The sequence below is a fragment of the Channa argus genome, chromosome 1 (assembly GCF_033026475.1).
Source record: "Channa argus isolate prfri chromosome 1, Channa argus male v1.0, whole genome shotgun sequence".
NCBI classification, from domain to species: Eukaryota; Metazoa; Chordata; class Actinopteri; order Anabantiformes; family Channidae; genus Channa; species Channa argus.
This window is the reverse complement of record NC_090197.1, coordinates 49,744,926-49,889,104: the sequence shown is the minus strand read 5'-3', so window position 1 is coordinate 49,889,104 and position 144,179 is coordinate 49,744,926. Positions and strand designations below refer to the sequence as shown.

At 41.3% G+C, this 144,179-nt stretch overlaps 8 protein-coding genes and 1 long non-coding RNA gene across 14 annotated transcripts in view; 6 read left to right on the top strand and 3 right to left on the bottom strand.

Moving 5' to 3' along the window:
* Positions 1–8,669, top strand: part of LOC137102796 (L-threonine ammonia-lyase) — an 11,535-nt gene extending 2,866 nt beyond the window's left edge. Inside the window, exons 2-11 of the mRNA XM_067482667.1 lie at positions 893–1,220; positions 1,731–1,847; positions 1,996–2,237; positions 2,865–3,030; positions 6,289–6,388; positions 6,548–6,623; positions 6,779–6,904; positions 7,139–7,306; positions 7,408–7,465; positions 8,122–8,669. Coding sequence (XP_067338768.1) covers positions 893–1,220; positions 1,731–1,847; positions 1,996–2,237; positions 2,865–3,030; positions 6,289–6,388; positions 6,548–6,623; positions 6,779–6,904; positions 7,139–7,306; positions 7,408–7,465; positions 8,122–8,220 — 1,480 coding nt within the window. The 3' untranslated portion in view covers positions 8,221–8,669. The remainder of the gene's footprint in view (positions 1–892; positions 1,221–1,730; positions 1,848–1,995; positions 2,238–2,864; positions 3,031–6,288; positions 6,389–6,547; positions 6,624–6,778; positions 6,905–7,138; positions 7,307–7,407; positions 7,466–8,121) is intronic.
* Positions 8,670–9,800: 1,131 nt separating this feature from the next.
* Positions 9,801–13,352, bottom strand: tmem254 (transmembrane protein 254). The gene is made up of 4 exons (XM_067473950.1): positions 13,200–13,352; positions 11,891–11,994; positions 11,029–11,088; positions 9,801–10,573 (listed from the first exon to the last, which is right to left on the bottom strand). Exons 1-4 carry the CDS (start codon positions 13,284–13,286, stop codon positions 10,453–10,455), a joined length of 372 nt encoding a protein of 123 aa, XP_067330051.1. The 5' UTR covers positions 13,287–13,352; the 3' UTR covers positions 9,801–10,452.
* Positions 13,353–17,697: 4,345 nt separating this feature from the next.
* Positions 17,698–19,364, top strand: mxtx1 (mix-type homeobox gene 1). Its single transcript, XM_067482654.1, has 2 exons — positions 17,698–17,917; positions 18,433–19,364. Exons 1-2 carry the CDS (start codon positions 17,702–17,704, stop codon positions 19,192–19,194), a joined length of 978 nt encoding a protein of 325 aa, XP_067338755.1. The 5' UTR covers positions 17,698–17,701; the 3' UTR covers positions 19,195–19,364.
* Positions 19,365–24,987: 5,623 nt separating this feature from the next.
* Positions 24,988–30,071, bottom strand: LOC137098104 (uncharacterized). The gene is made up of 3 exons (XR_010910562.1): positions 29,932–30,071; positions 29,121–29,245; positions 24,988–28,379 (listed from the first exon to the last, which is right to left on the bottom strand). It is a non-coding gene; the product is annotated as an uncharacterized lncRNA (long non-coding RNA).
* On the top strand, positions 29,982–48,633 carry LOC137098099 (rho-related GTP-binding protein RhoQ). The gene is made up of 5 exons (XM_067473929.1): positions 29,982–30,529; positions 30,898–30,956; positions 39,321–39,485; positions 41,742–41,837; positions 45,613–48,633. Exons 1-5 carry the CDS (start codon positions 30,388–30,390, stop codon positions 45,772–45,774), a joined length of 624 nt encoding a protein of 207 aa, XP_067330030.1. The 5' UTR covers positions 29,982–30,387; the 3' UTR covers positions 45,775–48,633.
* Positions 48,634–52,777: 4,144 nt separating this feature from the next.
* Positions 52,778–65,952, top strand: socs5b (suppressor of cytokine signaling 5b). 2 transcript variants are annotated; one of them, XM_067473917.1, is made up of 3 exons: positions 52,778–53,569; positions 57,825–57,906; positions 58,669–65,952. In XM_067473917.1, the coding sequence occupies exon 3, from the start codon at positions 58,688–58,690 to the stop codon at positions 60,377–60,379; it is 1,692 nt and encodes a 563-aa protein (XP_067330018.1). In that variant the 5' UTR covers positions 52,778–53,569; positions 57,825–57,906; positions 58,669–58,687; the 3' UTR covers positions 60,380–65,952. The 2 variants fall into 2 exon arrangements, with proteins under 2 accessions (XP_067330018.1, XP_067330009.1); XM_067473908.1 differs by lacking the exon at positions 57,825–57,906 and having other exon boundaries at positions 52,780–53,569.
* Positions 65,953–86,986: 21,034 nt separating this feature from the next.
* Positions 86,987–90,589, top strand: prop1 (PROP paired-like homeobox 1). Its single transcript, XM_067473869.1, has 3 exons — positions 86,987–87,415; positions 88,196–88,425; positions 89,353–90,589. The coding sequence occupies exons 1-3, from the start codon at positions 87,229–87,231 to the stop codon at positions 89,716–89,718; spliced, it is 783 nt and encodes a 260-aa protein (XP_067329970.1). The 5' UTR covers positions 86,987–87,228; the 3' UTR covers positions 89,719–90,589.
* A 97-nt stretch (positions 90,590–90,686) lies between these two features.
* mcfd2 (multiple coagulation factor deficiency 2, ER cargo receptor complex subunit) lies at positions 90,687–94,659 on the bottom strand. Of its 2 annotated transcripts, none has more exons than XM_067473885.1 (4): positions 94,520–94,659; positions 93,749–93,922; positions 93,514–93,673; positions 90,687–92,927 (listed from the first exon to the last, which is right to left on the bottom strand). In XM_067473885.1, the coding sequence occupies exons 1-4, from the start codon at positions 94,543–94,545 to the stop codon at positions 92,796–92,798; spliced, it is 492 nt and encodes a 163-aa protein (XP_067329986.1). In that variant the 5' UTR covers positions 94,546–94,659; the 3' UTR covers positions 90,687–92,795. The 2 variants fall into 2 exon arrangements, with proteins under 2 accessions (XP_067329986.1, XP_067329996.1); XM_067473895.1 differs by having other exon boundaries at positions 93,749–93,919; positions 94,520–94,609.
* A 403-nt stretch (positions 94,660–95,062) lies between these two features.
* On the top strand, positions 95,063–143,508 carry ttc7a (tetratricopeptide repeat domain 7A). 4 transcript variants are annotated; one of them, XM_067473856.1, is made up of 21 exons: positions 95,063–95,134; positions 96,085–96,271; positions 99,235–99,398; positions 99,551–99,719; positions 103,307–103,437; positions 104,305–104,429; positions 105,227–105,305; positions 105,499–105,668; positions 108,053–108,116; positions 108,313–108,450; positions 110,613–110,696; positions 112,391–112,495; positions 115,357–115,474; positions 116,337–116,394; positions 116,743–116,815; positions 116,928–117,088; positions 124,483–124,599; positions 125,357–125,469; positions 126,075–126,209; positions 128,816–129,018; positions 141,540–143,508. In XM_067473856.1, the coding sequence occupies exons 1-21, from the start codon at positions 95,078–95,080 to the stop codon at positions 141,756–141,758; spliced, it is 2,670 nt and encodes an 889-aa protein (XP_067329957.1). In that variant the 5' UTR covers positions 95,063–95,077; the 3' UTR covers positions 141,759–143,508. The 4 variants fall into 4 exon arrangements, with proteins under 4 accessions (XP_067329957.1, XP_067329951.1, XP_067329943.1 ...); XM_067473831.1 differs by lacking the exon at positions 95,063–95,134 and adding an exon at positions 95,177–95,680; XM_067473850.1 differs by lacking the exons at positions 95,063–95,134; positions 124,483–124,599 and adding an exon at positions 95,175–95,680.
* The last annotated feature ends 671 nt before the right edge of the window (positions 143,509–144,179 follow it).

Genomic DNA, 144,179 nt, shown 5'->3' with positions numbered 1-144,179 from the left:
CCTCTCAGTCCTTCACATTTTCCTGCCTCTAATTCCATTTTTTCCCTGCAAATGATATGTTAAACATACCAGACTTTCAGTTTATGACTGAAAGTTGAATATTTCTTATTAGAGATCAGAACTACTTTCTTTCCCCATGTTAATCTGATTGATTCCTTATACATACTGAGTTTGAAATCATTTCCAATAAATCTTGTCTATGTGACATTCATTTACAACAGCACCCATCTACACTGATCAGTGATACATTAACACCACCTGGTGGTTTTAATGTTGTGGTGGACAGGGATCAGCCTGAGCTGAATGACAGCCGTCAGAACACAGACAGGGAGCTGCAGGTCCTCGGTGTGTTGTGCAGATGGGTCAGGTTGACCACACTGACCAGATCAGCCTTGCTAATTCATCATTGCCAACATGATGTTTTCTTTTTTTTTTTTGCCATTATTGTTGCTTTGTTTGCTGTAAAACACATATAGTCCAAAACAATATGGATACGAAAATTGTAGCCAGAACAAACAGAACAACCATTAATTAAACAGTAAAATACACATCAAAATGACATCATTCATCTTCCATGTTAATTAGATGACAAATCTCAGATATTGAAGTTGCCTGATTGAACATTATTATACAACTGCTATTAAACCTTAAAACCTTCCTTAACCTAACCATTAGCTAGTAAGAACATGATTTTAAGGAAATTAATAACTGTACATGATCATGAACATCATAGTGTTGAAGTCATGTCACGGGGAATTCATGTATCTCATGTATCTATATAATTGACTTTAAATCTGCTTTGAAATCAAAGAAACACAACAGGTCAACAGGCCAGGTTTCTAAATCCAGGATTTGAAAATAAAACATAAGTAGCTTTGGCCTTGTTTCCCAGGGAGGAGCTGCGTCTGGGCCCCAGAGAACCAGGTTGCTCTTCCAAATCAGGCCCCTTCAGTAATGGCACCGCAGGCCGCAGACCCACTCTCATTGAACCAGAGAGGCTGAAGGACTTTGGGGAGGAAGAACTTCTCAATGGGGATGTGAAATTCCACGAGAGCAAAGTGGTGGGATGTCCTGAGATCATGCTCATGGAGCCTCCTAAAACCAGAAGAGTTAGTGAGTTCCGGATCATTCCCAGACCTCCTGCCCAGTACCTTCGTTTTGAGGACATCAGCGCTGCAGCCTTCAGGATCCTGTCTGGAATACAGAAGACGCCCTGCACGGTACATTATGCCACGGTTACGTTATGCACAGTGATATGACAGGAAAGAAACAGGCATGCGACCTCTGACAATCACCTACAGGTTATCAGCATAAACATTGTATTTCACATTTTTGTCTAATGTTTGAGTGAAAATCAGGAGTGAGACCGAGACTTAGGTACCAGTCAACATGTTGGTGACTGGGTTAGAACCTGCATAGTGCAAACTGACAAAGAATTTCTCATTTTGCACAAAAAACAACAGATACTCTGAGACTCAGGAACTATATTTATGATTTTTTGAAACTACACATTGTTTTACATTTTAAAACTAAAATGGTTTTTAGTATCTTCCATTACAGTTGTGGAACTTAAGCCTAACCTATACTGCATACATATACCACCCGGGGGCAGTTTCTATTTGCATATTTACCTTACTAAAACACAGCATTTGTTGCATTAAGAGCACCATTTTCAAGCATTACAAGTTCCTAACAACATAAATAAAAGTGCTGATCCTTTGTATGTGCAGTACTCCAGACTGTCCAAACAGTACGGGATGGAGATCTACCTGAAGAAGGAGCATCTGCACTACACGGGTTCTGTCAAGGAGAGAGGAGTGCTGTATCTGCTCACCTCCCTCCCACAGGTAAAACTGGATTCCTGGAAATGATTCAGTGAGAACACAGTGAAGCCATGCAAAGCTCGTTTTGTAACATTGAGAATTCGGGGAAATGTCTGGATTATCATGGGTTAGTGTTTGCTGTGTTACTCGAAGCCCGTTTGTGTCCCTCCAGGAGCAGCAGAGGAAGGGTGTGATCGTGGCTGCTGACTGTAATTTCTCTATGGCCGTGGCTCATCACGCCGTAGAGCTGAAGATCCCGGTGTTTGTCATCATGCCGTCGTGCTGCTCGTCGCCTCGCCTCAGGACCTACAGAGACTACGGAGCCATGGTCATCTCCTACGGCAGCACAGGCCACGACTCCCGGAACCACGCCCGCCACCTGGCCAAAGACAACGGATACCTGTACCTGGAAGAGTCAGTCTCACTCATTTCACACAGAGGCAGAGAAAACACATTTTTCACTCAGTATGGTGGCTTTTGATTTCTAGTTGACCTTTGAATTTCACTGCTGGCACCAAAGCAACAGGTGGATATGTGATTTGGACTGTATGTATTCTGCCGACCACAGTAGCTCTGTTGAATTTCTTTCATCCATTTACAAACATGAGCAAAGGGAATGTTTCATTACGAAATATGAGACTGAAACATGACAAGTAAACAACAAAGAATCCTTTTTGCCTGATGTTTCTTCACGCCGAACAATCTCTACTGCCAAGTGCAAAGCATATATCTTATACAAGTCTTATTTTGAGTAGCAACACTAGCATCAATACTATTAGTAACAAATGAAAGCATGATTACTCTAGTTCAGTAAATTCACATAATGAGTATTTAACACTGATGGGAATAAATTATTGACATGGGCACCACAGGTTTGGTTACATAAGAAAACACCTTTCACCTGTTGATATGAAAGCTTCAGTCTGTCTCTGTGCACTGCAGAGAAACAGGGATGAAAATTGTTACCACAAAGAAAAGTTGATGTAATATAGTCTAAAATATTCTTTATTCTTCTTTCTTTCTTTTTGTGTCTGTGTCCAGAGATGAAAGTGCAGCGTACCTGGCAGGTCTGGGCACTGTGGGCATGGAGATATATGAACAAGTGCCCAAACTGGACGCAGTGGTTGTTCCTGCAGCCGGACAGTACGGTCTGCTGGCTGGTACAGCTGCAGCCATCAAACACCTCAACTCACAAATTCTTGTCATAGTAAGTTCGTGCTGAGAAGTCAGATTTTATTAATTGATGTAAGTGAAATTAACCATCAGCTATGTTGCACAATAGTTTTAATTCAATTTCAATTCAATTTAACTTTATTTATATAGCGCCAATTAACAACAAAGTCCTCTCAAGGCAACTATAAGCTTTATTAAAGAGAAAAGTTTTAAGCTTAAAAGTAGAGAGGGTGTCTGCTTTCTGAATCTGAACTGGGAGCTGGTTCCACAGGAGAGGAGCTTGATAGCTAAAGGATCTACCTCCCATTCTACCAGTGGAAATTCTGGGAACCACAAATAGGCCTGCATTCTGAGATCGAATCGGTCTACTGGGATGAAATGGTACTATGAGGTCTTTTATATATGATGGAGCTTGACCGTTCAGAGCTGAAGGGTTTTAAGAAGCAGGGTTTTAAATTCTATTCTAGATTTAATGGGAAGCCAATGGAGAGAAGCTGCAGATGATACCCAGCTCTATTTATCTGTGAAACCAGAAGATACTAACCAATTAGTCAAACTTGAAGCATGTCTAAAAGACATAAAGACCTGGATCTCCTACAATTTCCTACTTCTAAATTCAGACAAAACTGAAATCATCCTCTTAGGGCCTAAAAACATGAGAAATATGCTGTCTAACAATATAGTTAATTTAGATGACATAACTTTGGCCTCCAGTACTGGGGTGAGGAACCTTGGAGTTATCTTTGACCAAGATTTGGTGTTTACGTCACATATAAGACAATCTCTAGAACAGCCTTCTTCCACCTACGGAACATTGCTAAAATTAGAAGCATCCTGTCTCAAAGTGATGCCGAAAAACTGGTCCATGCATGTGTTACTTCTAGGTTGGACTACTGTAATTCCCTACTTCTGGGGTGTCCTAATAACTCTCTAAAAAGCCTTCAATTAATCCAAAATGCTGCAGCAAGAGTGCTGACTGGATTAGGAAAGAGAGATCATATTTCACCTTCACTAGCTTCTCTTCATTGGCTTCCCATAAAATCTAGAATAGAGTTCAAAACCCTCCTCCTTACATACAAAGCTCTTAATGGTCAAGCTCCATCATATTTAAAAGATCTCATAGTCCTGTATCGCCCGATTAGACCACTTCGATCCCAAAATACAGGCCTACTTGTGGTTCCCAGAGTTTGCAAAAGTAGAATGGGAGGCAGAGCCTTTAGCTATGAAGCTCCTCTCCTGTGGAACCAGCTTCCAATCCAAATTCGGGGAGCAGTGACCCTCTCTACTTTTAAGACTAGGCTTAAAACTTTCCTTTTTGATAAAGCTTATAGTTAAAACTCCTCACTCAACCCTAACTAGCTTTTCTCTATACATTTATTTGTCACCACTGTATGCCATTAATTCTGTGTCCTACAACCTGTACAATGCTTTGTTGTTGCTTTTTTTGTTGTTGTTGCTTTTCTTGTTGTTGCTTTTTGTTGTTGCTTTTCTTGTTGTTGCTTTTGTTGTTGTTTTGTTGTTGCTTTTCGTTGCTCTTTTCTTTTCTTTCTCCACTTTCCACTCACCCCAACCGGTCAAGGCAGATGGCCGCCCACCCTGAGCCTGGTTCTGCTGGAGGTTTCTCCCATTAAAGGGAGTTTTTCCTCTCCACTGTTGCCTAGGGCTTGCTCAAGGGGGATTTGTTGGGTTGCTTCTACATACTTGTGTAGTCTGGACTTTATTCTGTAAAGTGCCTTGAGATGACTTTGTTGTAAATTGGCGCTATATAAATAAAGTTGAATTGAATTGAATAGTGAAGGGGAAATATGATCTCTCTTGTTAGTTCCAGTCAGCACTCTTGCTGCAGCATTTTGGATTAATTGCAGGTTCTTCAGGAAGTTACTGGGGCATCCTGAAAGTAGGGAATTACAGTAGTCCAACCTAGAGGTAACAAATGCATGGACCAGTTTTTCGGCATCACTTTGAGACAGGATGCTCCTAATTTTGGCAATGTTCCGTAGGTGGAAGAAGGCTGTTCTAGAGATTTGTTTTAAATGTGAGGTAAAGGACAAATCCTGATCAAAAATAACTCCAAGGTTCCTTGCAGTAGTACTGGAGGCCAGACTTATGCCATCTAGAGTAACGAATGGTTGGACATCATATCTCTGAGATTTTTGGGCCCAAATATTATGACTGAGTTTAAAAGTAAAAAATTGTGGGACATCCAGGCCTTTATGTCTTGTAGGCTGGAAGCTTTATTAACTGATTATTTTACTCTGGTTCCATAGATAAATATAGCTGGGTATCATCAGCATAGCAGTGGAAGTTTATATTTTTTTTTTAATAATGTTGCCTAAAGGAGACATATATAAAGTAAAAAGTATTGGTCCTAACAATTACTTTGTAAAAGGAGTTGATTTGTAAGTTGTTTTTAAACTGTTGTTTTTTTTTTCTGTGCTGATTCTTCAAAGTAGGTCACATTCGCATACAACCTTATTTCATATTGCAAAGAAGAGGTTGCTCTCACATCTCCCTGTTGTTCCCCCCAGGTGTGTTTTTCACTCTGCTGGGTTTCCTTAAGAAGATAAATGTGTTTTCTCCTGCTCTACTGTCTGCCCACAGCTGACACTCTGACAGCTTTAGCTCTGTTGACACTGGAGTCCTCTTCTTGTACTTTCGGTCATACAGACGTACTTGCAATCAATCCAATTACTATCAGCACTCACTATGAATAAAATGCCACACAGAGGCTGATGAAGAACACCAATCTTGCCATTTCTGGTTCGGCTGCCATTAGAGTTAGACACAGGATTCCCAAATGTAGTACTGAGGATGTAGTCCATGTAATACCAGGGGATATGATGCTGTGGGAGAAGTTTGTCTTCTATTGCTCAATGTAGGCTACAATGTTTCTGCATTATGTTCTAAAACAATTCAAGCATCATAAATGTCCTCTATGGGGACGGTGCTCACAGGAACAGTCAAACACCACAGAAGTGCTCTCTAAGGTGCCCCCACCAAAGCAAATGAAGACGATGCAATGCACCAGGTGCCACCACCGAAGAAGGCTCTATAAATGTCAAACCCACACTATTAAATAGTTTTTTATAATAAAAAATGCTAAACTTAAGGCCTGTCTGTCAGCGATGTTTTGTGCTGATAAGCATGTAAACAGGCCACATTAAAACGAACGTGGTAAACATTATACAGCATTATCAGCATGACACCGTGCTGTGCCAGACACAGAGGTAACAACCACGTGGTGATGTGGTGAAAACAAACCGAGTCTAACCGAAAGCATTTTCTTTGACAGGGAGTTGAACCAGAAGGCTTCCCTCTGCTGCTCCAGTCTCTGAAAACCGACTGCCCGATCAAAGACATGCACAGCTACCCCAATAAGAAACTCTACGGAGGTGAGATCAAGCCGAAGTTATCGGTCAGGTCTGGTTCCAGACACGTGGCTGGAACTGTTATCAAATGTTGAACTGTTAGAAACCCATATGGTTTTTTTTTTTTTTTTATTTCTCTCCTGCAGTAACTGAACATGTGTTGATCTTTCTTCTCGCTCTCAGATCTCATGGAGCGTTCGCTTGGTGCAAACACCTTCGAGCTGGCAAAGAAACTAGTAGATAAAGTCATTTCTGTCAGGTGCTGCTTCACTCACACTCACTTTCTTGCTACAATTGACTACAAATTTTATAATTCTCGTGTCCAACTTTGTAAAAGTAAAATGGAAAAGAACTTCTTTCAGTGTTTGCTAAAGATCTGACAAGGCTTTTTTTTTTTTAACGCCTGCCTCACAGTGAGGAGGCCTCTCTGGTGGCGATGCTCCGATTTCAGGAGTTTGAACGCTCCACTGTGGACACAGAAGGAGCCATGGGACTTGCTGCCATCCTGGCTGGACAGCTACCAGAACTGAGAGGCAAAAAGTGGGTCAGACTTGCCAAATATGTTACAGCATATGAATCTTTTGTGTATGAGAGGATTTGGCTTTTAAAGACCCTTTGTATCATTTTAAATATAGCTCCAACTCTGAGGGCTGAGACATTTTCCTTAATGCTTGAAAAGCTGACATTTTGGCAACGCAGCAGAGCTAATCCGTTTGGCTGCAGATGACACAAGGTTCCCTCTCTGCGATGCCACTGTGTGTGTTTCTGCTGTAGGGTTGCTGTTGTGGTGAGCAGCGCTAACATGGAGCTGGAGCTGGTGAGGCAGTGTGTGGACCGAGCCCTGGTGCTGGACGACAGGGTCGGTAAATTCTCAGTGCTGCTGGGAGAATGGCCCGGAGACATGGCCAAGCTGCTGGACGTCCTGTCCAGGGAGGACATCAGGTGGACAAGACTTTTTTTTCTCTCCTGCTTCGATCCGTTTTATGTTTACTGTCCATAAATGCTGCATTTCTTTCCTTGTCTCTCTGTCTTTTTGGTCCCAGGTTGTTGGACGTGTGCCATCGAAAACACAGTGACAAGTCAGACTTCTTCAAGGCAAAGGTAGGAGACTAATCCCTGCTCTTCACCTCGTTTCCTTCCTCCACTCCAATCTGCTCATCTAATTTTTCATCGCTGTGAAATCTTGGCTTGGACTTTTGTGAATTAAAAAGAAAAAAAAAATGAAATCAAGTAAAGTGCATAAAGAAACTTATTCCTACCACTATGTGGATGTTAATTATCAGTTCAATAAATTTAGTTTTACAGCTTGAACCTTCGCCATTAGCTCATGTTGAATGGTGTTAATGAATCTGTTTGCTGAATTTTCTCCACTTGATCTACTGCAATACATTTTAGCATTTTTGCCATTATCCTGTCACTGTGAGCTGTGGTTAAAGTGGCTGCAATCATTACACAGTCATGCATTAAAATGAGATTTTGATGAATCAAGCAAATTCCAACTATATTGGATCCTCCTAAACCACCAGCTTCTTCAAAACACAACCATGGCCTCACTCTACGTTGCAAACCATCCTAATAAAATTGTTTAACTCTGGAACCAAGCATAACTGCACTATTGCCTGTGCTGCTTATTCAGCACCAGTGTCGAAAGGTGCCTTTTTATTAATGGGAAACACACTCACTGCCCTAACTTGTGTGTGTGTGTGTGTGTGTGTGTGTGGATTCCGTGGGCTAACCGCATGTGTGTGCACTGACAGGTGGAGTGTGTGGTGGAAACCAGGGATAAGACACAGAGCGCTCAGCTGCGCAAGATGCTGAATGAACGCTACCCTTCAATATGCTGGCTGGACCGGTGATCCAAATCTACAGAATGTAGAAAATGTGTGTTTTTAATAGAAACAGGAAGAGAATCTGTGAGATGTCTTGCAAACTATACCACACACCACAATCTGATGAATTGTATACGTTCGACTCATTAAGACAATGACTGTTCAGCAAACTTAATGCAGAAAAGCCTTGAGATTATAGAGCAGATGTTATTCATATAATGTATGCTGCTGCTGTTCTTTGATCACATGTAATTACCACACACTGATGCATTCAGGAGGTGAATATAGTACTTGTAGTTCACCATTAACCACAGAGTATGATTATTAGACTGCAGAGGTGGGCGTCCTCTTTGTAAAGTACACACACTAACCACACACGTGATGCATATTTTTAATCCTTTTGTTTTTTGAACTGTTGTAAATGTCTTCATTTATACTGTCCAAGGTGGTGTGTAGTGTCAAATCCAGCGAAAGTTCTCTCCTAATAAAAATTGACACATTCGATGACTCGATTTGTTTTGTGATGATTCCTTGAACATATTTGCTGGTATTAATACCGAGAATGTGAAGTTTGTAACAAAGCCACCGGATGTGAATGTGGCTTGTTTTTATACTCTCCAGCCCTGATTAAAGGTTGGAGACAACAATTGCAGAGACTGGTCTATCTAAGACAGGCTAATGCTCTTAAGTTCGTAAGTAGAGGACATCGTGACCTCGTGTTGCTGCCTCAGCCTTACATGATATCACTCTGTAATTAGAACAGCATCAAAAACTTTTAGCACGAGATTGATGAATGAGTTAAAGCAAAGTTTATATATTGACAATGGATCAAAAGAAAGAGCTGCTGGTGATGATGAACCCACAGAGGATTGTCAGGCAACAGTGCCACTCAGACCCGTATTTTGACATCTTTAAGCTCAGAGTTTTGGTTTCACAGCTTTAAGATTGTTATTACTGTTGATTTCACAGCCCTCATGAGGCCAAAAGATGGGTCCTTGCAGGGTTGAGGCCCACAATTAAGTTATAGGGTAGTTTAATTGTGGGGTGGTTAAGACTGCCCACTCGCTGCTAGATCACTGGTTCGACTCCACCTGACAGCAATAACAAACCTTAACGCTGCAAAACCGAGCTTGAAGATGTCAAAATGTGTTCTGTTGTGTAGGTTTCCAGCAGGTACTTCGGTTTCCTCCCACCGTCGAAAAACTGACTAACTGGTGACTAGAAATTGTCTGTAGGTGTGATTGTCTCTCTATGTTGGCTGATAGACTGGAGATCTGTCCAGGACGTACCCTGCCTCTTGCCCAATGGCAGCTGTGCTAGGCTCCAGCCCCCCACGACCCTGAACTGGATAAGTGGTTAAGGTGGCACATTTTAGCCAAGCTAGCGCAGAGCCCTAAAATTAGAAATGTTATCCATCACATAGGTCTAGGCCGAGGTGTCTCAACAGCTTTGGACGGCCCACCGATTGGTACAGATGTGGATGCTCCCCATAGTAAGTCTCATAGCACAGCTGTTGGCTTTCGGTAACATATTCATAATGAATTATTCAACAAACATTCTAATGTCACAGAATTTAACCTTTTCATGCAAATAAACATTATGCAACATTGTCTTTTTAAATCACTCTTTAATTTGCAGTATTAACATCAAGAGCTATTCTGTAGAGTCGTAGGCCTTAAAGGCAAGTAAAACACGCGTAACGCAACACTCTTTATTTTTATCCTGAAGTACTTGGAAGGCTGGTGACAGCGAAACCATGTGCAACCAGCTCGTCTGACATTATGTTCCTCACGGCAAGTGAGAAGATATTCCTGCTGTCACCATCCATCCTGAATGTAAACATCATAAGAGTCACCATGTACTGCATTAAATTCATCAAGAGGAAATTGATGCTTCAATAATTTCTATTAATATTATTAGTAAAAACGTTTCTCTTATCATTTCTGAGACACTATAGTCTTCTGTCAGTTGTGTAAATAGAAAATCTACGGAATGAAAGTCATGTTGATCCCACACAGGAACAGAGATTACAGTATAAACTAAGTTAGAAATATCCGTACTATCTATCAAAGTGCCTTTACAGTTTTTTTGCTATAAGAAACTATAAAAGTAAAGGCTCTAGGGTCTTCCTCCATGCCCCTGAGCAGGACTTCACATGACAGGGAAAGACAGTGAAGGAAGAGGAGGCACAAAGGAAACAAAGGATTTTTCAAGTTCAGCTTGTGCAGTGTTGTTCTTTTAGGCGTCCCACTGCTGGTTTCACTGTTGTTTGCGACGCTCGGGGTTGTACTTGAGGAGCAAACCGAGGGAGGCGAACCCAAACAGAAAGGTCTGGCCGAACCACAGGGAGCGAATGGTGGAGTTCTTGATACCTTTGTCACTGAGGGAACACAGAAATATCAATGAAGAAAAACGTACGGAAGCAGCCTTTTTATTGGTTCCAAATTCTTAACGTTTGCTTATCCTTGTGATCTTTCTATAATAAGATAGTGTTTCCTAGAAAAACTAGTAAATGAATGAACTTGAAGGAACACTGGTTAGTAATGCTTTCATGATATGTTTTTTTTTTTTATGTAGCAGGACATTTATCGCCCATTATGGTCTATATTTTCCCTGTGAATTGAAATTGGATAAATGCCATTTGAGGATATTTTATGTTTTGCTGTCTCAAAAAAAAAATTAGCAAGGAAGCTTCTGGATGTTCATTTATAGGCTCTTTATAGATTCAACATTTTTAAAAAGGAGTCTGAATTTCCTAAAAGCAATTGATATCAGACTTATAAAAACTTGTTAACACCACCACCTAGTGGACAACATGGGTGTAGTCGTTCTTACCTGCACACCTTCAATGCAATAAAAGCCTCAAACGCATGAACAGCCCAAGCTGCCCACCAGCTGTAACAGACAGAAATGTGTTCATTAATTTTCATTCAAATGATTATACATTGATCAGGCATAACATTATGACCACCTGTGCAATTTAATGCAATCAAATACAGTGACTCTGCCATGAATTCTACTTTTACACGTTTATAAATTCTCAGTTTTTAGGTTGAAACGGTCAGAAAGGTGATAATTCTACTCCGTGTTTATTACTGAGGTCAAAGTGGGCAGTGGAGTCATACTGGAGTTATTATAAGAGGTGGTTCTTGTGTTTTGGCCACTATATTTAAAAAGATCGACCTTGTAAAAGTCGAATACTGTAAATCATTGAGTGCTACAATGATATCAGTCATATGACAACTTAAAAAAAACAACGAATATTTCACAAATCATCAAAGACTGAATGAAGGAGCCAAATTTAGCCCTCTTCTTTGACTGAGGCCTGATGGTTGTCCTCAGTGTCACATGACTTAAAAACAACACACAAACATCATCCTTTGATTACTGTCCTAATACAGTCATGTGAGTCATTAGCAACCAGTCGGAAGAGGTGCTAATGATCTGTAAACGGGCAAAAATATAAAGGCTGTAGTTGATTAAACAGTGCATTGTGGCCCTGTGAGGATAATTTGCATATCAATCAGATTGCTGTTTAGGTCGCTCTGGCCTGTGAGGCACTGCCAACCTGCTCAGGATGTTTTAAATTGTTAATATATAATATATACATTTAAAAAAAGTTTGTTTGCTAGAATAAAAGAATGTCACTCAGGAATTAAACGAATGCTTGCAGGAGTAACAAAGTCTGATCACCTACCCTTTGTACAGAATACCTGCATGGTTATCCACAAGGTATCTGCAGAAGGTGCCAAATGCACCAAGGTGCTCAAATGGGATTATTTCTGGCACAAACACAGTGCACTGCAAAACACACATGTAATAATGACACATTAGTCAATATAAACCATAGTTGCAATACATTTTCAGATTGATTAAAACTCTCTCTGTGGGTCTTACTACTACTTCTACTTGGATGCTTGACATTTTTAGAGCTTCTTAACCCTCTAATTCGGAATTTTACCGATGTATAAGTGATTCATTGACCCTGCAGTCATTCATGTCATGCAGCTGACCAAAAAAAGTGAGACTTGTTCTTCCCTTGAAAGCTGACTATTATACTGCCAATTTTCTGCTCTGTGTAAGATTTTAAGCGTAGAAAAGTTTGCAGCAACAGCAAGGAGGCAGCCTTGTGTGAAATATGCCACTTAATGGTAATTTACACTGGACAATGTTGGCATTTTTGGCGTAGTAAGATAACGATCCTAATATTAAACTTCAACTTTAAAATCACAAGTACTACAAGCACCTTTAACATTTCCATTTGAAAAGTAATCAAATTATTCTTTTCTCCATCATTTGTACATCTGTATTGTAGGAAAATTGTAGCATCTAGGACACAAGAGACATTCCAGTGAACATGTATTGGATTGATGTATAAGTGAGCATTGTGCCAGCGTGTTTTGTCATCATCTGTCCGCCTGTGACATAGCAGGTATGTGTCCATATGCTCTGTGGCTGCTGCATGGAAAACAGAAAGAGTTGTTGCAGTTTATTGTTTGGGTGTCACACACACAGTGGGCAACACCAAACCAATAAAGTGGGTTTTGTTTAAATGCTGCCCATTACAATCACCAAACAACCTTTTTATCTGCTGATTACGGTCTTACGGCTGTAAGGTGTGTGTGTCTGCATTAGCGAGCATATGTGGCCATTTGAGTCTCAATGGCAAACATGACCTGACCTCCCGTGAAAAGCTGCGATGGACTTTACACTAGAGCACTGAATGAATGCCGATAAGATGCAAAGCGAAGAGTGACTTGGCAATGACTTCGAATGCTACTGTGAAGACAAAGCTACATCTTTAATTGTCAAATGTCAGCGCTCATGGAAGCCTAGAATTCACCACAATACCACAAAGTTAAGACGTTATTGTTCCTAACAATAGCGAGCGACCCGGAGGAAATTTCATGTAGCACAACACGGTGGCTTTCAGAGCAGCGAGAAATAATTGCACACTTGGTTCGTCTCTCCTCTTATCTAGATTTATAACGGATTTGGGGACTTACAGTAAAATAACCCATCCCGAGTGTCACGAACACAATCCAGAACAGGCTGGTTCTTCTAAAATAATCTCCTCCACCACTTTTAGCCATAGCTGCTGCATGAATCTATTCAGAAGATGTGGGTGCAGCAGCGCCGCTCTCTAAAAAGCCACTTTTCCCCAGTGGCCACTCGCGGTACTGCATACCGTTAACAGGACAACCTTTGACCCGACTCCTCCATCTACAAGAAAGCTCGGTTGTAGCCTTTTTTTTTTTTTTTTTGTAAAAATTGAGGCTTAAGTGTGTGAAACACCCCCAGAGCCCAGAAAAGTCATTTTTATTTTATTCGTGACATCATCGCAAGTTATTAGACCGAGAGGGAGGGCGTAGTGGGAGTAAGTGTAATAGCACAAATGCGCATGTGTCATAGTCTGTAAAACGCGGAAGCAAACCCGGAAGCAGAAAACTTTTTGTTTATCTTCTGTTTTTTTCTTTTGTTTATTTATTAAACTGTATTAATGCAGTTGCCACATTACACAGAAAAACAACAGTACTGTGAATACCAGAGAGAGTAAAAATAAAAATAAAAAACATGGTGATTACATAGGAAATTGACAATATGGTCCCAACCACGTATGAATCTTATTTTCAAGCAGCAAACATGCATCAAAAGGCTTATGATTAGAGCATTGGCATATTTTTTCAGAAATCTTCAGCACAATTTACAATAAATAATTCAGAAAGTTTAGCAGCAATTATGAGTATTGTGGTATAATTATTTAATTCCACATTCAGCATCAAACAATCAAGTAGTGTCATAAAAAGGAAACAGAAGTATTTAATATTTGTATACAGTGTTCTTATATTGCTAAAATTCTTATTACATCCAAAACAATGTAAAGATTCAAATTTAAAGAGATTTTCCAAAAACTAAACTAATATACATCTATTGCATGGCCTAAAGAAACAAGTCTCTTAGACATTTTCTTGGTTTAGAGATCAGGGATCCAATTGCTTCATAAAGGCAGTCAGTTTTCTCTTCCAACAACATTTTATTTTTTTTTAGAATTTAGTAGACAATCTATGTTAGCCAGGACTTTTATTTTTAACATTTCTCTTTTCCCCTATTAGCCTAATTCATAACATAAAATTGTGTGTGCGTGTGTGTGTGTGTTCTGAAATATTTTTATGATTGTGTCACCACAGTAACGCTGTTATTTAAAATAATCGCGAGGTTTGAGCAGCTTCCATTTCTATGAGTTTGTCATGCATTTTTTTTAACTGGGGTTTTACAAAAACATGGTTAAATAACACATGTATCTCCAACAAACAAGCAAATGCAAACTAAGCATAAACTGTTCGGTCTGTTGTTTTGTTTATCATGGCTTCATCACTGTCTTCCTGTTTGGAGGATTATGCAGTTTCATTTACATGAATAGATAAGCTGATCAGATGCCATTTTATTTTCCTATTGCAGATCTCTGCAGTGCCAAACAGCTAAATAGCCTATGGGCTTAATCAGAGTTTAGTTATCTTTAGTCACTCAGTTCTTGTATGTACACTTGAGTGTGGCAAGTATTTAACCTAATGCAATGGTTTATCAACAAGAGTTTTAATATGAATATGGTAGAATTTATTGAAATTATTAGTTTGCATTATAAGCTTGACAGCCCTGACTGCTGGCAAAAGGCTACACATAGTATGTAGTCATTTTGTGTCAATTCGGCTTTTTTCTTCACCTAAGGACTCTTTTGGTAATTTGTCAACTATTTGTAATCATTTTTGTGTCTCTGTGTCCTTTTTGATTGTCCTGTATCTTTTTTTTGGTGCAAATTGTTTATAAAGAGCAAATAAAATGAATGAAAATAAAAAAAAAACCTATTATTAAACGTAAATTGTATAAAGACAATTCAAATGTTGAAACTGAGCAATTCTCTATTTTCTCCTTATTTCCACAGCGTTTCCAGTCTTTTGTTGCCCCTGTCCCAACCTTTTTGTACTGAAAATGTTCTTCAAATGATTTGCAATTCATTACATTCTGTTTTATGGCCATTTTTCATAATACTGCACCAACTTCTCTGAAAATAGAATTAGTTGATTACTCATTTCTGTGTGATCACTTTCTGTCATTTAGCTGACTTTCAATAACAAAATTATTCCCTTCATACAGAAGCTCTGACCCAGATTCCCCATGACCTCTTGGGTCCCTGGGCCCTGACGTGCTTGGCAGGCCTGTTCAGTAATCCATCCATACTGATTGGATTTGGGTAAAGCATAGAGAGAGTTGGTGGGACTTTCAGGAGCCGTCTTCACACATGGAGACATTGATTCTGCAAGTTGTCCAGATAAAGATAAGATGAGCCAAGATGATAAAAGAAGAGTCTCAGCTTGTTTTGTTGCATAACTCTTCAAGCTGCACTGTTTACAGAAACGTTCACACTCCCACTTGTAATTCTGTTTCTGCACTTTATACGATATGACTTAGTAGTATTTCCATTTTAAAGCAGTTGACATGGCAGATGCCCCAAAACCAACAGGAAAGAGCTGAAAAGTCAAGATGATGTTGTAAATAAAGACTGTTTCGATAGGTGAGGATACATATATCAAGTGTAAATATATATACAAAATGATATATCATTCAAATTTGTATGTGTGTGTTTTGGTAGCATGTACATCTTTAGGTAAAGCTTTGGCCTGGACATGTTAAACTCTTTGAGGAGCTGCCCCTTAGCTTGATGCATCTGTTCACTGTAAAGACGCTGCAGTGTGGGATAAGTTGACTGTCCAATTAATCACTGAATAATTCTCCCCTTTGTCTTTCCCTGCTTGTTTGCAGTGAGCTGCTCTGCATATGAATAAAACAAACAGTAGCTGCTGATTGACTTTAGCCCAGAATTTAGGTTTTAGCTAAGGTCTCTGAGTTAAATATTAAGACTATTGTTAGCTAATCAATGTTTAACAGTGTGCCGGGCCTCCCATGTTTATGCTCAACTCTACTCAGATGACTCCTCGAGGCAACATTTAAATTAAAAGACTAAGACAGTGCTAAAGTAGTTGTGTTTTATTAAAAAAAAATCAATTTCACATTGTTGCATTCCTTTAATATCACATTTCATAACATCTTTACTCTAAAAAAAAATGTGTCAATGACAAAGCACGTGATACAACTACAAACGGATATTTAAATATTAACATATATAATTGCTGTTCATGGACTTTCTATGACTGTGTCCCATTCAGTGTGTCACAAATTCAGATGCAACACACACACAAAAAAAAGACAAATAATGACACGTATGCCATCATTAAGTTGAGTGGTATCGATGAGACTAACGATCTGCGAAAGACTTTCCTTTCTTACTCCAAAATCATCATCTGTCTGTCATATTTGCCTTTGACCTTGCCACCACTTTGAAACGGATTAGGTGATAATGGGGGCTGTAAGGGCCACTCGGCGGCCTCATCCACAAAGTAAAATGACTCCCCGCCCCTATACACTTTTCTGTCTTTACCGTGGCCTTCTTGGGCCCCAGGTGATCAATATAAAAGGTACCCTCATCCAACCAGGTGACACAGTTGGTGAAGCAGCTACTCTGTGGAGGAACACACTGCCACACTGAACTCTGTCCCATCAGAAGTCCATTAGAAATTGATTTGTGCCCTGGGGTGTGTCATTTGACTGCTGCTATGTGGAAGGAATCCAGCAATGGTAAGACAACTGTCTTTTGCGTCTTTCATTTATAATCTGTAGCTGGGTTTTAGTTTTTGTTAAGCAATGGATATGATTGTTGAGTGTAGATGGGTTTTATTGCACCAGAATGACTTTGACAGGTCACGTCAGACAGTGGGCCAAGTAAAAGAAAAGCCTTACAACAGCTAAAAATGCTATTGTATGTACTAGAAGAGAAAAGGCATCAATCTACGTGAGCTAAAAAAATTTTCAAGAAGTTGCAAATATTAGAACTAGGGTTGCTAAAACACATTGACACTGGAAACTGTCGATAACGCGAAATGAAGACTTTACTGTGTAGGTGTGGCCATGGTTCTGCACCCATAACCGCTTTATTCTTATAGATACATTTTGCAAAGTTATATCCTTTAGCACTGCATCATAACTGTGCAGAGACAGAGCATTTCATTATACATCACTCCTTATATTCCATTTCATTGTAAGGGGATGCAAAGTGAAATCCAAACCTTAAATATTATCATTGCACATTCAGCCAGTACAGCAGTTTTTTCGTCTTCAGAAGTGACAAAAATAGTGAAGGAGTGTATATAAAAAGGTTTAGTAAAAAGTATATTGGTGCAAAAATTTGCATTAATAAGGTCCTTTAAAATGAATTCATTGAATTAATTTCTGATAAAGGGACATTAGTACAAGCTGAAAATGCTTAAAAAATTATCTTGATAAAAAAACTCATTTGCACTTAACTGTATGTGTCACTGCACATATTTATTACTACTAGTGTCTATGACTTAATCATATATGTGGGGAATGAATATATGTATGTCAATTGGGTCTCATGTTGAAGCTGCTCTCTTATCCTCCTTCAGATGATGCCAGAGCCGTTGCCTCCAGCGGTGGCTCCTCTCGAAGCACAAGCCGCAGGAAGAGGACCAGTTTCTCCAAGGAGCACGTGGAGCTCCTACGTGCTACCTTCGAGACTGACCCATACCCTGGCATAAGCCTCAGAGAGAACCTGTCCCAGACCACAGGCCTGCCAGAGTCACGCATCCAGGTACATCTCCTCACCTTTGCTACTTTATTTATAGATATACATTTAAACAGAGGTTTTTACAGTCAGTGAAAATACGAGTTCCATTCAGATAAGTTTTTGGATCTTTATTTTTATTTGTGGACCTGGATACTACTGTTGCTTTAAGATAATACACACACGCAGGCCCTGCACACAAGCACATACACACACAGATGTGCAGCTGTGTTGTAAGACATACACCATGGTTTGTTATCATAAAAAGGCTCTGTTTTCAAATGCATCCTGCATAGAATTGTAGATACCACTGTTACTCTGTCACCCTATTTCTTTATCTCTGAAGATGACACAAGCTGTTTTTATCAGTGTCTTGTTTGAGCTGACAGCTGACAGCTACTAGATTTCCAGTCCCCCCACACACTGGTGCCTGTTTGCCCAGAAAATGATTAACAGAACAACAGAACAAACGTGTTGTTTATCATGTTCCGCTTTGAATTGAAACTCTTTTTTTTTTTTCTTCTTCTCTCCTTCCTGTCCAGGTGTGGTTTCAGAATAGGAGAGCTCGCACTCTGAAGTGCAAAGGTGCCAAGAAAGCTTTATGGCAGTCTGACAGCCCAGTCCAAAGTGCTCTCCCTCCACCTCATGTTGCATCCAACAGGAGCCCACAGGCTGGCCAGATCCCCTTGCTGCCTCCAGGCCCCCCACTGAGGTACCCGACCAAGGTGAAGGAGGAGATGGAGGAAACCTGCTACTACAGACAGTGTCGCCCTGCTTACGGCACTATTGAGGAGCACGGACAGTATGGCTCAATGTACGGGTTCCAGCAGGGCAGACCTATGGGCAGCAGCTCCACACCACCACTAAGGGGCTACTGGTCCCAGCCAGGCAGCCAAGGCTCCCCTGTGCAGCCACTGTGGTGCCAGTCACCCCCAGACACAAGAAACTACAGCTCAAGTTCCAGCCAGGCATCAGCATCCATGTATCCAGGATCAGCAGAGAAGCAGATGTACATAGCCCCCTCGACATCCCACTCCTCCACCCCAGACACGCCAGATTCCGGTTATTGGGATGCTAGTTTGGAGAACAGCCCCGCTCTACAAGGTCAGTACTCGCAGGTGGATGATTCGTGGAGTGGGGCTCCTCTGGAAGGCTACCGGAATTCTGGACCTCTGGGGCTGGTCCAGCAGGCCCCCCTGCCTGAGCTGTCCTTGCAGGAGATTCTGGGAGAGCTGGATGAGGACTGGCTGGGAGGAGAAGGACTAGACAGTCATACTACTGGAGAGAAAATAGCTTTCTGCTGATAACTCTGCTTTAGAAATCATAATGGACAACTAGAAATGAAATGTATTATTATGATTATTTGATTTTTGGGGTATTGCTTGTGAGATATGTACTGTACATGAAAAGGTTTAAATATTGTGTCAAAATATTTTAAACAGGACCCATTTTTTCATCTTATATGATGTTTATTTATCTCCCATTAGTTTTGTTAATGATTGTATCCATTTATTCATTATTTATAACTTTTATTTATATTTTTCTGCACTTTTACACAAATAAATAAATGTGTTTTCTTCTTTTTATTTTGGGTCAGTGTAGAACATTTACTGTTTTATCTTCTTTCTAATAATAGATTAGCTTTCAGGCTGGAGAGACTGTAGCTTTGCACTGCAACCAGCAGATGGCGCATAAAGCTTGGACCAAGGCAGTTGATTTATTTTGCACATAAACCTCGAATAAAAAGTCTTCTAAAGCAATAAAAGGACCAATAATAAATTCCGAATGAAAAGAATCCTATTATAAAAAACAAACATTTTAACGTACGCTGTCTTTTCTTCTGTGCACACAGTTTGATCAGGGAAATGGCTCATTTGTTGTTATGACCGTTCAAAATCAATTTAAAACTAAAAAAAAAAAAGACTATTGCGTATATCTCTCACAGAAAGTCTGTTCACACATTTTAAATATTAAACAATGATCATATTAAGCAAAACAATTCCGATGTTTCACATACTGAGATTTTACATGTGTGTAGCACTAAAAGTGACAAATCCAATAATGTTTGAATGCGCTTGATAAAGACGACATGTAGATTAAGTATTTAATGTCATGAAGTTAGAAGCACAGTGTGTGTGAACTTCCACTAGCATTAAGTAACTCAGCCAACTAGGTACCATTCACTTGCCCTTTGAAATCCTTTATCTACTGTTACAAGAATGTACTGATTAGTGCTACTTTATGTAAAATACTGTGAGGATTAACCGCTGTTACTGATGTAATTATGTGGAGGTTAAATAAAAAGTACCGGGCAACAATGAGATACTGCCACAGTACTGATATGATGAACTTGATCAGAAATCCCATTGGACTCAAATGCATGACTAAGAGACTCACACTTTTAATAAAAACACATAAAATACCAAATGAATAAAACAAAGGATTGAGCTGAGACAAAGTCCAGGGACAGGCGGTAGAAAACAACAAGGAAGCAGATGAACAAGCAGGTACAGGGGGCAAGACTGAGGGGTATGAAAAGTAGGAATAGTCTCCAGCTGATAAGACGTGAGAAAAATCGGGGGAGGTACGAGAAGAATTGAGCGAGTAGAAGTACTGAGACTGTTCGAGGAATGGAAAAAAGTTGAGCAGGAGGATTTAGGAGACTGTAAAACAGCAAGATAATCAACATCAGTTGGGACCAAAATGTAGTAGGTCAATTTACAGCCGGAGACAACTGTGTCTCACTCTGTTTGTCACACACATGGATGAGAAGCAAATTTCGGTTTGACAGTGCCTGTGACGTGGCCTTCAGGACACGCATCCCTTGGGGTTCATACCACAACTAATGGAAATCATACACCGACATGTTCCACACATCTGTGGGAAAAAAACATGTTTGTTGTTTTTTGGTTGCACCAAAGATGTAACCAAAGATGTATTTGTACTTGTCTGGTGCATATATACACTTGGTAGATGGTACAGATGACGTATTTTATGCTAAGTGGACCCACACGGACATTTGGACAGGTACACTGACAAGGACATCACGAGACTTTAAAACTGCCCAGTTTCAGGCTGGAAAGCTAAACAACAAACTAAAAGTCACGTAGTAAAAGTGAGGGTAGGTTGTCGTACAATTCTACGCGTGGTTATCAGTTTTTATCAGCCTCTAAGTGTGGTGACCTGTTTCATCTGAGGAGGGTCAGTAAACCCCTGTCACGCACAGTGCTGTGCCTGACTTCTGTTGTGACAGTTTTCAAATGAACAGAGATCTTCAACCTTATCATGTTTAGGCACAGAATCTCTGTGGTTTAATTTATTCCAGGGTTGGGTTTACGATCGATCATGATTTGAATGATAATTGCAGTACAATCATTTCCTTCATCCATCCACCCTGACCTCATCCTTCGTAAACAGACTTTCTTTGCCTTTAAACTACATCACCAACAGACATTCCTGTTTCTCTCATACTCACTACATCCACTAGATGTCACCTATTTCTCAGATGTGTGGAAGATAGAAGGTTACTACTGCACTGCAAAGCACATTGAATGGGATAATAACCAGTAAACTGGCTGGTAGGTTAATCACATTGTCAAGTTGTTTTCCCATGTGGTTTTATTGTATTGTTATTATAAATTATACATTATAAAATGATAAATATTTTCCATCTATAAATATTATGTGTACATAAAACTTTAAATTAACAGGATTGTATTCAGTGATTGGTTTGACTTGTCTGGAAAAACGTGGACCGCATTGTTCTAAAATACTCAATTTCAAGGACTCAAAAACCAAAGGCATTTTTTAACTTTGGAGTCTTTCTTTAAATTTTCATCAAATGAACCTCAGTTAGCCCCCCTTAGGGTTCAAAGGGTTAAATTGTGAGTTCAAGATGAAAGAAAATTCATCTTTTAACCATCTGCCAAAACTCCCTATGTCTATCAGATCTGTTTTCCCTTGACCTGACCCAACAAATATTTCTTTATCAAACATGCAGCACAGACAGTACACAGGATGTTAGGCTTAAGGCTTCACACTGTTTGCTTCAAGACTAAAATGTGCTTAGACTGTTTATACTGCTTTTGGACTCCTGCCTTCATCCTCAACATGGGAGGAAGGGTGTTGGCCTTTTGTTAGTCTCTGGCGTGGGTTCCTGTCCCCAGAAAAAACACACAATAGGCTGTGTCACAGGAGGGAATGTAGCTCTTCGGCCCACTGTACTCACTAAAGATAGCTCGGTAAGGGAAGTGTCGCAGACTGTCGGTGTCTGACGTGTGTCGGGCAGGTGTTCACCAGCACGCGGTTCCATAAACACCATGCACACATAAGTATAAAGAATGTTAACCATAAGTAGGATTTGATTGATTGGGAATTTAGTAGTAGTATAAATTATTACCAAAATGCAGAAGGAGACCACTATGCAGGGGGGCACGAAGACTCAAAATATATAACAATGAAGTTATAAAATGATTTATTAGTGTCTTAATAGACCAAAGATAAATCATCATCACATGAATGAAGGATGTTGTTTGTAGTTTTATACTCACATTAATACCTGACTCTGGTGTTTACGTCAGGTTTAAAAGGGGTTTTTAGCACCTTTCAGCTCATTGTTTTGGTCAATCTGTCAACATTCTCTTCAGCTTTGATTTCCAGCCCAAACCAACAATTTTCCAACACCAAAGCTCAGACAAAAAAGCTGAGCTATGACGTTAGTGAATTTATTTGAACACAAACATGAACTCAAATGAATGCTAATGCTAATTTGTAGGCCAAACAATTACTGGGCAAAACAGCCAGTCATACAGCCTTTAAATGCTCTAGTGTCTCTGAGATAATCTTGTTAGCAGATAAATTTACCACATCCCATTTCATCTTAATTCAGGATGTGAGTATGCTAAAGGTGCAACCAAAATACTGATAGTAGAACTGAAATTAGAGGATTATTAAGCCCAATGCATAACATGAATCTTCTTCTACTTCTTTTCCTTTGGGCTGTTCCCTTTCAGGTGTCAGCACAGCGAATCATGTGCCTCCATCTAACCCTGTCCTCTGTATCCTCTTCACTCACACCAACTAACTTCATGTCCTCCCTCACTACATCCATAAATCTCCTCTTTGCTCTTCCTCTAGACCTCCTGCCTGGCAGCTCCAACCTCAGCATCCTTCTACCGATAAATTCTGTCCTAACCACCTCAGTCTGGCCTCTCCGACTTTATCTCCATGCCTTTCTAGGCATGAAACCATATTGCTGCTGACAAATGTTCACGTCTGCCCTCAGCCTAACTTCCACTACTCTTTCCCACAACTTCATTGTCTGGCTCATCAGTTTTAATCCTCTGTAGTTCCCAACTCGCCAACCTGTACAAATCCACCTCTCCCTCCTTAGTGTCCAACCTAGCGTACAAGTCCTCATATGTTCTTTGTTTGGCCTTTGCCACCTCTACCTCCACCTTACGCTGCATGTCCCTGTACTCCTGTCTACTCTCTTCAGTCCTCTCAGTGTCCCACTTCTTCTTAGCTAACCTCTTTCTCTGTATACATTCCTGAACTTCCTCGTTCCACCACCAAGTCTCCTTGTCCACTTTCCTCTTTCCAGATGACACACCGAGTACCCTGCTACCTGTCTCCCTGATCAAATTAGCTGTAGTGGTCCAGTCATCTAGAAGCACCTCCAAACCACCCAGAGTCTGTCTCAGCTCCTCCCTGAAAACTACACAACATTCTTTGTTTTTCAACTTCCACCACTTCGTCCTCTGCTCCACCTTTGTCCTCTTCATCTTCCTCACCACCAGAGTCATTTTACACACCACCATCCTGTGTTGTCTGGCTACACTCTCCCCTACCAAAACTTTACAGTCACTCGTCTCTTTCAGATTACAAGGTCTACACAAGTTGCCGTCTACCTGAGAGCTTCTACCTCTGCTCTTATACTATCACCCTAACTGGTCTCCTGGACACACAGTATGTCCACCTTCCTTCTCTGCATCATGTCAACCAACTCTCTGGCCTTCCCTGTCATAGTCCCAACATTCAAAGTCCCTACTGTCAGTCCTACATTTTTATCTTTCCTCTGCTCTCTCTGCCTTCCTCAAACCTTACTCCTCTCCTTCTTCGACTTAAACCAACAATAGCCCAATTTCCAGCGATATCCTGTAAGTCAACAGCACCGGTGGTCGTTGTTAACCCGGGCCCCGACCGATCCGGTATGGAAGTCATTATCACGATTCGCATTTTTAATTTGGCATGTGTTTTACGTCGGATGCCCTTCCTGACACAACCCTCTGCATTTATCACACACACACACACATAAGTGATCAAAACTGAAGCAGATGATTTGGAGTCAACAGGGACAACTGCATTGTGTTTCGTAATCCCTCTTTGAAGCATTGAGCTTGGAATTATGTCTCTATCTGCATTACAAACATGTTATAACTATGTTCATTTTGAAATACCAGTGGAAATATTATAGTGGATGATGATTATACCCAATAGTATTCTACAGACCTTGGTATAAATATGACTTGCCCTATTATATGTGCTTGAAAGAAATATTAATGGTGCTAATGAGCTGTCTCTTTTTTCTGTAAAGCATTGTGTCCTCATCTCGACCTTATTATGTTTAGCAGTGATTGTGTAACAGAAACATTTCCTCTAAAATATCTCTCAGTTTACAGCGACTCCAGCATATAACGCCATGTGGTTTTATCATGTGTTTCAGAGTTACTAAATAATACAAAGGTCAACCCCCCCTTCAGCCATTAGCCTCCTTCTAGACATGTTGTTGTCCAGTAATCGGCTGAGTGTTTCATGTGATGAGGGTTACGTATGTGTGTGTGTCTATGGTTTGAAGTGTCTAGTAACGTTTTGACATGGCTAGCGTGTCAGACATGACCCACATTCTCCTGCACACATCAACATCATCCCCTGTTGCGCCTCTCTCTCCGTGGCTGTCGCATGATCCAAAGAATGGGGAAAATAGTTCGTAGCCAGAAGACTTGACATGAATTATTCTTGATAATTATAAGCAAGTGTACACACAAACTGAAAGATACAAAAAGCAATTCACAGCAAACTGTTCCTAAGGAATCGTCTCATCTTACTATTGCCCACCAAACACACACAAGTGTTAACAGCTCTGATGTTGAACAAACTGGGAGCAGACAGGCATGTGAGTGATGGTCCTCAGCTGCTGGCAGTTCCAGGGATGAAGCCTATAGCCTTCACTAAAAATATGGCCTGTAATTTAACCAAACCCTCCCAGGGAGTCCACACTGGCCACACACTAATTTAGAAGCTCATCTGAGAGCTTTCTGATTGCACTGCGCCACTCTCTCCCGTCTACAGCCTCGTCCTCACTTTTCATGACGTTGATTGATGTTGGTCAGTGACAGGGAGGACACGTATGCGTGTGTCTGCATGCATGCTCATATGTGCATACTGTCCGATTTAGAACACAGTGTCTGGAAACTGGATAGGAGTCAAGAGGGTAAAGAGCTCTTACATTTGTTTGCCTTTCCCAAAATAGAAAGCAAAACTCTCGCTCGCATGTCAGACTGTAGTCGTCCCCAAATAGACTGATGTAACCCTAGACCAGTGAATATGTTTATTTTCATTCATATTCATTCAATGTGTATTGAATAAAAAGGGTTTGTACCCATTCAAACACCACTGTCCCTGCTGACAAAGTGAACAAGCCTGTTTTGTGTTTACATTTATCGTTTACAGGCAAAAATGCAAAAATGCAGAATGCCGCAAACCAATACGCAACATTTTGTCGAAACCCCCACCTTTAAACATAAACTCAGTACAGAAATAGACAGTATATGAAATGTCATCCACAAGGGAAATAAGGTCAGCAGCTCACTAATGAACTCCTGGGCAGCAGCATCTTCTAGTACCTGCCAGCTCTAACCCATACTATAGCAGCTTAATAAACCTGATACACCGCATGAACATAAAATGTGCCCTTTACAAACTGCCCCTCAAAATAATGGTAGTTTTACATTGACAACACTCCACATAAAAATAATCGAAATGTTCAAACACATAATAATGTGTGAATGGTGAAGGTGACATTAAGAGATTATTAGTAAGAACCACAGGTATAAGTATCAAAATGATACTCAGAATTACCACAGGGAGTAATGCACATAAAATATGACGAGGTGGCAAATATCAAATTGATAATCAAATGAATTAAGTGCAGTGGAAATCTTGATGTGAATGTGAATCTTGACGTTGTCTGTCGGGTTTATTGAAGACTGAATGCGATGACTTAAGGGCTTCACTATTTAGTGTGAGATGTGAATTTCTGTTTTTTGGCTGGATGATTGTAAACCACACTAAGACGAACAGACAAGCAGCTCTGTGATGATGTAATGATTACAGTAAATTAAACCAAGCCATTGGATGGATAGACTGAACTACTGGTCAGCATTAAAATTCTGTGTTCATAATAGCAATAGATGAAAAGTTAAGGCTAAAAAGTTATTTATTTTTATAAAGACTTCATTATATATATATGTATATACACACATATGCATATATATATATATATATATATATGCATTAGACAGCTGTAGATACATTTCACCCTGAACCACACATGACAGCCTCATGCTGATGCTAGAAAAACAGTCAGGGGATAACCTCTTGGGAGCATGAATCATCCTACACGTATTGAGGTATTTAAATCTAGGGAAAAGCTGTGGACTGAGCAGCTGACCAGCATTGCAGTCCCTGCAGCCTTGGTAACATGTGAGCTGTGCTTTAGTCAGGGAAGAGAGGGCTCGGCTCAGGCGACTGTGGTCTTTGTTTCAGTTGTAAAGTCGGACAAACTGGAAAAGTGTTTTTGTTGTTTACTAATGTCTTTGTGTGACATAATAAATAACATCCGTAATACTATAACTTCCTGCAGGAAAATAACATTACACTGAATGTCAAGGCTGTAAAATATACTGTAATTCCATAAGGATATACACAGTTACTGTTGGTAAGAATGTAAAAATATTTCTATTCTATTGCCTAAAGCTGAAATATTTAACTTTAGTCAACTGAGCTAAAATAGTGGCAGAGAGACTCAAAATCGATGCACCACATATGGCCCAGCCCTCACTCTCCATGTTCTGCTATGCTCTGCTGTGCCCTTCAGACGTTAGTCCTATAATACCTTTAAGAGCCGAGATATACCTGCCGCTTACGGAATGACAAAGGCAGCGATCGGCATCATTGTTCACATACTTCCCTTATGTGGTTCTTGCATGTCAGGAGGATTTAAAAAGGTGGCCACGAGCGGAGCTGGCTTGAGCCTAATCATCCCTGACTGACAAAGGCATTTTCCCGTCATTAACCTCCACTCTTCCCCCACATAAATGCAAACCATGGCAAGACTCAAAGACGTTCATTTTAAGATCACGGCTGAGAAAACGGCAAAGACATTATTTAAAAAGATGCGGGTACTTGTGGACAGGCTCAGTGAGTTTTTTTTTTCCAAAAACTCTCCACTTTTATCACTGTGAATCGCAGATTGTTTGATACTGCCCCGCTGGCAAAATGTGGGTTCGCATCTTGTGTTTGCATAGTAATAGAATCTGATGATGCGCGTGACAGATGCCCGAAATCAACACAGGCTATGTGAGGCTGCCATTTTGAATAGACATGCATGTTTGGATAGTTATCAAACCCTAATAAATAAGAAACGCTGATTAGTCAGAGGGACAAGTCTTTAAAAGTTAATATGTCTGTAGTGGTTCAGCGGTCCGTGCTCACAGTTGGCTCTGACAGTGAACATAAAAAGTTACATATAGTAGCTTTACTATTGTGCTTACAAATAACTTATTATTTGTAGTGGGTTGAGAGATATTTTCCATCCAACAAATGCATACTGTCAAACACTGTCTGTGTGTCTCTACTTGGACAAGCACATCAGCAATGTTATATCACAGTGATATTCATATTTACTTCAAATGATGGCTTTTTACACAGCATGTCTATAGTGATAGATATTATAGTTTATATTGACCAAAACACAGTACTAAAGTTTCATATGTGCAGTATATGCTATTTCAGGCACTACTATATTGTATACAGATATACAGGAGACTGGTGGTTGTCTTGTGATGATCACTGATAGGGAGCTTTAACTTACCCACCAATTCACACAGTATGAGACTCACCATAGCTAGTGGAACAGAGTCATATCCACCAGTGATCATCCCACTAGACAGACTTGTGTCATTTCAGCTGAAAGCCCCCTTGCTGCTCACCTGCGCAGCCCTGTACAGGGAGCGCTGTCTCCAATGCAACACCTTCAGCAGGAGTACTACATGTATGAGGTAATTGTTGTTTGGTCATGTGAGCTGCTGCAGCAGCTGTCAAATGTGATGATACCAGGAGAATCCTCAGCCCAGCCCCCTGCAGCCCATTGGACAGCTCACAGCCATCTAGGGACCATCAACAATGAGATCAGCCCACAAATGGGGGCCTGAGAGTTTAGGTCCAAACAGGAAATGAAGAGTGAGGATGAAAAAAAAAGAGAACAAGAATTTTTAGTTCAACGTATAAAGTCTTAGTAAACTCTAAACTCTAACTCTCATTTATATGCATTGCTATTATATTATGATATTAATTCAACATCTTCAAGGTGTCTATTTTTAAACTTGTTACTGAACTATTTTACATAGCCTTATAATACTTTTTGCAGAACAAGACAACAAAACAGAGAAGCTCGGTTTCCTGCCAAGTATGACTGAGCTAATCAATATGCAGTGTGTTTCAGTGAAATTTGTGACATGAAACACGTCGGTACTAACCTGTTTTACTTTCTCTGCTCACAGACAAGTGTATTGTAAGTGACCAATGCAGCATCATAAAATACTAAACAGCAGCAATGACAAGACATTTTTACAAGCTTTTCAATAAAAGCTGGACACATGCGATCTGGCTTCTCGTACCCCCTTCCATCTAAAAGACCTGTGAACAGTTGTGTTAAGAAGCCGACTCATGACCGATGAGATTTACCCAACTATCATCATTATGCCTGTTTGCTAAGTGACACTGGGATCTCCTGGGGGTCCGACTTCCTGACTTTTAGCTGAGAGAGTACATAAAATAAAATAAAATGAGAGGCCACTTGGGCATGTGTAAATTCATTCCTTTCATTTGTAGACACGTGTGCTTTATTAAGAAGGTTATGATTACACTGATTCAAGGAGACAGCCCACACCTGGCAAACTGCACCACAGAGGTCAAATCCCTGTATCTCCCCACCTTCTTCCACAAACACATCATCTCCTCCTGTTGTGTCTCCATCTGCAGCTCCCTGGTCCCATCTCACATATCCCATCCATCCTACACACACACACACACACACACAGACACACACATTACACATAGGAACACAGTGAGAACAGACCATCTATTCATCTCTTCAAACACAAAGTCATGTAAAAAGCAGACAGATTTTTCTTCTAAATGTTTAGGACTTAGAGTTAGATTACTCATTTTATTTAAACAAATGAATGATATATGCACATGTGGCCAAAGTGGAATCAATACATTTTGTGTTAAATTAGGGCCTGAGTGTCTGAGTTTATGATTGGGCCTACACTTACATTGCTTAACTGGCCTAGGGAACCAATGATACAGTCCATGATTCACTAACACGTGAAATGAAAACACTAACAAAAAGACCCAAGACCCATTGTTTTATTAACCATCAACGTGTTTATTTGGATGTGTTTATTATGACGCTCTCATAATATTTTGTATGGACTTGCTAGAACATACTGTATGTAGCCTGTATGTTAATAGTCCTGCAGAGATGATGCACATAATAATCTCAAAATTCAGGATCTTGTTACATTATGTGCACCAGGAGACAGTTTAACACAATTATTTTATATCCACACTCACGGAATTATTCAGTTTGGCATATATCTTCCTAATCTTTGCAATTTCCTACAGTTCTGTGTGTACTTTATCCGGAGCCCCTTGGTTTCAAACCGAAGCTCCGCCCCTCCAGCTAGCGCACCCACCTTGTCCAGCAGCAGCACAGTGCGCCAGGGAGCGAGCGCACACAGGCGTGGGGCACCACCGGGGAGAAGACACGCCACACCGGCCGCAGCTCGCCAGTGGCAGCGTTGCACTTCTCGGGGGTAACACGGGTGTTTCTTGATCGGGAGAAAGCGAGAGACGTCTAAAGACTGAGGAGTCCTGTTCATTTTGTCCGCCGAGAAAAGGGAAGTGCTTCACTGCCACTTTTGGCAGCGCCGTGACCGGTGGTGGGGAGGAGGGGACGAAGATGCAGTTTCAGTCCAACTCGGTGCGCCGCGCAGTCCGCCTCCGACGCTGGTGATGCCCGCTGTGCTGTGCGGGGATCACCACCCAGCAGCAGCAGCAGCAGCAGCAGCAGCAGCAGCAGGAGGAGGAGCGGGAGGAGGAGGACAACAGGGCGTCGAGGGGCCGATGATGATGATGGTAAGGTTGGGATCATGGCTAACGGAACCGGCACTATCATGTTAAAATGCGTCGTGGTCGGAGACGGTGCAGTGGGCAAAACGTGTCTTCTGATGAGCTATGCCAATGACGCCTTTCCCGAGGAGTATGTGCCCACAGTCTTTGATCATTATGCAGGTAGGAACACATTTCTTCAGTCACTGTTTATCATGAGCATCTGCTAATAACACCATGCCACGCTGAGCTGCCGCTCTCTAATTTTTCTGATGATTTCTCGGATTCAAATGGCACAAGAGTGAATGTACTGTAGGAATAAAACCAGAGTCAATTCCCTGCTTCCTCTGTCACTCTTTCTCCAACTGCATTGACTTGCATCTGTTGCTACAATCAAAACCACTTGTTTGCCTTCTTCCCCTAGAGGGTCTGGGGACCCGGAGCTCCCCCCCCTCCCTCCCTTGTGCACTTTCTGCTCCCCCACCCTTCGCCTCCCCACCCTCACCTTCTCTCCTTCCTCCTCTCATCTGCTCTTTGTCATTTCCTTGCAGTGAGTGTCAACGTTGGAGGAAAGCAGTACTTGTTGGGACTCTATGACACAGCTGGTCAGGTACAGTTCAGTTTTTTAGATTTTTTTTTTTTTACTCTGGCCAGGTGCCAGGTATGTCAAGGACACACAGGCACACATAAACTGTCTCACTCTCTCTGTCTCCTTACCTCCGTCTCCCCTTGTGCTCCTGGGACCAATAAATATCCGACAGTGCCTCCAACACGCCCACAGGCTTCATATTGAGGCCAGACACTAAGCTGCAACAGGTGATGGTTTTCGCACATGGGTTTGCTGCCAGAGTCTGGTGTGTCATGGACAGTGATGGTAGTGAAGGGGCTTCAATAGTTGTACTATGTGGAGAACAGGGCTCCTATGTCCAGTAGTGATGTCACAGTTTGTTCATAGGGCTGCCTAATGGCTGGGCCTTTTCATTACAATGTGCCATTCAGTGAATAAGTTAAAACTACTGGAAATGCAATGGCCTACACACACACACACACACGCGCGCGTGCACGCAAACACCCACCCACCCACGCACACACACATACACACACACAAACGCATATAAGAATATTTCTTCACAGCAGAAGAGCCATTGATAACATACATACACAGATGCAAGCATGTAAACAAATGATAGACTCAAGTTCAGGACAATATACGGGTCCTTCGTTCACTTTCCACCAGAAGTTCTAGACTTTAATCAGTATAAAAGCAAATGTGGACATTTGGTCTGAATTAGTCAATTAACTGTCGATCATAATTGATTGCGAAAAGTCAATGCTTCCAGTTTTTCTTACTCATGTGTGGTAGAAAACTGAATAGACAACTGAATATTCTTTGACTTTTGGTTAAACTAAATCACATTTGAAACATTTCAACATGCTGCTAAGAAAGTGATATGGGCCTTTCTCATTTTTATCGCTTTCATTCTTACAAATAAAAAAAAAACTCCAAAACTGAAGAAAATCGTCAGCACATACATAATAATGGCATGAAATTAACTTTAATCACGAATACAAATATTATTTAAAGGACACATCAGTTCTTATGTGCATCTATTCAAAACAAACACAAATAGTTTATTTTTATATTAGGAGACATACACACACACACTAAGTACTGTTGTACAGAATGAAGGCAGCAATGCTCCATTTACTAGTGCTTTTTAGAAAAAGGTATAGAGACTCCGGACTTTTTTCAGACCACATGTTTGGATGACAATGCTTTGCTTACACGAAATCTCACAAAGCAAGACTCCTTAATTGGGGATGAACCCACAGTCCACCCCAAGACACTTAACCTGTCTTTCCGGCAACCTGAAACCGTACACATGTCGAATATGGAATAGTTAACACTTTCTTCAGTACTAGATTTAACTGTGCGAAGTCAGTATGAGTCACACGTCTGAAATGTGAGCCCGTAATCGGAAAGACAAAAGCTAAGCGCTGAAAGGTCAACCGGGGAATTCAACCGTTCAACGGTTCATTCATGAATGGCAAATGCACTAGTGCATGAATAGCAAATCACAGCCGCCACCCCTCCTCCGTCTCACCCCAACAGCTACCTGTGGCTGTTATATTTCTTCCTCGAGAAAACAGATGGTAGAAGTGTTACTACTTGGTTGTAAAAAGCGGAACACAACCTTATTATCTATTCTGGTGTGTTGGATGGGTGTGTGTGAGAGTGTGTGTGTGTGTCAGGAAAGGGTTTGTTTTTAGCTGATTCAGAGTGTCTGAAATGGAGAAGTTCTCCCAGATGTCTGCCGCGGGTGCCGCCAGCCGCTGAGAGTAGAGTTACTGCTCTTGAAAATGTGCCCCCCCGACTCCCCCCCCCCCCCCCCCCCCCTCCCCTTCTGCCCCCGACTCAACTGACCTCTTTATATGGAGCACGAGGCCAGCTGGTAATGTTTATAGCTTCAGCATCTGATCAAAGAACGAGGGAGTGAGGGAGAGGAAGGCAGAAAGAGGAAGGGGGGGTGGGGGGACTTCAGGCTGTTAAAGTGAATAAATTCAGTCCTCTTAGTTTCATTTTCTTTTCTCTTTATTTCTCAGGTTCCTAATTTAAGCCTCCTGGCCTGTCTGATTGCTATTCTGTAATGCTGAACTTCCTCTCTCAAAGCTTTGCTGCTCCAAGGGGATATCAGCAACATTACACATACAAACTGCTGTGCCCTCATCAGATGTCATGTCAGTGTTACATGTCACATCATCATGACTCATCTTAAGATGAGTGCCACTCCACTTTCTCTGCACACATTGATCACACTTGCCCCGCCTGCTGTTGACTGTGCTGCCACGTTGCTCCCACAGTCGCTGCTCATTGAATTATTCCATATGGAATTGTCTGTGAAGTCTGTTTTACCTAATGTGATGAGGGAGCAGAAGGGGAAAGTCTTTACTTATTCATTCATTCATTCTTTCGCTGCTGCTGCTGCTGCTGCACTCAAGAAAATCTAGCATCGTTGCCTGAGGAGGAGCAGGAGGAAACAGGAAGTGGATGCTAAGTGCTGTGGTACCCATGGAAACGCTTTAGGGAGAGGAACTGTAGAGTTGCGACCCCGTGGGATCCATGTCCTGCTGGCCTATTAACTCCCACTTTGTTGTGGGACCGTCCCTCATTTTCTAAGCTCTTCAAATGTCTCGCACCCCACTGCACAGCCTGTAATCACTTTTACCTATTCACTTCACACATTATGCCGTCTCCTGTGAGTGTTTGGTGCAGTCTGAGTCCTTTACTTTTTTTGACACAGCAACCTAAAGTGGCCCAGTGACCCAGAGATATTACAGCAGGGGTGGGAGCATGACAGGTGGGGAAGGGGGTAAGTGTTGGAAGATGCAGGCTAGAAATGGTTTTACCCAGCTGGGAGTCTCAGCTGCTCGGACTTTCCTAGACTCTTGAGCCTACAAACACAAGATGCACGGAGCAAGGTTGAGATATATGTAACCGATATGGGTTAAGTTACAAACATGCTAGATGTTATCCATTGCATCTAAAACTGTATCTTCATTACACCTGTTTCGTAGAAATGCAGTTTTTCAGGCCCATCCCTCCAGTTTGTAAGCTTGCCTTTGGAAGTTGAAGCTGCCATGATTCTGAATTTTCCTTATTGCATCCAAATCCAATAACTGAATCAACATCCCTTTCAGCAATAGAATACAAGCAGACACACAATTATACAAATTGATATGGGTTCGAGTTTTGAAAACAGAGCCCCAACGGAGGGCTGTTCTATCATGCGTTTTCAAGTAGGAAGTCAGAATTATACAACCTCTGGTGTTGCGTCAAAGGATAAAGTGTAATTTCTTCCTCTTGACATTGTGAGATTGTTAGCAGAAAGTACACGCCATGCGCACTACTTTCTTTTCGCCTCATTGTAGAATTTCTCAATTGCAGTATATAATGGTCAGTCTTAAACACGGAACAGTCAGACACATACAGTATATAGAGGACGCTGTAGTGCATTCCATTTCAGCTGGACGTTTATTTTTAAACAAATTCTGCTTAAACATCTGTAAATCGTACATTTATGGGGATCTATACTTTGGCAAATTAATCCACATTTGATGCTCTACTGAGGATGTGGGGCAGCAGGACACTTTATGTGGGACTGAGTCAAAATAAACTACAGTGTGTGTTCATGGCAAACAAGAAACACCAACAGTGTGGTTTCTGGACAACAATGGAGCTGTGACTCAAATGAATAAGATATATGAAACTTTAGCAATGAAGATAATGCTTTATTGCAGGAAAAATATATTACATTGTCAGCCTCACGCTTTCACTTTGTATAGTCACCAGGCTGAAGCTGGCATAACCCCTAAAGGCATAATCAGCGACAGCTTCACTAGAGCCCCAGAAAGCTTTTCGTGAGCTGAGTGGGACTTACCATGGTAAATACAGTAACATTTAATGGATAGAAATATTCAAAGTTAAGTGGGTTCACTAAGTCAATTGAGGGACTGAGTTTCTGTCAATCAACTGGTTTGATCAAGTAATCTTTTATGCAACTTTGCATTTCAGCACACACATTCTGAAACACAAAATTATGCTAGAGCGTGTTTAAGGGATGTGTATAAGATCACATAGCTGTTTCTAATCATTCTGAAAATGTCTTTGTCTACCGCATGTTCTACCATGCTGCATGCATCACTACCATTAAAAGCCATAAACTGATAAATATTTGAATGGAATATTGCAGGACATTCTCTCCATAAATAATCATTAATCATCATTAAAGAACTAGTAACACAGAAAGAAGCATATAAGTAGACTTTTATTCCTCGTGTTCAATCCACTAAAATGTGGAGATTGGAAGATCAGACGCAAAACTTTAGAAGAAGCGTCTGTCTGGGCTTGCGTTCTCACCCAGCGGCCATGTTAGAGCTGGCGTCTCTGACTCTGTTGACATAGCTGGTTTATAGAGCCCTGAGGAGAAGGCAGGAGAAGAAGAGGAGAAGGATAGAAAGGAGGGAGCAGTAGTAGGAGGGGGTGATGGAGGAGTGAGTGACTCACTGATATTATAGCACTCATATGTCACTGAGTCAACAGAGAACAGTCGCACAGAGGAGCTGCCACAGTGGCCACATGAAGATGCAGACTTGTGATGGAAACGTCGACTTGCACGGAGAGAAATTCATCTTTTCCTTTTTTTTTAAAAAGGTTTTTTTCTTTCTTCCTTTACCACTTATTTACTGTACACTCCTGTAGGCATTAGAAATAATATTATGTGCAACCTGATGCACAAATGAACTGTTTAACTGTACAAATAAAAATTACACACTTCTGGTGGAAACTTTCTTCCATAGCACTATAAAAGCAGTGTGAGTCTAAACATTTCTGGACTCAGTGCTGATCAAATAGTGTAGGAGCATTCGCTCAGTCTGTGCCTTACTGTGTCCATTGGCTACAGTCAGGGTTGTACTGATGAAAACGGTGTAAGAGGCAGCGATGGGTCTCAGAGAAGCTCTAGGCCTGTTTACAGTAAACTGCCGAGTGGCTTACACTGTGTTCCTTTATGTCTGTGGCTCAGCAGTGGAACGCAGCATTCACTTGGGCAAGCAGAGGTCATGAACACACAGAGACACATAAACCAGAATATGCTAGATCTCATGTGATAGATATGGAGGCAAGGTGTATGTACTGTAATAGCAAATACAGTACTGTGCAGGCTCATGCTTGTCCTTGTCCCAGTAAATGTCCTGGAAAAGGGTAGTGTCTGATAGAGAAGATGTATGACATCATCAGGCTTGGAAAGGTCCTTCTTCAAACTGTTTTCTCAGACTAAATAGGGTTTTTCACAATACATAAATTTAAAGCATGAGTTCCCATTTTTTCCAGTGATCTCAATGCAACACTCTTTTACAACCCCAGTTCCACAAAAGTTGGGAAATAAAAACAGAATGCACCGATTTGCAAATCTCATCAACCCATATTTTATTCACAATAGAAAATAAACACTGACATTACTGAAACTAATGCCCCCCGATACCTACAGAGATCAAGGCTTTTAAACTGTCCACTGATAACAAGCTAGATGGTGCTAAATGCTCCTCGATTTGTTTTTGATTTGCGGCAAGTACTTTACAGCCTTTAGTTGCCCCTCTTCCAACTTTTTTGAGATGTGTGGCTGCCCTCAAATTCAAAATGTGATAATATTTTCCATAAAATTGGGGTTGTACTTACTGTAACCCTTCCTCATATTAATACACACCTTTAAGAGATACTTCTAAAAGATGATGCAAACGATAGGCACCAAAACCCACCGTCTGCAATATTTCTAAAAAACGTATCCCTCTATTATCTGTAACTGCTTAACCTGTTTAGGGATGCAGCAGGCCTGAGCCTATCCCAGTTGGCAAGAGAGAGGGTCCACCCTGGACAGGTCGCCAGTCTATCTCAGGGCCAACACATTGAGAAGTCGACAGAATTTTCACAGAAAACCTTTCACACTCACACCTACAAGCAATTTAGAGTCACCAAATAACCTAACATGTCTTTGGACTGTGGGTGGAAATCCCACACAAGCACGGGGGAAAAAAATGCAAATTCCACACAAAAAGTCAGGGGGGGACGCAAATCAGCCACCTTCTAGCTGTGAGGCAACAGCGCTAACCACTGTGAATGCAATAAAAGGACACAAAGTGGAAACCAATGCTGCAGCATTTTAGTTTCAATTACATATTTCTGTTAGTTTCCTGATAATCTAACTCAACAGGAAAAAACTCCTGAGTGAAACACAAATTTGCAATATTATATTGAAACGGCTCTTTAGGATAACGCTGGTCATTTTATAAATTAATCGTATTATTCACAATCGCCATACAGACATTATAACCAACGCTGAATCTTTTGTACTCACGTTAGGTTAGTTGTCAAGTCAGCAACCTGGACTAGCATGTTCGTCTTTGGCACAGATTATTATACTGTTATTGTTTAAAACCAAGACCCTTATAGTAGCCTCGCTGATCGCAGTCTGCATAATTCCACTTTAAATGTCGCGCATACACAATTGACCAGCTGCTGTACAAGAACGTGTGGATTCTGAGCGTATGGGGCAATGTGTGTTAAAATTATCGGGGGTTGGAATGAAGTGTGTTTGGCGGATGTGTTTCTAAGAGCTAATGGACAACAACAGACGTCCCAGAGCGCAGATGAATGACGATGTCGATTTTAGTGTCTGTGTGATGCCATGAATTTAGGAATGAATGAATTGATGCTTCAAAAAAACACAGACTAATTAAACCTTATTTTAGCCCAAGTTACACATGTTAATATAGTTTTGCAGAAAACAAGGACTGTGGATTTTTGCCCCCATATTTTCTATTGAAAGGGCTTTAGGAAGAAATTTCTTTTATTAAGGAGGAATGATTGCAGCAAGTTCCTTTTTGCTGATTGTGGTAGGACACACTTGACCTAACCTCATGTAAAAAAAAAAAAATCAGCTTCTAATGTTAAATTCGGTATCTGATCGTGTATTTCTTGCTCAACTCTTCTTTTTTTTTTCAAGCTCAATTCAGACAGTCAAACTACAAATGTGTGAAGCAAACCATCTGCAAATCATCCATGCTGTTTGTCTTGCCTTTCTTTGAAGCACCAGATGGTTTGCATCCATAATTGATTCCTCATGTCAGGAAGCTGAGATAGTGTCAGGTAAGCTGTCAGTCACAGGAAAGTTCCTTAACAGACTGTGTTGTCAAAACACTAAATCATGTCATTTGACAATCTCCCCAAACCCCGTGGCCCTCCAAGACATCAAAAACAGCATCTAAGATTTATTTGAAATTCCCGCATGAGTCAGTTCTGTGAAATATTGTACTCATAAATGTTTGAATTACATCTACTTGACCCGCTCCACCAAAGCTTATTGGAGTCATATACAATATGAGCAGAGGCATGAAGATTTTTGTTTCATCATCTGCTCTGATCTCATTTAAAGTCAGTATATCTTAAATTCATTACGCAGGCGACAAAAGATGACGCCTTGCCTGGCTGATCTACTGCTATTTGGTGAATCTTCTGACATTTGCATAACCACTTCCTGTAATCCATTTGCGTGAGAGTCTTTAGAGTGATGGTATTGGACCGTGCTGTGTGTGTTTGGCAGAGAATGGGACTCGCTGGAGGCATCACAATGAAAGACTGTCATGCCAGCCCTTAGCTGTCCCATTGCAACTGTCTCTGCCCCAGTGGGATGTTGTATCCATTTTGCTTTGATTTCAGGTATGTGGAGTGTTGATTTCCAGGCCAACGGAGTGAGATTGATGCACTTGGGCTGAGTTAGTCTAGTTGAGTCATATCTAATTACTGGAGATCCATCGATTCCGTGTGTCTTCAGCAGAAAACTACGTGCCATCAGAAGAAGCGAGACGGGTCATGAATATTCATATGTGTGCAAGTCGGATACTCTGTCAAAAGGGTTTATCTTTGGTGAGGACAAGGGGGTGTTTGATCTGTCGCACAAAGGGCAGTCTTGCGTTTGTGAGTTAGCCATTTACACAATACAAATATCTGAGCGGGCAGTTTGTCTGGTCGTCAGAGTCTTTTGGCAAAGCCTTGTGCTCAGCTCGCGTGAACGGACTGCAACTGTTAAATAATCCCTCATTATTTGTGTCAGGGTGGGGAGAGCAAAGGACGAATGACCTCTCGTATCTCTTCCTAACCGAATTCCAAGTGCTTTCTTTCATGCCTAACATTCCTGTCGTAATAGTCCACATCATTCATATAAAATGGCCAGAGAACTAGCTAATCACTGAGCATGGTTAGTGGCTCCAATATGAAACATTTGGAACTCATATTTAACACATTTTGATAATTCGAGAAAAGTAATTATGTAAAGAAATGGTGATGAATCTTGTCACTGGTTCCGTTATGTTCTACGTCCCTACGTCTCAGTGTTAATCGTTGCTGTCCCTCACTTTTTAGGAGGACTACGACCGCCTCAGGCCTTTGTCCTACCCCATGACTGATGTCTTCCTCATCTGCTTTTCCGTGGTAAACCCTGCCAGTTTCCAGAATGTGCGTGAGGAGTGGGTGCCTGAGTTGCAGGAGTATGCACCCAGTGTCCCTTACCTGCTCATTGGCACCCAGGTAAGTCTGTAAAACACTGTAATATCACCACATATCCTCATGCTCAGCTGTGTGATTTCATATTCATACTGGTAGCTGCTGAATTTTGTAGGATTACAGCAACAACATTGGTCTTTTTTTTCTATTTTGCTTTTGTTATTCGCAATATGTATAAAATCAACATTCCCATTCTGGGCACACATTTTACATTCAGTTGGGTAATAAAAAAGAAAATGCAGAATTTTAGCTTTTTTTGGGGGGGAAGAAAGTGTCACACACGCTCAGCTGTTGTGTGAAAAGTGTGAACAAAGGACAAAATAGTGTGTTGGCTTTGAACCAAGGACAAAGCAGTAAATGGCATCTGTTAAGATTCATGGAGTAATACTCTACACTGCTTTTATAAACTGTGTTGAAATATTTGAATTATGGCACTTCATGAATAATCGTCATATTAATAATCATATGTCATCTTACTTTGCAGATTTTGAGAGATATTTCTCATCAACAGATGCAATATTAAAAATATTAGTTGGCTGAATGTCAGTCCAAATCACAGATGCTGATATCTGCCCCTCAACCTTTGTAAAATCCCACTAAAGTTGTAAAAAAAGAAAGTAAAGAAAAGCTGTATTATCATTGATTTTAGGAGGCCGCCGACATTTGACACAGACCTAGCAAAGTAATAATAGATTAACATGATTTTCCTAGTGTCGCACACCTGGGTATCTGTTCTAAAATTCTTTCACACAATAGCAGAAGCTACTTTTTTGCCAATTACAACCACCTTGACAGTGCACATCACACCTTTATCTATGACTTTAGTTCGGAGTAAAAGCTGAACTTAATTTGTGCTAATTTGTAATTTTTTTTCCGAAAGTTCTGTTTGGGCCTGGACTATAATTGATAATCAAGATTTTAAATATTTTCCTTTGTCTCCAGTAAATGCAGTACTACTAATGCTGCTGCTTCTACTGCTGCTTCTACTGACTGATTATATTTTTTACAATAGTATTAATTTAGAAATCTGTTTCTGGCAACTTGAGGAAGTCTAGTATTCTCTCTACCAACTCCTGAGAAAATCTGGCTCTTTATCTGCTACGTGCTCCACTACAGTATGTTCCAGTCACTTTGTCTCTATCTGTTGTGTGTTGCTCTAAACCTAAAACAATGAGCTAAAAAGAGCTAAAAAGTTCCACACAGCTGGAAACTGAAGAATTGGATAGTAATTTTTGGTGTTTTCTAAATTACACATAAACTTGTCTATTAAATTATATTAATAATAAATAACTTTAAATACTGGTGACAAAACGATTTAACCTTGGAGCCCTAAACCTGAGCCAATGCATGAATAGAATATTTAAAAAATCAGAACACTAAAAACCTGTTTAGGACGCAGGAGTGACCTGGCTCCCGATTGGTTTAGATCCAATGTAGGTTTGATCTAGAGTCTTCACTACTTCAGATATGATTATTAAGTCTGATATTTTAAAACATAATTTAAGTAATGCAAATATGAAAAAGCTGGTAATGGTAATTCTCAATAGATGTGAGAAATAAATGGAAGTTAAGAGATAATCCACTAATCTGAAATATTTACTTATTTTGTAAGCCATAAAACCAAATGCCAGTACCATATGCCCTCTTAAAAATTACAGCTGACTTGAGGGTGATTTTGGTCTGTGTTCCCTGGCAACCAAACACCGGTGCAGCCTAGGCCCAGCGGTGATGAAGAGGATGGAGTGGGTGTCTGATTTATCTTGTGTCGGCTGATGTTCACAGCTCTGTTATCAGTTTTCACCATAACTCACTTGCTGCTCTACGCTGAAATGCTGACACACATGAACTTTGTAATAGTGAGCCATGCTGCAACAAATCATGCCAATCACGAAAAGGGTTCATGGAGGCCGCGCCCTGTGAGATTGCTAAGGTGGATGCATTTTTCATAATTGGGTATTACCAAGATGGGAGCAGGTTTTGTGTTCGTGAGTGTTGCAGGGAATAATAATAGCAGACTAAGGAACCTTGTGGTTGGCTGTGAAATCGCTTTGCACTAGAGCAGGAAGTGTTGGCCAACGTGGGCTTGTTTCAGAATGAGAAAACACACGGCCCGTTATGCAGTCCAACTCTTTGACTCAACGAATGTGTGTAGAAGCGTAGTGAGTGTAGTGATTTTATGCTCCTAAATTCTAATTATTTGTAACTATTATGCATGCGTGTATTATTTCGGTGATAGCAATGCTGACTTAACTCAGAGGAAGTGTCTCTTCTATCTTTCAGATTGATCTTCGTGATGACCCTAAAACCATTGCCAAATTAAATGACATGAAGGAGAAGCCTATAGCCACTGAGCAAGGACAGAAACTGGCGAAGGAGGTTTGTATGCTTGTTTGACTAATGAAGTATTACGCAGCTGGTGGAGAAGCTTCTATTTTCACTTTAGGTGTCGCTGAATTCAGCTGTCAGGTCCACTCAGATTCCTGGGTTTACATTTGACCCAGGAATTTCTCAGTATAAATGTAATTTCTTGTGTGAAATGTTGGGAGTCAGACCTCTGGACATTCTTTCTTGGAAATGAATCCACGAATACATTCTGTGTCCACTTGGATGTCCATCGGAGTTTGAGGCTGTAAGACATTAGTACCAAATGCGGTCTGTCATGAATCACTCCACTCTGCCAGAAACCCAGAATGAAATTCAGCTTTTTAAAAAAATTACATTTAAATGTTGACATCCATGAAGATTTGGCAACGCACAATATGATTTAGATGGCATTTGTGTCTCATTGGGGTCTGAGGCCACAAGAATCCCTATACAGAGAGTTTTAAGCTATTTAAAAATCACTAACATTTTTGCAATTTTTTTCAGCGTGAGCAGTATTTTACATTGAACCTCACAGCTCTGTTGTCACGTTGTCAACTTGTCGGTCCGAGTTCATGTTTGTGTGAAATCAATAGACCTACATTAAAGTCCCACAGTTAAGCATATGTTTTAAGAATAAACCCAGCAGCCATTTAGAAACACGTATGAAGGTTTATATGCTAAATAGGCAGCCCGGCAAAAAGTGAAAGCTTGGCTTAAAGACTGCAATAGGGAAACAGCCATGGACATATAAACCTAGAGGCTGAAACAAATGTCAGCATCATCGCCATATTAGCCTGGGTGAAAAAGGAGTGTAACGTTTACATTTGTCAACTGATTTCACTTATTGGATTTTATATTAAAGATTTAAAGTTTAGCGCAAAAAAACGTTTGTCTACAGCCCCTGACAATAGGAATAGTTAGGCTGCTAGACACTTGAGGGGTGTGTGTGTGTGTGTGTGTCAACATAAGATTACATGAAGCGAATTAATATGAGATTATCATATTGTGCGAGAACATTGCAAGACTCTTTGTTCTTCCACTGTGGGTCTTCTTTCTACACCCACTGCACGTTCGACTACCACGGGCTCTATGGCATTTAGTCTCACTGCCCCCCATCTTGGAACTCTCTTCCCGACAACAACAACACTGATTCTTTATCCCTATTCAAATCACGACTTAAAACTCATCTTTTTAAAATACCTTATTCTTTGTGATTTCCCACTGTAACTTTGACCTAAATAGCCTCTTAGGTAATTTTATCCTTACGTAGTTTTTGTGCTCTGTTCATACTTTGCTTTGATTGTTGCTTCTTTGTACAGTGACCTGAAAGGCGCTTTTAAATAAAATGTATTGTTATTATTAGGACTCTCATACTATACTCATATATTTTTTATAATAATACATGCTACACTGTTTTACAACACTGTTTATTGTTGTAGTACTATATTTCACTTATATTTTATAATATTTATACTGAACTATACTCTCATAAATATCCAAGTCAGCCTCACTATCTTATTTATATTTAACAATTATTTCTTATTAATATATGCACTATTATATAAAAACTTTCTGCACATTCCATGTACAATAAATTATATTACGTTATATTGGTATGTTTTCATAAGTATTTTTAACCTTGAAAGTAATTCACTGCAGGCAATGCTACAATGATGCACACACACACACACATACACCTTCTCCTGAGGGTTTAGCAGCGGACCTATCAAGATTCTCAGTAACTGTAGATTGGTGGTTTTTTGTACTATACTTAGATTATGAATTCTTTAATTTAAAAATGATTCACAGAAATCAGTTGACAAATGTAAATGTTATAATACTTTATATCCAGAAAGCCAGAGCTTCTGCATTTGTATGTTTTTTTTTTTTTTTTTTTTTAAGGCAGGTTTTGTGGACTTTTGTGGAAGAAAAACCAGATCTTATAACTTCATATTCTTTTTCATAAAATGTCTCCTCTTGTGGAGAACTCTATCTGAGCGGAAGTGTTAGGCACAGCAATGTAGCATCTAGTCATCATTGCAATGTGAGGATAAAACATTTGTAGCATCCTACCAATGTGGGGGTGGGGGCGGGTGAACTATACTGTAACAGATCATCAAGTGCATTGTAATGGATGAATTACAGAGGTACATTTGGCCCCTGCTGAAAGGTGAAAGTTTACAGATGGAGTCTGATGATTAGTACTGTTTAATGAGGGTTTCTGTTCTCAACTAGGGCCATGTTTGAGTACCAATCTAATAAATTTGCTACTGTGGCTTCCAGACATTCATAGACATTTTACATTAGCTGTAGATGTACACAAGAGGCATTTTTGACAACGTTACAACATGACAGCAGCTTGGTTTTCTGCGGTAAATGTAATCCCCATATCAGCTCAGCTCACTCTGCTTAGGTTACCGCATAATTTAACCACAGCCAAAGGAAAAGATGTTATGATATTACTACACTGCTACCCACATATGATCACAGCGTTCACTTACAAAGTAGGCAAATAAGCCAACCACTTATTGGAAGGGCCCACTGCAGGAAGACGCCACACCAAGCCCCAATAAACCCCGATGACACCTGCTAAAAACAACCCAAAAAACACTGCAAACTTGTTCATGTACTTTCAAGTCCCCAGGACTGTGTATGTCTATCACTCAGTGTTACCAACACGCAGTGAAGAGGCCTGGCGTGCTCCCCACAGTTCCTTCCGGGATTCTACAAAAGATACTGCAAGTGCAGCTTACAGAGTAGAAACAATAAAATTAAACAATAATTTAAACAGCTGGACAGTTGGTTCCAAACTTCAGCATAAGCAGAACAGCAGACTGGTCCCAGGGAAAAAGGAGGAGTACAAGTTAAGTGTTTATTACCTTGGAAGGAAATATCCTTTTTTAAGGGTGGCTGTAGCTCAGTTGACCATGGACCACAGGGTCAGTGGTTCAATCCCCGCTCCAAGTGTCCTTGGGCAGGTTGGTGGGTCAGGTGAGCACCTTGCATGGCAGTCACTGTGCCCACACCAACCATGGCAGCTACTGCCATTGGTGTGTGAGTGTGTGTGAATTGGAATCAACATTGTAAACATTGGATATAAGCAACTATTTATCATTTTTATAATCACCAATAGCTCACATTACCTCCTCAAAAGCTTTTCAGCATAGGGACATGGGACAGAACTGGCTTGACACAGCAATGCACCTAAGTGTTAGGCGATTTGTTTAAAATAAAAATATTGAAACCTTTATTAAAATTCCCACACCAACCAATCTTGCCAGGCTCAAATGAAGAGATTGCAAGTTAGACGAACCTGCCTTATGAGGGGCAGTGCTACGTCTCTGAAGACCCTGCCCAGCAATGGGCGGTGCTTTCTGTACTCTATGGAGTACTGCCGTTCACACTTTGTTGCATTTCCACAGTGGGGATGCAGAGTGTTGCATGCTGTGATTCCGTTAAAAATGTAACATCATCCACGATGCCCTTCAGCAAACAGTATATAATTTTAAATCAATGTGTCTGTTATGACCAGTCGAGTCTAATTGACTTCAATTTCTGAAGTATTCTCATTGTAATTTTATATTGACAACTACCTGAAAGACCCATCCAGAACATGGCAAAGCGTAGCAGAGGAGGCAGAACAGAGTGGATTTGGAGTCTTATGGTAGCTCTAGCAAAAGTTGTACATTGTAGCTTTAACACCGACTTTATTAACGTTATTACCCATCTGAAAGCTGAACACTGTGTTGGATTTTAAACTGATGAGCTGGCCTTTGTGTCTTATCAGATTGGTGCGTGTTGCTATGTGGAATGTTCAGCATTGACCCAGAAGGGCCTGAAGACTGTGTTCGATGAGGCCATCATTGCCATCCTCACCCCCAAGAGAAAGAAGGGAGCTCTGAAGAGAAGACTGGGTCCCCGGTGCATCAACTGCTGTTTGATCACGTGATGCACATGGCCAGAGATTATTCAGCAACCAACCACAAACCAAACCTGGACTGAAGACAGACAAAAGGAAAATGCATTTTTGTGTCTAACTCACAGACAGCAGAGTAAGACAGAGACAGGACTGAAAAAAGAGCTACTTTTAAGCTGCGGTGCCCTCGAAAGGCCGTAACTTTATCTCCTGCTGTCTACCGCTGGGGTTGAGGATGCAGTTTACTACCAAAGGAGCACAAATCCCAAGGCAGTCTCTTCTTCTTAAAGACTTTTTGCCTCAAAATATTTTTTCTTTTATAACCATTTTTAATCATCTTTCCTGTACAGAATTGTTGTATGCTGTCATACAGAAAAACACATGTCAGTTATGAGAGACATTACAGTGACATTTAAGGGGTTTATATCATTTCTATAGTTTTGAAAGGCTAGATTGATTTGTGAATTTGTCAGATCATTTCTCCAAACAAGAGAGAGAGCCCGCAACTGATGAATGATGAGAGGTTGACTTAAGTGACACTGTGACAGTGCCCAGGCTATATTTCTGGGCCCTATTTCTTTAATTCTGCTACAGAAACGCTACTCTTTGGCCCACAGAGCCTTTCTGCAATGAAGGTTTGCATTATGTGAGGGTGACACACAGATCAATAATGGTAAAATGCTGTTCAGATGACAGATTTTGGACCTAGAACTCTATTATTTTAAAGTTGTTTTATGGAAACCCCATCGTTTTAAAGTGTGGCATGCCAAAACATACTGTAAGTTAAAACTGGGGCTGAGTCTTTGTCAGAAGCTAATGAGATTTATTATTCATTTATAAAAGATATACAGAAGATATGATTCTGTAACAGAGATTATCCAGTCTGTGAAAATAGTGTCAAATTATATTTTACCATTTTTGCTTTTCATTTTCTTATCATGCTATGTTCTCCTTTAGCTCTTTGAAGGTTTTTAAAAAAAAAAAAAAGAGGACACGAAGAGGGATCTCTTTTTAGAAATGAAATCAATTTATATTCAGCGCTCCAAGAAACATGCACACCCTTTTCATCAAAATCGGGTGACTAAGGTGGTGCAATGTCCACCGCACAACACGAAGCACCACATCATTTTCAGGCACAACGAAGCACATTCCTCTGCATTTAAACTCCATCCCTCCCCTATAGAAGAAACCGATTCAAGCACAGATGACGCACACTGGTCCATTAGGCACAAGTACGAGCATAGCACACCACCTTACCTTGTTCAATCGTAGATCAAAGATTACAAAGATTTAAATATGAACACACATGTATGCACTTATCCAAACAGTTTAAATGGAAACAAGGAGGGGTTGTTGTCAATTACACCAGTTGTTCACAAGTTCAAACATGTGAACAAGCCTAGCTACATCACAGGTCTTTGCTAAGTGCAGATTTAGACATAACTACATTTTAAAAGATTGCCCCACCAGAATCTGGCTCTTACAGTACATAAAGTATAACTGTCACCAAATATTTACTCCCAGTAGTTGCCAGGTGTAGCTGTTGATTAGCGTAGCATTAATAATAATAGATGGTTGACATATCTGACCTGACACTTGTTTGATACTGACATAACCTGGGAAGATTTAGCTGCACAAAAACGATACAAAACATTACGCCAATAGTCTAAATGACACAATATGACATAATAATATAATATTCACTCTAAACTGTATGTATACAAATAATTCTGATATATAGGTCATACCTACATTTACCAAAGATTGGCAGTTCATTTAAAAGCTACAATATGCAACCTTTGAGAATCAAGCCAGCAGAAGTATCAGACTCAAAATTAATCCAGGCCTTCGACAACCCTTCGTATTCCTGCTCCGCTACGCTCTGCTACAGTCAGCCAATTCCCACATTAGTTATTATAAAATCACAGTAAATGTTACAGAATGTACCAGTCAAGCAGAAATAATTGGCCTTGTTTGTTGGGTTAGAAGGGTGAGGCTCACTTTGAAACATTTAGAAGTAAATATCTCTGCACTGCTGCCAAGACTATAAGCACATTAAGAAAGGCTTTGCAGCATATTTCTACCAAAATATGACTTGGCCCCTAAAACTGTCAGTGATTTTTATCTAGCAGGCTAAGACGTTAGTTAGGTTTTAGTGGTGCAACCTGAAACTAACAAAGAGTTAGAAGTTAGCAACATTTTCTAGGACTAAATACAAACTAAGTGATGGACTAACAAATAGCTGGACAATCTTATCAACTTGAATGAAAATAATTACCAAATTTGATGTTTATTTTAGCGATCTATAGAAAAACTTTTAATTTGACCACCACCCAATCTTGCCTGCTTGGCAAATTTACTGTATACAGAGACAGGTTACCCCATAAAAATTCACTGACCTGAGTTATATAATCAGATTTTACACAGCTTTAAATAGAAGTTTACTGAGGTGGCGCATATATCTATCAGCCCCTGTACCAATTTAATGCAATAATGATTTTAAGCCCATGTGCATGTCAGACCCTTGGTAATAACTCGAGGTTGTTACTGTACTTTTCTTTTAGGTCAAACAACCAAACTATCCCTTCATATTTTTTATGCATTTGTTACTGGCATTTTCTAACGTTTCTTTTACATACTAATCAAATGTGCCAACTCTTGCTAAATACATGTAACTTTCTGTTCAGAGTCACATATGATGATTGATTAAAGCTTTAATGTAAATGGTGCTCCTCCTCTCTGTCCCGGCCTGCGTTGTGTACCTGTCTTTCTGAGCAGCACAGTGGATTGCAGGGTGAACAGCATTCGCCCTCGGACAGTTTCCGCTTGCTTACGTTGTGTGAAGGTCCACCCTCAGGATCCAGGACCTAAGTGCCGCAGCCACCAATGCATTCTCCTGTTGATGCTTCTCTCTTCTCAATAAATGTGTTTACTGTGTTAACAAACAAGCTTGGAGGGTTTAAATGGGAGCGTGTCAGATGTGCTGTGGAATGCATTTTGAAATTAATTTTTGCCCTGTTTATTTCTGGAACTCCAGGGCATTAGTGTTCATAATGGATCAGACCTTGCTGGCTTGACTTGATAAGCAGGTCAGCAGAATTAAACTCTGAGGCCTGTTTGAATGAGTTCACACACATTCTTGATCATTTCTGTGTGCTTTGATAGTCTTTTTTTTTTTTTTTGAGAAAGTGGAGTTTTTCTTTGAAAAGTTTGAAACTTGGTGACATTTGTTCAAATTTCTTTATGCCTCAGCTACAGTATGTCTGTACAGGAACAAGTTGTGTTCATCGCTGGAACTTTGGCGCCACTTGCTGGCCTCTTTTTTAATAAACGTATTACTTAGATAACTTAGATTACTTAGATTGTGCCCTCAGCAGGATAAGGGGGTATTAATTAAACAATCAACAAATATCCAATTATCAGATTTGCATATGGGATGTGCATTAGGTTTGGATCTGATATGGACTCACACCACAGAACATTATTTCTTCTCTAGTCTTATATGTTTGCTTATCAAGTGCATGGTAAAATACATAAAGCAATATATTAATAACAATTCATATTCACAGCACAAACACCCAAAACAATGTTTTGGGTATAGAAATAATGGATGTGTAGATACTAAACAGTTTCGCTTTTATGAAGTACCTCCGTTTGTACGGTCTCCCATGCGTGATTACTGTAAAATCAACAGACACGCATGTCTTTGTAGTGCACCATGTTCCTATAGGATAATTTCAGCCGATTTCCAAATTAAGGGCATTTTCAACAGTTACAGACTAATTACAGACATTAAGACCAAACATAAATTGCCTCTGCTCACATGTATTAGTGCATCAGTGTGCAACCTGATTAACTTGGTCTGTGGCTTAGACACCCGTTATTTTAGCAGCAGTGAAGACTTGGGATAGTTACAGCAGACTGAATCCAGTACGTTTCTCTGCATATTGTCTCCAGAGAAATTACAGAGACATCAAAATGAATTTCATCATGCAGCAAAACAATGACAACCCATCATATCCATCTTTTGGTCAGTGAACAGCAAAAAAATAACCAAAAAGCAAATGAACTAGCCTTACTGTTCTAATACTTTTTTGGAGGCTGTATTTTTAGTTTAATAGTTTAACAGTCCAAATAATCAGCAATGGTGCCGGGGGGTCCGCCAGTGAAACAGAGGAAACTTGGCAAATATCTTATCTTGCTTTTTAAACAACACATCAGGGCTAAGGGGCAGAGATGTGTATAAGATCATTAATGACTTAATCAGTGCAGCACACTAACCATAACAACATAACCTAATAATGGATTGTTGTCAGTGATTTTCTAGGTTTTTGTGTTTGACAACAAACCCCATTAAACCACCAATGACTTGATTATAACATGCAGTGTTTTACAGTTAGCAATTTTTTGACCCATTAGACCACAGAATCTTTTTTTAATTTTAGAGCCCTGTATGTGGTTCTTCCATGTCTTCATGTCATGTCTCCAGTGACTTCCCCCTGGCCACTGACCTGGTCTTCTTGAATTCTTGTTGTGCAGCACTGACTCTGATCTGCCATCACACCCATGGAACTCTGTGGTTTTTCCGTCTCTTGTCTCACTTCAGCTGGAAGACTTAAGCTGATTTCACATTTTTTTATGTAGTTGGTTTTTGCTAATGTTGGAATTTACCACGTTCTACTCAACAGTACAGTAACGTTCTCCCCTCCTCAATCTGCTTCCTTGTTCATGTGTTTGCCAAACCTACAAATATCATCATGTTGAATCTTTCAATTCATTTTTAAAAGCTCAAACAATATGAACTCAAATATGAGATTGGAAATTCATATGACTTATCAACCAGCAGATTTAGGCATTTTGAGACCATTAACAGCCATCAGAAAAGCTGATGTTTCGAGCCACAAGATGGCGACCCTGCATTTTTTACCACATGATCAACTTCTACAGACTCTACATTAGGCGTCATACAATTAATTTAACACCTAACTAGTGTTCTTAAAAGAATTACGTTTTTTGTTCTATCTCTAAACTTTAATGTCTTTCTCTATGTGTATTTCTGAATAAAGAAAATTAGTGTTCTAAGTCAACTTCAATGATATCACTAATATTACTGGTACAAAGATGTGCATCAGATCTGTGATGAATGTATCCTAACATTTTAGAGAAACCAGTGTAGTTCTGATCTCCATGGAGCAGCTAGTTAGAGTAACAATCACTAGCTACAAATACAACACCATATTTCTCATAAGCACCAAATGAACAGGAATCTTACAGCAATTTTGCATGACACCTGATGAAAAAGCAAAAGGTGGTGAGAGTTAAAATTCAGGTTACAATATCTGGCATGTTAAAAAAAAAATAACACAGTTATTGCATTATTTCCTGTGTGGTGAAACTGCTTTATTCATCTGTAGCTATGTATCAGGAATTTTCCATTTTAAGTACACATCTGAGGTACAAGTACTTCAGTTAAATGAAATATGACAGAAAAATGATCTCTGTACCACACATAATCATCCTTGTGTACTTCTCTTAGCCACTGTACTAGGAAAAATACATAAACCGCCATCTCTCCATCTATTCAATATCACGTCTGATCTGTATCCAGATCTATTTCTGTCCTGAGTGCCTGCCCATCCCCAAACAGTGTCTGTCAACGCTTATGATTTGTATTAGTTTATTTGGATGGCAGACTTGTAGCTCCCTGCAATAAATTAAAGTTTACTATGCACTTTAGTTTTTTTTTTTTCTTACCTCCCACTGGCACCTCACCTGAATCTTTCAAAATTATCCTGGTGTAGTCAACTCCACTGACTGCTCCCTCAATAATTTGCAATAAATTGCATTAAAATGGTGTTAAGATTTTGGCTTTTAACGTTTGACTTCTCTCTGTCAGATCCAAGTGAATCACGCTCATTAGACACAATGGTGAGCTATCGTATCCCTATTGTAGACTGCTTGCAGATGACACAGCAAAGACCTGGTAGTACATTTCCCCATTGACTAAAATAATGTGAATCACTCCTGGCAGAAGAATCGGTGATAATGTGATTCTCTTTCATTTCCTTTCATAAGCACAAATTAGATCAGCATCCTGGACATGTAAAAGCTAATGCGTTTGGGCTGCTGGTGATTTCCCCTGAACCTCTGCTCCAACTAACTACTATATTACTCACACCACTTCCACTTCCCATTACGCCTCATGTCATGTGCTCATAAATGATCCGACTCCAGGAGATGACCTCATGTGTGGGTGCGAGCGACTATGAATGCTCCTTTGAGATATTTTAATTGTTTTAAGGTTTACTTCAGTGCAAGCTGACACATAACTGGTCAGGGCTCTACGATAATTGAACACCACATGAGGTCTTGAGAGGGTGGTTTAATAAGTGTTCAACTTTATTCGTGTCTTTTTCCACTGTGCGATTTCTACAAACAAATGCTTTTGTTTCTTGTTTTACTTGAGCATAGATACTTTGCCCCGAACCATTGTGGGGTTGGATTATCATGCTAAGGTGGCCCAGTTCAAAAATTAGCTTCTTCTCACCAACTTCTGATGTTGTCACGGTCTGTGCAGTGAATAAGAGGTTCCATGCTTGGCCCCATTATGCTGTTTGGTAATTTGTGTGTTAAACCGAGTAACACAGAGACTTTTAGCTACAGACTACAGACTGAAAGAGACATGATTAAATGGTTAGAAATGAGCCTGTCGCATTTCTCTCTCTCTTTCTGTCTGTTTTTGGTTTTCCAATGTCTTATGGTCGTTTGTGTCTTTCATGTCGATTTGTGGTCATTGTGTTTCTTTTTTGAAATTTTGTACTACTTTGTATACAGTTTGTCTTTAAACTGCACACACAAACAGCCCTTCATACTGAGGCTGACCTCTTGGGCACCATGGTGAGTGCCCAGTACGCCTGCTCAGTAATTCATCCATGATCTTAAGGCCTTATTGTGTCAGTTACTATTGTGCTTTAAGGGTGCATATATCCAAACCGTTTCAATTTGAATTAATACAAACCAGCTGACACTGAGTGTTGCGCATTTCCCCAGAGCAGTTTCCTTCCAACTGGTAAATCCAGCTTTGGGTTTAATATTAACAGGAGGCATAATGATGTGAGTGGTGTGATTGTTCTGGTTCTACATTCATATGACTTTCCAGACATTAAAGTATTCTGAAATTAAAGTAGTGAAATTAACCTTGTCCTGTGTATTCAATCACTTCTTTGGCAGAGCCTCTGCTGGCCGTCTTACCTGGCTGACACCGGTGAGTCAGTGGACCTGGACGCCACCAGCATCACTTCACCTCTCCACGTTTCCAAGTAGCTTCCATGGAAGAGCCTCATCCTCCTCTCTCCGTTCATTGGTGACCCGGGACGCCCGTTAGGACGAGCCAGCTTCGGGGCATTCCCTATCCGCATGATCCGTCGGAAGTGGACGTCCTTTGTCTTCCCTCCATTGGACTGAGTCGCTGTCAGTCGGGCTTCCTCGCGTCGAGCACCGTCCGCCCCTCCGGCTCTCTGTCTGCTGAGACCGCCGTCATATTGGCTGCTAGAAGCAGCAGAGACCACGGCGGAGAAGAAGACCCCCACCATGATGAAGAACGCTCTATCGCTGCACTCGGAAACTGACTCAGGCTTTCAATTTTTTGGATTAGTGTTTGGTTAATACATATAAAAAGATTCGGGATGATACCGTCAAGTGTCCCGGTATCTTTAGTGCTTTCATCCAACACCGTGGTCCGCAAGGGGGATATATGTCAGACTTCTCTTAATAGCCATTTTTTGCAGACAAAGAGAGCTGTTGAATAGGGCTTTCAGGAGGCACAAGGGTAAGATTTGAACTCCAGAAACAAACCATTCCTTGTCACGCATGCCGCTTTTGTCAACAGAGCACATTTGATCCGCGCAGCGCAACTTGGCTTATATTTGTGGGAATTTTCTGTCGATTTTTGACAAGCTAACACGCTAACCCCTCGCTAGCTGGATGGTTAGCCGAAGCTAAGTAAAACGATGGAGCCCTCCAGTTGTGGGAGCTGCTAGCGATTAGCATTTTTGACAGCTAGATGGGTCTGGACCCTAACGTTAGGACGGCCGTGTCTTGTTGCCAACTAATAGAAAGCAGCAGAAATATTACAACGCCGGATGTGGCAGAAGCCACCCAGAGCGCGTTGACAAACGTAGACGCAGCTAACGTTATCTTCGTGACTAAAACGCTGGCTACAACGAGCGGTGTAGCGAGTTTGCTTGTAACGGTTCATGGGTAACGTGTTAGCCAGTCAGCTAACGCTAACTTGGCTGGGACCAGGGAAAGCGGGGCCTCCAAAAATCTAAAGGCCTTTTCAACCATTTATATAGAGCAGTAATTACAACGCTGTAGCTCAGTTAGTTTGCGTCTTGTGTTGCCATTAGACATAACTGTGACCTGTAGAACGGAACTGCGCTGTCCACGCTAAACGAATATGTATCACCGGTATCATATTCAAACAAAGACAGCTTTGATAATGGAGATGGAAGTTTGGACAGTTAACACTATAACACTATACGGCGTTCATTTTAAAATACACGTTATGTTTTCCAGTGAATTCATCTTATTGTTTAATAGGGTTTTGAAAAAACTACAAACCTGCTATATTAGTTTGAGAGCTATGTTTAAGTATGCACATTTGCCTCCATAAAGAATAAGTTCTGACCCTCTTTTGTTAAGTAAAACACCTCCTTATATTAATATGTATATCTAAAATTTGATTTGTTGAGATTTAATGATAGGAATAATTATGTTGTTACTGATCCTATATGGCCTTCTGCAATCCAACCTAATGTTTCAGAATGTGAGAAGCTACAAAAATCAAATTATCTCGGGTCTGGTCTATACAGAGTAGACATCCTCCCTTGACTTCTCTTCAGCCTTCCTATAGATCAGATGATCCCGGGAGAATGGGTGTGTTGGGCCGCTGGTGATCAGAAGTAGCCTAGTTCAGTTTCAGCTTTAAATGATTGCAAACTGGATTGTACTATGTGTGTAGCCATTGTTATCAATTGCAACATTCATAGACTGTTGTATTGCACAGCTATAGTTTAAGATAATCACTCATGAATTAACTGAGCAGAGTTCACTCTTGGTGGGGATCTTCTCATTGATGTGTTTCAAGGAAGTTTTTGCTCGGCCATAGACATGCATTTGAACCTCTTATTTTCGAAGCTTCATAAATTCTAAGATTTCAACTGGATTTTTAAAACGGTCTCGTGCAGTTACTGTGCATTTGTTACATGGTCTCATTTAGTGCAATTGCTGCAAGTAGTCTGATGCCAGGGTTCTGAGACACACTGGTTTTTAATCACTTTTTTTGCATTATCTGAATGCACTGAAAGGTTGGGATGCTCTGATTTTTGCTTGGTCCGACACGTCTAGTATTGTTATTGTTGGCTGTTAGGGACAGTTCCAGGGGTTTTTGATCTCTAACAGGGATTAAGTCATGCTAACAGGTACACAGGGCATAGTACAAACTTCAGCAGCTTAAAAGTTTTGTTTGTCATGTTTTTTTTTCCCCAAGTTCAACCTCTTAATTCTTTTCATTTGTTTAAAGGATCAGACAAATACATACAAATTTTAATGCGTTGATCCAGCATGAATCACTGATATAGTGGATAACTGTCTATTAGCTACAGTAATTGTTTTATTAGTTAATGGTGGCGAGCATCCTTAAGTTGACAAAGTTTTGGAGAACCTAGGCCCTTCAACCCATGTTTCTTGGTTTCTGGCACTTTTGATTGTTTGTCATTTAGAAGCGATTAGCAAGCTGAGAGATGCAACACACCAACCCAGATGGAAAATCCACCCTCTCGTGATGTGACTGATATAACATTAGCCTTGATTCTAGTTCATCTTGGTGGAAAAACAGCAGGGTGGTAGCCTGCAGTTTTAGTTTGTAGATCAGTATTTTCATGCTGGCGGTACAATTACAGATCAGCAAAAATTTATTTTGCGGCTAGTAAGACTGCTCACAGAAGAAGAGAAGAGATACAATAGTTTGACCCATAGTTTTTTTTTTCCCCAATGAAAACTGACCAACCCAACATCCTCCAACACAAAGATGGTGTCATCAAATGTCTTTTTGTGTGGCCACAGTCCAGGACCCCAAAATATTCAGTTTATTATTAAGAAAAGTAAAGTTAAAAAGCTTTACTTAATTAGTTCAGCGTTAGTTGTGAATCCCTGGGACATCCTAAGGTCCACACAGGGTGGGTACTTGCCAACATCTAAGGAACCGTAATCTGGGCAAGGTGGCTCTGGATTTCCATATGACAGAAGTGACACAATAAGAGGTTTTGCTTACCTTGGTGACTTTTTGTCATCTAAATCTGGAGTCAGCTCTTCCTACCTGCAGTGCTTTGTCGAACCAGTTCAGTGACTGCTGCTTGTACTGTTGCTCTGTCCATATTTTTGGTGGGGTACTAACACCTGTTTTCAGCTAGTGGTCACAGTATACAACAGTTAACATTCAACAATGTAATTGTATTTACATTTATTGACAGAAAACATTTTTAGTGCCACGCCGATCAATTGACAATAATTACATGAAAATTGGGAAATGAAAAGAGAGATATTTTTTGAGTTCAGTGGGGCCACATGTTGAATAAGGATGTGCAGAAACACTAATAGCAATCTTGAGTGACAGCATTGTGTGATTTAAGTAATTGTCTTGTGTTGTGGTATTCACAGTCGGAAGGAATTATGAAATTGCTTTTGCCAGTAGTTGCTGCCATAACGTTGAACACAGGCTTCACACATGTTTGTAAATTCTAATTTTGTAGTTATTGATTACAAACATGGTCTGCATTTGCATCTTTGCAAGTTTTCTTAGTGAGAATCTGCAACACACATCGTTGCAAACCTCGATTTTCACCAAACATTGATGAGATTCAGCATACCCTCACTGCCACCCTACCAGCAGTAGCCACAGAAATACCAATACTAGCAAATTAAAAATAATTAACCCATCTGCTTTTTCACAGACTGTTGTAATACTGTGTATGTGGCCATAATATAGAAAAAGGTTTGCATCAAAAATGTGTAATTTTATCAAATGTAGTAGCAAACTCATTGTTAGCCACAGCAGGTAGCACTAAACCACTTGATAAAGCCTACAGTAACCTACAATAGGCCACCTAGTTAAAGCTGGCTTCTCAAAAACCACTGCATTTGCAGACCTCCACAATTATGAAATTGCAGGCTGTCAGTCGACTTGGTGAAATGAGAACCATTTTAAATTAAGTTATATGATTTATAATTTTGACTTGACGTACTACACAAGTTTAATTAACTTTGAATTGCAGACGTTTCCACAACAGAATTCATGAGGGAAAGAATTCTTAACCCGTTGTTCTCTTGCCAAATTAAAGTTTGGTGCTTAAATTATGTTGTTTGGATGATATTTATTTTAAATCTGTTCTAGGTTACCACTGGTTATCTCAAGCCAACAGCAAATTATTAGGAATATAGTCAGTACCAGCCCTTGAGGGGATAAGATGTGTCACAGTCCAGACAATTCAAACACATTTACAAGCTTATTGTCAACATGCATATGGAATACAAAATTAAGAAATAAATCCCAGTGCATGAGTCATGTCCCTCTTAGTGATGGGAGCAGTGGTGGTTTGAAAGCGCATATATATATATATATATATATATATATATATATATATATATATATATATATATATATATATATATATATATATATATATATATATATATATATATACACACACACACACACATAATGTGTATATATATGTGTGTGTATATATATATGTGTGTGTGTATATATATATATATGTGTGTGTGTGTGTGTCCAACCTCTAAATACCGTCAAGTGGAGAGACATTGTCAAATTTTACAAAGCAAGTCAATATGTAAGATAACTATGTCTAGGGTCTGGCTGAAATGTCCTAACTGTGTAAATGATAACCTCTGAACTACCCTCAGCAATTCAGTTTCGTTCCATCTCAGTCATGTGCTGAAAACTGATTTCCTGTTTCTCACAGCTGACCATGCAAATCTATATGTGTCTTTATCAATATTAGGATCCTAAGTCTCAATGCAGGCTGACATGTTGCCAGGAGCTGGACGTCTCCTTGAATTCTCAGAATCTGGTTGAAATAGCAAGTATGTCCTTCAGACTTAATGGAAGATTTACCTTTAGGAACAAAATCTTAGTGCAAGGACTTTCAATGTTTTTTTGTTTTTTTTTGTGTCAGGTATTTTGCATATTGCCAATTAATTCACCCATCCACCTGATGCCAACAGTGATTTGATTTAACTGGCATTACCAGAATGTGTACCATAATAAATCCATAAAGTCCAGAAGGAGTACCTGAAACGGGGAATTAAAACCTGCATTGTTGGATCCTTCAAGGTTTTGTGTTTGGCAAGCCACCTAAATGTGGTGACTTTGCTCGCTGTAAAATTCAAACACAGTTTGGTGCTGCTACTTCCAAATCCTTGTCAAATTCTAGTAGAGTGATAAATCAACGGCATATGTGAGTGTGTATGTGCTTGTACATGTGTCCTGCCTGCTGCTGTTACGGGGAAAGTTTTTGTCAGGTCTAGACTGGCTCTGTAATACAGTACATACCAGCAGATCAGCTGTGAGCAGATCCTGGGTTCATTTATAGCTGTGGCCTTGTGTCCCTGCACGTCTGCCTGGCAACTCCTGGCTCTGCTGTTCCAACTGCTCAAGCTCAGCCACCTCTCAGACACTTTGGCCCTGTTATACTCTCACCATGTCTAATTACTAGATACATAGTAGTCTGGGGAATTTAAATGTAGGACATTCTTTATGTAGCCTGCATCTGAGTATTAAATGTGGGCTTTTTTTGGTGTCTCTTCACCTGTGACTTAGTCAGTTTTGTTTCTTGTTACATTCAGGTCCCAGGGACTACTGTTGATGAAGAAAGTGGGCAACATGTGGAGCAACCTGAAGAGCAGATGCCAGACCCTCTTTAACAACAACAGTTCATTGCCCAGTGAAAGCAGACTTGAGGCAGATGCTGTTCACTGTGTGGTGGATCTTGGACAAGGAGGCGGCTTGGTTGAGGCGCAGGCATCACGAGCCTCCAGCCCATCACGAAGTCTCCTGCCAATTCCAATAGTAACGCCAGGTCGTCGCCATCACAACTGTGTGTCGGACATCCCTCAGATAGTAGAGATTACTTTTGACAAGGACAATGAGGATGTGCGGGGAAGATCAGGAGGCGTTCCCCTGGCCCGGAGAGACTCATATTCTCGTCATGCTCCGTGGGGGGGTAAGAAAAAACACTCATGTTCCACCAAAACACAAAGCTCTTTGGAGGCTGATAGACGCTCTGGGCGTTCTCGAGGGAGTGGGAACCGTAGAGACAGGCGATATGGAGTCAGCTCCATCCAGGAGATGAGTGACTCTGTAACTGGAGGACATAGTCTGAATGCTCGTTCTCTGCGCCAGCGGTTAAGTGATACAGTAGGACTATGCTTACCCCTGCCCACTCGCAGACGCTCCCGCTCATCCAAGAACCCTGTCACGTCCAAACGTAAGATTCATCTGACAGAGCTCATGCTGGAGACCTGCCCCTTCCCACCAGGCTCAGACCTTGCTAACAAGTGGCACTTGATCAAGCAACACACAGCACCGGTTAGTCCGCATTCCTCTACTGCCCTGCTTGATGCCTTTGACCCGGTCCACCCATCTCCTGAGGATGAAGAGGAGCGTTTACGTGAGCGCCGCAGACTTAGCATCGAGGAAGGTGTGGACCCACCACCAAATGCACAGATCCACACCCTGGAGGCCTCAGTGTCAGGCTCCTCTCTCTACAAACTGGGACCAAAGATGGCTCCTTGCATGGGAGAGGCCTCCGGGGATGGTCGGGCATCAGGGAACAGCAGTTCTGTGAGTGCAGTACCCTCAGGGGCCTGTGGGCAGGTGTTGGGAGCTACACCATCAGCCCAGGACTGCGACTCAGAGGAGGATTCAACCACCCTGTGTCTACAGGCCAGGAGGCCAAAGCAGAGGCATGCCTCTGGCGATGGTCACCTGAGCCGGCAGCAACCGGGGCCGTGGAAGGTTCACACCCAGATAGACTACATTCATTGTCTGGTGCCGGACTTGATGCAGATCACAGCTCTGCCCTGCTACTGGGGAGTTATGGACCGCTATGAGGCGGAGGCACTGTTGGATGGACGACCAGAGGGCACCTTTCTGCTGCGTGACTCGGCCCAGGAGGACTACCTCTTCTCCGTTAGCTTCCGCCGCTACAACCGCTCATTGCACGCACGCATCGAGCAGTGGAACCACAACTTCAGCTTTGATGCCCACGACCCTTGTGTTTTCCACTCTTCCACCGTCACAGGACTGCTGGAACACTACAAGGACCCCAGCGCCTGCATGTTTTTTGAGCCGCTGCTTACAGCGCCACTTCATCGAACCTTTCCTTTTGGCCTGCAGCATTTAGCTCGAGCCGCCATCTGTAGGTGGACCACTTACGATGGTATAGGCTCTCTGCCGCTACCCCCTGCCCTGCAAGACTTCCTCAAGGAGTATCATTATAAACAGAAAGTACGAGTTCGCTGGCTGGAGAGGGAACCGCCACTCAAAATCAAATAGGCCAGGCTTCTCCATTGCTGTTAGGCACACTGCAGCAGGATTATAGAACTCTGAAAAATTCCTCATCCGCCATTTAGAGTCTATACCAACATAGCTGTCTGTCTGGTGGAGGATGGAATTGAAATGTAACAAGCTATACAAGATTCCTTCTAATCTTTGTTCTAGTTATCACCTACATCACAGAAAATACATATGATTATATTCACTATAATGCTGACTGGCAAGCACATGTTTGTGTTGAATAGGTTGTTTTGACAGGATTGTAAGGCACAATTATCGGTGCTTTGTGTCTTTTCTTTCCTGCTTTGTGCTGCCCGATCCCACAACACCAACCTGCCTGTAGACCTGCCTGCATGCTTCCCTTGTTCAACCCTAATTTCTATTAAGGCACACGTTACTGTGTTGTACAATTCAGTTTGTAATTTCTCTGTCACTGGGTTTCTTAGCTTGTCAAAGCACATAGTGGAGCCTTCCCAAGACGATTTTATGGTGTGTGTTGGTTGAGAGGGCATCCTGAGGTGCTATTAGTACACCGCAGTCGGTTTGTCCTATGGACAGAGCTACACAGGAGACGTTCTTTGCCATTTCCTTGTACTTCTAAGCATCCACCTGAGCATCAGCCAAACCAGAGACAGGGAGAGATTCTGTGAGTATTGTTTTCAAGACAGAACATCAGGGAAATTTAGTGCTTTATAGTGGACTATAGATTAGTCCCGAAAAGGACACCAGTTCCTCCTTAAGCAGTCATGGTGAGTAATGAATAAATCACTCTACGGTGTCCTATTTAGTGAGCAAGCCTAACTTTTCAACTTTATTTCCTTTGTGCAGCACTGTGTTTGAGTCAGGAGGGACAGATTGAAAATAGCAAATATTCTGCATAATCTTGCCATTGTTACAGTTGTCAAAGCACTCAGTCAGTTCTTCAGTGGCCACAGGCACTTCACCTCTGTGCACATTATTGTGCACCCAACTCATTCCTCGCAGACGGACACCATGCTGCATGTAAGCAGTCTAGTGTCTTAATGGAATTGTTATTGATTTATATTGTTTAGTTTTACACCTGCTTCCTTCAGTCTGCATCTTTTGGTGGCATCTGCTGTACAGAAAGCTATAAGCTCTGTGTATCTAAGTTGGCTAGATTTGCACTTTGGTTGTTAAGGAATGCTGACGAATGTTGAATAAGTTTGAAGAATTGAGGGAATTGAGATGCAATCGATGAAAATTCAAAAGTTTCTCCCTTTAAACATGACTGTGATTTCGTTTTAGACCATAAATGGAGAGGACAGCTAACACATGGTTTCTTCTAAGAATCCACTTTTAAAAATGTCATACTAAAACTCTGATGATTAGACTTGTTGTTTCCCTTTTCTCCTAAATTAGCCTTGAGCTGCACCAACAAAGATCCCCCCTACTTTACAACATATTAGTATATATCCCCTCATCTCATTGTATTTACAGCCACGCTTACACAAAGGGTTTTAGTAATCTCGTATTTTTTAGCTGTGTGGCTTGGGACAGAATTACTGCTGGCTGTCCGGTAATTCCTGTTGTGTTCTCAGCATGGAGAAAAAGTGTAACTCTTGTGCCTTTTTTTTTTTTTTTTTTTTTTTTTTTTAGAAAATTAACTTGTTTTAGTTGTGGTCCAAACCAGGAACAGTAGTTGTTTCAACACGGTGCACTCAGATGCCATCAAAAGCGACTGAAGAGTGATAATGATGAAGAGGTGCATGAGCTTTGAGCTCATTTACTTATGGTGCACGTTTGTAAAAGGAAAAACTAATTGTGGTGCTATGACATCTTATTGTCATGTTCTCACTCACTAATGCATGCCACATTATTATTCTTAGAATTAGATCGTTAGAGGGTCCAATGCCAGCCCTGGTGTAGCAGACTTCAGTGCGAGATACTCATGTTTGACAAGCCCTCACATGCAAGCAAACAACTTGAAAAACGAATCCTAACGAGAGGGCGTGAATGTTACCATTTTACTGTGAGCATTTTAATGTACTGATGCTAAACGATGCTGGCATTAGCAAACCAATGATTGTTCAAACTCTTAATTAGTAGCAAATACCATGATCTGGCTTTTAAAAGTCAGTTTAACTTTTAATAAAACACAAGCACATGCCTGAAAGGATACGATCGGGGGCAAAAAACACAAAAAAACAAAACAAGATTTGCTTTATGTGGTTTTCTAACAGAAGTTCAATTAACTAGAAAGTATGTAAATGAAAAACCTGCAGGTAAAATGTAAAACTATAATAAATGATGAAACATAAACGGGATCATCATCATTGTGAAGTTCTCAAATTAGTTTGTACTTTAGTTGTGTGTATGTGCACTTGTTTTTATCGGCTTGCTTGCACATATGCTAAGATTTATCAGTTGGGATGAATCATGAACAAACATCAATGCATTTTCTTGCCCTTTATTATAGAAGTCTGTGATAAAAGCTTTTTATATACAGATGTGTGTATTAACCACTGAACTAATGGAGTATTCAGTGGTGTTACAGTTAAGCTAAATTATGTATCAATGTTGCAAACAAGTAAAAGCTGGTTCTATACTAGTGTGCAAGATGTAGTCTGCTCTTATATTGTCACAACATTCTTGTGTATTATCTGTATTTTAAAACTCAACTTTAAATACAACATTTATGCAGTTGGTAACAAATTATCTCCCCTATCTTACTAAGCAATCTTTATTTTATATTTACCTACTGGTCACATATAAGTCTGACAAATCTTGTACTAACCAGAAAGTTAAGGTACTGTACTGTACGGTACTTTAGTACTGCAAGTGAATAGCGTTAGATGGACAGGAGTGTGAGGGGGGAAATGCTGACCTTTGCATTGCTTGCATGTGGACTTTCAGCAGCCACGCTGTTAATTAGACGATATATCTGAAGACCACACACCACACTAGCTTGCACACTGCCGTCTGTCCATCGCAGTGCTACCTGGCAGTATCCTGCTACTCTTTGTGTTCCGCCCTAGTAATCGGAGTCAAATTTTGACTCTGATGATCTGCTGTGCGATTGAGGGAGGTGTTTTTTTTTTTTTTTTTTTTTAATATAAAACTGTTCTCTTCTTTTAGCCACAACCCCAACATCACAGGTTGATGGTGTACTGTATACTTGAGGCAAGTTTGTCCAACCTTTGCTCTTTAAGGCAATTGGAGGTGAAGGTTAACATTACAGAGCATGAGGAGGAGAGATGGAGTAGGCTCACTGGGAGTTGTGTTGCTGCTCTCAGAGAGGGCTTTGGGATTTGTAAAGTAAACGGCGCTTCCATTGAGTATTTGTGTTCGACGGGTTTGCAGGTGTTAGGAAAGGGACATTTCCAGTTTTGCTGTCTCTATTCTCCAGCAATTAATATAATTACATGAGATTATTGGATGTAGTCCGCATCTATAGCAAACACTTTAGACCAACACTGAAACCAGAACCTGGTTTGCAGATGTGGGTAATAGTATTCGATTAAACATCTTCACCATAAGTAACTTTGCACTGTGTCTGTCATAGGGTTCTGCAAAGCCTTTATCTGTATTCATCTTTAGTCTTGCTGTCAGCCATTTTGAAAGCAAAAAGCTCCAAGAGTAAAACATCCTCAGTAACACTGAGGTCAGATAATGGACTTAAATTATTGAGAACAGTCAGCTTTGGATCTCCGTTGTTGTCTTGTTAAAGTGTTATGTGTCATAATTGTTATTGCAATTAACTATATGCCCTCTCTGTACACCCACAAGGTCATATGAACCATATGAACACTGTCATCATACTTAAAGCTGTGAGGTAGCACTATATCCTCATAGTCACATCATGAATAAATAAATGCCCAACGGTCTATAGACTTATTGACAGCACTCTATTTTTCTTAGCTCAAGATAGTGACACTTTTCTGAGGGTGTTTTTGAAAGAAAGGAAGAAAAAAAAAAACCCTCACAAAATAGAAATAGAAATATTTTTTTTTTAGTTCTTTTCAGACATGGCAAGCTGTGTCGATGGAGTTGTGTTCTCCACCATGCTGCAGACTCGGTGCATGCGAGAGATGCGTGGGAGCATATTTTGTGTATGGACAGAGTCACACAGAGGGTTCGAGTGGAGGGGAACGCAGAGTCGACTGTGAGGGGTGATGACACAGACTCCTATGAACAATGCCTCTCTGCCCTTGTTTCAAACCACCCTGCCCCCAACCCTCCCCCACCCCTCCTTTTTGTTTTTTTTTTTAAATCTCAGGCAGGCCCTTTTTGCAAGGAGAGTCCGTGGACCCTCTCAACACAGTTTTCCCTATGGGAAATATCTGACTTTAACTGTAGCACATGTTTGCCATAAATACCCATAGATTAAGAAGAAAAAAAGAAAATAACTGTGCGTATGATAAATGAGTTATGTAATAGGAGCCTGACGAGTAGACATCTTATTGTTCTGTGGTGCGTTTACTGTCTGCAACACATACGATTTGCACACACACTATTACGCTTCCTCTACTACCAGCTTTAGGCCAGGAAATGACACACACCCACACCTTCCACAAACCCCAACCTAAGCCAGGGATGTGTGAACATGGACCACATTTAGCCAGCATCAACGAAACCCCCTCCCCCCAGCCCCCCCACCCAAAAGGGAGAACAAAGATGGGTGTTTACATGTATATTCTATATTCTTAAAAAACAAAAATGCTGTCAATTGAATCATGTTGACCTTCTATTTTCATTAGTAGGACACTAGCTGCACTATGAGAGCCTTGTTTGTGTCAAGAAACCACTGGGTCTGGTCATGGATGAGAAACAGGCCGGTTGGGTCAAGTAGGACAACCCCCCACCCCCCACCACCACTACCCCCTATTCTCTGCCTACATACAACTCGTGGTTTCAGCTCTTGGAGGACTAAAGACAAGATAACTTAAAATGTTTTTCATGTTCCCATATATATACATATATATATCTGAGAAAGCTGGGTTAAGTGCTATATGCAAACAGAAAAAAGATGTATGGAAAATATTATTTTTCATTACTTCACCCTAATATGCAATGGAGTGTAGTGTAACATTGGTTGCAATCCTCTGTCACTTTAATGCTGTATGTGCACATTGGTTGCTGTGTGGATGTCGGTGCTGAGGCAACAGGACTTGACAATGATGGGAACTAATGGTTGCCCCTCTTCAGCACCACCCTGTTCCCACAACTGCCTTATTCGTTTTGACTAATCACAAGAGCCCCTTCAAAGGGGGGCACAGCCACCACCACAGGCTGACCAAGCTATCGTCAGACGAATATCGCTGTTTCCGTTTCCTTCTGCTTTTTCTTTTGTGTCCTTTTTTTTTTTTCTTCTGCTGTCAGGTAGGATTTGGAGCGTGTAAATGGCATAATCATGTTCACATCTCACTTGTCTGCTGTGTGTATCCGCTTCACCATTTAAAGAAAAAAAGACTTGTTTTCCAGTATTACCTGTTCATTAAGAGCTGTATGATGCGACATTTGTAGCTGTCACTCTTGGTGCTTGGCTTATGCTTCACTGTCTTAATATTCCCAATAAAACTGTTAAGTGTAATCCACACTGGCCCATGATATAATATTGAGTTTGATTTTTTTTGTTTGTTTGTTTGTTTGATATCATTATAGTGGTGTCCTGGCACCGAGTCAGGGTGTGTTTTGGTCAGAGGCCAAGGTCACATCTTGGTGTTTTAATTTCATTTAACATTCAGGAGACAATGGTGATGGATCACTGAAACCAAGGGCTTAGCATTCAGTACATACCAAATACCCTTTTCTTCACTCTCTATAACCCACTGTCTTCAAACTGTTTGCCCATATGTTACCATCACATTTAAATTACTGGCTGATCTAAGCTTTCATTCCAGTAGTACACTTCTGCCTGAGTCCAAGGTCCAAAATCAATTCACTCCAGCCAAATAACAGATTGACACTTCTTTGTTAAATGCTCAAGTAATACTTAAGTTTACATTTAATACATTTACAGGAACCCCACCCACCAACATTTCTCATTTACACATAACGCAGCCTGTTTGCAGTCTAGTGAAAATTTAAAATTTTACATTCTAATACCTAAAGAATAGAAATCCTTTTTATAAAAAGCCATGTTCTTGTGCCATAACCTTAACAAGGAGATTCCAATTTTTATTTATTTTTTTTACAGTGGGTCTGCACACATTCTCTACAGCTAAAGGAAAATGTTGCAAAACTTACTGCTGCAATCTGAGTTGTGGCTTGGAAGGGAAGGGGCAGCTTGATTAACAGGGATGAATGGGATCCCCGTCTGTGGACCCCTAAAAAGGGGCAAAAGCTGCCTCACCAGTGGGTGTCTTCTAGCTATAAATTGGAGAGGCCTGCCTGAATTAGGGCCCTGGGCCCATCCAGAAGCACAGAAACACCACCCGAAAACACTTATATGTTTAAAACTACAATTTTAAAGTGTTCACAAGCCGCACCAATGTGGCCCATTGTATTCATTTCTGCATACAGTGGCGGTTTCAGCCGCTGTAGGTGTAAATCTGGGTTGATTGCATGGACAAATTGAGTCTTTGCAGCAGTAACATGATACAGAAGATGATAACCGTTGCAAATGGGAAAAACATTTAGTGAAATTATCTTAATTAAAGCTAGCAAATACCTTTTGGGGCCGTCTGTCGGTCTAACCTACAGCGTGCAGCTGCTGATTCAACCTTTCTCCCCAATAGACAAACCCCCTCCCACTTGCCCACTCAGGCATACCCAGTCCCCTCACTGTGCCCAGCAGCAGCTATGCAGACAGACACGACCAAGCTGCCAGGAACTTCCCAGTTAAGTATTTGTTCATTTAAAATGAAGTATAAATAGCATCTAGGTTATCAGTTTCAAGTTAACTACCCAAGGTAGCTTATGAATAATTGACACCCGCACAGGAGAGTAAGGGTGAAGGTGAGCTACCATACATGGCCGAAATCGTTTTGTAGAGCACAGAGAGAGGGCAATATCATATATGTCATATAAACTTACTACAGGACGCCCATATTAATCGTCTCAAAAAATACTGCACCCTGGTAAAGTATCTGGCTCACCAGAATAGAAACCAAGCAATAACTCCAGCAATAAGTTCTGGAATCTAGAGTGGGATGTGGGTCACTGATAAGAGGAGGAGGAGGAGGAAGATGAAAGTGCAGCTGATGAAGGTCTTGTCAGTTTATTAGCAGGGCAAAGCCACCAGATTTCTTTGCCGGCCACACCTAGTTGCCGCAAGCAGTCGTCGTTGGCAGCAGCATCAAAACACATGTCGAGGGTGAGAAGCATCACGCTGCTTTCAGGATAAATGTTTTGTCTGTTGTTCTTTGACAAGAAACTTTTGCTTTTACGTCATTTGCTAATGTTTTTTTTTTTTTTTTCCCAGTAAGACACTTATTAGCACATTTGCTACATGCAAAGACTTTGTTGGAAAGTGCGAAATGTTTTAGTGTCAAACCACTGTACTTATGAAGTACAGTAGTTAAAGGGAATTCAGTAGTTTTACATTTAGGAAAATATGGTTAGAGTTGGATTTTAAAGTTGATACCTCTCTGTTACTCTGTACTGCTTTTTGTAGCAAGCAAAACACAACAACCCCCATGAGGGACATTTCTGAGAAGTAGAACTTTGGCCCGGGACTAATTTAAACTCTTTTTATCCTGCAGAAATGCAGGAAGAAGAACTAAGCTCCACAAAAGTTCCTGGCCTTGAGGAAAAGCCAGCTCGCCTTATTTCACCCTCATACATCATTGTGAATATTGAAAAAGTGCCATGGCTTGAGAAAATGGGTGAGGGTCATGGCTAGTAAATAAAAATAACCCTGAAAAAACATTTCATTTCTTTCAAATTCCGTTTAGGAAAATTTCTTTGCTTTTATTAAAAAAATATATTTTGTCTAATATGGAGCCAGATTTAACCAGTAACAAGCTGCAGCGATGGCCTGAAAAAAGTCCCAGTAGAAGATCGTTTTCCTTAAAGTTTGTTCATTTATTTTATGATGTGATTTTCCAACAAGTCATAGTACTGTCAGAATCATTACGTAAGAGAACAGAGCCTGCTGCTATACAGTGGTATATGACAATATATCTGGTTTAATCTGGTGTACACCACACACACACACACACACACACACACACACAGCATACTCTAGATGACTCTACTGAAGAAAAACTCAAAATCTTACAAGCACATACATCTGAAAAATACTATTATTGCTGTTATGCACTTTGCCCAGCTTTGAGAAATAGTAACAAACAGAGCATGAGAGACAGCAGAAGACTAACATTAGTGGTGTTGCTCTGTTGCAGGAGTAGCTATAGAAATGCTGTCTCTGTTAGTTGCCACTCTCATTTGGTCACAATGAAATTTATTACTCTATAATCAGTTGTTTTTAAATGTATGTGGCAACATTTGGTTTGATTTGAAAATGGCTTCTTATGTGACAAAATGGAAATACACATTCATTAATTCTGGGGGAGTGGTCATGAAACTCTAAAGGAGTTGGTGGAATAGATGCTGACACGAACTAACTAAAACTTGCACAGGATTCAGACTCATGCTGATGTTGATGCTGGTGTTTGTAGCCATATTTAGCAACACGTTTCCCAAAGAAATGTACCAAATGTTGAAGCGGTTATGTGACATATTAAATTGTGGGGATTGGTTAAAATAATAATTCAGATTGGAACTATGCAAATTCGTGTAGACACTACCTTTAGGATGTTAGTGTTGTTATTGTTCACTTATGTTAAATGTTAATTTTAAAGGTTGAAATAGGAAAAACATTATTAAATGCTTTTCTAAAAATAAGAAGAACTTACAATTTTAGACTAGATTTATCTGAAAATAAAATATAAATTCCTCATCTAAAATAAGATTGGAAATTTAGAAATGTTGTCTTTCTAATCTTGTTTTGCTAATAATTAATCCGATTAGATTAGTTCTTAAATTGAACTGAATTGTTACTTGAGCTAATTTACTTACCCGCTTTGTACAACACAAGAGATTTTGAATTTAATAACTGATACTCTTCTTATTTGTAGTGGGCCTGTTTTTGCAGGAGAAGTGTTTGAGCAATGGGTTACAGAACCCAGTGGAGGACTGGTGACCCTGAAAAAGACCTTCTAACTTTGGCTTTCTGCATGAAGCTAAATCCAGCAGCCGGCTAATAAGCTTAACACAAAGGCTGGAAACAAGTGAAAAAAAAAAAAAAAAGCTATCCTGACCCTGTCAGAGGGCGAAAAACCCAACTCACGAACCAGCTGCTGGCTAAAGAGCTTTTATATTTATAGATTTTAAAATATCAGAAATGTATGTGGGGACATTTTTACAGCCCCATTTTCTGAACTCAGCAGCAGTGTGCGGTGAAAACTCCTTTAACACTCTCTGACTCATCTGTGAACTAGTTAGGCTTTTCATTTCCTTCACCTCTCGTACACACACACACACACACACAGTGCTAAGTCCAGTGCTCAGCACAGATACACACCGCATGGATCCCTGTGATACTGGCACGAAGACGAGGATGAAAAGGAAGAGCACGGAGAGAGGGACAGGACAGCGAGTGAGTAAGAGACACCGCCGCTGCTTCTAGCGTTGGATTTCCGCCAAGTCTGTGGCGGCCAAGTGAGTGTTGACCTCTAGCTAACCTCATGGGGATGCACATACACAGACAGCAGCACGCTCGCTCAAGGCTTACATCCATATTTCATAGCAGAAATATATATGTCCGCTCAACAGTATTTTACACACTGCAGAGCTCACTTCTCAGTGGCTGAGAGGAGTGAAGGGGGGGGGGGGGGGGGGGGTCAGGCCAAGAGGCTGCTCCTCTTCCACCAATGGAGCTAGGACAACGGGGACAACCGCACATTCCTCTGGTGCAGAAACGTTGAGACATCTACAGGGTCTTAATGAGCAGGGTCCGTTTGTCATGAAGCTTGCAGTGAGGTTTCAGTAAGAAGTAGTTTTACCTCATGACCTTTTCCCTGTGAATTCTCACCCCTCCTGGAAAGCTGAGTCCCCCACCTGTCCAACATCTGCCATCCAAATGACGTCCAGGTACTGCTTCACATAATCTGATTAAAACCACGATTAACCTCCTCTTTTTTTGCGTTTGACACCTCGGTTTTCGTTCTCAGTCTCTCCACCCTTCAGCGCCAATGAAGTTGGACCACATGTGAACAGTCAGTAAACGCATCTGGACTGACCTCATTTTTTTTTTAGTCTCTGGCAGAGACACTGGAAAATTTCAGTGGGCATGTCCTGTTAATTCCTCTGTCTCCCCCCCCCCCCCCCCCCCCCCCCTTCACTCTTTCTCCTTATCCATTACTGCCTCCCTCCATGATCCTCTTGCTCTATGTACAAGCACGCATATCAGGAAAAGGTTTGGATTCTGAACATATCCAGTTAAAGTTTAGTATATTCTGTCCAAACTCTCTGTCCCTTTTCTGTTTGTTTCCCTGCTCGGCATTTCTACCACTTTTCTTCTCTCCCATTCCCCCGTGTCCTTCTCCTCCAGTGCAGTGTATCATTGCTGCTTGGCTGGCCTCTGCGTAAACCCTGGACTCGTTCAGCAGCCCTGCTTACTCTCACTCTCAGCTTAGCAAGCCTCCGGAAAGTTATCCTCGCTCGGAGCGCTGGCTTCAGGAGCTGAATCCATGTATGTGTTTATGGAGTTCTGACAAATTCCTTCCTCCTCACTCGCTCACTTGCATTGCAGACTTGACATGCGAGCATTATATTTAATCCCTTATTCCCTGTGCATGCAGGGGCACTGTGGTGAGGAAGCTATGGGGCCTGGAGCTGGAGCTATGGCCTCTGTGGTGGCTGGTGCACCATTATGGAGGCAGCAGGACAAGCGAGCAATGGGTTCAGAGAGGACTTGTGGTAGGGTTATGGGATATGTGGTGGAGCTGTATTTTCTTATAGTGGGGTATTGCCTGGGTCATTGGCATACGGGATGCTGGTCACTCTGTAATTAATTGAATTATGAATAAGCTCCACTTCACTGGGTATTAGGTTCTCCAGTAGAGGTTTAAGAAAAAAACGAGCGCTGCGTCTGCTTTTGTATCAAACAGGCCGAGGTCAGACCGTGTGTCATCGCAGCTGAAGTAAAACATAAAAGCGCACAGTATAATTACCACACATAATAGTTCCACATATTGTGCAAACAGTATAAATCAGGATGTTAGAAGACATTGTTTCCTTTTGGAGTGGTGTCAAATTACAATTGCAAAAAAAAAAAACTTTGAGCAACTACATCACTAGTTTACCATCTTGGGTTGATTCAACATCACATAATGTCTGAAATGTAGCAAATGTAAATCAACTGACTCCTAAATGTCATTTAAATCTCTTTAGATGTCAGTTATACCCCTCTGGTGCACCACAGTTTGACTCTGGACTCTAAGCTTTATTTAAAATAAAGTGCTAACAGCATCTGAAACCCCATTTACGATGTCGCAATCTGGTGGTCTGCACCCAACTAATTTTGCAAGATTTTTTTCCAACCAAAAGTACATCCACCAGCAACTGACAAAGTGTTTGAAGGTGTAAAAGTTTCTGGGTTTTACTCTTTCTCTCATGATACAATTGTTTCTTATGGTCTATATATTAGTCACTAAACTAAACTTTTTAAATGAAATATACATTATACATATAAACATATTGATTAGCCATAAAACAACTGAACAACCACGTGACTCAAAGCTCAAGCTCAAAGACTTTAGCAACAAGGCTAAAATAATGCTGTAACCGTATTCGAGCCAAAGATCTTCTCCGTGGCCTGTTCTATCCTCTTTGTACGGTTGTGTTGTCTTTGGGACGTGACGTGAAACAACAAAGGGAGAACAGACGGAGAGAAAAATCAAGACAGAACAGTGAGAAAATGAGACAGTTTTGTGGTTTTCTCTCCGAGCCAGCTTTCCCAGAAGAGTGAATCAGCTAAGGGTGACCACAAAGGAGCCCAAAGGCTTTTCATCCAAGCCCCAGGGTCTCTTCTAGAATGAACAGGGTGGGAGAGCTGAACCATTTGCTCAACTGTCACTCTGGCCCCTCTGTCTGTTTCCCACTGACTCACACAGCTGCTGTCACACCACTGAGCACCAGCTATAGGACCACAACCCACCAGGCTTGTGGAAGGTTTACTTGTTTTGTTAATGTGTTCACATATTTTCTTTGCCAGATCTGATGATTTGTGCCCCTATAAGCTGTTTCTATGCTGCTGACATGTTTTATTTTGTCTGGCAGCTGCATGTAATGCTAAACATATTATTCAAACGTCTGTAGTGTTAGAGCTCAAATGCATGGATGTCATTAATGCGGCTTTAGGGACTATTTTGATGTTGACTCCATTTCACTACCTCATCCTTATCTATGTTATTTAAATGTTGTGCTTCGAAGAAACCTGACTCCACCAGCTGACCCTTAAAGGATGTCGTGCTGACCACATTCTGCACTTCAGACAGAGCTCTTATTAATAAGCACTTGAGTATTTTTCTTCAAAGAAATTCTGAGCAGAGAAGTTTTAGCTGCTGCTTCCTGTAATCTTGATTTAACTGGGAAAATGTTCTCGGAGCTTTCTGCTCTGTTCACAGCAAGCCCTGCCTTCACATTCTGCAATTGGTGCCCAAGACAACCGCAACTTCTCTGGAACTGGTGCCTCTTTGGTAACTACCTCAAGGGAATCTGCGGATGTGAACGTGTGACCTCTGGTCACACTCTCCTCTATCTACACAAATATCCCACAGAATTCTGTCTGGAGCCCTTGGTTTGTTATGGGAGAGTTTGAGGATTGAAGACGTACATGATTAGTATTAAACTTGCCTTCTCTGTGTATAAGCACTAAAAGCTTATAATCAATTCTGGACTTGACTTGCAGCCAGTGAAGTGAAAATAACACCTGTTAAAAACCTCGCTGCAGCATTTTGAACAACCTGGAGTCGATTTAAAGTCGACTTATTACAACAAGTAAAAACAGTCTCACAAAAATCAATACGAGAAGAAATAAAAGCACGAATAATAATTTGCAATAATCACTTATATAGTACTTTTCTACCCATTCGCACTCACAGTCACACACCCACTGATGGGGGAGATGGGCAACACTCACCGGGAGCAACTAAGCTGGGGTTCAGTGTCTTGCTTAAGGACACTTCGACATGTGACTGGGGGAGCTGAGGATCGAACCAACGACTGCAGGATTGGTGGATGACTGCAAAACACATTATGTTAGAGGTTATATAAGAGGTTTTTATTCTCGGTCAGCTTGCTTTTATAGACCTCATCCAGATAAGATCATTTGAACTAAAGAACTCCTCCAAATTATGTAATCTGGAGTTTTCCATCTAGAAGTTGAGATATTATAATGTAGCAAAGGCAGAAGAAACGCCATTCATGTACATGTACAAGAAAAAGTTCTGAAATCTGTGACATTGCCCTTTAAACAGGCTGGAGAAATTGGGTTTTCAAGCTTTATCATTCATCACAATTCAGACAATCATTCACACAATTTAGAGTCATTAATTAACATAATGTGTATTTCTTTGGACTGTAATTGGAAACCAGAGTTTTTGGGTTTTTTTGGGGGGGTGGGGTCCTTCAGGGCCACATGTTGAATGGGCACCGTTTTCACGCCGGTTGCCCTTCCTGACACAACCCTCCCCAATATCTACCGGGCTTAGGAACGGCACTGCATGGCTTGGGATGGGGATGGGAGCTGTTGGGAGGGACCCTTGGTTGGGAAGAGCGCGGCGCGAACCTCCGACACTATGGTTGGTAGGCAGTCATTCTGCCAACTGTTGCTCTGTTGCATTTGGTTTTTAAATAAAGTTCTGTTAAAATCTATCAAAACAGGGCCTTTTGTTAGCAGTTAGTCCTTTGCATCAGAAACATGTGACATTATTGAAAAGACCTTTATTCGGATGTTTTGTCAGGATTAAATTAAACGCAGCAGTGAATCACAGCCCGACTGTCTTTATGGGAGACACGGACAGCTCACTGGGGACGCACCGTCCTTGGGTGTGCGAGGAATAGTCAGATGGTGGAAGCCAAGCACAGTCGCACACAGTTTCTAAGTCTGCTTGTGGTCAAAGGCACAACAAGCCCTGCAACAGGAAATGACAGAACTCGGCACAGAAGCTAAAAATAATGCCCGTTGTTAAGGGAGAATGGAGCTGGGGAGGCAGTGGAGTACGGCAAATATTATTGCAATTAAACCACGGGCCCAAAACCACGACCTTCTTTTCTGAGAAAAAGCCAGGTGGCTGCCAAAGGGGGGAAATAAATAATAAAAAAATAAGTAAAGGGAGAGGTGAGGAGTTTAAGTGCTCAAAAATGAAGTTAAAGAGAGGGTGTTGGTTGTGATGGGTGGGGTGGGGGCTTTCTGAGTAAAGCCTCTGAAGTTTTGCCACTTTACCCTGAGTCAGAGACTACAATGTTCTAATTCGGTGGTATTTTCGCAATGGTTTCCGAATATGCGTGTGTGTGTGTGTGTTTGTGTGTGTGTTTGTTGGGGGGGTGTGGCTCTGTAACGTTGGCATCGCACTAACGCCCCCCCCCACCCGTTCACTTCTCCCTTTCTCAGTCCCACTCACTCACACGCACACACACACTGGCAAGCCCAACACACCCTGGCACTGGATGCAGCGATGCCGAGCTACGAATGGAACACTCCTTCAGCTCACGCAATGTGGTGACATTTCCTGCAATGAAAAAAAATGTGATTGGGAAGATACCCATTAAAAGATGTGAGGAAAGAGCCAAAAGCGTCTGCCAGCCAAGAAAGAATTTGAAGCAACGGGAAGACGGAGGAAGACGGAAGCAGGACGAAATTGATGGACAGTTGGGGTAGTGTGGAGAAAGGTCGGAGGAAGAGAAGGATCAGGGAGAGGAGGGTGAAGGGATATTCTCTTCTCTGACCCCTAGCTACCCTGACACCCTTCGTTAACCCCTCCCCCCCAAAAAAAGGAAAAATGCATTTTGGCTTCTTTAGCACTCCTGTGTTTCTCTCTCTTTCCCAATTTTTTCAAATTCTGTTTTCATTTAGCACATGGCAACGCTCCCTCAAACGTTCGAGTTTCCCAAACCAAGAGCTATTTCCTGATTCAACTCCCTCTCTCATATAATTATTTTGCTGGACTGTGTTGCTCAGTTGTTTTTCAGGCCTTCGAATTTCAGCACTGCCTGTTCAGTACATAGGGTGACATCACAGCCTCAATGGGGCACAGGCGGCCAAACTTGTACTCTATAGGTCAGAGGTCAGGGCTGCTCCCACTCGTTTACACATAATTTGTATGTGTTACACTTTTTCATGGGACAGTGAAATTTGACTGACTCACGGCTGAATACACATCAAGAACGTGATTTTAGCAGATAGTCTTGCACAAGAAAACTAATAAAGCTAAAAGTCTTCTCAGCTGTATCTACATTTGGGATATTGGTTGATTACAGCACAGCAGAGCTGGGGTTGTGACAAGTTTCTGAGCTCGAGAAGGTCACATGATTAATATGTTACGGGCTCTTGTTAAACACTGCAGTATCCACATGATAAAGGGCTGCATTGTTCCCATTCACACCCACACTTCTGCATATACGGAGGCTGTTCGCTCCTAATGTGCCCTCTCGAATCTGCTGTAAAAAGTGCACACTCACTTGCATTAACAGTGAATTACGGCCACTTAACCTGCACGCTGTACATTTTCTAATGCCACTCTTTGTTTTGTGTGTCAGCAGTGTTAAACTCTCACATTCATCTCTCTCTCTCTCTCGCTCGCTCAATCTCGCTCCCAGCTGTGTGCTCCTATCCTTGCTCTAGCTGTCCGGGTGTGGCTGGTGTTGGCACCGCGAGAAACCGCTGCAAACTCAAGAACGTTGTGCTCAATAATTGACGGCTACAGACGAGGCATGGTGCAGATATACACATTGGATACTTGTCTTATTGTGTGCAAATTAATAGAAAGTTTTGAGTGATATACACAAATCCATCCATTGCGATTTAGCGATTTAATGATTCAATTTCAGAGGAGGAGGAGATTCCTACAAATACAAACAAAAATAGCATACAAAGCTAACAGCTAACAGTTGCTGAACGGCAAATTAGAGTAAATAATTTAAAAAAGTGAGCAATGACAACAGTTGTTATGCAAAAAAAATGTAGTACCTGGCCCATTCACACTGTATGTAACTGTAAGTGAATGGAAATTGTGTTCTTGTGTCAAAGGCAAACATACACAGTAGCTGCAGTTCAGTCCAGGGATTGAGCCACACATTTCTCTCTCTCTGAAGCTGATCAGAGTCCAGGAGCCAAACCCCAAACCCAACAAACATATTGTATTTCATGTCCAAACCCACTGGGCTTGGGTCGGGTTTTTACACTTTTGCTCGGGTTTGCTTGTGTGTTTCTTGCACGTGCCTCTGAGGAAGAGTCGATTGGTGCAGTCATATATTGAAGGGGCCAATACAATACAATACAATTTGCAAGCAGTCCACTCAAACCTTAATAAGATTGCATAGACCTCACCTGAACCCCCTATGTACCATCCGGCCCTGATAGATTTGGTTTGGGTATCCACCCTCTACTTTAGGGTAACGTAAAAAACAGCACAACATATTTCGGAGACGTCATACATGTGTTTATGTCAGCAACATTTTCACCACGTTCAATCATTTGAATCTGTTGAATAGAACATTACTTTCACATACAGCTCAACTTTGGTGATCTTTTCACATTAAAAGTTGTACGCTGTTGACCAATAGCAAAACTGCTTTGAACTTGTTAACTTCACCATTGGTGGTCATAGTGTGGGGTCCAAAATGCTAGAAGCTATTAGCTCATGCGGTTTTATATGATTCTTCTCAGCCAGAGTAGACGTTGCAGTGGCGCGGTTTGTAGTCGGTTTTTATATGCAGTCAATTAAATAGAAATAATGGGTGTTCTGACTTTACTGAAGTCGTTTTTGTGAACTTTTCTTCATTGGTCCCAGTGGGAGATTTTCCCTCGTACTGCACACCACCACACCTCTAGTCCACAGGGTCAGGGTTTGGCCCACAAGGGTTTGGCTATTTTCCTTTTTTTATCGTGTTTTGATGTGATTGATGTGCCTAGTTTGAAAGCTGCGGCGTTTGGTTGTGCAGTATATAAGGATATATTGTTAAAACATGTTATGTTTGTCTTTGACCTACTCAACTCAAAAGCAGCGTCAGTGTATTGACGAAGACACGTGGACACAGACTTTCTTAAGTTAAAAATGTATTTTTAGTATGTAGTATAGACTAAATATAATCTTCATCCGTTAGAAACCTTCTAAGTTTGCTCCTCTTGTTGTGACTTATGGTGCTGCTAACAATTGCCTGCAGACTATCCCACAATGTAATAGCAGTAGAAATTCTATACCTGTCTAGAGGTCATCCAGTTTGAGCATCGATCTGAGTTGAGACTGCATATATGAGTTTACGAGGCAAAATATAGCCTGCATATGTGTTAAGTAAGGAAGCGTGTCTAAATGACACTAATAAATATGTGTGTGTTTGTGTGTGTGTGTGTGTGTGTGTGTGGCCTTGGAGTAGATGATTGGCCGGTGATAAACAGGCATCTGCTCAGCAAGGTCAGTGTAGATTGTCGGGGTCAGAGCAGCACAGATGGCCATAATACAAAATAGCGCACGGACATGCAGGAGAGGCAGCAAGCAAAACTTGAAGACCAGCTGCTGTCGCCGTGGTTACGACCACCAGGATGCTGACACACCCGGCCTGTGAAAAGCAATTTGTTGCACAAGAGGAAGGCTTTAGCAGTCAATGCAAATAGATATTCATAAGCAAGGTTGCACAAGCAGAAAGATCGCACGGGTTATAGAGGAATGTTGTTTAGAGCATGGACCTCGAGTGCGTCTTAGTAATAATAAGTAAGTAAACATATATAAATTAGTTTAGCTGCTACGTTCCTATACATTTACCATTGACTAAGCACTGCCAGTCAAACCCCAGCAACTACCACTGGCCATGAAAACTCTGTCACATTGTGGTGTTGTAGTAATAGATATTCTGCATCTATAAGAGAGCGTGTCTTTTGTCACCTTTTCCAACCCAAAACAAACCAGCAGACATGAGAAAAGTATGTACAAGAAAGTAAATGATGTTATCTGCTTGACTGTAAGCTGCCAACACGTGTGCTAAGCTGCTTCCTAGTAAAATGTAGGTATTTTGCTAAATTGATTTGCTAAACACATCCTGAGTCGTTTCTTTTTAACTGTAGCTACTTTTTTAAAATAAATCTAAGTTTAGTATTTGACATTCAAACAATGAAGCACAATGTAGCATCTGTCATCTGGATGCAATTGTGTCAGCTAGAATCTCATGATACGAACAATCTGCTGCTGATCTACTTTTTGCCCGGGCCACACACAGTTGGGTTCAAAAGTTTGCATTCCCTTATTTTGGGGATGCAAACTTAATCCTAAACCGACAGATTAATATATATAAATGAATTGTTTTACACTTTTTTGCTATTTCAAAATAAGAGGATGCAAACTTTTGCAGCCGTGTAGCATGACATCATGTAGGTCCATGCAGCCTTGGGTATAAGATACATTGTGTCAAGGCGAACAGGCTTTTCCCTTCCAAACTGTCCAACCAATCCGAATTTTTTATTGTAGCGATTTTTCCAAAATCTGCCATGTCTTTTACTTAAAGACATGGCAGGTGTAGCAACTGTAGCTTAACAAATGGCATTAAAGCAATAACTTGACTTAATTTGATATAAGCAGGTTTTGTGGTGGTACTTTATACTTCAACTTTGCCAAAGCTTAATTTAGTACGTCGATGCGCGTAGTTAAGACAGAGGTATCATTAGATGCACCATAAGGATATGAAGGTGATGAAAGACTGAAAGTACCACGCCGCTACCTCCATCAGGCCATTTCCTCCCCGGGCAGATGAGGGCAGGGATGGAATGGTAGGGCTGAGAGTCTCACTTAGTGCCTCTGGGGACCACAGGAAGCCCTGGGAGCCCATAAAAGGCTGTCAGGAGGTAAAAAGTACACCACCAAGGGAGTCTGGTGCAGAAGGAGGCATCCAGACAACAGCTCTGCAAATCCACCAGGACTCCCTGCCAAACAGCTGAACCTCGAAAACCTCACGCAAGGCAGGCTGCCACACGCCACCATTATCTCAATCCTGCTATAATAAAGCTGACGTTTAATGGAGGTGCAACAGAAAAAGCAAAAAAAAATTTTATTTGTACAATTACATTTGAAACTGAAGTAAAAAACCACTATATTTTCACAGTCTTGGTGAGTTTGTAGGACCCGTAGCTGCATTGTAAAACTTTTACGAGTAGCATGTAGTTGCAGCAGAACGGACAACCTGTCCAGTTCGAACCTGGCTTCATATGTGCATCTGGGAAAGATGAGATTCCCAAAGAGCAGCGTGGTATGACAGTCACATAAGTTAATGTCATAACACAGAGAGAACACAGCGTACTCCTGTAGGAATATGGGCACAGAGAGGGTGGTGCTGCATTCCACACCATCTGCTGAGTCATATTGGGTGCAATGGTTCCCAATTCATCCTGCAAACTGAGCCAGTGTTCAGACGGATAAACATTGGCCATTACACCACTAGTACCTCCAATTGTACTGCTTCTAGTCACGTACATAAACTACACAATCATTGTAGTACTCTTTGATACACTGTATGGCATGTGCCTGAGTTGCTATGGTAATGATGTTTAGAAATACATTTTAGCTTTTGTACTTTAAGCAAAATGTAGATAATCTGCTTAGTACTTGAGAACTTGAGAAAAAGATTTGAATTAATACTTGTACTGAAGAATTCTTTAACCCAATACTTGCACCCTTGTCCTCTATGACATTATTAAGACCACCAGCATCAATGTCAATCAGCGTGTATTAGCTGATAAGCTATTTTTTAGCATATAGATAAACTCAGCTTTGTAGGGCAACTTGTTAGCTCTGCGTGAGATTTTATCAAATGTAATTTTAACGTGAACAGATATTAGAGCATAAAACATGCACATTCATTAAAGGATAAGTTAATCAGCCAGTGGTCTGCTGGAAAAAACACAAGTAGAAATGAATGTGTATTAACAATAAAACAACACAGTTCCATGAAAAACACCGTAACTCCAATGACGGCTGTGTGAACTCTCAGATAACCGGATGTTTGTCCGGAAGACATTTGGAGACTAATGTGTAAATTCAGATGATTTGTCACTCTCAGTGGAACTGGTTTTAATAAGGACTTATACATGCTAGCATAAGGTCAATAATAATTTAAAATTGGATTACAATATTAACTTTCAAAATCTCGGAATGTAATATACAGTAAACCACTGTCGGTCCTCTGATTTGCCTTTATGGACTATTATAGCATTGTTGGTTGGAGACTGGGTGACACATTTGACGTGAATTAATGTTTATTAAAGTGCTACTGATACAGATTCAAATGTTTTCGATTAATCTACACCCATGTTGACTCAAAGTCGTTTTAAATGATGGAAATCACAATTAAACCAAGGAGTACGGGGTCAAGGGCCACACTGTTACTTAGCATCCAGGACCCAACCCCTGGATGCCAACTGTCTCTGACAGGACAAAGAAGGTCACAGGACATTTTGGGACAGGACAGTGCAACAAGCTACATTATAACCAGTCACTTGCTACTTTTTGTGCAAGTGCACTGGACCTTTCACCTCTTTCTCCCATTGCCTCTTAGTTATAAGGGGCATTTTAGTGTCTTTTGGCTCATTGTTTTGGTTTCACAAACTAAAAGGTTTGGTTTACATCACCTGCAACAAATGGGGGGGGGGGGGGGTCGGTTTACATTGCAGAGTCAAGAGATAATGCTCATCATGTAGTGGTTAAATCCAGTTATTATTTACATAGAAATATCAATTAGAGCAGCTTTAATTGTTGAGCTGGTTTTTAATCGAGGTGCTTATACAGTATGAATGCATTGTACCAATAGGTGAAAAGTTAATTAAAGGAACATTAATATGATGATATAAGCTGTGTTTACAAGTCAACTGGTTCACGTGCTAAGTAATGTGACTGGGCTTTAATACATGAATATTATTTTGGTTTGGAGCTTAGTGCGAAGCTTAACATGCTGTTGTAATTTCTGTTTCTGCTTTTTACTGTTGTTACTGGAGTTACGAACGATCGTGTGGTTGCTTTTGTTTCTCTCTCCCCCTTGTGTTTCTGCTTTTACTTTGCACACTTGTTACTGCTTTTGCTCTTGTGACAGATGTTGCGACTGGTGTTGCTGTTGTTCCTGCTTCAGTTGTTGCTGCTCTTTTATGGCTGTTATTTTGGTGGTACTGAACTTGCATCAGGAAAAAACATATTACACTTGTTTTGTTTTGTTTTTTGTTTTTTTGGCTCCTTGGTAAAAAACAGAGACCTGACTTTAAACCCATACCTGACCAATCAGCAGATTTATATTCACTAAATCATATTGGATGGATCATGAACTGGTAAAAGACATCCCTCTCATCCTATGGTGGTTTACTCTCCTCTGTCTTTCCTCACGCAGCTGGGCCAGCAGCCTGCTGGATGGATGGGGGTGTCAAGGGTGAGGCAGGGGGGAGTTGAGTTACATTCCTTCCATCGGGGCTGTGTGTCTGCCAATCAGGTCACTCCCAGTTCAGTCCCGGGAAATTGGGAGGGAAGAATTTCCTCTATGTGTCCATACTATGTATCCAGACACAGCCACAACCACACAGGGGCCTGTGTGTGTGTGTGTGTGTGTGTGTCATGTTTGAAACTAAGCACCCGGTTCAGTATGACTTGCATTATTTTTTTCCTACCAATACGTTGTACGGGAGGTGGGGTTGTGTCTGTTATTGAATTGTTTAGGCATGTGTGCAGTATTCTGCAGCTCATGTGTTTGCTCTGAAATAGAGAGGCCTCTAAAAAAGGTTTTTAGTTTCTGAATTGTTTCTGAAATAATTTTCACATTTTACTGACCATGTTCCAGCCAGTCAGTGTACACTGACTGCTGCACTGATCAAAGCTGTGACCTCTGGTAAGCTCTGGAATGATGAGAAGTCTTTGTGTCACCGATGACTCCAAGTCTCTGTGTGTTTGTTGTTCGCTCCTACGAAAACACATCAGATCCATGTACTGAAGCAATGCTCAAGCCTCCCTCCAGAAAGCCCTGCACCTCCTCCTCCTCTGTTCACTACTCGCACAGGTTTCACAACAACACACAGATGATTGATGCACCCAGACGACTTCAGATGCTCTGGCGCTCACCGCAGCCTAATAATAGAAAGATGGAAAACAAAAAATAAAATAAATAAAAAAGGGAGCAAAGTTTAATCTTTGCGTGCTGCTGAATTGTGTTAGTATGTTACACACATGTCGCTATAGGTCATTAGAGGTTGTATAGTGTGCACAAACAAAACACGCATTTGCATCATCCTCTAAATTGTGCATGAGCCATTTCAAACAGCTTTTCTTGGTGTTAATGTTGCCTTTCAGTTCATTTCCATCTCTTTTATAAATGTACTTTGAAAAGTTTCAAAGTACTGCACAATGACTATATGATATGAGATATGTAACTGATAGCAGAGGCTTTATTAACAAACAGAAATGGTGTTGTCATTATTTGCGGAGGACCACTGAGAATTCATGTCCCTTGAGCTCTTTAACACAGCAACAGCAAAACCTCTCAAATGATTGATAAAATTGGTCCTGTGTATTTAATGATTACAGTCTAAAGAGCTGTTTTAACGTGTTATGAGTGTGAGGACCTGAGTGTTATTATAACATTACTGGGAGAAGTCATAACTTAAGAATCCTCTTTCTCTCATCAAATATTATTGTATTTATGAAGCAAAACTAAAATGCCTTTAATACTCAATTGGACACACTAAAAAAATATATATGTTGTTGTATCCGTCTGAGCACAGTATAACATGACTCCAGATTCTCTGCACATAGGCAATATTTACCGAGTCACAGAAGATTTGAGCTGCTGTGCCACGTGCAGAAATTGTTCACCGGTCGTCTCTTAATCTGGAGATGTCATGCACTGATCTCGCTGCAGTGCAATGACCACGGTGATTTCGTGTCAAATTATAGGAGCTACATTCTACTTTAGTTTGGTCAGTGTGGGCCAGAGCCACGATGCTTAACTGTGCTGCTTTAGAGATGGAAACGCGGAAAAAAAAAAAAAACTGCCCTGGAAATACTTTTTTAAGGCTTTTCGCACTGAAGCGCTCCACTTTGCTCCCAAGTTCACCAGTGTGCTGCCTGGTGGAGGCCAGCTACCCTACGGTTAGTTGGTCAGTGAAGAACTGTGAGGGAGGGCAAATGCGAAGTTCGGGTAAAATTATTATATATTATACATTTTATTTATACTGTAGCAGCTTTATTATAGTAATACTGGCTACTATGTAATTACCAGGTAAACAGGTTGCTGTAACTAAGCGATTGGGGCAATGTAGAGAATATCCTCTTTGAGACAAGAAGCCAGGCTTTTTTGAGAATTATGGTCTTAATTTTGAGATGTAGGAAATTCTATATAGAAGAAACTAAGCTCATACCTGTTGCTCTCTAACATCTGGAAGAATCACAGCGATAAAACGTTTTCAAAAGGCATCTTATGCTATTGCCTTTATACTATAAATGAGGATAATGAGTTCTAAGCCAAAGTCACTAACTTTTTCCAGACACAATGGGACGCAAAGAAGTGGAGGTGCAGACAGCAAACACAGACATGCCGAGTGCGCTTTGCTGGGGGTTCTGTGGCTGAGTCGTTGTCTGGGACAGGAAACATGTGAGCTGAATGCGGGGTGTGCAAAAGCCTTGGCAGCCGTGGACAAATGAGCACATACACACACACACACACACACACACACACAAAGCAGGGAGTATGGAAGCGCTTCCAGGACTCCCAGGACTTGGCCCTCAGAGACAACGTGTCACAAGGAATTAAATTAAATAGTTGTGCACACAGAGCCCAGAACAAAAAGAAGGACTTTGTCAATGGATCTACAGGGAAGTTAGTTTAATCTCGAGAGTAATCCAACTAGAAAATTTATATGTAACAGATTTGTTTGCTTCTACAGTGGGGTCATTCAATCACTGCACTAGTGTCTGTTATGCTTCCGTGGCCAGGATCCAGGACTGAGGGGTGGCTACAATTTACTGTATCCTTGTGACACATCAGTCTGTGTTTGAAGCTCTGGTTTACGTTTTTTTTTTTTTTTTGGGGGGGGGGGATTCATACTGCTTGGGTGCAATGGCTTAAGAAATAAGATACATGTTACACAAGAAGCACTACTTAAGAGGGACTACTTGGAATTCAGCACCAATAACCTCCGTGCACAGCCTCCATGTGCCCAACATGTGCAGAGTTTACCAAGTACACATTGCTGCCACAATATGGATACACAACAAATGTAGTGCATGATGAATTACTATCTTGTTTGAGCCCTGATAAAAGCCAGCTGCTGCTCTCCAACTATGTAGCATGCCTCCCATGCTGCCCTATCATGACTGAGTAGGACATCAGTGGGTCTTTTCCGAGTATCCAGCACAATGTGAGAGGGCCATTCCTCCATACTGGCTCAGGAACTGAGTTTAGCATCATTGGAACCGCTTATAGCAGCTGGGGTCCTGGAAGGTTACAAAACAGTTCAACCGAGTTAATCCAGCCAACGGGGTGCCCTGTCAGTTACGATGCATGGGGTTGTGTTTGTGGAAAACTGGTAAGTGTGCTCAGCTGGGTGGTCCCCACACTCAACCCCTGTATCAAAATACAGGCCAATGAAGATTCTTCCTTTATGCATTTTCCCATTCGGTCCACAGCCTGTGCCTGTGACACAACAAGAGCGCCACCTGCTGGTCACACAGGCAGCTGCGACTTGAATCAGTCTCCAAATGTAAACTGAACACAAACAAAAGGCAGTCGTCCACGGACCACAGGGTCAGTGCTTCGATCACCGGCCCTGGCTATATGTCGAAGTGTCTCTGGGCAAGACACTGAACCCCTAACAGCCCATTCCCCCTCCCCCAGCTGTGCAGTGCCGGTCCAGGCCCGGTAGAAATTGGGGAGGGCTGCGTCAGGAAGGACATCCGGTGTAAAAACTGTGCCAAATCAACATGCGGACAATGATCCGCTGTGGCGACCCTGAACTCACAGGATAAGCCCAAAGGACAAAAAATATATATATATATATATATATATATATATATATATATATATATATATATATATATATATATTTAAGTGTAACAATGGCATGAGAACAATTGTTAACACGAGTTTCTGCAAACAAATCACAGCCATTCTGTGTTTGCTGAGTGGTTACAGGACGTGGCCCGACATCCCTGGTTAGAGTTTGTCCAGGGAATTTGTTGTCACGGATTCATTATTCAGTATTTAAGGACCCAAGTAAAGAAACAGCAAGAGGAGGTTTAAATGTTAATGGATTTTATTGTAGGGACTAGGCGGGGAAGAAACAACTGAAAATCGCTCCTATAGGAGGACAGAAAAAACACAGGCAGTAAAGGTATCAACTACACAAACACAGTAAAACAGAACATTAACTGCAAGTCGGAGGACAAGGAAGATCGATTACATTGTAACACTGCTGGGGAAACAAAGAAACTGGGCTTATAACTAAGGTAAACGAGCAGGGGAAAATCAAACAGCCTGAAACACACACAAATAAGTGACCAAACCGCAGAGCAAAATGGCAAAAACCGAGGAGCAGGCAGAACAGAGAGACAGGAGTCCAAACGGGGGAAAGATCCGGAGGCTGACGGGAAAGCCGGGTTTAAAAGGACAGGGGAATAATAACCAGGGGCTGATGACACTAAAGACAGGAAGTTGGCTGAGGGGCTACAAAATAAAAGCTGGAGACAGGAAGTGAACCTTTGGAAAACAGGGACAAACTAAACACAGGGAACAGGACATTTGTTACATGTGATTCCCATCTCTCTTGCTATATTTAACATACATATTGTCATACGTATAATTGTACACTCACAACTCACTACACTAACACCTCTCGATGTTCTGTGTGATCTGACAAGTGTAGAAATACCACTTTGTTAAATTATTCCATTCAGACATAAAGTCCTCCACTCAGGACAATATCATGTAGTGCAACTGTCCAACAGTTTATAAAGTAGTTAAAATTGGCTCCATCTCGACTACACTACAATGCTTCCTACCTACAGGTCAAGCGTAAACAGAAAGCAAATAAATACTAGTAACACTGCTAATTCCTGTCCATATGCTTTTACTTGGTAATTCTGTGAACCATATAAATGTATTTCAGAATTGTGAAATCTGAATCTGCACAGAAAAAAGTAAAACACTGGAGTAAAAAGTAGAACATTTCCCAACATTTTCAAATGTGGTGTAATAGAATCAAAACGTAACAAAAAACAGGATTTGCTAAGTACAAGTACTGTATCAGATTATTATTATTATTATTTTGCCTAAATCTTTCTTTTAACTCCAGTTTTTCCTTCTAAGCTCAATTCAAAAGCTATAGCAAAAAAATAAAAAAATAAAAAAAACTGGATGGGAATGTTTTCCTGTTAAATTATATTAAAAACAATTAAAAAAAAAAGATTTGTACATCTAATTAGCGACTTTAATTGCCTTCCATTTTTGTAGTTCTATTTCCAAGCATCAGGACAACCCAGTGTCTCATAAACGTGTCCCAGCTGATAAACTAATCTGAGAGTAGCACATTTGGGTTCATTGTCTTGATATTTAAAAAAGAGATATATATTTTTACCTAAAAAAGATAAGACATAAAGACAACTGAGTGTAAGACCCACACAGGTTAAGGTAAACCAAATGGGTGGGTCATGGTTTTGGCAGGTGACCTTATGATCGGGTGCATCTGTGCTGGTGGGGATCAGACAGAGCAGATCATTCGGTCAGTGAGAAGAGCTGCAGCAATGGCCCAGGTAAAGGTAGCAGGCGACACAGAGAGGAGCCACCAGGACTGTGCAGAGCTTTACTCTGATATGGCTACTGTCAGCTCAAGTGCAGGTGAGTCCAAAAAAAAAGATGACTTCATATAAATTATTGTTTGATTAATGCAAAGGTTAGTTCCTTCTTTCCAATCAATGCAGGGCTATAGTGCCGTTGAACATGGTGTTTTAAAAAGGCTCATGTTTACAGATGTGGAAAATGTCAAGAAATGTGTTTAATTTAAAATCTTAGCATTAAATGTGCAGTGTATTTGTTGTTGAAGCTGCCAATCAGCCACATGAGAAGTGTATTTTGACCGTTTTTAGACTTTGGCGGTTTAAAAATCACATAACCCAGTTCAACTCTTTGTCCTGTCTAATGTCGTTTGCAAAAATCTCGGTTCGGTTACCAAACTTTTCAAAATAAATGAAACAAAAAGTGTTTTGTCAGTGATCAGTTCTTTCACCGATCCTCACATCTGCGTTTCTTCCAGCCACCGTGACACGAACAGACAAGGTTCAGCTCAGTCTACCAATTTGACAGATTAGTCACTTTTTCAGTGATTGTGCAAATAATCTTGGTCAAATCCCCGAGTTTCTGGTATCTCTTTCTCACGAGCTTCAGTTTGGCGGCTAAAGCTCTCTGGCTCTCAGGTTGCCTGATGGCAGTGGGAACCACAGAGCTGGTTTAATCCCTCTTTTTTGAGATAGTCATTCGTTCAAGTGCACTCTTACAACTTTAGGCCAGATTTTTTTTTTTATCATGACAACCTGGGAAACACAAGGAAGGCAAGAAACAGGAGCTGGAGAATTGTTTAAAAAGTAAAGCCCCCCCCTTTTTATTTTATCCTGAAAAAAGATGTAGGCGAGTCTGTGAGGAAAGGGTCACTGTGTGAGACCACCATGGGTTCTGGTCTCAGCAGGCAGAGCAGGACATACCCTTCCCCAGCCAGGAGACGTCACCGCACCACCTTCAGCCACAAGCAGCTGGAACAGCTGGAAGTGGCATTTGGACAAAACCAGTACCCTGACATCTACTACAGAGAGGAGCTAGCTCGCATTACAAAGCTCAATGAAGCTCGCATACAGGTGGGACATGGTCCAGTTATCTTACACCTTCAAATAAACTACTATTCAGTTTAACATGACATTGCTGTTGTTGTTTTTTAAATACGCATCCGTCCATTTATCTGTAACTGCTTATTCGGTTTAGAGTTGTTGGGCTACTGGAGCCTATTTAGGCTCTTATTGGGCCTAAACAGGCCATCTGTCCTTCTCAGGGCCAACACGAAGACACATACACAGACAGACAAAACCATTCACACTCACAATGACATCTACAGGCAAACCGGAAAAACCCGGGAGAAACCCACGTAAGCACAGGAAGAACATACAAACTCCACACAGAAACGCGTCTCTACCACCATGCTGCTTCTTTTTAACGTCGTTAATTCGAATGCATTATGGGCTTTGATGTTCAAACCCCGATTTCATCATCTACTATTCAAAATATTAATGAAATATTCTGAGAGTCCATAGGTACAGAAGAGGCACAGCCAAAGGCCAACACTGAATGGCTGTGATCTCTGGGCCAATTGACACAATTGTGTAGTGGAAATCATTGCATGGGGTCCGGAAAACCATCCAAAACCAATGAACACAGTTGAGTGAACACAGTTTGTTGCCGCATCCACAAATGTGAAGCTCGCAAAGAACCAATCATATAATAAACAAAACACCTGCTGCCTTTTCTGAGCCTGAGCTCATGTAAAATTAACTGAGGTAAAGTGGCATCTTGCTTAGTATTTCGGGATCACAGGAAAACAATATGAGTGCTAAACTGGCCGTCCTGCAGTCCAGACCTGTCACGCAAATGATGATGCCACACACATAAAGCAGGGTAACAATTTATGGCAAAAAAAAAAAAATCTCTCAGCCTAATGAACTGCATTAGGTTGTCGGGTGTTTCTGCTGCAGACAAACTACATTAAACTAACTTGTCCTTTGTTTCAGCAGGTTTGGTTTCAGAACAGAAGAGCCAAACAGCGTAAGCAGGAGCGGGCCTCTCAGAAGGTCCTGGGTGTCATGCCGGGCCACAGGGCTCTGCTGGGAGGTGTCCACGTCCAGCCGCCTGGCGTGGCTCGACAGTACTACACCCAACCGCTGGCACACATCCCCCGCCTCTCCCCCATGCTGCCCTCCGGGGCTTACTCCCGCCACCCAGGCACGGTCAGCCAGTGCCCCTGCCCCAGTGTTCCACCACAGCCGACCGCCCAGCGCCAGCATGACGACTGGTACGGCCCTCTGCGGGGCAACCTCACCTCACCCATGTTCTCACTGGCCTCAATGCAGCCTCTGGACCCTGCGTCTCACTGGAGCTAAGATGTATCCAAGGAAACATATGTTATGTTTCACAATAAAATACATGAAAACATCGTTTTCCAGCTACATCTTGTTGCATAGCTGCACTGTGGAGCTATTTTAACCTGCTTCTGTCCTGCATTTAGTTTGTGTGGTGGGCATCACGACACAACGCATTCAGTCACATGTATTCAAACATTCTTTCCATTGAGGCTAAAGATTCGTTTTTGAACTTAGTAGTTCGACATTTCATGAGGCTTCCAGCAGCATCTGGATGTCATGTCACATGTCCTCACAATTTCCAGAGGTGGAAAGTAATTTGGAACATTTACTCAACTACTGTACTTGTATTTCCATTTTATGTTACTTTTACTTTACTACAATCCAGAGGGAGATCTTGTACTTTTACTCCATTACATCTATTTTACAATTTCAGTTACTAGTTACTTTTTTGCCCAAGTGGATTCTCACAAAACATTAAATGAAGTAGTAAATGCTTATGTATTATTCACCGTAAAGTTCGTAAATAAAATGCACAGCTCCACTTTTTAGAATTTGTTGACATCAGAAACATAGTTCAAATATACAATAGTTCAAAATACATTTTCTTTTACAGTATGTACTCATTACTTTTACTTGAGTAAAAAGGTCTCTTACTTTTATTGTATTTTTTGGTTTTGTTTTTAATTCAGTACTGTTACAATACATACAGGCAAGTCCCTGCACTTTTACTTGAGTGTGCGTAGTTCGAAAACCTCTGGACATGTGGTATCAAACTGAGACAGTGGGAAAACATTTTTACTGGCACTTCAGCCAATGTCTGGTTTGGCATCTGCTATTTTACTATAATGCGAAATGGTCTAAAAACCTTTGCATTTCCCAAAAGAACATCTGCAGATGATGACTATTAAATTAGATTTCATGAATTTAAGCTGGCAGGGGCCTTGCACCATAATTCACTTCAAAAACAAGAGTCTGTAACAAAAGTCTGTAGATCCGTTGGTTTTTTTTTTTATTATTGTGTCACATTCCAGAGAAAACACAGTTGCATCTATTTGGATTTTCTTTTAAATATTTGCATAAAAAAAAAAAATGAACTGATTGAAAACTCAATACTGGAAGGCAAAAATATAGAATTCATCCGTACGGAATTATACATGGATTCCATAAACACTCACACAAAGACAGACCTGACATGTCTTATCTCTTTTAAAGGCAGCTACTGTAATATCTGAAGGAAGCGTGTACAAGAGCTTTAGTGACAGAAAGATTTGAATTTTAAGAATCAACAAGTGAGAGAATAACTTCTCCAGTGTTAAACAAACAGGTTCATGTGAAGTATCTGCTGGCCGACTATCTACTGTTGTGAGGAGCACCGTGAAAAAAACAGCAAATGAAGAAGAAATGTGCAGACATGTCGCTGGCAACATTCAATTTGATGGTTTTCTGCTTGCCATCATAATTTGCTTCCCTGCAGATAAAACTTTTATGTCAGTGATGTCGTCAAGTTAACAAAGACTTTCTACTTTCTACAAACACACTACATCAGCTCGGACCACCGATCTGAGCAAGGGCACTTACTTATGTCATGACGACGATGACCAGTTTGTCTGAAATGGATTCACAGAATCATTTGGTTCACTAAGCTGAGTGTTGCACATCAGCAAAGATATGAGCTTGTTAAGTCCACAGTTTACACTGCACAGAGCGATATGGACATGTAGTCCATTTAAAATGATGATGTTCTGTTTCAGTGTTGTTTGGCTGTCAGAGTAAAGGAGGTGTAGCTGTGAAACACCAACACACTCCATTGTATTTTTATATTTGTGCAGGTCCTAAGATACAGTGCTGTGAAATATCCTACCGATTTCCTCTTTTTTGTGTGTAGCTCAAACTGCTTTAGATCTTTAACATAAATAGGGAAGCTGAGCAAACACAAAACATACGTTTCCAATGATAATTGTATTTATTGAAGCAAAAAGCTCCCGTAATATCAACTAGGCATGTGGGGGAAAGTATTCAACCCCTTAGTTGCTACAACCTACCAAACTGAAATCCCTCTGCATCTAATCGTCTGCGACTCCACCACCACACGTAGATGATCCTCAAACCTTTCCGAAGAATCTTCAGTAGGCGGTGACTCAAAAGTTGAAACGTTTGAAAGACAGGTTACATCTGACTTAAACCAAACGCAAACTCCGACAAGAAGCAAAGCATAAACACGGTATGCTGGTGGTAGTGTGATGGGGTGTGGGGGTGCTTTGACGCATCAGGTCAGGGAGACTTGCTATAATTTAAGCAAACATGTATTTTGCTGTATAACAGAATACTAAAGGAGAATGTCGAGTCATCAGTCTGTGAGATGAAGCTCAGTTGCAGCAAGGCAATGATGATTGTCTTAATATTGTGTTATAACTATGGTATTTAGTGTTTGCTCAGGTTTCCTTTGGTTTGAGGATCAGAAACACACCAAGAGACGAAGAGTTTTTCACAGCACTAAACCTGCCACCGAGACCCCATTGCAGAGGTGAATCACAGTCCAAGTTTCTCTCCCAAACACAGTCTTCATTATGCGCAGTTTGTCTTGGCAGTTGTACTTTGGTAGAAAATAATTCCCAAAGTCTGTCTTGGGCTTTGTTTTATTTGGCCATTGACGCAAGTCAGAGATCTCCAAGCCAGACCTAACAGAATGAAGAGTATGTCTGGAAGGATATGTACTGCTAAGGTTTGTTAGTGACAGTGGGTAAACTGGCCAATTTTAAAATTGCATGATTTCATTGGACCCACAAAAACAGAAACGATCAGAAATGTCTCCTGTGCATTGTATTGTAATTGCAACACAGAAGTTGAACAAAAAATAGGGGGACATACAGCGTCCCACTTTTTTTTTTTCCCCTTCTATTAAAATTAATGCATTACAAGTTTTGGACATTGGCTTGAAAAGAATAAGAAATTCACCAGCTTCATGATTTGATGATCTTGTGAGAGACAATGAAAAGATTAAACACTAGTCCTTTATAATGTGATGCAGCTTCCAAGTTTGGCCCTTCCCTTCACTCTGTGCTGTTGTTGTGGACATGAAGAAACATGGAGATGCTCTATTCCAGTGATTTTGCAAACTCTGCATAATCTATATAGCCATCGTTGTTTTTGTCATCGTCCCTCAGAACATCATCTATGAGAGCAATAAGGTCCTCCTCTTTCATCGGCTGGGTGTTTTCCCCTCTCTCCTGACAAGTAAACAAGACAAAAAGCAAAATTAGTTCGACAGCCTCTACCGGATTTTTATTGTGGTAAAAGTGATTCATAGTGACAAATCATCAGCAACAAATCTATTAAAATGGCCCTTTTGTCATTTTAAACTAAATATATTTGGTTTTTAACTGTTGCTTGGAGATCAGAAACCTGAAAATATATCAGATTTTCAGAAATTAAGGAACATTTATGAACATTTTTTGATATTTTATAGACTATGGGGTTAATAAATTAAACTGCACAGATTGGACAATAATAGAAATAACAGCCCTAATTTCTATTAAAAATGTTTTAATTTTGCTAGAAAAAATTTACATTGTTACTGTTCAAAGAACACAAATACAACATGAACAGAGTTTAGTTTACTTCTTTTTTGTCTCTTTTACCTGAGGTACATAGGACTAGTGGTCAGGGTGGGATTTAAAAAAATGCAATATAAGTTCAAGTTCAGTCCAAACAAAAATAATTGGTGTTAGGCTGGTAAATATGCTCCTTCTTCAAAGCATTTAGGATCATATGTTATAGGTACTTGTAGTAAACGGGCATTTTGTTCAGACCTACCTCTTTGTGTACATGTGTGATTGCTGTGGCTAATTCCAGTCCATCCAAGAGGTTGTTTCCATCATAATCGTGCATCTTGAAATAGTGCAGCTGAAGCTCCTGCGGTGTCATTTCTTTCTCTGGTTTGTCTATCACTCCTTCCAAATGCTCTAAAATGTGACTGAAGTCATAAAAGACAAATTTCGATGAGCCAAAGTCCACGATGTTAATCTGCAAATAAGTCTCCACCACTCACTCTTTATCCTGGACCATGTTTTTGTCCAGGTGACCTTGACCGTGGCCTGATAAGTGAGCCGCACTCTCTTCAACGGGCGGATGCTGCTGCTCGGGATGAACACCCAGCAGAGAGCAGGACAGAAAAAGGAGCACAGCCCCCCAGTGCACAGAACACCTGCTGCTTTTCATTCTTCTGGGCACAGAGACAGACAGACGGACAGTTAAACACTGATGTGCCATGGAAATTCACTTTATGGCCATCACATGTCCTAATGATATGATATTTGTTTTAGTTTTCAACATTGTGTTATTAATTGTATCACTCTTTTCCTTCATATAGCCACCACCCCCCCAAAAAACTTTCTTAGGTCTCATAAGAACTACAGCCCTTTAAGATCAGGTTTTACAGAAATGCACCATGTTGCTAACAAAGAAGAAAAATGCTATAAAATCACTATTATGCATCAGTACCGTGTAGGCTATCATACGTTTCAAGTCAATTGTTAGAAAAACACAGATGTAAAGAGACAAGCGTCTACACATTATCTCTTGATTAAGCAAAAATACCACAAATACCCTGGTGCATTTCGCTGTGAGGTCACATTACATCAGTACGAGGTTGCAGTCTGTTAATCACCAGAAATGAACTGTGACCGTTAGCTAAAGGCTAACATTTAATAAAAAAAATGTTACAAAAAGAATTACATTAAAAAGACAAGGCTTGTTTTATGCGTAAACTACAACAATGCGTACGATGATATCGTTAGTAAAAATGGGAATAGCTTAATACCTGCCAAAGAAATTATGTCTTCCCATCTCAGTCCGTGGACAGTTATGTTGTTTTGGGGGATTTGACTGGTAACGATGACAAATCACAGCTTTTTAGGACCAGATTGCTTGCCGTAGTCCCACTTGGACACGACAGTATATTATGATTGGTTGAAATTATCAAAGAGTGTAAAACGAAAGCAAGACAATTCATGACACTAACGTCCGTACTAACTAGGATCTTGCTAGTCAAACTAAGTTACATTTTAGTTGCCTACCATTAATTCTGTCGAAGTGCATGCCTAATGTTTGGTGGGGATTCGTATTGCATTGTGTATTTCCTTAAGCTAATGAACCTTTGCTAGATGAAGAAAACTTTTTGGTTGAGAACATTTTCGCTTTCCAAGGCTAAGCTTTGTTTCCCCGACAGTAACTATCTCGACTCTTTAACCCTTTGATATGACGTCAGCAGGGAGCGTGTAGCAACCGCTGAGCTCTGAAATCACGGACGCACTAGGAGCCCACTGTGTGTACACTGACTTTCCTTGAGGAGGGACGAGCGTGGATTTGTATCAAGCAAATGTCAACTTTCCAGAGAGAAAATGACGCTGCTAAATCTCTGTTCAGGAGGCTCGAGGTTTTATTTTGTGTTATAAATTAGCTGGTAGAGGTACCAGAAGTCCCAGTACCACCTTGGTAGTCAGTGACCCCTGTCTCCACCTGTGTTTATGACATCAGCTGTTGCTGATAAAAGAAATGCTATTTATATATGCAGTTTTACAACACTTATAACCTTTGGCAAACTGCTGGTGGATGTGTGTAGTTTTTCTTTTCTCTCACTGTTTTCTCTTCCTACTGCGTCTACTAGTTTGTACTGTACAACCTTGTGCTTATATTATATTACAGTGCAAGCTGACAGATGTATTATTGTAACAGAGCCATACTCAGCCTGCCAACGATGCTTAACCCAGATCAGGAAGCAAGCCAATTCACACATTACTTTTTTTTTTTTTTAATGAACTCATTTATAAAAAGAACCCCACTGAAAGAAGAAAATAGCACCTTATATGCACGCAGCAGGGTTGCTCTCTCTGCATTGCTTTTTCTTAAGCCCTACCTGATCCAGTTAACGTGTTAATGGAAAGGATTAGGGACATGTGGCAGATCAACTCCTCCCAACATGGTACATTCATTTTCATTGTAAACCCCATAGTGACAATATGCACTGGCAAATGATTGACAACCACTTGTATGCACAATAATGTGTAGTTTATGCTACGGATGGTAGTAGCTAAGGAAATAAGTTTAAAAGGGTCTAGAGTGAAATAATTGATTTTACTCTGAATATTGCAGAAACGTTCTTTGTAAGGGGAATCAAACGTGGGCCTGGTTAGGCTGAATAATTGGTTTCTATAGTAACAGTAAAACCCCAATAACATAAATAAAACTAAAAAGTACAGTACAGAGCAAACCCACGAAATTTTCTTAGATTTACTTTTTTTTTAATGACCTGTTGTGCCTAGAATAACCCACACCCCACCCTCCAACCCACCCCCTCCTGCACTCAAACACTGCACATGTATTTAGTCCGCAGTCACTCCCATCGTGTCCGGGGAGTACAGTCACCGCCGGGACCGAGCGGCGATGGCATCCCGGGTCTCCTTCACCCAGGTCCGGCTGGACGGGGAGCTGGAGCGCTACCGGGCCGAGTGCCAGTGGGACAAGATGCCGGCGATGATCGAACAGATGCAGGCAGCTCGGATCCACGAGGACGGTGAGTAGACGTGGTGTACACCTGTAGGATTTACGTGGATGCATTTCACGTCGCTTCCTGTCGGTTTCACTTCACACTGACCTGCATACTGCCAAACACAACCAGCGGATAAAAGTCATATAACTAGGCTCAAATGTTCAGCTCCGATAAAATCAGGTGGAGTCTGTCAAAAATTTGTAATTTTAATCTTTAATGGAAGTTCCATTTCTTTCAGGAAGTACTTTTGCAGACATCTAATTTCTTGATAAAATGCTTTGGATGAATCGATCTGCGCTGGGAACAACAGTTTTCTTTAACTGACTTTTCAAAAGTCTGGTTTGTTCAGCCAGGAGTTCATCCAATGTGGGCTACTGTACATTAACTGGACTTTACACTTTACAACATACAATATACTGCCTTACTAGACACTTTTATCTTTGCAAAATAATAATAATAATAATAATAGTAATACATTAGTTCTATTCAATCAGACAAAGGGTAAGGGATGGGTTGCCAACAACGATGATATCGCACTTCAAGTGTGTATATTTAGAAAGGTAGTGAATGGTTAATACTCCATCATACAGAATCAACACTACCACCTGCGATATTTTATGCAAAACAAGGTTTTCCAGTGAACTCCACTGTGCTGTTGGCCTTGAAATCATTCCACACTCTGCATTTGCTCAAAGAAATGCAAACACACTTATCATTCTGTGCCTCATAAAGCTTTAGTGCTTTACTAAGTCCCTAATGCACCTGGCTCCAACCTCTCACCTCAGTAAAGTAAATATGGGCTAAGGTGACTTGACTGCAATTTTGCTGTTATTAAGCCCATACGCTTCTCCCTCCCTGCTTGTGCATGCACTGAATTGTTAAATCAGTGTGGTATTACAGTGTGCATGCACGGTTCACATTAGCTGATCTAATAGCGAGCTGCTTTTAGAAATAGAGGAACTTGTGGTGACACCCACCCTACTGTAAAAATGTAAAAAGCAGACATAGTCCGGTACTGTAGCATTCGTAGGTCTCTTGTTGTTTGGGGTATTTTACCTTGGTGGCATAACCTTGGGTGAATAAGTAGTCAGTCTGTCAGACTTAAAGAGTACAGATTGTTTCTGGAAGCTGCAATCTTAAAACTTCTTCTTTCCATTTATTGGCACATTACTACATTTCTCCATCTTACCCGCACAGGGAGTAACTCCCCAACGTTAACTCCATGGGCATAGTAGGAGAATGGAATATAAACACGGGACAAGCATTTTCAAATCCCTTCAAATCCATCCATCGGTAACCGCTTACCTTGTTCGTGGTCATGGGGGCTGGAGCCTATCCCAGCTATCATTAGGCAAGAGGCAGGGTCCACCCTGGTCAGTCTCAGGCTCAACATAGAGAGACATACACAGACAACCAAGACAAACATTCACACCTACGGGCAATTTACAGTCACCGATTAACCTAACATGCGTGTCGTTGGACTGTGAGAGGAAACCCGGAACCCACGCAGGCACAGGGAAAAAATGCACACAGAAAGGCTGCAGCCCGCCAGGAGCCAAATCAGGGGTTGCCACCGTGGAACGTGACGCTGGATGTCCTTCCCGCCGCAACCCTCCCATTTTCTATCTGGGCTCGGGAGCGGCACAAGGGTGGTCCTTGGTGGCTGGGCGGGTCCACACCTGGGATTCGATCCCAAGGCCTTCTGTATCCCAGCCCGATGCTCTACCCATTGAGCCCCCAGGTGGCAGCTCTAACCAAACCAGTAAATAAATAATGTTTCACCACATGGGGCAATACAGTCTCTAAACACAACATGTAGTCTAGTATTAGTGCTGTTTCAGGTTGGCATGACTGCATGCATTCCCATTACCCAACACCTGTTCAACTGCTCTGTAACTCAAACACCTACTTAGCCAATCACATGGCAGCAACTCACTCATTGCATTTAGACATGTAGACATGGGGGAAGTTAGGTGATATAAGAACAGGAGATTCACATCATAGATGTGAGGCCGACAAATCTGCCGTAACTGCGTGATGCTATGGTGTCAAAATGGACCACGAGCACCAAGGAATGTTTCATCACCTAGTTGAATTTATGCTATGAGGGAAGGCAAAATGGGTCCTACTACCCACCCAGTTAGAAAACAACATCACAGGTGTGGAATGGAAAGCCGATGACCTAAAAATGCTCAAAGTGTCATTACTAGTATTTTCAAGAATAAGGTAGATATTAACTACAAATGGAAACCGATCCATGAAACGTGGATGTATATGTTACAAAATGGCTCCTAGAAAAACAGTTTTTTTCACAAATTCAATTTCAGATGGTCTTTGTTACTGTATCGCAGCAATCAGCTCATTTTCAAAAGTGTAGGTTCCAACTTGTGTGAAAATCATTACGGGATGAGACAGACGTGTCCTGCTCTTTACCCCTCACCTTCTCCCACTGATAGATTTAGTTCTGGCCGTGCTGAAAATAGCAATGAGCAAATATGTCAGGTTTATTACAACACAGACATTGCTCACAGAGCTGGTGTCAGAACGGATACAGCGAATGGAGAACCTAAACAGAAAGGCTTTTATTGTGTACGTGTGTGTGTGTGTGTGTGTGTGTGTGTGCACATAACTTAGGTTTTCTCCTGGACACTGTCTGAATTTAAGGCACAGCCTCAGTCAGTTGGTTTACCATGTGAGTAAACTTTGATATCTGGACTCAGTGTAGGTGCATGCGGAGCTCTTATCATGTGATTACAATTTTACAGCTATTTAAGGAAAGTATGAGGGAAATGGAAACAGTGGCCTTTAAGCAGAATTCAGGACTCGAGTGTATTTGAACTACTGTCCCTGAGCCAGTGGGAAATGCTGTTTTTAAAGGACTTAGTGAGGTTTGCTTTGGCTACAGAAACAAATGACCTGTGACCCTGAGCTCAGATCTACAGTGCTGCATCAAAGTTACTTTTAACTTTTTCAATCCCGCCCCCTAGATGATTATGCTACTCTGCTGATGGCCGAGGCCCTGCTGGAGGAGTGCCTGATGGAAAACATGGAGCTGTTACGGAGCTCCACACCTTTGGTGGACAAGACCCAGCCCAAACTGTGCCGGGCCAAAGGCCACCTCAACACAATCCTGAGTCGGGGTCGTCTAACAGTCAGTGTGTGGTCTTGGGCCATTCCTCATTGTGTCGATAAAGTTTGATTTACTAAATAAAGGAAGCACCGAGCTCAGAACAGGAAGCTTTTTACACAAATCTCTTCCTCTGCATTACATTAATTTACTGCAAACTGTTTCTTGTCCTGCAGCCCAGGTACTTGAATGAGGCCTTGTTACTGATGGCCAAAGTCCACTATGTTCAGGGACACTATCGGGACGCCCAGGGAATGTGTGCCAGGGTGGGACTGGAGGAGCTGACACAGGATGACCAACCTACCTATCACCTACGACTGCTGGCTGAGGCGTTTGTGATTAAAGGTACAGAACCTGAGGCCTTTCTGGACTTAAAGCACAACCCTTGTTTATTAAAACTTGGGCTATATTTTTATTGTTTTCTCAACATATTATTCGATTGCATCTGAATTTATGTTTAGTTTTAGATATTTCATGGACAGTGATAAAAGCTCTCAAGGACCATTTTGTGGCGTGATAAATAATCAGCTAATCACTGAGAATATTTCAAACTTTCTAGTTCTTCCTTCTAGTTCTAGTCATTTTCTAGTTGCCCTTTGCATTTTCAGCGCAGTCAAGCAACTGATGCATGAAGCGTCCAGAGGTTTCAGTTTCAGTTTCCGACGACAGTCAGTTCTTTGAGTCGCACAATCTGTTCGACACGTGTACCAGTCTCTCTAAAAAAAAAAGATCACTGACTGGTTTGTATTTACTGGTGTAGGCTGCCTCTGATCTTTTCAGAGTTTGGTTTGGCCGTGATGATCGCTGGACGTACTGCTGACGTTACCCTCGTTCCTCTCGCTCGCCACCTCTTACCCGAGGAATGAGGGTTTGTTGGGGGTTTCTCTGATTACTATGGCACAGATGTGTCCACATTTTCTCCCTGACACATAAGCTTAACTACTCCACTCGATAAGATGCACTTTACCTCTCTCATGGCTTTCGTTTTTATTTCATGATTTGATTTCTTTTTAAGCAAACACTGTTACATTATCAAATTTTTTTAGATTAATATCGTACATTATTCATTGCATTACATTATCTCATTTTCTATTATTATTCAAAAATGTTTCTCAAACTAAAGTTTACATATGGATGGATGAACACCTGCTGCCTAGTGTATCTACTGTAGTTATCCATGCACAGATCTTCATTGCAAGGATATTTTAGATATCCTGCCCTAGAATAACATTTTTTATTTTTAAAAATGTTATTGATTGCACACTGTATGTTTACATCCTTTCTTCTTACGTTTTGTGTTGCCATCAGGAAAATATCGTGATCTCCACAGTTGCTGTGGTTAATACAGCATCACGCAAAAATATGTTTTCATGGTGATGCAAAAACAAAATGTTGCTGCACACTGTTTTGAATGTATTAAATGCAAATGCACTACGCGGATATCTCTTTTTGTTTTTACAAGATCAAAAATGATACCAATGACAGCCAAAAGCTATGAAAACTATTCCTGTTGCATTAAAAATTAAGTAATAAATGATGTCGAATGAATCATTTCATTTATGTGTTTTCAGCACAAATAGAGCACAATCAGTTTTAAATGGTCAAAACTGAATCATCAATCAATCAGGAGGCAAAAGATGCTGTTTTTGATTTGTTTCAACTTAAAGCATGTGGGGCAACATTTTATTTTGAAAATATGATGATCGCATGTTTTGGAATGAAGAAATAGTTTCCCAAGTGCAGCCTTGTGTCTGGCTAATATATTTTTTTATAGTTTCGGGACAACAATAGAGGTCTATGTAGCTTTGCTGCAGGCTGACAAGTGACCAAAGGTGAACAGGTTTTTAGAAAATGAATGAAGTTATCCTTTCATTTAACAACTTAAGTGAGCTGTGAGCATTCAATTTGAAGACTTCAGGTTAGAGCAATATCTGTTTATAATCTCTAATAATATAAATTAGACAGTTTAAGTTCAATTAACTCAAAAATTTCAAATCTACATATTTCAACTAGTTAAAAATATTATCTGCATTAGAATGAATGTAGTTAATTCATGTGGTTGCGTAACAATTTAGATACATAAAAACAGTAGAAGCTGCAGGCTGTGACTTACGGTGTGTGGGTCCGACACATACATATCTATAGAGTGTATAAATAGCCTGGGTATGATCTGTTGAATTGAGTGAGAATCAAAACTATTCATAGAGCTGTGACTCTATCAGTGTTCTACATTGATGATAAAGCTATTTACAGTTCTAATGTAAAAAATAGCATGTACTTCATCAAACAGTACGTCAGCTGCAGCTGTGTGTTTGCTGTAAATGGGGTTTCAGACTGTAGTGCTGTGCAGTTTACATTTTCAGTAGATTCCCGACCTGTTAGCCTACGCAAGCAGAGGCAGCTCTCAAAAACTGGCATGTTTCCTTGAGTAACACCAAAAGCGAGACGTATCAGCTCCGCTAAATGCTTCACCTTGATGATCCCATTCTTGATCCCTTAGCAAGAAGTTATTAAAGCCTTAAAATCACACTGACCTTTTATGGGGTTTGAAAGTGGAACTCGAAGGTGATGAAATCCAGTCTGTGGAGATGAATATAATAAGGCTGGAAAACATCAGCTTGATTTGACAGTTGGGTCAGTATTCCCTTCGTGTATTTGTTTTAGTCCTAACCTCATCTTGTAGATGACACTGATGGTGTAAAAGAGGAAATTTTTAAAACTGATGATCTTTTTGTTTTCTCTCCTGGACATTCCTCGGAGCGTAATAATGTTTAGTGGGATAAGTTCAGAGCAAATGTCTTTTTTTGGTTCTTATTTACCACAGCTGGTCTCTCTCCTGGCAGATTTTTGTGCAGATGCTGTTTTTAAAACTCTGTGATCGTGAGTCATACTTCGAGAAAACATTTGCTGTTACTCACAGTCACGCATGCACACAAGCTGTCAAGTCCAAAAATGCATTTTGGTTACAGCAGATTATTTCATTTTAAATGTCTTTTTCCAGCTAGGTACTTAGTATGGTTGTCTATTTTGACACATTGAACACCAAGATAATTATAGGGTCAAAGGTCACCCTCACAGAACTTTACACAGTCTACAGAGCACTGGAGAATCTTGTTATACAAGTCATCATCGTGTCATTATGTTCCCCATTTCCTGATAATTGGACATGACCTCAGGCTCATCCAGCCAAACAGCATTTTATTACAATAACTGTCAGATTTAGATTTCCTACATGATGACTCTGAACCTACATGAGAAAACAGACTGGATCCTGTGGGGACAACGTAGCTCATTCCCATGCTTTCTTGTGTATGCACTGTGGGAATGAAGTCAGATGCGAATATTTGACTCGTGAAGTCTTGTCTATCGGCAGCTGCGTGCTTGTTGGATCAGGCCTGGCAACTTGCCTGAGGCTGCTGTCCGTCCCAGGCCTCCTGTGGTCTAGAAAAGTTCCTGCTTCATCTGTTTATATTTGTCCCAATAAGTCCAGGACCAGACATCAGAGCCAGCATCTGAACCTTTACTGCCCACTGCCTGTATCCATGCATCAGCAGCACATTTTGGGGATGTTTCCCCTTTACATTAAAAAAACACAAATGACAGACTTTCATACGATGCTTGTGCAGATTACTCTGAACTGTAAATCAATTGCTTCCAGTTTATTTTTAATATTACTCATATGTACTTTATTAGTACTGGAGATCACCTTTTGATCCAGACACATGCTGATCACTCAGCTTCATTGTGTGTATCATTGCCTTTATCCAATAGGCGTTTTTTAATTGTAGAAAGCTGCAATGTGTCTCCTTAATTACGGTCACCATTAACTGTTTCCTATGCTGAACCATCCACCACAACATCAACGCCACCTTATGGACTACGCCCCATTAGAATCAATCATGATGTTGATTGGTGTCTCCTTTGTGTATCAGGTCTGTCTCTCGACCACCAGACAGTCTCTGCAGTGTCTCGGGTTCGTCTATCAGAGAGGGAGGAGGAGAGTTTGTCCTGTTACCTCAGGGGCTGTGACGCTGCTCTGTCCTACCTGCAAGAGCTTGATAAGGTGAATGTTTGTACATGCATGGTATGTGTGCATGTTTTTGTATGCGTTCATGTCGTTGCACGAACACCTAAAATGAAAATGTATCGCGTGTGTGCAGGAATGAAACACAATTTATTGTCAGAGGAATAAAGCAAATAAGTGCATTTAAAGTATTTGTGGTTACTTGAGAATTTCTATTTTATGCTACTTAAATTTCTTTATTATTCTATACCATCTAATACCATGTAATACCACACATTTGCCTCTAAAAAAATTCTTTTAATAAACCTTGTAAAGCAACAGATAAGGGAATAGTAAAGTGTATTGTATTGGATCTGGATGATACAATACAATACACTTCATTATTCGTTTGCACTGAAATTTGTTCTGTGACATGTGCAGAACAGAGCAACAAGGTTGATTTATTTCACCAACAATCAGGATGACAACAAGATATTTTGTAAGAAAATAATCTGCTTACTTTTACTTACAATATTCAGTACAATATTTATTGTGGTACTTATGTGAGATTTTTTTTTAGACCAATTCTTGCATTTTTACTTCTTTTTTTTTTTTTTTTTTTTTTTTTTTTTTTTTTTTTTTTACATTTTGTGTTTGTGTTCTTCTACCAACTTTCCACATGCACGAAAGACGGTAAGACCTTTGGAGGATCCAGATACATACCCTCAGAAATCAGGCAGGAATGTAGTCAGGAGGTAGAGGGAGAGAAATAGTTCTTGCAGTCAGCTGACTTTTTATTTAGGTTTGGAGACAGACAGGAAGCTGCATTGTACCTCATATTGAAACTTCCTTTATTTTTCGGTTTTAGATACACATCAGACGTTTTAAATACAATGAATATAGAAGGAGTTGTGCATGTATTTCCAGATAGTAACAACACCTCATGCCAAGACAGCCAAAAGCAGTCCACTCCCTCCACCTGTGGACATCGACCTGGGCTACTTCCTGCAGGCTGCTTTACAGAGTGCTTACCTTTGTCTACTGCAGAGAGGGTGAGTCTACCAACCGTACGTTTATGCAAAGCACGCCCAGGCCCACAATAAACTCTTATTTTGCTCTGCAACTTATTTGTCCGTTATATTAAACATGTTTTCTTAAGTCATTTTAAAGAATTCAAATTAAATCACCACTTAGCTTCAGTGTCCAATTATACGCACATCATTATTAAATGGAAGTAGAACAGTAGTACAAGTCAGCTAATAATGAACAGTTGCCAAAATGTTGGCCTCACATTGTCACACACAGTGTAAGTCGTTGTTTGTCCAACTGACTGGGCTGGATATGCAGAGTGTTTATTTTCTCCAGTCTTTGCTGAATCACCAGGAACCGTGAGCTTTGTCCTCTAGTCTTGTTTTAAAAAGTGAGGAGGGGAAAGAAGCTTTCAAAAGCTCCATTTGACCTCAGAGCAAACGCATTTCCATTCCTGACCAGCAGGTGTCAGTTTTGCTCTTTGACTTGTTGGACAATTGACAGAATGTTGCATGACCACTCTTTTTTTTTTTCCAGCTTTTTAACTAGTGCAAACTGCTGCAGTCTAACAAACATTTGATGGTTATATTTTGCAGCTGCAGTCAGTGGAGAAGTTATTGTTTAAATGCCAGGTTGTGACCTAAGGTATAAGAAGCAGTGTGCACACAGACCAGTGCAACAGTGTGATATTATAACATATCTAGTGCTTTTTTTATTCGCATTATTTCATGTGTTTGTCTTCTGTGTGTTATGGATTTATTGCACATTCATAACTAATACATCTCACTGCATATTATCTGTGTGTGTGTGTGTATATCAGTCATCTTGCACAAGGTGCCCACCAGCTGCGTCGGGTGCTAAGGGTGGTGGAGTCACGAGGATCTCAAGGCATCAGAAAGGTGAGGTGTTCAGTGAACAGTCAGTATATCAGTACCCTCTGTTCCTTTAATCTACTACTGTAACTTTTATCCAGTGTTTATTCAGCATTTAAAAGATGTTTACATTTAACCAGGTGCCTGAGGTAACATTTGTGCAGTAAAAATCCTACTACATTCAGCAAAACGTTAATTGAAGCACTGTTTTGGTTCCTAGGCTGCCGCGAGGAAACTTGCAGAGGTGCTACTGAGTTCAGTGAGTGAGGACAGCTACTGGCCCCCACTGGGCCCCCCACCCTCAGCCTGGCTCCACAGAGAGGGTGCCGCCGCCTCCAAAGACGCCGTCTACCCAACTATTAAGCCTCCGCAGCGCTACAGCACTGACTGGTTTGTTTTATCTACATTTTTAAGCTGTGTTGTGTCTGTATTTCTCTACACACTATCTGTACCACTATCTGGATGCAAAGGGAAATTGTTTAACCCAAAGAAGCATTTAGGAGGGTTAATGCCTCCTCTGATTGGGGTTTGTTACTCCCCTCTATCAACTAACTATTGTGAACAAAGCTGTTATGTCTGTAGGTGTCAGGTTTTACTTTTTTACCACCCTTTCACTCCAGAATTTGGAACTCGCTGCCAAACGTCTTTGTTTTAGTGCTTCTTGAAACATTTTGCAGCAATTTCAGACTATGATTCATCATCAGGGTGGTTCTAAGCCACGTCTCTACAAAGCAAAATAAAACCTTTTAAATGGAAAGGAAATTGGTATTATGCAACAGAGGGAGCAGCAGGGGGCTTCTATAGGCTTACGGTTTACACCGGGTGATCACAGGTGAGGAATCTCACAGTACAACCAAATGATTCCAAATAACATCCTTCTTTTATCAGTGTGTACTAATACTCAAACTACAGCATACAAATATGTAAAACAACATAGGAATTCTTACACTATTACACTATATGTTACTATAAATGCAGCCTACCAATGAATAAGCAGAGGGCACTTTATCATTATTCATCAAAGCCATAATAATGTAGCCAACTGCTCAATTACCACCACCACTTGTCCTGTTTGGATTTTAACCACAGTTTGCCAGAGCCCTTACAAGTTATTAGGAAACAAAACCATAACAGAGACGTATATATGTGTTTTTTGGACCTCGGTATATGGATAAGATGGTTCGCTAAGACATTCACCAAAAGCTTTCACAAAGTGTAATACTGTGCACAATAAATAACGCAAGGGTGTAGGAAAAGATAAGCATGGAGACAATACAGGGCTGTTGCTAGACATTAGCTGAGCTGCACTTTTAAATTTATGATCAGTTTAAATGTCTTGTCTACTTTAAACGTAGTTAATAATATGTTCAGTATAGGGGGGAGTGTGTGTCTGAAGGTCCTGGAATGAGAGCCAGAACCTCAAAGACTTGTCCGTTCTAGGTTTCCATGGCCATGGTTCTTTGATGGACACGGTGGATTGTCCCTATTGGGTTGGAAGCGATGGCCTTGCTGTGAGGAGTTTCCCTGTTCCTCCCACAGTCCAAAGACATTCATGTTAGGTTAACTGAATCTGTATTGCCTGTAGTTGTCTGTCTATGCAGGTGTCTCTGTGTTAGCCCTGAGACAGACTGGCCTTTTGCCCTATGACAGCTGGGATAGGCTCCCAGCCCCCCCCCCCCCTTCCCGTGAGCCTAAAGAGGATGAGCGGTTACAGATAATTGATAGATGGGTTAGAAGTGAGCAGCTGCCTCAAGCGAAGGACGAGCTCTGGCTCTTGTTAACAAGTGAGAATCACATGGAGCTCCTTCACCCTGGACGGAGTAAAAGGATGCAGCTAACGTGCTTTAGGCACCTGATCCTTCTACTGGACCCTGACGTAGATTAAAAAACCCGCTACAGAGATAATGCATCCCATCCGGTCTTTGCTCAACCTGTTACCTCAACACTACCATGGAAGTATCACAAATGTAAGAGATGTACATATTACAACAGGACAGATACAGCACAACATAATCTAACACAGTAATAACATAGCATCAAAACATTACAACATTATAACTAGCATAACATGCTATGAATTGACAGTATTCACAAGACAAGAACATCCTTTGCACAATCCACAGCAGCACATTAAATTGTATCACCATTTTGTTGCTGCGTTTCTGTGTTTCCCTCTTTGCAGGGATCCTGCGATCGTTGCTCAAGCCCTGCGAGCCATTCTTAGTCACCGCCACATGACTAATCCTGCCCACACTATCATAGGATCTAAATCCATGTCTGAGATTAGAAGGAGAGGAGAGTTTACTCTTAGGAATGGCTGCTTGAGTATTGTTCGTGGCTTTTGTCATCAGGTAGCTCTTCTTAAAAAAAGCCACAAAGGTGTCTGGGAAATGTGTCCTTAAATAGGACACGGAGACAACCAGAGATGGAGGAGAAGCATAAAAAGTGATGAATAAGAGAGATGGGTGAAGTAGTGGTGGGTGAAATGAAGCAGCCTGTGTGTGTGTGTGTGTGTGTGTGTGTGTGTGTGTGTGTGTGTGTGTGTGTGTGTGTGTGTGTGTGTGTGTGTTGACATCTGAGAGATTGCTGTGCAGTGATACACCCAGTGTGGTCCGTGTTATATTACAACTGCACGGGTGAGACAGAAACTGGACACTCACAATAATCTGGCTACCGTCTTCCTCAGAATGTGATGTGTGTGTGTGTCCGTGTGGGTGTGTGAGCAATAGACTTCCTGTTCATTCAACAATTTCCTGTTTTTTGTCTCCCGGTAGTTGCTTCTGCCCTCAGGACGTGGTGGAAGAGGCTGTGTTGCTGCTGCTCGTCACAGAGTCCATGGTGAGACACACCACACACACACACACACACAGACACACAGGGGACACACATGCACCATTCTCAGCCTTTTTGCTTCCTAATGTTTCCGCATATTTTTTAGGAGAGACCCCCCAGTCCAACCGGCTTTTCCTTCCTTAGTCTTGAACTTTTTCTTCTTCTTTGGGCTCGTTGTCATTCAGTGTCTATGTTTCTCCAGGCCAGTAATGAGGCAGTGATCAGTCGTCTGCCCGACCAGGCCGAGGCTCGTCAGGCCAGCCTGCAGGATGCTACCTCTGTCTATGACCTTCTTAGCATTGGCATGGCCAGGAGGGGGCAGTATGCCATGCTGTCTGAGGTGGGCTCACCACACACACACACACACACACACACACACACACACACACACAAAGCTCTATGCTGGAGGTCTGATGATAAGAGAGCAAAAGAGTGAGAAATGAGATGTGTTGGTAAAAGCTTTGCCTTTGCCAGACTTTTTAATGAATGTCCTTATCACTTTGAGCGAGGGGATTATGTGAGTTTTTCTCTCACCGTCTCTTCGTCTTTCTTCATCTCCCAGCATCCCCCTCACTGCCTTTTCTTCCTCCTTTTTTGACTTCAAAATCTCCACATTAATCTCCTACTTTCTCACTTCTTTCAAGCTCCCCAACTAATGCAGCCACTACCTACTGTAGATGTGGGAAGTTGGAGGGCTCGATTGAAATTAGGTTTGTCCACCTGTCTGACTGATTCATAGATAGAATCAGTCATCTTGTAAGTAGGACCACACACACTGGTAGTTCCACCTACACCAGTGGATCAGTTTGGTGCTACATGAAACATTCATTAAATATTCGATGTCAGCTACTTTGTGCCATCCGTGTCTGAGGTGATGTGTAATATTTGCTTTGATTGATTATATCCTTTCTGTTGCATTAATCAGTTTATGTTGGCGGCAAACCCAGGTTCCAATGTCAGAATTTCAATTCATAAAAGCAAAGACATGTCTCTGCATTATTATGCCGTTTTGAAAATGGTTTGCATCTTTGCAACTCAAAAATACACAGGAAATATTGAAGAGTTTTAGGGAAATAATTTAAAATGATTGCAATATTGTCAATGTACAAAAAGTACAAGTAGCAATGCTGCATAATTTGATGATCACAGTAGGAAACATACAAATGTAAAGGTTATAATTAATTATAGCTTCTTGGGGGTTTTCTTCACAGTATGTCATGGCTTCCTATTTTTCAATTCAATTCAACTTTATTTATATAGCGCCAATTAACAACAAAGTCATCTCAAGGCACTTTACAGAATAAAGTCCAGACTACACAAGTATGTAGAAGCAACCCAACAAATCCCCCTAGAGCAAGCCCTGGGCAACAGTGGAGAGGAAAAACTCCCTTTAATGGGAGAAACCTCCAGCAGAATCAGGCTCAGGGTGGGCGGCCATCTGCCTTGACCGGTTGGGGTGAGTGGAAAGTGGAGAGAGAAAAGAAAAGAGGCACAAAAGCAACAACAAAACAACAACAAAAAGCAACAACAAAACAACAAAAAAGCAACAACAAAGCATCTAAGACACTTTAAATGAGCAAAGCCACTTCAAAAGCTCTTATTAGTAGAAGACTTGTCCACTGCTGTAAACCAAAACGTTGAGCTGAAAGATGATAAAATATCATCTGGAGCTACATGAAACTGCTTCTGTAGTGTGATTCTCTGTGACTTAATCACAGCTTGCATATTACTGATTGTTTTTGTTTTTTTTTCAAGTAGATTAGTGCTCGAGTCTGTTTACCCAGTTATTTTTAACCCGCAAGTATTTTTGCATCTCACTTTGGCTTGGTTTGACCTTAACCCTCTAAACAGGGGTCACATTAGGATCTGTAAAGGGCGGGTGCCTGGTTTAGCAGAGTTAACTAACGACAGCAGCTTTAATGTGTGCTGCAAGTGAAGCCCATGCCAGCTTCTTGTTGCATCATCCCAGACAGAAGTTCTGGTTTAAGTAGGATCTCTGTACAGCATGACACCTCTGTCTGCATGTTAAATGGTCAGCAGCCTTTCTAATAAGTGCGCATTATTTAATCAGAGTAGCACGAAGACCTTTGTCCTAGTTTAGCTCACTTCTTCGAGGCTGACAACATCTCACTGAGCTGCGCTCCACGCTCTCCTCTGCTCGTCCACACACACATCAATCACATCATTATGTACTGAAGCAGCACAGAGTGGGTGGCGAGTGCTGATTGACAGTCAAGAAGAATGTAGCCAAGGAGAAGAAAAAAAACGAGTGAATAAATTCAATGCACCTGACCTCCGTGTTCCAGACTTAAAATTTGGTTTCTTAATGATGCAGCACGAATGCAACTTGAAAACAAATTTTTGATGTGCTTTAGATTTCTTTCTGTTTTTTTTTCTCTATTTTCTACCTCTCTGATCAACCCTCACACATACTTGTGACTTGTACCTGCTCACGTAACTAAAGTATGTATTTGTGTGCCTGCACGTGTGTTTCTTCTCCAGTGTCTAGAACGAGCCATGAAGTTTTCGTTCAATGAGTTTCACCTCTGGCACCAGCTGGGCCTGTCACTCATGGCTGCTGGCAAGGTGAGCTCATTTCTCTTTATATACAGTAGCAGCAACTCACCCACAAGGAGTGAAGACGTGCATCTTCTGCCATGTGTTTGTCTGGTACAATGGGGTTTTCTTACTAAGCCTAATGTATAGACATGCAGCAAATGGTATTCACCCTAAAGAACTCCACTCTGCTGCATTTTACTCCGTGTAGAAAATTCAGACATTGTTAAGTCACAATTTGAAACATCGGAAAATACTATTCAATACATTTGCTGCTAAACAAACTATACAATCTTTAAATAAAAGTTCTTGGAAAGAGCTCCAACCCTCTCTAACTTAATTTGTGTCTCTCTGACTGACTGAGAATGTGTGTTTGCGAGTGTGTATGCCCACGTGTGTGACCGAAAAATTGATCTGGGTTGCAGGATAAAGTGACAGTGCAGATCAATAGAGGGCTCTAGAAATAGGCTGGTCCCTAGAAGGAGAAGGGGCCGCCTCAGTGTCGTCACATCCGCTTCTATTTAGGACCAGTGTGTGTGTATGTGTGTGTGTGTGTGTGTGTGTGTGTGTGTGTGTGCACACGTGTGCATGTGCATGTGGTCCATTAATGATTGACCTACATGTATTGAGTGACTGTGTGTCTAAATGGGTCTTTTAGGGCTGTGTAAGGACAGTGGATGTGTGTTTGATACACTCGCTTAAAAGGGAACCGTGTCATCTGAGGCTGCATGACAACTGGCTGCTGTGTCACATTTACAGTGCATCCAGAAAGTTATTGCCAGCGCCTTGTTACGTTACAGCCTCATTCCAAAATGGATCAAATTCATCATTTTCCTCAAAATTCTACAAACAATACCCCATAACGACAACGGGAATGAAGTTTGTGTATGATCCTTGGAGATTTATTAAAAATAACACAAAAAAATCACATGTACATAAGTACTCAGTAAAAGGAACATCACAGCCCACCTGAAGGACTCTCAGACCATGAGAAACAAAATTCTCTGGTCTGATGAAACAAAGATTGAACTTGACGTGTCTGGAGGAAACCAGGCACCGCTCACCGCCTGGCCGATACCATCCCTACAGTAAAGCATGGTGGTGGCAGCATCAGGCTGTGGGGAGGTTTTTCAGCGGCACGAACAAGGAGACTAGTCAGGATGGAGGGAAAGATGAATGCAGCGATGTACAGAGACATCCTTGATGAAAACCTGTTCCAGAGCGCTCTGGACCTCAGACTGGGGCGACGGTTCATCTTTCAGCAGGACAATGACACTAAGCACACAGCCAAGATAACAAAGGAGTAGCTACAGGACAACTCTGTGAATGTCCTTGAGTCAACCGATTGAACCCGATTGAACATCTCTGAACAGATCTGAAATGGCTGTGCTTGAGAGGTACTGCATAGAAAAACTGCCCAAAAATTCCAAGCTTTTAGCATCATACGCAAAAAGACTTGAGGCTGTAATTGGTGCTACAGGTGCTTCAACAAGCTGTGAATACTTATGTACATACTGTACATTTGTTTTAAATATTTTAAGACAAACAAAATCTTTCACATTGTCATTATGGGGCATTGCTTGTAGAACTCTGAGGAAAATAATGAATTGGATCTATTTTGGGGCTGTAACATAGCAAGATGTGGAAAACGTTAAGCTCTGGGAAGGATTTCTGGATGCACTGTATCATGATCTGCCACTGACATTTGAATGTGTGTCTTGCAGGGTGTTGGTGCTGTGTCTGTGTTTAAAGAGTGTGCCAGGATGAGACCTGAGGACCCGTCATTGCCCCTGTTTGCTGCTAAAATATGCATTGGTCAACTGCACTGGGTGAATACACACACAACTTTGACATAAATGCATACAATAAAAATTATTCACACGCCTGCCGGTGAGGGTCAGTACTTGGGAGCCTGATTTAAACATATATAAGAATATAAGAACCCCTTTTCTGTGTGAGAGGGTATATCCCAAATAGAGCCCCACACTCCCTGTGTCTCTGATAATAATAACGTCTTTGCCATATGTTTTTTTTTTTTTACTGCATTCCCCAGAAATACATATTGCTTGTTGAGACTGGATTTTCTGTGGACGACTTTCTGTAGGTGGAGCTGTCCGCCCTGTCTGTACCACTATGATGTGGCTTTTGCTGCTATTAAGAGAGAGGAGCTATCGTAGCCACTGATCAGTGGTTCACAAGGCAGAGGACAGAGAACAAACACTTCAATCTTTTTATCAACCTGAATATAATTCAAATGAAGCATCTAAAATTGCACGACTAAGTGTTTGCTCACAATTCACATAGAGGGGTATCTCACAAAAAAAGAAATGTTTGTACATAGTACAAAAATAATGTTTTAGGCTTTTTCGCAGTCATTCAAAAATGACAACAAACCTACTTTTTTGACTCTTGCAATCAGTCGTGATCAGTCAGTGCAGAGCCGTGAGATGATTACCAGCAGAGTACAACAAATTATACTTCACACTTTTCTCTAAAATATTTGCTCAATTTAGCCATTTGGTGATCTCCTGACTTTGCTTCTTAACGCCCACATTAGGTTGACACTCTGAAAGAAATAGCTCTGTTCGATGGATTACTTTGAAATTTGGTGCACACAGTCGAACCCTCCCCAGGGGGATTTCCAGTCATTTTAATGAGCTACTTCGCTTTTTGTCAGAATTATACTGTAATCGTATACTTTCTATCTGATCAGACAATCCCGTCATTGGTGTGTTAACAATATCAGCAACGTCAACCTTTCAAGCATTAGCATTTTGAGCATGTTAACATGACATTCAGCACCAGTCTGTGCCAAGACAGTGACTAACATAACTTACTCTCGTTTGCTGTGAAATACTCAGTTGCAGTATTTCACTTTTAGGGTGGTTCTAATGAAAGTCGATGAGAGAAAATTACTTATCAGTTCGAATGCACACACCTTCATTAAATGCACGTTTGGTGTAGGTATCGTGTATTAGGAGTGACAGGCAAAAAAGGTTGGAGACTTTTAGTTTCACTTTAGTCGCTGTCCACAGAATATGAACAGAAATATTTGTAGGGTTTGAATTTACAGGATTACAGGCATAGTAGCAAGGATCCATTCTCCATCTGGAACTGACATACATTACAAATCCCCATGCGAACACGGTGCATGGACAATGGCTTCTGTAATCCATGCATGCTCATTTTCATTTAGTTTACTCTGCTCCCTCTGGTAGAGCTAACAAGTATGAGATGATAAGCTGCAAGGTGAAGTTGCATCATAGAGTTCTGCAGTGCACTGGCTGTGGGTGGGTGGGTGGGGGGGGGTTTAGACTGCTTGTTTGCTGCGAGTGATGGGTGTGTGCATGTTTGGGAATGCAGTGTGGCACATGAGAAAGTCCTCACGCAGCCTCATTGTGTTGCTAATGTATTGGGATTGACCCTGGGGGTCACTGCTGGACCAGCTAGGATGGTCGTGCTATTCGCGAGCTGGGCAGGAGGCGGAAAGTCACATCAACAGAGGGGAAAGAAAGGGGTCAGCGATTAGAAAAGAGGTACTAACGGGCGAATGGAGAGAGCACATCTGTCAGTGGCTGGAGATCATGGCAGCGACACTAAGGAGCTTAAAGCCTTAATCACAATGGGACACTATGGCCATAGTGCAGTGGGGCATTACATAAATGGGCCACAATTATCCACCATCAGCTCCGTGAACATTCTGGACTGTTATCCAGCCAGCAACATGTTTTTATTCCTTATTGCATTGTCACAGTAGCCCACAGGCCAGATCAAAACATCATTTATTTCTTCATGTTTTTTCCAGGTTTGCATTGTGCTGCTACATACGAAGCAGTAACAGTCCTTAGAGCAACACGAGAGCCCCCTCCACACTGACGACATCCCCACAAACTGTACAATTGGTGATCTGAAAGAAAAGCTGCTTTGCTAAATTCCTGAAGAGCAGTTTTTGTCAATTTTCACCCAACAACAGCCACATGTTCTTCTTTCACATCCTTCAAGGGATAAAAAAAACAACCCCAAATAATCCTCCTAAGATGTGCACGGACCAGCTGCGTGTTTAAATGTCTATTGTGTGCAAGCTTTGAACTCACAAGGACTTGATTCAGAGGAAGAGGCAGAGACGAAGAGAAGGAGGACAGGGAGATGGGAGGAAGGGTGTCAGAGCAGTTGGCTTGCTTGTTGCACTGGCGTGCCGTCAAAGGCATTACCCCCCCTGTGCCCACCTACCCACCTGCCATACCTCACACAGAGTGACACTTTTGTCATTCTCTCAGAGCAACCGGGCTCAGCTGAGGCACACACCACCTGCAGTCTACTGCTGTGTGTGTGTGTGTGTGTGTGTGTGTGTGTGTGTGTGTGTGTGTGTGTGTGTGTGTGTGTGTGTGTGTGTGTCCTTCAGCAAACTCTGCATCGCCCTTCAGCTGAATCTACTTGGACTAAACACACACCAGGCTCAGCCATCAATACTCCATTCTCTACTGCAAATCAGTCAGGCTTTTAGTGCTACACAGGCTTTTCATAAACTCAGTACTTCACAATAATAGATGTGTCCCGTATTATCTAGCTTTATAATCTAGCTGGGTTTCTCTGTGACTTCAACTGGCAAACATCTCATATATATATATATATATATATATATATAACAAACTATCCCGCAGATACTAAATGACTGTATGTGTGTGTCCAGTTTGAGGAGGCTGAGGCTTTGTCCCAGAGTGTGGTGTCTATGGGGGAGGAAGCTGGAGAATTTCTACCCAGGGCCTACCTGGCTTTGGGACTCAGCTGCAGCCTACAGGCCTCTGAAGGTATGGATAAACTCTACACTACCAAACGGACCAATCTACTGTGACTGTCGTCACCAGAGTATTGACAACGTGAATCATTTATTCAAATGTATAAAAGGGCCTGTGTTTACATTTTCCTGACAAGCAACTTCTTTTTAACCAAGCAAGCAACAATGATGCTGATGTTGGAAGTGAAGGCAGAAGGCCACAAAATCTCCTGAGAGGCGTGAAGGAGGTTTTGTTTTTTGTATATACAAAGCGTTTGACTTAAATCCAGAGGCCATGGTTGAAGTTGTGTCTTTAAGGAATAGTTTGACAGTTTGGTTAAGATGAAGATTAACTGTGTTGCAGAAAGTCAGATGAACAGACACACACATGTCATGTCTGTGTTAAATATGAAGCTACAGCAACAGGTTTGCTTTGCATAGAATTAAGGCAGTAGGGGAACAGCAATCCATTGGACTAGCGTGGTTTGCATGAAAAGAATCTGCCTTCCAAATGTCACCAATGAACATGGTATTTCTCTGTAAAGTGTAAAGTGTTGCCTAACATCAAGTGGGTGTGCTGCACTGTGTCTTGGCTGGGTGTGGTGACTTCCTGGAGTGGTATCACTGTGATGTTTCCAGGAAAGTCCCGAACATTTTCCCCATTAAGCAAGAACTCATTGTTTTGATTCTTTCAATAAAAAAAGACTAATATCTAAATTGTCGATTAGTGAGCCAGAGATAATTGGATCGTAAGTGTCTTTATGGAAAAGCAATTACCTATTTCGATCTTTAAGTATGAGGACATTTTGGACCACGACTATCCCGTTTTATACAACACAAACTATTTACTGTTAAAATATAAAAAAACTAAAATAAATCCGTTTTACTCTTTGCAGCTACTCTGAGAGCAGATCGGAATAAGTCCAACAAAAAAGCACTGCAAGCTCTTCACAAGTAGGTTCCAGTTCTTCTAGCCTTTGCAGCATTGGGTGTCTCTGTTGGTCAGTTGTTTTTATTTGCAGTATATGTAGTGTCTTAGTTTTAGCCGTGCAACCACTGGATGACCCAAAACCTCCAACCTGTAAACAGTATAAGCATCAGCATGTTACCATTAAGGTAAAATCTATACTTTAACTAGGAACAACTCAAGTTCTGGAGTTGCTTGACCTTTGTTACATACTGTAGTTTTATCTTTAGTTCTGCAACAAATGCATGACACTAACATCTATTGTTTTAGAATGTGTGACGTGAGGTTTTAAAAAATATTTAAGCTCTGCTGACTACTATGTCCCTCCTCCACAGGGCTCATTCATTAGACCCCCAGGATGCTAATATTGCTATGTACCTGGCTCTGCAGCTGGCACTTGTACGCCAGGTATAAGCAAATGAATGGAAACTTTAATATACGCTGCAGGAATCAACAACAGATATTACACATTGGAAAACCCCATATAAGTTGTAGCTTAAAGTGGGTACATGTCTGGCAGGTGTCTGGAGCCATGGAGCCCTTGCAGGCAGCTTTATCTCTCTGTAGTGACGACTTACACTCCCTCCACCTGCTGACCCTGCTGTTGAGTGCCCAGAAACACCATCGTCATGCCCTGGACACCCTGAATCTGGCCCTTAGCCAGCACCCCGACAACTTCAAGTAAAACTACACCACTACACCCAACTTACACATGCAACATGAAATGTTGGTGAAAGCATTGGAGAGCTGGGGGAAAAGCCATTCGACTTTCGCTGTTTGAGTTGCTGAGTTTTCTAGATTTTGAAATAAATGTGTATAAGAAGTGTGTGTGTGTGTGTGTGTGTGTGTGTGTGTGTGTGTGTATAGGATTAGGTCCAGTAAGTGGTGCAGCAAGGCCTTGTACTAACTTCAGTTCTCTCTGTAGGGATAGGGTGTCTCAGCTCCACTGTGTTAGAGGCCAAATACACACACACACGTAATGCCTTATTTAGACGTGCCAGAGGCCTGCATTGCGGTACCCATGCCCCCTTTAACACTGTAGCTTTGATCTCGGAGCTAGCGCAAAACTGAGAGAACCTGTGACACCTTGCATCCTAAGCAGGTGAAAACATACAAATGAAGACACTCTTATCGTGTTTGGGAAGGAAGGGCTCCTTGAAAGGACAAATTTACGGTGAGGGATTTCGTTACCCGTCGATCAGGGGTCAGTGTCTCGAGCCATACGTTCCCTATGTCACCTTTGTGCCATGACCTACAGGAATACTAAAAGCATCTTCATTAGCTGTGGACGAAGCTCTATTTTATCGGAGACAAACAACCTCAACTAAGCAGGCCAGTTATTTCACACTAACCATAATATGGAAGCATGTTGCATCGTCTTTCTGATGTGTTTTCTCTTTTATTACAAAGCCTAGTAAGGTATTTCAAAATGCGACCATTTGGGGTCAGTGTTGACCTCCATGGTCCCAGCACAAACAGTTGGGTACATCCGTGTATCAGTTAGGAGGGAAAAAAGAGAGGAAATGCAGAAAAACAAGAAAATTGATGAAACAATGAAGGGAAGGAGGGATGTGAGAGCCTGGCAGGAAGAAGAAAACACGGAGACAGAGTGGGTGGATGCAGGGAAGATGATGGTTTTATAATTACACAAGCTTTACTGATCAGTACTGTATGTACAATTTGGATGAAATCTTTTCTCTCTGTCTACAATCACGCACTTAGACACACACACACACACACACACACACACACACACACACACACACACACACACACCTCCTCTGTAGAGACACTTGACTGCTTTGACCCATTTCAGAGCTCTTTTCTGGGCTCAGCCAATCACATCTCTCTCTGCGCCAGGAATCCCCATCGCCTCGGTAACCATGAGGTCATATGGGTAGAGCAGACAGCATCAGTTGTTGTTCCCAAACTGTTGATATGGAGCGGGAGAGAGAGAGACACTGAGTCAGAGAGGAAGAAAAAGAGAGGGATACAAATGGATACCTATTATTAGTTTGCTGAATGAAAAAGCTGAATATAAAATGAACTCTTCATATTCATATATACAACATCTAAAATGTCGTGTATGAAAACAATAATTTTAAAAACGTCTGCATGCCAGTAAGACAAACATGAACTCAGCCAATTGAGAGCTGGGAGGAGACATAGACACTAGAACTGCATGGGCCTGAAATATCCGCGCTAACCTGACCTTGCCAAACAGCTATGTTCACACCTCTCTGTCTAAAAATGAAGGAGTAGAGTAGTTTTGAGTGTGACATTGCAACTCGAGTCGAGTCTAGTGCCACAGTATGTTTGGCTATGATAATTGGGTAACTAATTATACTGGAAACATATATTACAGATCCTCTCAAGTCAATTATAACAATATGGTTGTGAACAATTACTTAAAGCTATAGTACACTATGTACCTTTGCATGATGTTGAGTAGGAAATACATTGTAAAACATTGTTTATAGATGCTGTTGATGCTTCCTGTGAAGTCAGACTCGCAACAGTGCAGAGAGTCGCTTCTAAAGGTTTTGCGAGTGAGGCTTGCACCTCACGTTTTCACCTGAAGCATCGTGGCAGTGGCAAAGCATAGCAGATGGTAGAAGAGCATAGTGGAGTGGAGTTGTGTGGCGAGGGAGGGCTGAGAGGAGCAGGGGTTTGCTGAGTCTCATGTTTGCACCAGCCGGAATTGCATCTGCCTAGCTCTCCTTCGGCGTCCTCCGTCACTGCTACACTCTGCTACACGCTGCTACGCTCTGCTACACGCTGCCCAGAGCTTACAGTTTTAGTCTGTCAGTACGGTTTAGGAGTCTGGTTTACAGGAGCCTTTGAATGCACTGTTTACGTGGAGTTTTAGAACTTTTCTCTATTAAAAATTTAAGTGAAAAGATGCGTTCTGTAGTGTTAATTTGCAAACCTCTGATAATCCTTCTATATAGCCGCAGCAGGCAGCGTAAAATATGATCAAGTTACTTCACAATAAAGTTACTACATATTCGCAAAAACAACAACCTGTCCTACAAAATTGGTAGTTTATCTCTAGCTTTTTTTTATATGACCTATTGAACTTATGATTCTAACTAGGAAGGCACAGCTTTTGGTACCAGGAAACAATATGGCAGATTATGTTGCGTACAATGGATCCAAAAGCGCAGCCAGTTTTGGACAATTTCTTTGCTCTGAACACTCCAAAATGCAGATAGTTTGGATAGCAAGAGGCCTGGTTAGGGCAGGGTTAAGCACTAAATGAAGATGATTAGGGTTAGAAACTGGGGTGAGATAAAAGTTCTTCAGAATCTTCATGAATGATCATAACCATCTTTTTAAAATTGGTTAACAAGTAAGTGTACAGCTTGTTGGCTTGATGCAGAGTAGTGTCTTAGCGTAAAGCATAAAATATTTTTCAAGAAGATGCAAGTAAATGTGTTGCAAATGAGCCAAGAAACATCTGGTAATTGCTGCATATACAGTATGTCGTAATTAATTCACTGTTTCCGTTGCTCTTTGTCACTTTCTGCTTGTAAAAATCAGACTTGAAATTATTAAAAAACTAGCTGATGGAAACCCACCTGCAGAGAGATGGGAAAAAAACAACAACAACAAGCTCATTGAATATCACTTGCTTTAGATGTGTGAGCGAGCATCAGACATCAAAGCTTGGCTCGTGCCTGGCGCTGGGCATTCCACTACAGTGTGTGTCTGTCTGTGTGTGTGTGTGTGTGTGTGTGTGTGTGTGTGTGTGTGTGTGTGTGTGTGTGTGTAGTGGTGGTGAGGGGATGTTAGAGCATGTGTGCAAAAGGTTGTAATCTTGCGCATGCATGTTTGTGTGTCATTGTGCATGTGTGCATGAACGTGTGTGATTCTTGTTAGCCACGGCCTCTTTGCACCACAGCAAACTGTCAGCTCGCTGTAGCATACTGAATTCATCCTTCCTCCGTTTCTCCCACATCCTCTTCCCGGTCTTCTGTCGCTCCTTCTTCATCTCTTTCGATCTGTCCTTCTTCCTCGCCCTCTTTTTCTCTCCTTTGCTCTCATCTTTTTCATCTCTCTCTCTTTCATTTCTCTGTGTTCTTTGAAATTTTAAACAGCCAGTAAACCGGCATGCATTTCAATGTGAAATGGGATTCTGCTACAGATTGAGAAAGCCGAGGCTTGATATGGTGTGTGTGTGTGTGTGTGTGTCTATGTGTGCGCGTGCGTGTGTGTGCGTGTGTGAAAAAGAGAATGACTAATATTAGCATTTGAGTCTTGTCTTGAAAAGCTGCTATCTTTTTTCCTAATGGTTGATATCATATACAAGAGAGAGAGGTTTCTCGGCAAAACATCTCATTACATCAGCTATTGTACAAAACGACATCAAAAATGTTTTTTCCTGTTGGCTAACAAATGTCAATGCATGAAAACTTAACCTATAGAACTTCTCCATACATGCTTTGTGTCATTGTCTGTCCACAATCTGAGACATTATCATTGTACACATGTATCATCCAGATGTCCTATATTCTACACAAAGACTCAATTTGAGACGATGGGCCCTAGTAACAGAGCATAATTCTGTTTCTCTGCTACATTTAGCTGAAACCAGACTGAAGCCATTATGGTGGGAAGACTTCAGAACATATATGAAATCTAAAAAATGTAAAAAACTATAAAGGATTATATGGAAATATAGTAATCGTTGACCTGCCCAGGTTGTACCCTGTCTCTTGTCCAGTGACAGCTGTAATAGGCTTCAGCCCAACATGACCCTGAACCCGATAAGATATATATATATATATGTATGTGTGTATATATATATATATATATATATATATATATATATATATATATATATATATCCATTTGTCTAACAGGTTTTTGCATGACAAGCAACAGTAATGTTTGTGTTCATCTGTATGAGCTGCATGTCAACTCACTGTGTATGCTCTCATACTCAAAGTAAGCAAATATGTGATCTCTCTCTCTCTCTCTCTCTCTCTCTCTCTATATATATATATATATATATATATATATATATATATATATATAAATATATACATATATATATATATATATATATATGTGTGTGTGTGTGTATGTGTGTGTGTGTGTATATACATATATATACATCTTTTGTATTGGCAGTGAAGACCTACGATTTAGAGAGAAGTTAGACTTAGGTTAGGATGATTAGGAGCTAGTCATGTAGTGGTTAGGCAAAACTTCAGAGAATACATTTTATGCCCCCTGAAGTGATGGAATCTCAACTGTGTGTGTGCCTGTGGGTCTGGATGCACTTGTGTGCTTGTAGAGAATACACACACTGATCTGTGGGAGTGCAGAATGAGTAATACTGGAGATGTACTACTTTTTTCAAGGGAAAATTATTGGTTATTTTTATATGGAGTTACGCTGGCACCCACCACTTCTACCTGGCCACCACTGATTATTTATGCGGAGCCGCTTGCCACCATTCACCCTCATACTCTACACTTCTACACTCGTGTAGTTTGGTTTGCTGTAATCTAGATCAAATCTATCTTTTCTGGTGCTGCTGTAAAAGAGAAACACTAGTATGTGATCAGGGGGTGAAAACAAGATGGAAAGTACTCTGTCCTTATAGAACCGAGTTTAGTTTAGTTAAACTAAGTCAGTGTGGGGTTTCCCAAATGGTGACCTGCAGATAACATTCAGCCTGTGAAACGTTTCTTTATGCCCCTTGAACAAATCTATGTCAAGTGTTGGCAGTACAGACCTTTGTTCATGGGGCCCCGTCAGGCACAGCCTGAAGAAATAGCAAGTAGCCATCACCCTGTGGACCCAATACCTTCAGGGAGAGGAGTCAAGTTTGGTATGATGTAAGCTGGTCAGCAGGCAAGTTAGGTAGTCTAGGCGTGCTGATCGCAGGTTTCACAAGCTAGTTCTAGAATTGCGGAACCTCACCTCCCTGTTGGGGATGTAGCCCGAGTTGGCGCAAGACACTTCATCCAGTTGGGCTTATCACTAAACATGGCACCGGCTGTGGAACCAAACTCGTAGAGGGGAATTGGATTCTTCCTTTCTGGAGTTGCCCAGAATAATAGGTATCAGGTGAGTGTGGGAATACACACACATCCCTGGCTAAGTGCTGCTGCGTTGGAGTTCTCCCTGTGGGATGAGAGGGTCGCCTCTATGCAACTAGAAGTTGCTGAGGGGATGGCTCTAGCTGGCTAGAGCTCTAGATGGCTCTAATTGGGAGGAACAGCCTGTCGGATTCGACTTTTGTGCTAGTCAGGGGTTGGCCATAACAAAGGGTTGTTCACAGGTTTACTTGGTACCAGAACACTTTAAGTCATAGGTCAGTCAATGACTTTGTGGTCATATCATCAGATTTGGAGCCGTATGTCTTGGACACTCGGGTAAAGAGAGGAGCAGAGCTGTCAACAAGCCGTTGGTGAGTTAGATTAGGTGATGGGGAGAATGCTGGAAAGACCTAGTAAACCCAAATGTATGGTAGGGGTGTACTGAGAATGCCTGGTTAAGGCCCTTGTGCATTGGATCTTTGTCTCTGACCTTCGGAAGAATTTCTCCTGCATCCGGGGGGAGGCTGAAGACATGTAATCTGAGTGGACCACGTTTGAAGCCATTGCAGAAGTGGCCACTCTGAGATTGTGTTCAGGAGGTTGGTGCTTGTTGTGGCAGCACGTCGCCGGTGGACTGTAAATAATTCAAATATTATGACGATTCACGGTTAGTTTTAATGGTTCATCACGCTGTATAAGAAACAACTGTACATTGAACAGAATTCCCTGTGTGATATACACCCACACACAGACACCTTGTCACATTTCAACACTAGGCTGGGTTTACACCATCACAGTGCTTTTAAATGTTTTGCCACACTCGTAATGTGGAGCCTAGAGAGACATACAATCACACACACACACACACACTCGGTGGACCCCTCCTGGCAAGCGTATCCTTAACACAACATCCCTCAGCAGCACTTGTCATCCGCACATCCGAAAATCAAGCATACTTCCTCCCACACACATACAATTTCATTTTTTTTCATTTTACAACATCACCTCGTCTTCTCCTCACTCCCTCCACACAAACACACTGTACACACCCCCCAATCGTCCATTGACCCGTGAGTTGGTAACGAGGCATATTTCAACAAGAGTTTTCTCCCCTGACATGAGTCCTTCCCTTTCTCCAACACCACCGCCACACTCCCACCCCTATCACCATCACCCTCTGACAGGATAGTACAGAGTAATTGGAGGAGTCTTGAACAACAGGGAGGCAGTGAAAAGCTAGGCAGGCGGGCGTCAGATGTGGCAAACACCACAGTGTCTGTTTGTCTCACTCCCTCTCTCGCCTCACACTCATGGATGAGTGATGTCCATGACAGACTGCATCCTCTGAGAGCCCCTTCTGGCAATTACTAAACACACACACACACACACACATCCGAGACTCCCACATCACTTAACCAGTTGTCTTATACCAAAAGGGCTGAGCGGAAACACTCTACTCATCAACCTCCACTGCAGTACATACACTAAACATTACACACATGCACACACACACACTCTTACAGCATGTAGTTGGTGGCTGTCTTTACTCCCTCACTGCGTCTATTAATCCATGTGTATCTGAGGGAGATGTTGGTGGGTCTCTGCACTTGCTGAGCTAGTATCAAAGCCCAGGAACTAACACAAAGACATTACTTTGTACAGCTAGACATGTTTATATTCCCCTTTATTTTCCATAAAATGGAAAACTGAAATCCCATCAGTCTAGTTTTTCAGTCTTTCTTGGTGTCATGCAAACTTAGAGTTGATGTCCTTGAATCTGGATGTCATGTTTAGAGTTGTTATGTGATGTGATGAGTGATAATAAGAACCGTTCCTTCAAGCAACGAAACTGACTTAAAAATGTAGTTTCCATATGGGTACACAAACAGCCATACTATTTTGGTCCTGTTTACTGTATAATAAGGGTCCATAAGTACATGATATGGCAATAAAACATAAAAAGCATCATAACATTAAACAACAATGGTGTGTGTGTGTATGTGTGTGTGTGTTTTGCTCCAGTTTGCTCTTTACTAAAGTAAAGCTTGAAGAGGCCCTGTTTGGTCCGGCTGCAGCCCTGCAGACCTGTGAAGAAATGTTGCAACGCTGGCAAAGCCGCTACGATGTCAGCCGCTCCAGGTGAGCGTACACAGTGTGTTATCATGTGAAGCTAGAATGTGCTTTACCTCCCTGCTCAAGCGTTTTACTGCTATGCATGATGGAAGTGGGATAAGGAAGCTTGTTCTGGGAAGGAAACTGTTCTGGGGAAGCTTGGGGGTCACAGTACCACACTGACCATTGCCACCGTGCAGTCACTTTTAGACAAAGCAGGCACAACACAAAAGCATTATAGAAAGTGGACAGGACCTCTCATCTCCCCAGCTTGGCTTTTGTTGTCATAGATACAGACAGTTCGGCTTAGCTGGCCTTACAAATGAGCTTGAGTCTACTGGGAACTTTTTTTTCTTCTTTTGTAAGGCAGGAGTTCACATCTGCTGATGCTTCTTGTCAAAGAACAAACTGAAAATGTGTTTTTTTGCAGATGAATAGAACTGTAAATTAGCTTTACTTAATAAAGTACCATTGTTGATGTCATTGGCTGATGGATCCACATATGGTGCTGTCGTTGCTCCGACCTACACAGTGAATACGTTATTAAGTATGTACAAGAGAAATGCGGTGATTAATGTATATTGTGTTTGTTCATTATGATAAATATGACTACTACTAAGGCATTGGCATTTAGATTCATATTTAGTCATTTAGCAGACGCAAAGCAAGTAAATAGTAAAATCATAACCCAAGTGCCAAAGGGCTTCACTTACTTTTGCTCGCCACTGTCATGTTTGCACTATACTGTACAGGTCTTCATTGTTGCGTGCCTGTTTTTTTGCAGTGAGACAGATGACAGCAGCAGTTTACCAGTGGCTGAGAGGACAGAGGTCAGCCAATCGGGCAGAAAGCCCTCCATCCACCTCACCTTGCCTGACTTCCAGGACACCTCCACTGGTCTGCTTGATTCTTAAACTAAACACAGTTGCCTTTTTCCTTTGGTGCTGAGTAGGAAAACAATGAGAAGGCTGAATGTGTAGGTTAGCCCCAGTCCACAGCTCTAGATTAAAACCATGTTTCCCTGTTTGCCTGAGTGCAGATGTGCGGTTTAAATATTAATGATGTGACTCATCTTCACACCTGTGCTTCGAGCAGGATCAAGGGTCTTGCACACTTGCCCTTCACTCACATGAAATTTCCTCTCGTAATAAAAAGAATTATTCAGCATGGCTCTCTTCTCTCCCTGCTGGCAAATGAACGAATGATTTGATGACAGTGTGATGATGTCTCATATTCAGTCTTGTTATATTTGCAAAGTTTGGCATAAAAACTTGACAATGACTGAACAAGAAAAACGCATATTTATAATTCAGTATAACTAAAAGATTAAAGCATTCATTGCTTTAAAATACAGTTTGTCAGATACGGTAGTTTGTTCCATGTCCCTCATTGACGTTATCCAATTTTCAGTTTTTCCAGTCAGCGTAGTTGCAGGTACATCATATAAACCAGTCTGCAGTCGTCTTCATGGTGGCTGCTTGCTTTCCCTGTACTTCTGCCAGGTTCGTTGAGCCCTTCGTCAGTTGCCGTTTCTCGTCTGGAAGCGGCGCTCTCTGAGGTTTCCAACATCAGTTCTTCCCATCGCCATGGACCTACCTACATCTGGACCACGCTGGAACGCATTTGGCTGCAGGCTGGTATGACAGCAACACACATGACTATAACTCAATTTTGCTAATTGGATTTCAAATTCCTCCTGTCAACAGCAAATCCATTTTGGTGGTAGAGTCAGACATGAAGTCACAGCGTGTCCTACATTCTTTTGTTTTCAACTGCAAACACAAGAAAAGTCTGCACATGTATTTATTGATTGTAAGCTCAAAATATCGGTGGTTTCATGTTTTCCCATGTCATTGAGTTTTATGAATAATAGTCCCGTAGGCAAGTAAAAATGGACAAGTCACTACTTTCAGACAATTTAACATTTAACTTATTTAAAATACTACAGCAATACATATGTGCTGCTGTAAGCTGAATAATAATCTCAGCACGCTAAATGTTGGGATCACCAATGCAGGGACTCACAATGGCTCATCCTCTAGGGACCAGGATTGTTTGTACAAATTGAATTGAAGACTCATCCAATAGCTTTTAACCTGTCCCAGTCCTGGCCAACAAAGAATGGTGAATCCTGATCAAGATAAAATAAAATCCTAATATCTGATGTGAATATTTAGTGGACATTTTTGCATAGACTGTAACATGCAAATCGGTGGAGCCTCTGACCTGCTTAACATGCGGAGTTGAAGTTCAGTCTCCCTTGGGAGTGTGACATTGTTTATGCACAGTATTTTAAGCATTGCAGTCATAAAACATACTTAAGTTCCCCTATGTATGAAAAAGCAATATGTAAAAAGAAAACCATAATGTCAGACAGATACTCAACACAAAAGTTACTGCCAAAGAAGATATTTCTTTACCTTTGCTCACACAGTTTAGTGTGATTATAGCTGCTATTTTCTGGAACTCCTGCCTTTACAAACATGGGAAAATAGAGAACGTGTTAACAATTTAGTAGTCAGAGCCATTTAAAGTTCTGTTAAATACTTTATACCTTACGTAGAAGTGCTTGCTGTACCTGCATATAGTACCTGTGACCGCTGCTCTTTTAAGGGCAGAATGGCAGTGATGCATAGTAATATTACTTGCACCCATTCAGCTTTTAGATCGCCTGTGGAAATACATTTTCCAGAGCATTAGTGGGAATGAAGAGAGAGGAGTACAGAGATGCTCCACATAAACAGCAGTCTATCCATCCACTCAGCTGCAGTGGATGAGGCATGGGAATGGGAATCCATGCTGCAACCAAGTGGCGGCATACCAGCATGTTAATGTTACGGGATAATATGGGAGGAGGGGCTGAAGGGTCACATCCCCTGGTGCGCTGGGGTTATTTGAAGGTTATTTTTCTCATCCAAACTCTCGACCCCGCTATTCTTCTGCTGAGAACAAGGCGAAGTAGAACATGCTCACTGAACTACTCTGATCAGCCCCAACATTAATACCACCTGGTGCGGTTTTAATACATCCGCAGCCGCAGATTGCTCAGAGCAGCCATGCAAGTGCCCCTTGTCCTTCATGACATTATTAGGACCACCGCTGTTAATGTTGGGGCGCATAAGTGCACGCGCAGGACCAGGGGTCTTGGGTCTTTCCCAGCATTCCTTTGGACTTCCTGTTGGCTTCTTCTCTCAATATCCTAATCAGCCACACAGGACAGAACAGCACATTTAAAATGTTGGTATGTAGCAGTTAATAAACTCACAAACACCTGTGACAGTATAAATGGACTATATGTACACAGGTATCCAATAATCTTTTTTTTTTTTTTTTTGGAGCTCAGGTGAGGAACAGGAAAAGCCCTTATGTAACCACCAAAATGAAAAGAGGAACCCCCCCAGGCTATGAAAGGGCTGTTTTTCGTGTCGCAGAGTTGGCGTGCATGCATAACATATTTCCCATCTGTGCATCTATGAGACACAGCTAAACAAACAAAACATCTGCTACCAAAGGCACACATGGTTTCACACAGCGCTCAAGAGCAGACAATGCATGCTAGATATTTGCACAATACAGTTCACTATTTCTCACTCAGAGGTCTGACAGTGTTTCGAGCCGTAGAGATCTCAGGGTTTCGCTGGGTGTTGACCCAGTGTTTACTCATGAGAATCACTGACAGAACCGTACTGCAGGATGCCATCCGCACATTGGTCCACTCCAGCTTCAGGGGCTGGGCTTTTGGTCAGCTCTCTGTACGAGGTCTTATTGGACATTTTAGTGCTTGTAGGCGTTTTTTTTTTGTGTGTGTGTGTGTGTGTGTGTGTGTGTGTGTGTGTGTCTGGGGTTTATCCTCATCTTCCCAGCTGCAACAAAGAAAGGAGGCAGGCAGCTTAAGTTTGTGATGGCCATATTTAGGCAAGACTTTCATGACTTCCCAGGCACCACACTGCTCCCACTCTCTATCATGCTCCTTGCGAGTGTGTGTGTGTGTGTGTCTCCATCTAAAAGCAGTGTTTTGTGTTTGCATTTGAGCACTGCACAGTTTACATTTTAACATGATGCTACTAGACTCTCGGTTAGGTCGTCTCTGTCACTGTTCTTCCCTCCTTACTCTCATTCACCGATCGTCCATCTTTTATTCATCCATGTTTACTCTCCTTTCCTTCTCCTAATTCCTTTGCCCTCTCCTCCCTTTGCTGTTCTCTATCGCCTCTTTACTCTTTTACTCCATTTTTGCCTGCAGGGGAGCTGTTCATGGCGGATGGCCGGCTTAAGGAGGCCCAGTTCTGCATAGCTGAAGCCAGCTCGCTCTTCCCCAACTCGCACTCTGTGCTTCTGCAGCGTGGCCACCTGGCTGAGCTTCGGGGCCAACTTGAGGAAGCTAAAGGCCTGTATGATGAGGCCCTAGCCATCCACCCCACAGGAGAGCGCATACTGGTGAACATGGTGAGAGCCCGTGAAAGAACGTATTCTCCCTTGTTTAGTCTAATAATGAATGCATGTATGCACAATAGCAAATGAAGTCAGACTCACACACACTCTGAGACAGAGTATACACATGCACATACATTGAAAAGCATTTCTTATGGGTACCCCTAAACTATATTAGACAAAATTAATTTAGCTTTTAAAAGTCATACACAATAAGGTAGAGGGGTCGTTGGAGCAGCTTTTGGTTCGAATACGTGAATAAGAAGCAGTGTAAAGCGCTTTGAGTGTTAATTAAAGCCCTTATAACACTTGAATATACAGTGTGCACGTTAACACATGCAGAGAGACAGACAAAACAAGTGTGCAGAAAAAGTCATCGCATCCTCATCACCGATTGATGCAACTTTCAAATGAACAAATAAATGCCATTTAAAACAAAACAATGCAAGCTACACAAGTTTATAAATAAATCATACATATTCTTTAGCTTTTGGGATTCAGTTAATATCAGAATACCTGGGAATCATCACCACGGCTGTAATGTAGCCCCGCATGTTTAACCACTATCTAATGAATAATCCTGAATGAGATTGGTAATGAAGCTCAGCAAATCCAGCCTGTACAGTGTGGTAGCCACACTCAGTGCTCTATGTAGTTTTATGAAGACAATAGTAGCTGTTAAAAGCAACTCCGTACTCGTTTGGGACTGATCCAAGCTTTTTAAAGGGGCTTTGTTTAATATGTATTTAATAGTTAAATAGTGAAACTTAAGACTTGCATGTTTCATCTAGTTGGCTAGATGAAACATCTTGTAGTAGTGGCAGTACTGATGGCAGCTGCTCATAATCATTATTCAGTTTTTGTGTGTGTGTGTGTGTGTGTGTGTGTGTGTGTGTGTGCATTACTGGACGGTGTCAGTGTCAGAATTGCTGTCATTATAGTTTTAATTATCACATTATGCCTCAATGATATTCTTAGATGTGTTAATGTGTGTTGTGGGAAAATTTCAAATTTCCATAAATAGAAAGAAAACTTATGGCCCATAAGCAACAAATGACAAATAAAGCTCAAAGCCTAACTTTCTCGCACCTGATCTCTCCCCCACATTTCTTTCATCTGAGCAGATCCTCTCTCTCGCCCACTTCCACCCAATCCCTCGCTCGCTGAGCCTCTCTGCTGGTCTGTCCTCCTGTTGATCCACTGGATTAACTACAACTGCTTTGACCTTTGAACATTCACTGTTGTCAGGTGAAGGAACCAGAGAGGGATTGTACTCAAATCCAACACTCAAACTGCCCAGCACTTGCTCTCTCTCTCACACACACACACACACACACACACCCGTGCGTATACAATCGTTGCCGTCTCCATAGTAACCATAGATGTGCTTGTTGATATCTCTTTGACTTGAGGACTGGCCACCTTGTGACCACATAAGGCTAATGCTTTTCTCCTACTGTGCACTTCAGTGTGGGTGTGTGTATCTTGTGTGTCGGTGTCTGTACGAGTGCAGTCCCCTTGGGGTATACAGAGGTACACACCGCTTCCATATTTGGCCTGTGGGAGAACCAATCCCAGGGGTTGAAAATTTGAAACAAAGCCAGCTGGCAGTGTTCTACTCAGTGTCTCTTACAGGGCAGATGTGTTCTCAGCATGAGTGTGTGTGTGTGTGCGTGTGTTTAGGAATGAGTATGTTTGTGCATGCCTGTCTTTTTCCTTGTATTTGCTGCACAGTGGGAATGTTTTTGAGTGCATTTTTCAGTGACCTGCACTTGGATTAAAGCAGTAGTAAAAGTAGGCATTAACAGACCTAAATACACAAATGCTGCTATACAGACTTCTATATAATCCTGTATTATACAATAGACATCTAATGCAGCAGTGTGGCACATAGTTGCATCCCTGCATTGTCAGTGAGCCTAAGTGGGACAATGTGTGGGACATTTGATTTGGAGTGCTGCCCATATTTCCGGCTTGCATCAGGCTGCCAGAATCCAACCTACAGTTGCTGCTACTCTGTGGCACTGCATTTATTTTTATACCGTGTCTGCTCTGGACACTTTGTGTGCCGGTGGCCCACTTTTTCTGCTCTGCCTTAAGGGGAATTCTGATTATATTCTTGGTTGATATTCTTACACTAGAGCTATTATTCTGCAAAAGTACATAATGTACTTTCCTTGAATGTCCTTTTGAGTTTTTGCACCCGTTTTTAGTCACAGGTTTAAAAAAGATGTACCCCTACTGTGCCTTCAAAATTAATTTCGGTTGATTTTTTGCACTTTAAAAAGTCAATTTCCACAAAAAGGAATAGATTTGGCAAAGCTCCTCAGAGCTTTAGTTAGATAGGAGATGCTTAGCTTAGTTTATTTTAGCGAAGAGACTTAAAGCAATTGGAAACAGCTTTATGAGGCCTCTCATGTAAAAACGTGCTGTGGAGACGCTTCTGTCACCACATTTCATGTTTGAATCTGCAAGATCCCACATGCTAACTAAGGACCTTGTGAGGTTAAGTGGATTGTTCCGTGGGTTTTTGAATCTTTTCCAACAGAAGAATCTAGCAAATTGTTTCTGCCTGCCCCCAGACTTTATGCTAAGCTAATCTCCTGTTGACTTTAATACTTAAACTCAGTGGTCACTAATAGGAGGGTCGCGGGGCCCCGGCTCTATCCCGTTCAGACCCAGAGCCGGAACCGGCATATTATTTAGTTTTTCTTCATCATTACGATACGAGATTACGTTTCGACTGTGGACTCTTTTCTAACATAGCTTCTACACTGTTAGTCTGCATAAGGGACATCCTACCAATCTCATAGCGAGAGAAGACAAGTGAAGAAAAGCAGCGAAATTTAAGTCAGTGTGTCATGGCTTATGCTAAACGGCGGAAGGTTGACACAGAAAAACGAGCTTTTAATCCAGAATCTACTAAGGCGTACATGTTCATCCTCCAGCTAGGAAGCTTGAAACTGCTGTGTCTCATTTGCTTTCAGACGATGGCAGTGGTTGAAAGTGGGGATGTCAAATGCCACTAGACAGCAAAGCACACAATTGCTTTCGAAAAAAATTACGCAAAAGTGCAGATGTCGATACAATGACAATGCTACGTCAATACATATAAATGAATTGTAATGTGTAACTAAATTACAATGCAACTTAAACATGATGATGCTGCGGACCTCTACATGAGGACATTTTCTCCTTAAATCATAATTGACTATACCTGTTCTAAGCAGGTTCTTGATCCAGGTTTCCAGGCACCATCATTCAGAAGCCGTCCCCTTTTATGAAACAGTGGTAAAGAGAGTAAACACAAAAATCTAGGCTAAAATTGCAGATTGGCATGATTCTAAATTCATTTCCCTGTAAATCTTTTCTGTATATTTCAGTATAGTTCATGCAGAAACGCACAACATGGATATGCTGTTTTGAATGTGTTTTTCACAGTTTTCACAACTGATTTTGCAGCTGAAAATTTCACAAATATCTAGTGTTATGCAGGTGGTAGAGTATGAATGGAAAAAAGACTTTAGGCATTTTGGAAGACAACGATATTGAACGCATTTTGTGTCAAAGCAATTAAAATTAGATTCAGTTTTGTGCAGCTTATTTAGTTATAGGACAGCACTGCACAGCATCACCCAAGTGGAGGAAAGTCGTCATTTTCTCCACAATATTCGCAGTCGGTGCAAAGGAGAAATGGGAGTAAGGGAAGCCCATAACTGAAGGCCAAACAGGAGCCCACCAGCCCCGTGGTGTGGACCGTATTAACACACCACCACCATCTTCCCTTTTCCACCACATGGCACTTTACTCACTCCACCTCTTCGTGTTAGCATCAGCCATGTCCACATGGGTTTCGACTGTGTGTGTATTTGTGTGTGCTTTGTCAGTGGGTGGGAGAGGGAGAGAGAAATGCAGTAACTGAATGTGACTCACAACTCCGGTCAGCTGCTGGTTTCAGAGTATTTTTGGATAGATGAGGGTGTGGTAGTGAGGGAAACCGGTATAGGGATATGGTATAGGTTTTGTGTGTGTGTGTGTGTGTGTGTGTGTGTGTATTTGGTGGGCTGCTTGTTACGGTCCACGGACTAAGGCTAAATCCATCTACTATACTCTGCTCTTCTCTCATGGTATTAGCCATGTCAGCTTTTACACACTTGTCTGTCTGTGCTGTCATTGTGGCAAGTGTTTGCATGACGTATGCGTATGTGTGGAATGTAATGTGTGCGGTGCGTGGAATGTAGCGTGTATGTGCTTGTGTGTGTGTGTTTTCCAATGGGTAGCTGATCCTGAAACGCGGCCGAGCCTTGCTTCTGGCAACGGGATGAAATGTATCTGACCCACTCCCAACATCCTCCACATCTAATCCCTCCTGTTCTGTAGTGGAGCCTTCTGTGAGTCAGCCACATGCACACACTTCTACACACTTACAGTACACACCCTTAACACACACACTTTACGTTCCCTGCTCTCCAACAGAAGCATATTCATGCACAACTTCGCATGCATACTCTCAAGGACGAGGACTTGTGCTCATTGAATTAATCGCGTTCCAGTTATCAAATGCCCCCCATCTCTCTCTCTCTCTCTCGCTCGCTCGCTCTCTCTCCCTCTCCCTCACTTGCGCCTTTCCTTTTTGGGTGAGTGGGGGTGGTTGTCAGCTGATTAGATAATGCAAATACATTATTTATAACACTTTGCTCATTCTTGCCACTTTATGGGATTGCCTAGCAACCATGGAAATATATTCTATTGAGCAAGACCTCTGATAAGCATGGAGAGAGAGAGAGAGAGAAAGTGTGTGTGCGCGTTTGAAATGGGGAGAGAGAGGGGAGAAAATCTGGGGAGCAAACAGAGAGACGATTGGGAGTTGGCTAGTGCCCCGGTTGCTATGTATGTCTCATCTGGGCTCACTTATTTTTTCCTTTTTCTTTGACGCCTCTCTATTTTTCTCTCCATCTTCCTCTCTCTCTATTCATTGTTCCCAATTTAGCTCATTCTCACTCCCTCTCTCAAACTCCCTGCTTGCTGTCTTCCCTTTTTTTTTTTTCCCTGTGGCTCCTTTATCAACCTTTTCTTTCATTCCTTCTTCCTCCTCCTTCTTTTTTTGCCCTTCCTGTTGCTCTTTCCATATGAGTGCCTCATTGCAAGTGTGTGTGTGTGTGTGTGTGCGTGTGTTTGTCTTATGTTGAGCTCTATACTAATCAGCCCCAACTTTAAAACCACCAGTTGATCAGTGTATCAGGGTTCCAAATCAGCTATTGGCATAAGGTCCACGCCCCAATATCCTAAGTCTAACCATCACAACTAAATGCCAAACCCTAATTCTAACCTAAGTCCTAAAATCTCAAACTCTCAAACAGACCTGTGGTTACAAGGACCAGCCAACATCTCCTCCTTTCCCAAATCTCTCCTAACTCCGTTGGTAAACCAAGTTTTCTGAGCCTCACTTTGTAGCAAGTACAAGCAAAAACACAGATTAAAGAAACTGATGCACGTACCATTTTTACGGTATACGCAGTTTGCCATGGAAACGTGCCAACATGGCATTTTCAGCAAGTCCTCCGCTCAGTAAAAGTTTTAATCTCGCTATACAAAATAGACGGTACTAACCTGGGTGCCTGAGAGTGGGGGTGCGGGGGTTTAAATATTTGACTGGGTATAAACACAGTACATCAACCAGTGTAAACATAGAGACGGAAGAGCTGGAACAAGTTCAGACAGACTGGGTGTCAGGCAGTTGGGAATATGATGAATCTGAAGAAGAATTATGGGCACGTTATATGTTTGTACACAATATTTTATGTTTTGGGGAATTGATACACTCAGAAAGTAGAAAATAGCAGTGACTAAATTGGCCCATGGTCTGTGTGTGTGTGTTTCTCAGTTCTAAGCAGTGTTGAGACAGTGTTGTTACTCAAAAAGGAATATATCAATTATTACTATGTTCAAAATAATATGACTTTACTTATTACTCCCAGTCAAAAGTAACTTGTTGTCTGAAAGAAAGAGAGTTGATAGTGGAAATGCACAACATTACATTTTGTTTCTGGAGGACTGTAATATTACAAAAACATTTATTTTTACTTTTTATACTACCTGTAATGGGGAAAGTAATATTACAGTAAAGGACACAAGTAATGCATTTATAGCCCAACACTGCTTGGGGTACAAAAGCATCTGCCAAATGATTTAAGTGCAAGCCGGGCTTTGTCCAAATAACCAAACTGTACATAAACAGAGTTAATAAGCATAGAAAAGTTAAAGCCAACTTGTATAATAGTAAATACCTCTATCCTCAGTTGGCATCACTCTTCCCAGACTTAACTTGAAGGGATGAAAGCTTTAGCCTCTTGTTCATTCAGTGCGATAGCCTAAGACCACCAGGTTACACTGCATCTGTGTAATAGATGTTAACCGACAGGTGTCCAACTGCCATCTCGCTATAATATGGACCTAACTGATTTGAACCCTATTCCTGCACAAACAAAACCACCTCAAGTCTAAAACTTTCTACCCTCATACCTAAACTTGATTTATTGCCTTTTTTTCCCAGTTTGTCTGGTCAGTCACAGCTCTTCAGCTCTGTAGGCAGCATGGCTGACAACAGCAGATTGCAGGTCTAAATTTAGAGTTCAGCTGTCTCTACACTGTCGGCAAGGCATGAACGTTTTGTTCTTTATTATGAGCGGATGTATAGAACCACTTTATTGATCGGCTTTGTGTTTGCATCATGTTGGAACCTTGAACACTGGAGCTTCTAATCTGTGTCTTTATAAATTGGCTGGATTTGCATTCTTGCACGTATTTAGTACAAACTGTTAGGCAATGAAAAGTTTTAATGCTTTGTTGAAGGGTTTTTGGAAATATATACGTTGTTCAAAAAATATTTCTGTAAATACATCTGTGGTTGCTGCTTAACTATAGTTGGAGCATTTGAATCAGAAATTATCAGCAGACATCAAAGAAAAGAAACTCATTTCCCCAGTGTGAATCAATCCCACAACCAAACTTCTATTCGCTTTGTGACATTCAGGAAGATGTTTCTCATTCTCTTTTTAGCTGATTCAAACGCACTTAATTGAATGTTGGTGTATCGTTGCAGGATTTCAAAAGTTCTTAAATTTAGCTCGAAACATGGATGAATACACTTCTGCCCACACAGTTTGGCACAGTTCACTTCGGTTGCATTTTCAAGGCCCGACAAGAAACAAACCTCTGCTGCCAAGATGGGATCAGCTGAGGTAAAAGTGGAGACAGATGGCTGGGAGTAATTAAAACCATTACTGTAGATACCAGTTTTGTCACTGTAATGCCAGAAAACCTCAGTAGCGATCTAAATGTTCTCTTGAACACATATTTGTTCAGCCACTTCCTTTTAGGAGTATTCACTCTTTAATTCCATCAGTGTTTTTTTCTCCAGACCTACCTTTAGCAAAAGCACTTTACACTCATACACCAATGACAGACGTTACCATGGCTGGACCATGGCAAGCAATTTGGGTTCCAGTGTCTTGGTCACGAATGCAGGACATGTCTTGTACTAAGTTTTTTTTTTTTCCACATATTGTCTTTAAAAAAAAATTAAAAATTCTCAATTTTCTTTTGTCTTCAATTTGAATTAACAGTTGAATATTTTGGAAAATCCACAATGACTTTGAGTGCGATAACACAATTAGCTTTGTTCTCTCCATTAAAATTTGCCTTTACTGAGGTTTAACTTTGTTCTAGTTTGTCCTTAATCTTCTCTTTGACTTCCCTGTATTAAAATCTATTGCTAGGTAAAAAAAAATATTAATGCTTTCAGATGACATCCTTCATCCGGAACCTTCAGTTCAGATTGTTCTTGGTACTCATACTATGAAGTTTGTAATCATGGACCTACTTTTCTAGAGCTCCTCCAGATGACATAATCTGAACTCCTAATGATGGACTCTGGATGTCATGTGGAGGAGTTTTTCCAGATAGAAGCACAGAAACATTTTAATATAGGGAAGTCAGAGGGATGTTTAAACATGAATACACCTATAGAAAGCAGGTTTGAAAAGCCTTTTGAATAAGACTTAGCCAAAATTGATTCAAATTGAAAGCTGATTAACAGGAATAATATTTACTTTGTCACACGAGTAAGTGAGAAAAGTGTGAAATCGATCAACAGATCCTTGCATAACACGTGGTACCTAAAGTTCGATAACTGGGCTTTTTCCATCTTCTACACAAGCTGTGCAGAAACGGATGCTCCCAGCTACATAAAGACAGTTGGATTATTACCTGCGTAGCAAAATGTCGCCCAAAATTTTCTTACACATCATAAGTGCATGTTATTTCATGCAAGTCTAATAGGAGCACTAATGCAAATGCTGAAGTCATGCTGCTCTGAAGGTGGTGTTTACACAAGAGCCGTTTCCAGTGTCAGTAAGTCGGCTAATGGCAATATCAGGCAGTGAGGATTGGGATTATAATTTTGTTAAACAAATGGTCTGACCTTATATAGAACTTTCTATCTATTGGTACTCAAACCGCTTTACACTGCTATTCATTCTCCCACACTAACCATTACTGGTTGGGGCTTGCGCATACAAACTAAATGGAACGACCCAGTTAAATGACGAGAATTTCAGATAGGTTTTAGAGTTTATTGAAAAAATAAGTGCAAGCAGTATGGGTGATTGGGTGGGGGGTGGACACACTCAACCAGGATCTGAGAAGACAGGAGAGGTCAGTGCAATGCAGATGAGGAATACAAGACGGCAGATGACTTACTCCGAACATACTGCCGTAGGCTGCAGGTGAAGGGAGGTGGAAGGAGAAGGCAGTAGTTGGTGTCCGCCACGTGGTCCGGTAGAGAGGGGAGGGGGAGAGCTGTTGAGTCGAGGAAAGGGGAAAAGAGGGAGAACAAACAACACAGTCCGATAATCTAAGATCCAATTCACATTACAATAGCCAAAAAGACTGGAAAACGCAGAGTAGAGGTATCCAAGGGAGCAGACAAAACAGAGCTGAACGTTACCGTAAGTTTATACAACTGCAAATGGGCAGGTTGGTAGGACCAGTAGCTCTACACTGGAAAACACAAAGCTACGGGAGAAAACACACAGAAATAATGTCATACAGTGTGACAGTTGTGGGAGAGGAGAGAGGGACAAGAGGAGGAAAGGAGCATTGGGGGGTGGGTCCCCCTGCAGTCTAAGCCTATAGCAGGATAAGTATAACTAACTATAAGCTTTATTAAAGAGGAAGGTTTTAAGTTTAAAAGTAGAGAGGGTGTCTGTTTCCTGAATCTGAACTGGGAGCTGGTTCCACAGGAGAGGAGCTTGATAGCTAAAGGCTCTACCTCCCATTTTACCTTTGGAAATTCTGGGAACCACAAGTAGGCCTGCATTCTGAGATCTGAGTGGTCTACTGGGATGATATGGAACTATGAGGTCCTCTATATATGATGGAGCCTGACCGTTCAGAGCTTCATATGTAAGAAGCAGGGTTTTAAATTCTATTCTAGATTTAATGGGAAACCAATGGATAGAAGCTAGTGAAGGTGAAATATGATCTCTCTTGCTAGTTCCAGTCAGCACTCTTGCTGCAGCGTTTTGGATTAATTGCAGGCTTTTTGGGGAGTTACTGGGACATATGATCCACTGTGGCGACCCGAAACTCACGGGATAAGCCCAAGGACAAAAAAAATGAAACAATGAAAAAACTGGGGCATCCCCAAAGTAGGGAATTACAGTAGTCTTTTCAGCATGACTTTGAGACATTATGCTCCTAAATTTGGCAATGTTTCGTAGGTGGAAGAAGGTTGTTCTAGAGATTTGTTTTATACTGTATGTGAGGTAAAGGACAACTCCTGGTCAAAAATAACTCCAAGGTTCTGTGCAATAGTACTGGAGGCCAGATTTATGCCATCTAGAGTAACGATATAATTGGACAGCGTATTTCTATGATTTTTGGGCCCAAATACTATGACTTCAGTTTTGTCAGAGACACAGAGCCTTTGTTTGTTTACCATTGTGTATCATCCCGTCTTTTTATAACTATCTGTAAACATCTGAGAAGTGAGGAGACCAGTTGCTGGGGTTTTAGGAGACCAATGTTGTCCCATTCTTGTCTGATGCAGGATTCTAGCTGCTCAACTGTCCTGAGACTTTGTTGCCGGATTTTATATTTGATGATTTGCCAAATATTGGCAAAATTGGCAAATATTGGTGAAAGGTCTGGACTGCAGACCTTTCACAGCATCCTTTACTTTAACTTACATTTGTGGATTACACTGTAAACCACGTTCACAAACAGTGATTTCTGAAAGTGTCCTGAGCCCATGATGTCCAGTTGATATTCATGTCTTTTGTTAATGCAGTGTCGCTTAAGGACCCAAAGATCACGTGCATGCAGTACACCCCCCCCCCTCCACACACCCACACCCACACACACACACACCCCCACACACACAGATAAACTTGTGTACATTCTGTGACAGGTTTTTTACCCGAGAGTTACAATCTTCCTTTGTGTTTTCCTCATAGCAGCAGTGAGGAAAAGGGGAACAGAGGAAGAAAGAAAGTGTGTGTGTGTCCCTTCACTTATTGGAAGTTGCATCAGAGCCCCCAGACAGCTATGTGAATTTCAGCCCAATTAATGTGGAGCTTCTGAGCAGAGACTGCATAACAAGACTTGTCTGTCTGACCTCGGGCCAGCACAGCTTGTGCGAGTGTGTCTGTGGGAGGGGATGATATTGTGGAAGAGTGGCTGTTTGTTGTCACCTTCAGTATGCATGTGACACTATATCTGTGTGTGTGTGTCTGTGTGTGTGTGTGCGTGCAGTATTTTGTGTGTGAGAAAGACTTGAGTCCATGCTCTTGGTCAGTTTTGTGATGCTCTTCTCTGCTGGGCACTCACGCACACACAGTTCTGCTTGACCTTTAACATGGTGACCACATATATCATCCACGATCTTTCTCACGTGTAACCCGGTTACACACACATACACACTGACACAACTAGTATCTTGTTATGTACCTCTCGATCCTCACGATCCAGTTGCTGCAGATTTGTCAGATGTACGTCGATCTATCTTTACATCAGTCTCCCGTTTTACCACATCTTAAAGATGCTGCACTGGATTGACATCTGGTGACTGTGGAGGCCTTTTGAGTACATTGTCATGTTCAATAAACCAGTTTGCGATGATTTAAGCTTTATGACGTGGTGCATTATCTTCATGAAAGTAGCCATCATTACGTCAATAAGCCATTTTCACCCAGTGAGCTGCAACTCACTGGCCATTCTCTTCTTCAGACGATTCTCTGTAAGGCCTAGTGGTGGTCGTGTATGAAAATCCCAGTAGATCCATAGTTTCTAAAGTACTGAGACCAGTATTGATTTTTGCAAAATCACCTGCCGAGGTGGCTGCCATGAAAGGTGCAGGTTGAGGTTCAGTGTCTTGCCCAAGGGCACTTCGACACGTAGCCGCAAACCACCATCTTTACAAGTTAACCAGAAGCAACACAGCCACTATAGGCTCATCTTTAAATTAGAATAAAAAAAGAAACATTGATGTAGATACAATGATTATATCTATTTTTCCTAACCTGCGTGACCAAACCCAACTTAAACCTGATTTCAGAATTTCTGTCCAGTACCTACCGGTCCTGTGTTATGACGCCTCCAATTTCTCAGTAGTCACATTTTCGGCACATCTCCTGTGTCATACCACTGGGCTCAGTTCAGGTGTCCACCCTCTAATTGGAGCTCTGTGACACTGCTGAAAATAGGTCCACCAGGACGACAAGCCAGAGCAGTCACATTATTACTGAGAGAAAACCAGTAAAACACAAACCTACTTGCGTCTCTTTTTGACATCAATGATTGTCTTCAGAGTTTAGTTTTGTACGTTCTGTTCCTAGACGCTTTGCTATCGGCCAGCTGGTTCTCTCACCTCAGATTTCAGTGTGATGGATTAGCAGCATTCAAGCCACTGTAGATTAATTGTCACTCTCCAGCAGTAAATTAAGAGATTTACAACTAAACAATATCTTTGACCTGTTTTTTTCACTGTTGTGTGTGTGTGTGTGTGTGTGTGTGCGCACCGCCACCAAACACACTGCATCGTCTTTATGCATAGGACTCCTCCTAATCTCATGATTTAGGGATTTTCTCCTTTCAGTTGTTCAATCTCAGTTGAATATGACGGTGGAAACAGTGTCGTACTGCTGATTGTTGTTGCTGCTCTTTATTTTTTTTTATTTTTTTGCTAAACTAGTCCACATGACAGCAGGCATTATAATCCAAGATCTGGATTTCTTTTGTAAAAATCCACAATGTGCTTACTTGATGTTATCATACACAGGAACTGTTGTGAAAAGAATTTGGATTTTGAGGGACAAGGTACTGAAGTTAAATGTCATTTCAGTTTTCTCTGCTGTGAAAAACTGAGCAGCTTCCCACAGGTTAAAATTCAGCTTGTGCACAACTAAATTCAGCCAAAACACTTATTTTAATTCAGATTTCTTTATATTTAATGCTCTGTCCGTCTGTCCATCCAGGGTCATTTGCTGGTGAAAACAGGGCGTGTCCATCTCGGGGAGAAGGTCCTGCGGGATGCGGTCCAAGTCCACAGCACCTCCCATGAGGCATGGAGTGGCCTGGGTGAAGCCCTGCAGGCTCGGAGCTCCAGCCAGGCCCCCGACTGCTTCTTGACAGCCCTGGAGCTGGAAGCTACTTGTCCCATCCGACCCTTTACTATCATCCCCAGGGAGCTGTGAGGGTCTTGGGCTGGGCTGGAGTGAAGCTTAGGATTCTGAAACGTAAGAGCTACTTTGCTCTGGCCAGCTCTTCCATCTCCCTGCGTGGATCTTCAGTTATTAGTCTTAGGGTGTTTTCATACATGGACAGAAGACCTGAACTTGTCTAGACATAACCCAGTGTACAGAACACAGTACATGGGAATGCAGATGTCGTAGTCAGATGGTCCAGAGATCAAAAGGACATCTCCTTCCCCAGGACAAAGTCTGTGTAAAGGATTGCTTCTCTCTTTCAGGAACCCATCTTTGCTAATCATGTGACCAAGCAAAACATTGATTTTCACATCCCACTTTTTTTGTTTCATGTTGTGAGTCCTGCACATTGAACCTAGACACAACCTCTCACCTTAATCAAGCGGAGCATCTTCACAACCTGTCGTGCTTCACGTGAGAAAAAGGCTCTATACAATTATCCTGCAAATTTTAACAGCAAGCAAATATAATTTTTACTCTCTGACTAGTTAGAAATATGAGTCTTGTTGTAAACTGACTTTGATAACTTTGGAAGCAAATATCGTTCCATTGCTGCTAGTGAGTCTGCTGTGAGTCTTGGTTAAGAAGCCTTTGACAGCATCTCTGCACTTTAAGATATGTTTTGGCCAATGTGTTTGAAGTAGGCTACACAACCTAAAAGTATTTGCTTTATAAAAAAAAAGTACCACTTTAAATTATTAAATAAAGTAGAAGATCAGACCAACTTAAAAAAAAAAAACTTAAATTACAAAAGTACAAGTACTCCATCAATAAAAGAATTTATGTTAAATGGTACTGAATTGCCAGGAAGATCACACATTATAATAATATTAAATTAAGAATTTATGTCTGCAAAAAGTAACTTCTAACTAAAGCTTTAAAATTAAAGTAGTAGCATTTTCCATCTCTGGAAGCTCAGCTTAAGAAATAGTCTGTAAAGCCATAAATTGTTGTTCCTTTTCTTCTTTGGTTTTTGTTTAATTAAACCAGGTCATTGTAAATGATCAAACTTAAGAGGTTAGGAGACAGAACCGTGTTTGGACAGAACCAGGGAACCATTTAATGAATCTAACGATTTCCCTTTCACTGATAGTTCAGTTGTTTCATGTTCACTTTCATTATACTACTAAGACTAAATATGAACATGCCTAGTATTCCTTTTACAATAAACTATATTTTCTGACATTAAGATCAAATGCCAGTGCGAGATGGTGGTTTTTGACCATCAGAGAAAGAGGTTTGAATGGAAAGACAAATGTATTTGTTACAAAAAACACCCGGGTTTGTATAAAAATCAGAATGACTTTAGTGGCTCATAAATCACTGAGATGTGCCGGTTACATCTTATGTGCTGTATGTTGTGTTGTATGTGGAAATGCAAATACCAATGTACAGGTCCATCAATCACAACAGCAGCTCTGCTTTATCTTTTCTTTAGCCTTTGATGTACTTGATACTTGATTGTTACGTTGATTTCATGCTTTTATGTAGAGTCTGACCCTCTTATCTTCAAATGGCAGCCAGCAGGGGTGTTTCGATTATTCCATTCTTATATATAATTGTGTGTGTTTCTATGCATTTTCATGCATGTGTGTTTGTTTTCGCCGTCACCTGTGGGGGTTATTAGACCCTGTTGTCTTTGTTGTGTTTGTACCGTAGGCGACTCATCCACCGATCTGTGTTTTGTTGATTTTTGTTTTTTGACTCATCTGTTCATAAAGGTTTCTATCATAAACAGCCCGGGCTTTTAAAAATCACTGCTGAATGCCGCATCTTCACCTGTGACTAATGGACATCACTTCCGAGTGCCTAACCGCATTAATGTGAGCGGTGGGACTGGGCTGCCGGCTTATGTAATACTGCCAGCACAGTTTTCTACCTCCAAACTCCCTCCTCCTCCCATCTCTCTGTCTCTCTCTCTCTCTCTCTCTCTCTCTCTCTCTCTCCTACTATCTCTCTATATGTCTCTCGCTCTCTCTTGGCCCGCCTGATGTGATATGATGTGGCTTGGTTGCCTAGCAGCCATCCCCTTGTTTGAGTAACTGGGGAAGCGGAGAGATATCTGGTCTGCTGAACACACACACATGCACAGACAAGACGTGCGCGCGCACACAAACACAGCAAGAAGCAGATAATGCCCCCGTTGTGTGGTTTTACAGGCTTATCACTGGGTTTGATGTCTGCTGTTTCCACGTGAGGCATGAGCCAGCTATAATCAATGTCTCAGGCCTGTGTAAATTGATTTGTGTCAAAGGAGGAGTTCCTGTTCTCAGCAACCCCCCCCCCCCCCCCCCCCCTCTTTCTTAACCCTCTCCCTCCCTGCAGGGCAACAAACTCTACTCCCTGCCTTCTCTGTCCTTTCAAAAAAAAATCTCCACAGTCGCCCACGTCCCCATTGCACCTGTTACC

Bases quoted from the DNA above. Each gene is read 5' to 3' on its own strand.
- tmem254 (XM_067473950.1), bottom strand. From the start codon at position 13,286: ATGGCTAAAAGTGGTGGAGGAGATTATTTTAGAAGAACCAGCCTGTTC. The intron at 11,995-13,199 runs GTAAGTCCCCAA...TGTGTTTTGCAG, and splicing joins TCGGGATGGGTTATTTTACT to TGCACTGTGTTTGTGCCAGA. The intron at 10,574-11,028 runs GTAAGAACGACT...GTGTTCCCTCAG, and splicing joins ATTGCATTGAAGGTGTGCAG to TGACAAAGGTATCAAGAACT.
- mxtx1 (XM_067482654.1), top strand. From the start codon at position 17,702: ATGTTGAAGCTGCTCTCTTATCCTCCTTCAGATGATGCCAGAGCCGTT. The intron at 17,918-18,432 runs GTACATCTCCTC...CTTCCTGTCCAG, and splicing joins TGCCAGAGTCACGCATCCAG to GTGTGGTTTCAGAATAGGAG.
- LOC137098099 (XM_067473929.1), top strand. From the start codon at position 30,388: ATGGCTAACGGAACCGGCACTATCATGTTAAAATGCGTCGTGGTCGGA. The intron at 30,530-30,897 runs GTAGGAACACAT...ATTTCCTTGCAG, and splicing joins AGTCTTTGATCATTATGCAG to TGAGTGTCAACGTTGGAGGA. The intron at 39,486-41,741 runs GTAAGTCTGTAA...TCTATCTTTCAG, and splicing joins ACCTGCTCATTGGCACCCAG to ATTGATCTTCGTGATGACCC.
- socs5b (XM_067473917.1), top strand. From the start codon at position 58,688: ATGAAGAAAGTGGGCAACATGTGGAGCAACCTGAAGAGCAGATGCCAG.
- prop1 (XM_067473869.1), top strand. From the start codon at position 87,229: ATGGTTTTGGCAGGTGACCTTATGATCGGGTGCATCTGTGCTGGTGGG. The intron at 87,416-88,195 runs GTGAGTCCAAAA...TCCTGAAAAAAG, and splicing joins TACTGTCAGCTCAAGTGCAG to ATGTAGGCGAGTCTGTGAGG. The intron at 88,426-89,352 runs GTGGGACATGGT...TTGTTTCAGCAG, and splicing joins TCAATGAAGCTCGCATACAG to GTTTGGTTTCAGAACAGAAG.
- mcfd2 (XM_067473885.1), bottom strand. From the start codon at position 94,545: ATGGGAAGACATAATTTCTTTGGCAG. The intron at 93,923-94,519 runs GTATTAAGCTAT...CTCTGTGCCCAG, and splicing joins AGACATAATTTCTTTGGCAG to AAGAATGAAAAGCAGCAGGT. The intron at 92,928-93,513 runs GTAGGTCTGAAC...TTTACTTGTCAG, and splicing joins TCACACATGTACACAAAGAG to GAGAGAGGGGAAAACACCCA.
- ttc7a (XM_067473856.1), top strand. From the start codon at position 95,078: ATGTCAACTTTCCAGAGAGAAAATGACGCTGCTAAATCTCTGTTCAGG. The intron at 108,451-110,612 runs GTGGGCTCACCA...TTTCTTCTCCAG, and splicing joins AGTATGCCATGCTGTCTGAG to TGTCTAGAACGAGCCATGAA. The intron at 110,697-112,390 runs GTGAGCTCATTT...TGTGTCTTGCAG, and splicing joins CACTCATGGCTGCTGGCAAG to GGTGTTGGTGCTGTGTCTGT.